The sequence below is a fragment of the Lissotriton helveticus genome, chromosome 12 (genome assembly GCF_964261635.1).
Source record: "Lissotriton helveticus chromosome 12, aLisHel1.1, whole genome shotgun sequence".
In the NCBI taxonomy this organism is placed as follows: domain Eukaryota; kingdom Metazoa; phylum Chordata; class Amphibia; order Caudata; family Salamandridae; genus Lissotriton; species Lissotriton helveticus.
In genome coordinates this window covers 110,917,632-111,061,810 of record NC_136073.1, presented here as the reverse complement: position 1 = coordinate 111,061,810, position 144,179 = coordinate 110,917,632, and the positions used below count along the sequence as shown (strand labels likewise).

General features: G+C 45.5%; 1 protein-coding gene across 2 annotated transcripts; it reads right to left on the bottom strand.

The window, feature by feature from the left end:
* Positions 1-42,164: 42,164 nt before the first annotated feature.
* Positions 42,165-114,355, bottom strand: LOC144799846 (transmembrane protein 272-like). Of its 2 annotated transcripts, none has more exons than XM_078671426.1 (5): positions 114,143-114,355; positions 84,979-85,241; positions 75,031-75,081; positions 44,956-45,153; positions 42,165-43,539 (listed from the first exon to the last, which is right to left on the bottom strand). In XM_078671426.1, exons 2-5 carry the CDS (start codon positions 85,055-85,057, stop codon positions 43,319-43,321), a joined length of 549 nt encoding a protein of 182 aa, XP_078527552.1. In that variant the 5' UTR covers positions 85,058-85,241; positions 114,143-114,355; the 3' UTR covers positions 42,165-43,318. The 2 variants fall into 2 exon arrangements, with proteins under 2 accessions (XP_078527552.1, XP_078527553.1); XM_078671427.1 differs by lacking the exon at positions 114,143-114,355 and adding an exon at positions 113,583-114,043.
* Positions 114,356-144,179: the final 29,824 nt, after the last annotated feature.

Below are 144,179 nucleotides of genomic sequence, written 5' to 3'. Positions count from 1 at the left end.
GATCAGTAGCAGCCCCCCCAGCGCCTTGAGACCCTCGCGGGTATGTAGTGCGCTTTACAAATGATTGATTGATTGATTGATTGATTGATTGTCTCATGAGAAAAAGGTTTACAACCACACTTGACATTCCCAATGGCTTTTATAGTCATAATCTGTCCTCGATTAGTAGTCAATGAGCAGCCTTTACATCGGGCGGCAAACAAAAAATGGTCAAAAGATTAGCCATGGGATAAAAAAACAGCCCTTGCGTCTTTGCCGCTCATGTAGTCTCTCTGTTAGAGAGACTAGACCCTGATGCGTACTCGTACATTGATGATATAAATCTCACTGAAGACGAATTATGACCGCATTTGTGCCGTGCGAACCACATCATTGTCACGTTTGCGGACTTTGCTTACAAATTTAACTTTGCAAAATCACACATTGCAGAGTTTACTGTGTTGTTTTTGGGATATGAGCTCAACAATGAAGGTCGAGGTTTGGCACCTTACTTCCTGGAGAAATGTGCATGTTTGCGCGCTCCATCGACTCTGAAAACATTACAATCTTTGCTGGGTTTTGTGAATTTCGGGCATACTTACATTCTCGATTATGCCCAGCTTATCCAGCTGCTAAATGCCTTGATACAACCTACTTTTAGCATATCGTGCCGGCTACCTGAGCATACAGCTATAAGGCAATTGTTACAGGCTGATCTTCTTGAATCTAAGTTCTTACTGACACATGATAACCACATAAACCTGGTAATAAGAATTGTGCCAGGCGCAGTGGGTTTCACACACTTGACATTTAATGAAGGAGACACAGTCCCTATTGCTTACAAGTCACACTTGTACACTTCGGCTGGAATTCGATTTTCGACTGTTGAGAAAGTTTTGACAGCAGTGTAGATGGCGATTCTAAAGGAATGAGCACTGTCACAGGGGAAACTCATGTTGGTTGTTACACCGTATCCTGCCCTTGAGGCAGTGACGAAAGCTAGTGTACCAAATTCTAAAGCTTTACATCCACGTTGGATACAATGGGCCACTTCACTGACATCTCGGGATGTCACGTTTCTCTTTGATCCCTCATTGCAGACTCAGGAGTTCTTACAGTATGAATTTGTGCATCCTGCTCCTATATCCTTGTGCCCGCTTGAGGATTAACATTGTATCATTTACACTGATGGTTCGGTGCAACTGGATCTAAGCATGCTTATTCAGCAGTCTGCGCAATAGCAGTTGGTACCATTGTAAATGGAGAATATAAGTCTGATGTCGTGCACACGCAGACATTAGGGGACTGTACTGCCCAATTGGCAGAGCTACGTGCTTGCACTAGAGTTTGCTGATCACCGCGTGACTACTCTTATTGTAAGTGACTCTTACTATTGTGTTCAGTCTTTCAATAACAATTTATTCTTTTGGACTCAGAATGACTATTGTGATTCCAAAGGTAGTACAATCAAACACAAAATGCTTTGGGTTAGAGTTGCAGAACTTAAAGAGCGTCTGCCTCTTGTAAATGTAATTCATACTCCAGCGTTTCAGTAAACCCTGTTGGTAACAGTCTATCTGACGAGGCAGCAAAGACAGCAGTGGCGACATATTTAGTAGCAGCAGTTACAAGATCAAAAAGTAAGGTTGATGAAGACATCTTGGCAGCTATTGCTGCAACAGAGAAGGGCCATGATTAACCTAGAGGTTTGCATTCTAAATACTCTTATCATTTAAGTCCTGATAAAGTTCCCTATGTGAGAATTAACAATGTTGGTGACAGACTGATTCAGAACGCGGAATGCAGGCTTTCCTTGATAACAGTCACTCACAAGGGCATGGCCTCGGGTTATGCCTGCGTTTCAGGGACTGTCACTATCTTGCAGCAACATTACTGGTGGCGCGTATTCGATAAACAGACTTGTGATTATGTCCTTACTTGTGACTTTTGCCAGAAGGTTAAACCTTTGACTCCTGCGCGTCCACCACAAACACAGTTGTACATATCCAATAAACCACTTGGGTGTGTTTATTTAGATCACTGCCGTCCTTTCTCACCTGATACTGCGTATAAGTTCCTCTTAGTTGCGGTGGATTTGTGCACACGCTTTTTATGGGTCTGGCCACAACGCAACGCTGATGCTTGAACTGTCATCTGGGAATTGTGTGACTTTGTGGGCTGTGCTGGCTGGGATTCCGTACATTGTAACCATCTCCCAACGTGTAGTTTGCTGTACAAATGTGCTTTTCCCACCCCCGCTTGGTAGATTCGACATATCAATCTGGCCTTCCATACCGACCTTGAAAGCAGAGTTCAACAAGATGAGTAGAATAAGGGCTCTACTGTCCTAAAGAGAAGTCGACCTTACTTCTTCCCGTGAAACATTTGTCCTTCACGTGGCAAACACTCGCACCGAGGTGTGCGCTTTTAAATACTGATCTCCCACTTCATTGTGGCGCTCTGATTCACACTATATTCAATACCTCGTCAACAACAGGCTTGGCACATTTTTTCAAAGTTGTGAGCTCCAACCTTGTGACCTCATTCCAAACAATATTTGTTGTGATACTGGCATTTTTCATTCTATTTTTTCCAGCATCTTCGGCGAGTTACCGTTAATTCTTGCCTTGGCTGCCGGTGTGCTGCTGTTGATTTGCTTGCTCAGAAATGGCTGGAACAGCCTGCCCCGGCTGTTCCAGCTTCACAACCGGATGCTTGAATATTATGAAACACTACCTCTGGCCACCTTGAGTGTAGCTTATGGATTATCCTTCCGATCTTCGTACTTTACTTGCGTGTAACCCGTTTTCCATTGCCTGGATTGTTCTTTTGATGGGGTTTGGATTTGTTTCTCACCAATACGGCACCTCCTGCCCCAGATTATTATCGACTGATGAGTCCCTTAGTGGCCCATGAGTTGGACTGTTCTGGTATCGGTATTATGGCCTTTGCAGCTGCACAGGGAGTTCTAGGTAATTGGGATATATGTGCAGCGACCCAAGCCTTCCTGGCACAAAGTTACCTTGAAGAACACGCAAGTTGTCCTCTGATGGTGCTAGAGGCTCTGGCTATCGAAGACATGTATGTTCATTCGCTTTATTAAATTGGATGGCTGAATCGTTTGCTGATGATAACAATGACTTCCTTTTGGAGGCTGTGGCAAAAAACTGTGCCTATACGCTGATGGATTGAATTGGCACTTTTCCATCTACAAAGCGTAATGTACTAGAATACATTTTTTTGCGATTTCTTTTCCTCTCCATGATGGGCAGTATACCGCCCCTTCTTGTTTTTTGCATTTTACCCAACAATTTCGTACTTATCACTTACAGTGATCCAGTTTGGCAACTTACGAACTTGGTTCTGTCTCACTTGAACTTGAACTCTGCGTTCCTAAATTGCTTCCCTTTTTGTTCGTGGTTCGATCAGGGGAGGGTGTAATGAAGACAGGGTTCTGCTTGCACACATTGCTATGTTAGCATAAGCGTATTAGAAGTTTAAACACCATTTTGCCACCTTGCAGCTTTTGCATACAACACTAACTGTAACTGTTGTTGTAAGTTAAACTGCTTGATTTTCTTCGCATGAGAACGGTCTGTTTTTCACATCCCTAGACTCACCACGCGACCTTAGTCTGTACACTGTGTGCAGAAGGTTGATCTGCCCACGCTCTAGACAAAACACGCATACAGCTGCACATTGCTGAAATTCGAGTGCCTTTTATATTATAGTGCATGCATGATGTCGGCACTTGGAGAAAAAACGTTTCCAGTAACAGGGAGCTTTGCTGATCCTGAGATGTTATTCACACTGCTGATCTTGGAGGTATGGGGTTCCCCATTTAAGCCTAAGAGACCTTCTATTATTATAAAACCTAGTTTCTAGCAAGGGGAGGGTGGTACACAAGGCACTTTATGACCTGTTTCCACTATCATTATAATATGATTTCTCCCTTTGTGTTTTATGGGATTGTAACAATGCTGATTGTTTTATTTCTAATCATATGCCTGTTTATGTTGGCCAAAATCCTGCATCTCAGAGCACGTAGTTAAAAATGAACATTTTAAACTTTTCTGAGTCTCTGATTACTCACGTTGTGAACTGTTATGAAAATAAAAACAAAAGAGTGTTCTTGCTACCCACCATTCCTGAGAGTACACTAAGTTGCATGTTTTGGATTGTCTATTCATTGGTAGCTTCGCTATAGGACGGAGAGCTAATGAGACACTGATGCTAGTCGGATAGGGGTTCTGGGTACTGAGGTGAGTTTTGTGGTCCACCACAATTCACTGAGGTCCTGGTTTCCTGTGCATAGTTCTGTGCACAAGCAGAATCCTTGCAACACAGTGCCACGAAACGGCAAATATGGGGGTGCAAGAACTATATAACAACTCAAATTATTAGATTTGGCTCCATCTGTTCACCTTTTTAAAATCTGTGGCACAAATGTCTGCATCCCACTCCCTTCTTACTGAACTCACATATCAGTTTAACAGCGCTCTACCCTGGTACTGCAGAAACAGACGTTTCTTTATGTTTTTCAGGGGCAGCCATTTTTTCCTGCGTTCCCCAAGCAATACATTTTATTAAACATCTTTTACAATAACAATTTCAGTGCTATAAATTATATAGATGTTACTATTACCTAATTTTTTTTAAATGGAAGGCTGAATGTATCTACTTTGGCGGAATTCAAACGTGAACACCTCCACATCAATTTATTTGTCAGCGGAGATTGTTCAGCTCACTGAGCTATCAAGACTGTGACCTCAGGGGCTTCTGCCAGACACCGGAATGGTGAAAGTATGTTCTGCTCTCCGGCTCAAATAGTATTTTGCCTCTAGAGTGTTCCTACCCACTAAAATACACAGTTGTTCTGCTGGCTTCTACTTGTAATATGGCACAACCGCTGCTGCCTTACCCCACCATAAAACGTTAACTAGCCTATAGCGATCAACAAACGCTTGTCTAGGTGACAACATTTTTACCCATAATGCCACTTATCAATATAGTGCTATACAGAGGTTAATCTAGCTGCTTGGGTTTTCACAGCTGTAGAATGTAAACAGACCACTCAAGAAGGACATACGTTCTAAAACGTACATACTGTTCGGGTTAGTAAAACAATCTTATTAAACTGAGGCATTAAGGGGCAAGCAGGTTCAACTAGTAGTTTAACTAGAACAAAACGGAGCCCGGTTTTGCAGAACATCTGCTCTGCGATGCATTGGGAGCGCATTCCTCTAGCAGGGCCACCACACAAGAAGAACTTGTTTTGGGCAAAGTGAAAATTAGCCATGAGTATGATGGGAAAAGATGCATCAGCTGGCCATAATTTTATTTTCAGCTCTGAACAGTGAGGGGAGACCAAATTTCCAGCTGCGAACACAGTCACCTATCATTCGCATATACATGGAATGGGATACTTCCTTCGCGCTGGGGAGATATTACACTTGTGTACTGCTTCAGATTTAATCAATTCTCAACCCCAGGGAAAATGAACATTTGATCTGTATCTTTCAAACATGGGGAAAGAGAAAGTTACCAGATTTCACCCCTGGACAATGGACCAGACTGTCAGAGGAGATGCCTTCTGTTCTCGGTGACTGGGAAAAATAAACCCTGCAATACAGGACCAAGCTTCAAGGAAGCAAATGTATTTAGCGACCAAAAAAGAACTCAAGTCGCAAACCCATGGAAACCTTGGAAATGTATGAAAAATAACCTTCTTAGCAGGCAATTAGAACAAGGAAGCATTTCTCCTACTTTAACTGGAACGTTTATCGAGATCAACATTATCTTTTGCAAAAACAAATTGAATAAAAACAATGGTCAACTTTATCCATAAAGCGCTTGAAGCCTCCGGGGTCATGCTCCGCCTACTGTCTTCGGCCGCAAACAGCTCTTGAAGCAGTTACGTTGGAACTACTAGTCCCTCTTCAGTGTCTACGGCTGGCTGGTCCTTTGCTTCATGGTTCTCACGCTGCATTTCTATGGACGCCAGAGTTTGGCGGACCTGCTGACGTTGCAGCACGGAGTTAGTACCAAAACATTAAAATACCTGCTATATCAGTCCCATCAATGTGCATGTGGCATAATGGCTAGATCGGCCAACTTTGAAACTGGGGAACCCTGTTCAAGTCTCGGCAAGAGGCTCAACATCATGTGATTCTTACAAAACAAAAATGCCACGTATAGTTTTGATATGTCAGGGAGAGGCAAGCAGCGATTAGGGAAGGGCGTAGCTAGAGCTTGTGGCGCCTGGGGCTATCCCTCAGATTGCCGCTCCTGGGATGGGGGAGAGATGGGGGTGCTGGGGAAAAAGGACGGCGAGCACTTGAAAGAGGTCCGAGAGGCTTGTAGTATCGCCGCTAATCGTTACCTCGATCATGTAAGTTACATGCACATACAAAGCTAAACAGTTGAATACACCGGTGACTGGCAGTACAAAAGAGAACAAACAGACTGCATGATCTATCTGGGGACTCAGAAAAACCGCATGTGGCCAGTCAGCTCCACCTTGCCAACACAGAGCAGATACAAAGCCCACTCTGGTGGCCCAAAGGCTGGAAGTGCAGCCAATGGTGGGGAGCTGAGAGCCACCTGTCCTGTGGGCTGAGCCTGTAACCTACCCCCAAGTCTACCCAGGGCACAGGAACGGAGCCACTGCCGAGAGAGACACGGCCTGGGAGGCAGCGCCAGGGCAGGTCTGCCGAGCCTGTGAGTGACAGCCCTCCTCAGCGATGGAGCCAAGTCTTGCGGTTGCTTCCCTTACTCACGGGGTGCCCACTTCTGACGCCCCGCCCGAGGCCAGGTGTCTGGAAATTGTGGGTACAGAACTGTTGGAGTTCTCCTCCCATTCCACAACCTCCACCCAGGCCTTCAAAACCGACCTCAAAGTTCTCCTCCTCCAAAGAAACCTCCAAAATTAATTCATGCCCTCTCTATCATCTGAAGGAAGACCTCCCTTTGCTGAAAATTCTATTTTCCATGACAATGGAAGTGCCTTCCCAGTGTGTTCTTGTGGTTGGAGTGTTTGCCATTTATTGCAGTAGTATCCTTGTACCTGTGTTTGGTACTCTTTTGTAGCATGCACACGTAACACAGCATAATGCACAAGTACACTCAGTGCCTGAAAAGTATGAAAATAAATGTTTAATTTCATACCTACAACTAAATAGCCATAAAAAAATATTAACTGCGCAGGTTTATCCGTCAATTAGTAAATCTAAGAGAAAAAAAAATCTTACAATGCATATAGCACTTTGAAACATGGACGGAATTTTAAGATGCCACTGTTCCCTTTAAAGTAATGATTGAAAACATCTAGGCAAATGCGAACAGAGTCCTGTAATTGGGTTGGAATGCAATGAGTACATCTTGTGGACCATCCTACATGGCTTTTGCAGACTTTAATCTTGAACAATTCCCTCATAAATAACATAAATTGGTATTTATAAATGTTCCAAAATAGAGTTCACTTGGGTAACCATGGACATCAACATTAATATTGATCTATCTTATGCCTGTACCAAATGTTACATGAACTTACTTCACACTGACAATCTTGGAAATCGGATCTCTCCTATGGTATTTCTGCAAAGACCACATATATCCTTTCGCCTTTTTTATTTGATTTGCATTGTTTGATTTTGTTTTCTCTGTTTTCCAGTATTATTACAAGGTACATGCAGATGGACTGTGTCCATCTACTATTTTCCCAGGGTGGATGCTGAACAACCTGCCATGAAATTGGGCCCCACTGTAGGTTTCAGATGCAGGGAAACATACAGCTGCGCCTGCACATTGTCTGTAGGAAGGAGGCTTTCTTTTTTTAAATTCCAGCTGGTCCAAAACAATGGCTGAAGTTAAGGGGCCATCAGGCCTCCTTTTGTACGAGTATCTTGGCTGGGAGCTATCAGGAGCCTCACCCCTAAATGCTATTGGTGTGGAACAAAGTCACATAGCTTATCAATTCACAGGTACTTAAGAGAGGCATGCTTTTGACTTTGTTCAGTCCCTGTATATAAGACATATGCATGAACTGTAAGGATGCCAGATATGTTGGTCTGTCCAATTATTTACCCAAATAGCAATTTGAATACCACAATTTTGTTTTATTTCCTTTATAGAGCTACTTATCCCAATGCAGGGTGTCAGAGCGCTTTGCAATCACAAGAAAACATTTTACATTGAAAATAAATCATGGTCGAGCCAGATGGCCGCCTGATAGGGGAGGTCCTCGCGCTGGAGAAGGCCTAGTGGTAGCAGCAAAGCCTTTGGAGCCGTGGAGACTGGGGCCAGGTCATCTGTCTTCAACACATGACCGACGATCCCCATATTCAGCTGATCACAGCAGTGCAGATTGCCTTCCCACTTCACAGGAGCTTTTTGCTTTTCCCTGAAGGACCTATCACAGCATCAGGAAGGGCACAGCAGGGACAAGGTGGGTCATTGAGTTACAGTGTGGTCTGCACTATGCCAACAGTGATCATACCACTCGCCCCGGTGGAGGCAGCTCCATCGCCCTACATCGGGGCCAATGAGGGGCTGCGATCCAGGGGGCCACCAAGAGAGAACATCAGGCCTGATCACACTAGTGAGCTGTGGGGGCATCGAGGCTCCAGCAGCCCAGCGGATGGACCAGGAGCATCAAACCTCATAGCTACACCACGCCTTGCACCCTGCACACAGCCTCTGAGGCCATGACCTGGTTGAAACTCATCTAGCCGGCCCCACGAGATCCAGAGGATCAGTTTGGCCGAGACTTGGCATATGCTGGGGGTATAGAAACAGGGCGCTTACCCCACCAATCACTTCTTCCCTCCGCCCGCCTTTTACCTTGCTGGGGGCCTGCACAGGCTCCAGCTACTGCCCAGTCAGTGCCCTTACCCCTCAGAGATCCGACCACAGGGGAACCTATTACAAAGGGTCTAGAGTGGATGCTAATCTTCATGACCACGCTCCCTTATGAGGCAATTCCGCCTCCGCATTGGCAGCGAGGTACTGAACTAGGGTGTGTGGCACACTGAGGGTTTCTACACCCTCCATCACGTGGTTGACCAGGGAGCCCTCATACCCTTTGAATCACTTATTGGAGAGTTTGACCTCCTATACCACCAGTCCTGGCAGTACCTTCAGCTGTGACACTGCCTTGCCCGCCAGCTAGGCCCATGCCCCTGGACCCGCCAGTCCTCCTAAGTGGTTTCCTATGTCAGAACATGGGGACGTTTCCAGGGTTGATGTCGGCTTTTACAGCCTCCTGACACGCCATTTATTTTCCTTGCCCCTGCTGAATAGTCTCCACACCAAATGGCAAGCCCGACAACAGACAGAATACGAACCAAAGGACTGGGCGGACATTCTAGAGGCACTGGATCGTGGTGCCAGGGAGATGCGGTTGAAGTCTTGCCTCTTTAACCCCTTGCATGGCTGGAACTGAACCTCAATGAAACTGCGGGCGGTGGGCCTGCTGCCCCACTCCACCTGCTGGAGCTGTGACAGCGACTGATGTGACTTTGACAATATCCTCCATGAATGCCCCACAGTCCGGCCCATCTGGGAAGTGGTCGATGCCAAATTGAGTGAGACGTTGCCAGTTTTGGTGTCTTTGACCTGACCCCTGATCCTGCTGCATGACCTCTCAGATTCCCTGTCCATCTCCTGGCTTGAGGGCCTCCTTCTCCACATGCCACTTATGACGGCAAAGAATCGCAGTCTTTGTCCTTGGCACTCGCCCCCTCCCACGAGGAATGTCTCTCGGCCATGTATCAGACAGCCTCATATGAACAGGTCCTCTATAACCTACAGGACAAGGTGAAGACCTTCCACCTCACCTGGGCACTCTTCCTTCCCGATGAAGGACAGAGAGTCGCTGGCTCACCGAGGCTGGACTTGGCTCTATAGACTTGCTGACTTAGACAATAACTTACGCTTAATATTAGGGGATTCCCCAAAACTGGGGAAAGTGAGAATAGCAAGACTGCAATACGCTGACGACATTGTGTTGTTATCTCAAACGCCCCACGACCTCCAACGACTGATAACCCAACTAGCAGAATATACAGCTTCGACTCAATTAGACATACATTTAAAAAAAACTAAGGTTATGTGTTTGTCAAGCCCACATAAAAAGATACCAAAATTCACTTGGATGATCAACAGCAACTGCCTGGATCAGGAGAGAACATATAAATATCTGGGAGCAACATTAGATCTCCACCTTAACTACAAGCAGTACCTAGAACAGCGGAAAACAAAAGCAAAACAGCTACTATTTGCATTTAAAACTTTGCAAAAAAAACGTAGTGACTGTTCGACGACCCACTTATTAAAGGTCGTAGCAGCAACATTTTTGCCATCAATCACGTACGGTTTGGAACTCCTAAACACAAAAGACACAATAATCCTGAACATCACCCAAATCAGCCTCTTCAAAAATGTATTCACAATTCCTCAAGCCCGTATTAGACTAGAATTTGGGTTAAAAAAACAGATCCCGTCAAGACAAGAAGCGCTGGTAAAATACTATTGGAGAATGCGGGCAGCGGAGGAAGAGTCTCTTGCACACTACTGCTAGTTGGAGGTTGAAAGGCAATCCAGGTTAAGTTTATCCATCTCAAAAGCAATCGATTGAAGCTGTAAAGTTAGAGGAAGCTTGGCACATAACACCATCCTATCCGGAGCTCAAACGAATAGTCAATAAAACGATCAATCAAATATGTCAGGAAAAGGATAAAGCCTCATTTACTATGAACATTAATGCATGGATGGTGTTGCCAACATATAAAATGTTAAAGCCTCAACCATACCTGTCGGAACATTTTGCAAATTGCATAAAGCAGAAACTGATTTTACTGAGACTGGGAGTTTATTCATCTAAAGACCTAATCCCAAAATGGAAATGGGCCTGGCCCTCAATGGACTGCCGCCTTTCCGGAAAAGGAGATGAATCATTGCTCCACCTAATTTGCATTTGTCTGGTATTATTATCCATACGGAAAGAACTCTTGCGGCCAATATTGAAAAGAGAACAAATAAGAACTTGTAGATCTGTCATAATAAAATGTTTAGGAGGCTCGACAGTACAACTGGCATGTAAAGCAATAACGTTTTTGAGCTTAGCTGCAAACGAACTAGAAAAGAGAGACAGAGAACTTGAACCGGCAAGGCATGCAAGGTGATGAAGTGCAGTTAATCAGTCCGCAGCTTCATTGCTTACAGCACAATGTATTTTTCCTTGGAGAAACAACAGGGATTCATCAATGGCATCAGCACTTTATCTCAGATCACCCAGCTGAACTTAAAAGACCTTATATATGAAATATACACACAAAGACACACTGTCTAAAAAACACATATTTCCTTTTAAATGAACATCGTCACTTTATTTGTTAATTGCCCTAGGGCTACTCTGAGAGATCACTTAACTAACCCTGCATGACACAGCTCAAGCATAACCACCTAAGAACTATGTATTTTATAGCATGACTATCACAAGACTGAAGGAATCAACTGCACTCTGTTTTAAAAAGCTTTTATTATAAATTTTAACAAGAATTTATCCATTAATCTGTACCGTGCTCAAGAATTTTATGTGTATTAGCGGTTATGTTGCTCTTTTTATGATTTAAACTAAATCAAATAAAGTAATTTCTCTTCCTCTACAGACTTGCGCTGGCTCCTGAGGGCCGATACCCCCTGCTTCTGCTCACCTTCTCCCTTTTCTCTCTCCTTTTTACTCCCCGCCTCCTTTTCTCATCTCATTTCCCCTTCTCTGCCCCCTTCCTCCCCCTGAGTTACACCCCCTCCACCGGGCTCGTATGTTCTTGCACCCCTCCCCCTCTTCCCCCTTTCTCCTTTTTATCTTGTCCTACCCCGGCTAGCCCATCTGTTGCTGACCATCCCAAGTGGTGACGTCATTGCATAGATGTGTCCCTGTTGCGCCCCTGTGTACACTGGTCCCGGTGGGATGTTGCACACCTTGTGCTGCATGAGATACCAGCTTTGTACTTCTTGTTGAACAATGTTCCCTACACACTTTCCTTTATTTCGTTTTTGTACCAAAACCATAATCAAGAAAGATGAATCAAAAAATAAATAAATCAAGCGTGTAAATCAATGTACAATATCTGTTACATAAGACGGTGAAGGTTACAAGGTGTAGGAGTTCCATGTCCTTCATAGCTCACTGTGCTCTATTAGCTTGATTACAATTTATGAACTGCAAGTAACAAAGGATCTTTGTGTTAAAAGCAGTTACCCACTTACCTACATAAAATAAGCGTCATCTACATGTTACATGATGCGCGTGCAGACAGCACATTAACCTCTATTCTACTTTGATTCAAAACTGGAGCTAGACAAACCACAGATCTCTCCACCAAATGCATTAACCTCCAGAGTTACCTTACTACCATTATTATTTCCTGAGATTTACTGGGCACACAAAGATCTCTGCAGCAGGTACCTTAACCCCATAAGATATTTTAAAATGCATACTTCACAACCAGTTAAGCAGAACATATTTCCTCCCACATGCCTCCTTGCTGCCAAATTTTTTTGTGGCAAAGTAAAAAAAAATGTAATAAGTTGATGCCCTGATTTTGTGTCTGGGTTGTGTCATTTTTCCAGCACACCCGACGCAAAATCACACTTGCTAAATCTCGTAATGCACTCAAATTTGCTCATGATAGAACTGCTAAACATTTGTCTGAGGTGTTAAGATCTGATGTTGATAGAGCGCGCGAGGCCACCCGACCAATAGTTTTCGCCGTTTCCGGCTTCAGGGCCCATATACTTTCAAATCACCATATACATCGATCAGGTGACTTCACGAGCTCTACCAATTTGTGTGTGTGTGTTCCCTGCTAATATTTCTCAGTGCACCCGACTTACCATCCACCGATGCGGGTACCTAATGACCACAATGAATCAGGGAGCTAGCTGTAAAGGAAAGGCAGCAAAATACAAACCCAACCAATAACATTCAAATACTGTTTAAATGACCACGGACAACTGGAAGTTTTAAAATGTTTATCTAAAGTTCGTTTTCTTCATGCATCAAGTATACAAGAATGAGACAATCAATGACCAAGATAATGTAAATTATGTAGCTATATAAAAATAATGATAGGGTAATCATTGAAATACTGATATAAAATGCAAGAGAAAAATACTATGCAATTCAGTAATATCTAAACATGGGCAGACTAAGTATGGGTAACTATAGGAGGGCCTATAATGAGTAACACGCTTCACTTAAAGTAAAGGGGCCTTTGAACAGTCTAGGCAATGAAGTTCTAGACCATATCAGAAAATTACAAACTGCAATGCAAAATATAATTTCTAACCAGTGAGAAGACATAGGAACAAACTTATGAAAATATGTAATTGACTTTCAATAGTTGCGGAAAGGCATGGAAAATATAACATATGCAATGATGAACTTTATTAAAGCAAAAGTTAGAAATTCAGAAGGTGCAAGATATTAAGAGTTTCAGAGCAATATTTACCTAGAATGGTGTGGAAACCAAACCCTGGCCACGGGTCAGTTAAGGACAGGAAACCCTCAAGGAAGGATAACCCTCAAAGGACAGCAGGTGCAGAATGGACACCCAAGACAGAACAGGATACCCTCGGAATAGGAATCAGGACAGGACCCTCAGGATAGGACAGCAAACCCTCAGGACAGGACCTCTTCAGGACAGGACCGGAACCCACAGTTCGGAAGCAACGCCTGCGCTCTACCCGCTCTGCAGCTATCAATCAAGACCCCGATTGGGTCAGCGAACTCCCAGCTAAGTGCTTCGCTAGCACTTTAAGGTTCAGTAGAACCTTAGTCTATGGTCAAATTCGGACAGAGTGCTTCGCAGCGCTCTGTATCTTCAGTCACCTATTGAGTGCGTTGGGTCAGTGACAGGTCAGCTAAACCAGACAAGTCGGATGGCTCCCCAGGGGAACCCAGGGTAGATATACAGTTTGGGGACAGTGTACCACCCCCCAATGTTGCAAAGTGTCAGAATCCCTCAATTTGGATTGGTCCTAAGGTAGGATTTGGGTAACACACCAATCACAACATAGCGTTTCTAGCCTACATTTGCATAGTAGGGTACCGCCTAACTAGATTGGGGTTCCCATGAGAAATAGTGCAGAAATACAATGGCAATTTTAACAATGTTGCACTGTGAGAACATATGATTGGTTCAGCCGAGTTTTCAGGTCGTTTCTCAGGAGCATCTTGCTCATCACTGCCAACTGGCTGTGTTCCATCAGTCAAGGTCTGCTGTGCCTCGGCAAGTCGCGCAGGCGCAGAAGGGACCTCCAAGATGGTTCTCGGTACAGACAAACCCCATTCCCCGCGGTACATGAAAAGTAAGCGAAAACAAATTAATACATAATAATGTCATTATGAAAACACATCACATGGTTTGTACTTTTAACTCATCATCAAGAAATAAGCTAATGCGTTTTAACTGTTAGCTACATTGATACAGACACAAGAGCAGTGGCACGAGCAGTACCACATGATAAGCACAGCTATGAATTACGCATGCGCATAACTTTCCCTCCACTTCTGCAGACGCGTCAGGACACGTGAGTGTGGCTGACGCATGCGCAGTAACTAAATACAAGCGGCGGCCATTTTATAAACACGGATTAAAATAGTTAGGAATACACATAGGCAAGCGTCATAAACTTTACTCAAACTTAATATAAATGTTAGTAAGACGTACATTGATTACCTTGTTATACATAAACGAGGTTCTTGACTTCGGCAAGCCGCAAAATATGCGAAGCTTTGCTTCATCAATCCCCTCTTTGATGATATTTACTATCATCACAAAATATAATGGAACCAGATGCCAACTTTCTTTCACACTTTATAAAGTTCTATCTCTTCCAGCAATCGTTCTAACTTTTCTCTTTCAGTTCTAGTAGGGTGAGATGTCTTCACCTTTTTGTATATCTGGTCATTCACTTCCTCTAATTCGATCTCATCCACACTTCGTTTCACTCCTCTTGCATTTACCTCGTGCTTTTTGGTGCGCTTGCGGTATTTACAGCACATAAAAATGAAAAATATAATAAGACCTATAATACCAATTGGCATCAGTATTTTGAACAATAAGCTTTTACCTATGCTAGCAAGCCAATGACCTACATTTGAGAGACCATCTACCAGTCTCTTCCAGGCACTATCAACCTCGAGTGGTTTGAGTTCCTTTGACAAATTAGTAATGTTTTTCACATATCTTTTGATCTGTACACTTTTATCCGGAATATAAGTGCAACAATGTTGCGCCTTCAACATCCGGCAGACTCCGCCCTCTTTCGCTAATAAGGTGTCAAGAGCAAGTCGATTCTGCAAAACCATTGATCTGATCGCAACCATTTCAGTATTGACCAGCAGAAATCCATGAGCTGTTTCAGTAGACAGCACATCCACTATAGTAGACAATTTGCAAATTCTGTGAGTGTTCAGAACCACTCCCACTCCAGGTATCAGTGCACTGAAAATACTACCCATAATTTCACCTATACTTTCTCTTTTACTACGCACTAAGCCATTAGTATCTTCATTGCTTCCAGCTTTTCCATTCACATGGTATATTTTCGGGAAGACAATGCCAAAATAGCAGCTTCCATACCAGTGATCCAGCAATTTGAAATAAGCCTTGTCCCCACAAATATAATAAATTCCAGGAAACACAGGCTCTGACCCATTTTTGAAACCCCAACCTCCAATTACCTTGTAATTATGTTCGCATTCACTGGAACCAATGAAAACATTATTATAATAGCTAGTCTTCTCGCGGTGAAGACATAGCTTGCCTTTCTTTTCAAAATCCAGCAACAGAGCAGGTCCCGCTCCACCATTTGAGGTGCCTTCCATGTTCTCTGCCCACTTTGGCTTTTTCTGACTTTCGTCATTAGCCTTCTTTTGTATTTTAATTCTTCGTTTCTCTGCCATGTTCAGGAACATCTTTTCCTGTTCACGCAAAGAACAAGTCAAGTTATCTCTGTGTGCATCAGCTATGTCAATGTTACCTATAGTCAAGAAGTAGTCTCCCATATATCTTATGGTGTCGCTTTTGGTATGTACAGGATTCAAGTTCCCACGTATAGGAAGTTCAGAAAAGATCACGTCATTGTTAGAGTAATAGTACTGTAACGGTCCTCTTTTGTAAAATAAACTAGCTAAAATGCTACAGGAGATTCCATATGTCAATGGCAAGTGATGGTATGTCACGCCTTCAGCTACAGAAGTAGGTAGCTTCATGCAGACATAGCAATCTTCAATTTCCATAGTCTCTACATAGTGTATCAACAAGTTTGCGAAAACATTTAAGTGTGTCCTGTTCTTAATTCCATGATAATGTAGTCCTCCCTCATCTGATGCTTCTAAGTCTTGTTTTGTTTGTCTCAGTGCTCTCTCATGTCTCGCTACACTCTGTGTTGTCAGCTCCTCACTGTCCGTATTTACAACTTCAGTAGGGACAATGTTAGTATCTTTACTTACAGCAAAGGGAATGAAAATTGTTAGTCCTATCCAGATGACTATCAGTACTACTACACTACATATACACACCTTGCAACACGTCTTAAAACGGCTGCAACTAGGTCTACCATTCACTGTTGAATCAGACATTTTTTGCTCAGAAGGAGTTTCTCGACCCCTCTTTTTGGCTTTACACAACGAGCTTACTTTGTGCAAATTCACGGTGGTTCGTCTTCTTCTTCAGCTGAGTACTCAGGGACGGGCTCTCCGTCGCTCACGTCAGTTATGTCAAGATCTTCAAGTTCTTCCAAAACCAGTGTCCATTCAGGAGACTTGTACTTTTTGTTTTGTCTTTTTATTCGTTCACTCCTTCTTTTGGAAGAATTTTCTTCTTGCTCTGCTATCCGAGCACTTCTTCTTGCTTCTGCACGTTTTTCTTCCACTGTCTTCATCCTTAGCCTCAATCTTTTTACAAACCTAGGCTCAAGGTTGTTTCTTTTCTTTAGTCTCTTAGTCGGTACTTGGACTTCACTTTCTTCTCTTATTCTCTTGTTCTCTTTCGCTTGTAGCAATTCTTCTTCACTTTCTTCTTCTACTTCCCCTATCTGGCTAGTTCCAGGGCTAGCATCAAATTCTTCTGCCTGGTTGCTAATCTGGCCTTGTTCAGGAATATTTTGTTTTTGGCTTTCGATTGTCTCTGTTTCTGTTTCTTTTTCCTGAACTCGTTCTTCTAACCCTATCTGATCCTGTTCAAGCACTTCGATCTCTTGATTTTCTTCTGCTCGAACTATCACTCTATTTCTAATCTCTTCCTTATCCGCATCAGGTGTTAGCGGTGGTGTATCGAACACCTGTTCTGTCCCTGTCTGACCTTCTCCTTCCTCAGTTTTGATGTGAATCTCAAGCGGCTGAGGTTCTTCGCCTGTGCCTTGCTTTTCCTGACTAATCCACTCCCTACCTTCACAAAGTCGTTCTCTTGTTCTGATGGGATCTTCGGTCAGATCAATCATCGGTATCCATTCTTCTGGCCATATGCTTGGCAGCTCGTCTTCAGCTACTCCTGGCTCAGTTTCCTGGACCTCTTCAGCAGGCTGGATTCTTGGCAGTTCGTAGTCAACTACTCCTGGGCCAACGTCTGCTGTTCCTGCAACCTGACTGGTGCTGGGCTGCTCGTTGTCAGCTGCTTCTGGTCTGGCTCCTGCAGGGTCCTCTGCTGGTTGCCCTTCTTCTGCAAATTCTTTATCTGGTAATACCTTCTGGGTGTGTCCAGCGTGGATCCACTGGGGAACACCTGCGACTTTCACTGCAGTGGTTGTTACCAGGATTACTTGGCGTTTCTTTCCCCACCTTGGTGCCAGACAATTTGATCGAGTGTGCTTCTTTATTTTGACCCAGTCTCCTGGAACCAAGCTGTGGAGAGGAGTCGTTGGATTGAGGATGCCGTCGTCTCCAATCTGGCGAGAGATAGAACGCACTTGGTGACCCAATCTTCTGCAGTATTCAAGCACCAAATCATCAGTAATACTCAACAGTTTGCTTCCTGGCACCCATGCTTGTCTCATCACTCTTCCCATAATGATTTCATGGGGACTTAGGCCTGTCTTGCGGTCAGGAACACTTCTCAGTCCCATCAGGACCAGAGGCAGGGCCTTCACCCAGGTCATGCCAGTAGCATCTGTCAGCTTTGCTAGTCTGTTTTTGATAGTTCCATTTACTTGTTCCACTATTCCAGAAGCCTCTGGGTGGTATGCACAATGCAGTTTTTGCCTTATTCCAAAGGCCTTACATAGTTCAGCCAGTATCTCATTCTGGAAATGTCCACCCTTATCTGATTCAATAATGTATGGTATCCCGAATCTAGGTATCAGTTCTTTTAGTAAACACTTCGCTACTGTCAGTGCGTCACTTTGGGGAGTAGGGTAAGCCTCTACCCATTTTGAAAATACGCACACAATGACAAGGACATATCGCTTTCCTTCACAACGGGGCATGGTGATGAAATCAATCTGTATTCTTACAAAGGGACCCCCTGATCTCCCAATTTTGCTCAGTTCAACCATTGTCCTCTTGCCTGGGTTCATCTGTTGACATGACAGGCACCTCTGGCAGAGGGACTCTGCTACCTTCCTGAACTTCTTACTGTACCAAGTCTGTTGAAATACCAGAATCATGGCATCCCTACCAATGTGTGATCCTTCGTGTATTAATCTTGCCATTGTGCCAAGCAAGTGTCGGGGTAACACAGGCATACCAGTTGGGCCCAAAATCACACCATCCACACGTCTCGGTCTACACCCATCCTCTTTCCATTTCTCTCTTTCTTGCCAAGGAGCCGATTCCTGCCACTCTCTCACTTCATCCCATGTAGGCACTTCTTCAAACACCTGAAGTTGGCAGCTGGTTCCTGGCCCCCCTCGTTTTGGATTTACAATATACCGATCTTTGGCGCACCATTGGGCCACTCGATCAGCATAATCGTTTCCCAGTGATACTTTGTCCATGCTCTTCTTATGAGCACCGCATTTTACCACTGCCAGTTCCTTGGGTAACTGGATGGCCTCTAAAAGGTCATGAACAACCTTTGCATTCCGAATGGGAGTACCTGAGGAAGTCATGAATTCCCTCTGTAGCCACAATTGGCCAAAGTCATGCACAACTCCATAACAGTACTGACTGTCAGTATACACTGTTATGCGTAAGTTCTTCCCAATTTTGCAAGCTTTTATCATAGCAATCAATTCGGCTACTTGTGCAGACTTGATGTTATATAGATAACCTGCTTCTTCAATTTTGGTTAAGGAGACTACAGCATAGGCAGCACTCAGGCCTCCTAGTTCATGTCTTAGACAGGAACCATCCACAAATAATTCCATGTCATGCACATGCAATGGCGCTTCTTTTATGTCTGGGCGTGGTTTAGTACTGAACTCTGTCAGGTCAATGCAATCATGTTCATCATCATCCCCACCTTCCATTTCCAAGGGGTCGGGGAGCAAAGTGGCAGGGTTCAGAATACCGCACCTAACAATGCTTACATTTGCTGCACCCACAAGAATCCTCTCGTATTTAGTCAGCCGACTAGGGGTGAGATACTGCGTTTTAGTTCTGGTCAATAGAATTACCACTCCATGTGAAACATACACGGTCACAGGATGTCCCATGACAATGGACTCACTCTGTTCCAAACTTGCACAGGTAGCAGCTACTGCTTTCAGACAGCCTGGTAACCCAGCAGCTACTGGGTCCAAAGTGGCAGAGAAATAGGCCACAGGCCTTCTGGTCGTGCCATGTTCTTGAGTCAGGACTGACAATGTGCAATTATCGCGAGTGTCACAAAATAGGGCAAACTCTTTGGAATAATCTGGCATTCCCAGCGCAGGGGCTGTACACAGACAGTTTTTTAATCTTGTGAAAGCCATTAGGCTTTCATCGTCCCACTCTACAATATCTGGCATTCCTCTCGTGGTCATTTTTATCAAAGGCCTGGCTAAGGCTGCAAATCCCAGAATCCACTGCCTGCAGTACCCTAGTACACCCAGGAACATTCTGACATCTTTTTGAGTACGGGGTAACTGCATCTTTTGAATTATTCTCACTCTTTCTGATGTGACTTTTCTGACACCCTTTTCTATCTGGTGTCCTAGATATTTCACTGATTTCGCACAGAACTGTAGTTTGTCAGGGGCCACTTTATGCCCTTTCTCACACAGATGATTTAGGAGGGCAATGGTGTCAACTACACAGTCCCTATGACTTTTAGACGCCAGTAGAAGGTCGTCTATGTACTGCACTAAGACCGAATTCCCAGGTAAGATCAAAGTCTCTAGACATTTTTTCAAGATCTGATTAAAGATAGAAGGGCTCTCTGTATACCCCTGAGGGACCCGGTTCCAGCAATACACGTGACCTTCGAAGGCAAACGAGAAAAGAAATTTGCTGTCGGGGTGCAGGGGTATCGAAAAGAATGCATGACATAAATCAATCACAGTGAACCACTCAGCATCCCAAGGAATCTGGTACAATATCACTGCTGGGTTCGGGACAATAGGGCAGCAAGGAACTACAATTTTGTTTACCTTTCTTAGGTCTTGCACTACCCTATACTTGCCACTAGGCTTCTTGATGCCCATAATCGGTGAGTTGCATGGGCTGCTCATTACTTCCTGTATGATGTTTCCTTCTAATAATTTTTGAATTTCCAGAGTGACACCTGCTTTCACTTCAGCATTCATTCGGTAGGGCTTAGTGTTAGGATATACTGCATTGTCCTTGATGGCTATCTGTATGGGGTCCACATCTTTCATTAACCCCACATCTTTTCCAGTGAAATCCCACACCTCTGGCTTTACTGCTTCCTGGAGTTCTTGGGGCAAGTCCTGCAGGGTCAATCTTTTAATTTCTGAGTCAGGTCTGAGTAACAATAATTTATAAATGCCATCTTCATCCGGGGTCTGTATATCAACACCCTTTGGTGTGCAAAAGATGGTACAGTTCATTTTGCACAGCAAATCACGACCCAGTAGATTCACTGGACTGGTGTCACAGACAACAAACCTATGCATCTGTTTAAAATTTCCAATTGAAATCTCCATTGGTTCGGTAACAGGAGTACTAATCAATTGATTAGATACACCCACTACTTGGATATTTTCTCCCGAGAGGGGTAGGTTTGGAACGTCCACTGTTCTTACAGTAGAACGGGTAGCGTCAGTGTCCAACAGAAAGGTGACATCATTTCCGTCAACCTTTCCTTCAATGTATGGTCCAGACTGGTCTACCGGCAAGGAAGCGGCAAGTACGCACTCCTCGTCCTCCCCTCTCAGGCCCCGTCAGTCCTGATCATTACAAAGGAAGGTATCATTTAGCAGATACTGCGAAGTTGCTGTATTTCTGTTCTCCCCGCTTTCCCAAACTTCTATCTCCTCACCCTCTGCCTGTCTTCCCCTGTATACCTGCTTGGGTGCTCGAGACACCTGGACTGTTTTTACCTGGGGTTGAGTCTTTCTTGGTCTTTCTTTCTGCGTCTGTGGAGTTAAATCAGGAGTTTTTGCATTATCATCTAATAATTGGGGACACTCGTTTCGCCAGTGTCCAATTTCGCCGCACTGATGGCAGGGAAATTTCTTCATAGCCTCTTCCCTGCTAAATTTGGGCCGGGGCTTTCCTCCACCCCCTCCCCCAGGACTTTTGTTCTCAGCATTTTTAACCATGTTACTCAATTGTTTTTCCTGCTGTTCTGCGAGCTTCACCTGAGCCCACATCACTTTTTCCTTAAGGGCCTTTTTCTTTTCTGCCATCTCGTCCTCGCAGTACTTAGCGTACCGCAGGACCTCATCCATCTTCTTTGTATGCCAACAGATTTTATTATCTTTTATCCACTGACAAATTTCAGGTCTTAAACCATTTACAAACCTGTAAATAAAGTGTGTCATGTCCTTCAAATCGATGTTATCAATACCACTGTATGTTTTAAATACCTGCAGTAACCTCTCATAGAAGGAGTGCACTGTCTCGTCCCTTTCCTGTGTTGTTCTATCTATTTTTGTCCAATCAGTTTCCTTTGCGGGCACCTTTTCTTTCAAATGCTGAATCACCTGCTCATATTTTCGCATGACATCCTTTGATGGCTCCCCTGTTTCCTTATTTCTTGGGTACTCCTCACTGGGCCAGTCTATGGCTATTTTACACTGGGTCCATAAATCCACCGGAACCACAATGTCGAAAAACCCATCCAGGTCTTTCCACAGACATTTCTGTACCTTCACGAACCTCTCTACCTGCCTGTACCAGTCGACTGGTTTCTCTCGTAATTTTGGAAAATCGTTCGTAAAGGACACAATATCCTGTCTAGACCAGGGGACATGCACATATTTCCCTCCTGGAACTTCGCTCATGGGGCATAACTGCTCAGGTTTTTCTACCGCCCTCAAAGCAAATTCAGGAGTCACTTGTCGGGAGCGAGCCTCTTCCCTCTTTTTCGCCCACCTGCTTCTCCATCTTTCCACATCTCCCCATTTCTGCAGTACCCCCATTAATTCTTTAATCTGCAACTTTTTCCCCGCCACATTCAGGTGCTCTATATCTTTGTCTGAGAAGTCTGCTCTGTACGGTTTCTGTAAGGGCTTGGATTTTGAGATATCTACCCCCATACTAACTGCTGTTTCGGTCAATTTTTCGTGGAGCACTCTGGTGTTCCTTGTAAAGCTTTTACATATAAACGACAATTCTTCTTCAGAGTAGGTGTTCAATCGATCCAACCCCACATTTCCTGCCATTAATTCTTCTATTTCTACCCTCAGTTTGTAGAGGTCTAAAGGTTTCGTTTGCGGAGTTTGTTTCTCTAATTCACGACTCCAACTCTCAATTTCATCCGGAGTTACCAGAGAGACATTCCTAGTACCTGTTGCTGACTCTAATTTAATTTCTTTTGTATTAAAAGGGTTATGCCTCTGCTGCATTCCCTTTCCGGTCTGTTTGTTTGGCAAGTCCAAGAACGCAACTTCAGACTCGCACTCACTGGACTGATCATCTATGATTATCGGTTCCTGTCTCGGGGGTGCCATGACTGGGGTCATAACTGGAGTAATCGGATTTCCCTGACCATTTCCGTATAACGGGACCACCGGTCCAATAGTTACTGGAATAGTCAATGCCTCAGGACTGGTATTTAACTGGGAGATTTTCTGAATTATTTCTGTCCTTTGTCTAGCTAGAGCCTCTTGCTCTTTTTCCACTAGAATCCTTCTTAAAGTCGTGTCATGTAATATCTGTGGGGTCAATGGAGGAGTAAAACTCGGGGCAGTAGGATGCGTTTCACTTGGTCCCCCACCATAATTTGGTTTCGGGAATAAAGTCCCAGTATTAAAGGACCTGCGTTCTTCCTCATATGGAGGCTGAACAAAAGGCAGTCCTGAATTCAATGGTTTCTCTTCTTTTTCATACAGGGGCCTGGGAAGGAACATTTTCGTACGTGAGTATTTTTCTTCCTGACTTGCGGGCACTTTGGGATATATATCCCTTGTTTCCGTCGGTTCGGGTTTCTCAAAATAGGGTAACCCTTGACCACCCCCTCCCAGTCCTAGGGACCTGTCTTCTTCCTTGAGGAAGTGGCGTCGGGGAGCATCTCCTACACTGGAAGGTCGGGTTCCCTCATTATAAGGTGGCGGACTTCTGGTACAAATGTCATCTATCAATTCATCATCTGATTCCCCCGGGGCCCCCCAATGCTTACACTTTTCAGTACTTTTCTCACCCGCTGCAGGGTTATGACATGCCGGCATCATGGGAAACAGACCCTCAACAATCATGCTCTGCCTCCACTGTTTCATTCTTTTATCCCTGGACTCCTGTTTCCGTCTGGGGTACCACTTGGTCAAACCCTTGTCCATTCGGGGTCTTTCTCTTTCAAAAGCCTCAATCTCCCATTCCTCTAATGCCTCATACTGCGTTAGTCTTGGCCTGGGATGCAGTTCATTCATTCGGGTTCTTAAATTAAATAAGATCCTACCATTGAAAGTACCATCTAACGGAAAAGCCAATACTCCGTCATCTTTTGTGTACTTCACCCAATTCTCCAACCACACACAGGTATTGTACCCTCGGTCAAACATCATGAATGAGGCGGGAGTATTGGGTGGTGGGACAAGAACACCTTCTCTAGATTTAATCGGTTTGTCCGTTTTGAAATAATTTTTCACCTTACTTACAAGGGACAGTTTTCTCTTGGTTCCATACATAATATCGTATCTATTAGTCTTCCACTGATCCCTTTCAAACCCTAGGTGCCTTGGATCAGGTCGAGTTCCTGTAGCCTGCGAGTGCCACATACGACTTCTACGCTAAACTTTGTTTACAAACTACCTCCAATCAGAACGTGCTTCAGAAATTCGTGCAACCAATGGGTGCACAAGCTTAAACAGCCTCGACCAATGGGTACGCGGCTTTAAATACTTTCGGCCAATGGGTGCGCGACTCTAAATAAGCTCAGCCAATGGGTGCGCGGCCCCTTCGTGAGACAGTTCCCACGCTCCGGCGCTCACCCCTCCTTTACAATTCCAGCTCCGCTACCCGCCCGCTGCTTCTACCAATCCCAGCGCGGCACAGAGTGACGTCAGAGGCGCTTCGCGACTGACTCCCTCCCTTCACAAGGTAACGGAAACTTTCTTTCTTTTAAAGTGCTCAGTGCTTGGTTATTTTACAACAAATACACATTCGCCACAGTGCTCAAGTGTCTAGACAGAGAAAGAATTGTTTTACTGCAAGTAAACTACTTCCATTTACTTTTCGCTCGCTGCGGGCAGATCTCTTCCGCCTACCCTTCACTCTAGCATCGGTGAACCTGTTATTCCCCTAAACTCATCCACTTCTTTCCGGGATATATTCCGAGTTTAAGGTTTCTCAGCGGACCCCTCTGCTTTCACGCTAGCTCCGAGGAACCTGCTACTCTTCCGATGTGACCCTTACTAGGTTACGCCACTATGGGAATTTTGCCAATGAACCCCGTTACTGTCATTTATTCACACATGTATTCAGAAAACCCTAGTTAGTGCTTCCCGGTTATCCTAACCTGCACCTAACTTTCCTCGAGCCTGTGACCTCAGGACAATGGATTCTATTCACCACTTGCCCTTTCAATTCCCCGGGGAGTTCGGACAACAAGAAACTAAACAATTGACAAATGCATGGATTAGTACATATAACAATATAAGAACAAGAATAATAACAATACAGCAATTCATGAATTCCAAAACAGCGTATTCACAAGAGAATGATCAGGTCTCTTAGAACAGCCGCTCTTCTAGCAGCATCAATATACTAGCAGCTTCCGACTCAACTAGTCCAACTAATCCCTGCCTTATTCTCAACTAGTCCCAAACCATCCTCTGGCTACCAGTAAAACTGATAGAGCGCGCGAGGCCACCCGACCAATAGTTTTCGCCGTTTCCGGCTTCAGGGCCCATATACTTTCAAATCACCATATACATCGATCAGGTGACTTCACGAGCTCTACCAATTTGTGTGTGTGTGTTCCCTGCTAATATTTCTCAGTGCACCCGACTTACCATCCACCGATGCGGGTACCTAATGACCACAATGAATCAGGGAGCTAGCTGTAAAGGAAAGGCAGCAAAATACAAACCCAACCAATAACATTCAAATACTGTTTAAATGACCACGGACAACTGGAAGTTTTAAAATGTTTATCTAAAGTTCGTTTTCTTCATGCATCAAGTATACAAGAATGAGACAATCAATGACCAAGATAATGTAAATTATGTAGCTATATAAAAATAATGATAGGGTAATCATTGAAATACTGATATAAAATGCAAGAGAAAAATACTATGCAATTCAGTAATATCTAAACATGGGCAGACTAAGTATGGGTAACTATAGGAGGGCCTATAATGAGTAACACGCTTCACTTAAAGTAAAGGGGCCTTTGAACAGTCTAGGCAATGAAGTTCTAGACCATATCAGAAAATTACAAACTGCAATGCAAAATATAATTTCTAACCAGTGAGAAGACATAGGAACAAACTTATGAAAATATGTAATTGACTTTCAATAGTTGCGGAAAGGCATGGAAAATATAACATATGCAATGATGAACTTTATTAAAGCAAAAGTTAGAAATTCAGAAGGTGCAAGATATTAAGAGTTTCAGAGCAATATTTACCTAGAATGGTGTGGAAACCAAACCCTGGCCACGGGTCAGTTAAGGACAGGAAACCCTCAAGGAAGGATAACCCTCAAAGGACAGCAGGTGCAGAATGGACACCCAAGACAGAACAGGATACCCTCGGAATAGGAATCAGGACAGGACCCTCAGGATAGGACAGCAAACCCTCAGGACAGGACCTCTTCAGGACAGGACCGGAACCCACAGTTCGGAAGCAACGCCTGCGCTCCACCCGCTCTGCAGCTATCGATCAAGACCCCGATTGGGTCAGCGAACTCCCAGCTTAGTGCTTCGCTAGCACTTTAAGGTTCAGTAGAACCTTAGTCTATGGTCAAATTCGGACAGAGTGCTTCGCAGCGCTCTGTATCTTCAGTCACCTATTGAGTGCGTTGGGTCAGTGACAGGTCAGCTAAACCAGACAAGTCGGACGGCTCCCCAGGGGAACCCAGGGTAGATATACAGTTTGGGGACAGTGTACCACCCCCCAATGTTGCAAAGTGTCAGAATCCCTCAATTTGGATTGGTCCTAAGGTAGGATTTGGGTAACACACCAATCACAACATAGCGTTTCTAGCCTACATTTGCATAGTAGGGTACCGCCTAACTAGATTGGGGTTCCCATGAGAAATAGTGCAGAAATACAATGGCAATTTTAACAATGTTGCACTGTGAGAACATATGATTGGTTCAGCCGAGTTTTCAGGTCGTTTCTCAGGAGCATCTTGCTCATCACTGCCAACTGGCTGTGTTCCATCAGTCAAGGTCTGCTGTGCCTCGGCAAGTCGCGCAGGCGCAGAAGGGACCTCCAAGATGGTTCTCGGTACAGACAAACCCCATTCCCCGCGGTACATGAAAAGTAAGCGAAAACAAATTAATACATAATAATGTCATTATGAAAACACATCACATGGTTTGTACTTTTAACTCATCATCAAGAAATAAGCTAATGCGTTTTAACTGTTAGCTACATTGATACAGACACAAGAGCAGTGGCACGAGCAGTACCACATGATAAGCACAGCTATGAATTACGCATGCGCATAACTTTCCCTCCACTTCTGCAGACGCGTCAGGACACGTGAGTGTGGCTGACGCATGCGCAGTAACTAAATACAAGCGGCGGCCATTTTATAAACACGGATTAAAATAGTTAGGAATACACATAGGCAAGCGTCATAAACTTTACTCAAACTTAATATAAATGTTAGTAAGACGTACATTGATTACCTTGTTATACATAAACAAGGTTCTTGACTTCGGCAAGCCGCAAAATATGCGAAGCTTTGCTTCATCAATGTCACTTCTTGTGATGTAACTTCCTGTAAGCTCATGGGTTGTGATGCACTTCCTGTGATGCCACGTGCAAAGTCACATGCATTGATGTCATACACCATGCTGTCACATGCATATTGCCAAACTTGGGTAGTCCACCCCCCGTTAGACCTGAACCTTTCAGGTAGCGTTTCCCCAATCTTTTTTTTGCTTTCTTCTTCAAGGTTTTATTGATTCTCTTGTTAGGGTCTTAGGGTCTGGGGCACTTTTCCACTGTAAATGCAGTGCAAAAGTGCATGCTCCTTTCCCTACAAACATCAGGAAGTGGTGCTTACCTGGAGTTGCAAACATGTGTCCAGCCTGCCATTGCAGGCTGGTGTGCACTTTGCACCAGTGGTGCTCCTAAATACATGATCGCCACGTCATTGCAGGCTGGTGTGCGCTGTGCACCAATGGTGGTCTTAAAGACATGTCCAGCCTGCCGGTGCAGGCTGATGCACGCAATTGTGTGTTTACTCAGACTGGTCGGTTTAAGTCACTAGCGATCTTGAAAGGACCTTTCACTTCCACTCGATTTTCCCGAGGATATGTCTTAAAGGGTGACTCGAGTGGTAAGTGAAAGGCAGGGCAGATACATATGTGTGTCCCCTCCCCAGCCAAGGTAGTGAGGAATAACCATGCATGTTTTCACTGCCCATGAGGTTTGCTCTTGCCACTAATAGAAAATGAGCATTTCTGTGCTCTAAAACTCTTTGTGTGCCTTGTTGCTTGGGTCCAGTCCACACTGGAAGTTGGGGGAGCACATCTGGGCTATAAAACACTGGGCGTGCAATTGGAACGACAGACCTCTGCCATTTCCAGGCCGGCTGGAAAGATTGGAGGAAGAGGTTTTTAGACTTGGACGCTGGAGCCAGATCATGGCCCTACTAATGATAAAGATCTGCATTCCACGGCCTCATGGCAGACAGGGCTGAACTTTAGGGGAGACAACTGTGGTTCAAAGAAAAACCCTTTGAACCATCCCCAACTTCAAAGGCATACTCCAGTATAACTACTGGTGCCATACTTCAGCACGGGTGAGATATACTTGTGGGGACATGGGACAGAAGAACCTGGAACTATGTGGTGCACATTGCCAGACAACTCTGTTGTGCATGAGGATTACTGCCATTGAAAGGGGCTGTGTACCCTTTCTAAATAGTGGCTGGCCTGGGCCAACTACCTGCTGCTGTGTGGCACCCTGAAGTGCGCTCTCCAAGGGCTTGTTGAGCTTGCCCCCTGTTCTTTTGGAGGTCTTAGGGACATCAAACATCTGCTAAGAGTCGCCCATACCATCTACCTGTGACATCTGATGTGCGATGCCCTCATCATCTGCTGGATTCCCACTGGCAGCGCAACATGGGCGTGGAATTAAGAATTGTTCTTGGAGACCTGATTACCTTGTGCAGAGCCCCAAAGTCTGGCCCGAATCTAGGGTGTGTGGTCTCCGCATTGTGGGACCTTGGGACGCTTAAGCATCTCGTTGGTGGTGAACGGATTCACTGATACTGGGCCCAACTCGGCCTGCTTCGTCTATCATGCTGCATCTCTCTCTGCGTGCAGTGTCCGATTCACAGGTTTCAACCCTCGGAGGTGGGGTCGTAACTGTAGTAGTGCCTCACTTTACCTTGTGAAGCATTGCTGAATTTGCTCCTGTGTGTGTGACCGGAACAGTCTGGTGTGTACCAGACGTTGTGCCTCCTTTCCACGGAGGTATGAATTTCGCAACTCTTCATTGTGTGTGACCAGAACTGTCTTGTGCGACCAATATCGATGTGCACCGGACATTGTGCCTCATTTCCAGGGAAGTGCTATGCAAACAAATGATGGATGGAATGCTGAAAAATCATACATTCACCCCCCCTTCAAGAGATCTGGGTTAAATCCATCGTTCTTTTGCTCACCATGCCACTCCAGTTTAGACCCAGCCATATGCAAATCAGACTTGACCCTGTGCCTCGTGGGAACTGTCCGGACCGAACTGCCAAGGCAGGTCGTCCCTGGACAGGAAACAAGCATCCTGGAACTGGTTTCTGGGTATTACCCTTCATCAGCCACGCTAGCTTGAATCCTGTGGCACAGTGAGCAAGGGATCCACGTCTGGGCTTGCCCATCCCACTTAGAGTGAAAAGTGCTATGCAAACAAATGATGGACGGAATGCTGAAAAATCATACATTCACCCCCAGTCAAGAGATCTGGGTTAAATCCATCGTTTTTTTTCTCACCATCTCACCCCAGTTTAACCCAAATCTCTTGACTGGGGGTGAATGTATTATATTATTCAGCATTCCATACATCATTTGTTTGCAGAGCTCATTTCCAGGGAGGCACAGAATTTGCTACTGTTCGCTGTGTGTGTGACCGGAGTTATCTGGTGCGGCCAAAATCGACACACACTGGGCATTGTGCCTCATCTCCAAGGAGGTACTGATTTTGCAACTCTTCGTTGTGTGTGTCTGAAACGGTCTGGTGTGACCTGTATCATTGCGAACTGAATATTGTGCCCGGATTGCTTGGGTGCAACTCTGATCAACTGACGGGGTGCCTCCTCCATCCAAAAGATACCCTCTGCTTCATTCTCCATTTGTCTACTGTTCCCTTAATTGGCCCACAGTGCGACAGACCATCTGACTTCTCCTCCTCACCCAGCCTTCATTAGCGACATCGTGTTGCCTGGCAGTATTGCCCGGCTTGGAACTGGGTGGTGAGAGTGAATGACTGGGCTGGAGAAATGCTACCGACAACGATCGGAAGTAGGTCAAGTAACTGTATGATCCACCCCCCTGTGCATCGCAGGACTGGACTGCTGCTGGAAGGCCCTTGGAGACCTTTTGATGTGACCGTCTATTGCCCTTGGCCTGTGTCTGCTCTGCATCCTGTGGGTGAACTTCTCAAGTGGCTGACAAACCCTTTCAGCCGACTGCCTCCTAATTGACCTTGCTACCTACCTGTGCCTGCTTTCCTGGGAAACGTGAGGCCTAATGCCTGGGGGGAAGACCGGGTATCTCCAAACCGTGGATGTGAGATAGTTGGGGTGAGTTGGAGGGCGGAGGGAGGCTTGGGGCCATGGGGTCTGCAATGTGTAACCAATTGACCTGCTGGGTAGCATTTGCACCACATTAGGGTGCTGAATGCATATGTGTGCGAGCACTTTTGTACAGACTTGTCTGACATCTGTTGCACCACGTAGTGGTGCGAAGTGAATGTGTGTGGGAGTGACAGTGGGGAACTGCCCGTGATTCACAACACTGAATGGTGGTTTGCCTGATACGTTGATTTCTCGCTAGAATAGCATTACGATTGACATTGGTTTTACCCACGTGGCCTCGGCCCGGAGTGCTGCTAAAAAGTATTATGATTTGTTGTATGCATATATTTCTGATATCGTTGTGACCGAGGAGCACCCTATAACTGTGTGGTATTGAATTATAAGAATTGATATTGTGGGCCTTGGGTGGACAACGTATCGCACTGCATAAGGGTACTGGGGGGGGAGGTGTAGATTAGGATCTTTCCCAAGTGAGCATATTACTGAATGGCGTTTGAACACTGCTGGGACTAGTACTGCTAGTAATAATTCCCAATCTGATTTATGCCTAGACACACATTATGTTCATGTTGTGTTCATTATTATGTGTGTTGAATACAAACGTTATTTACATACATCACGTGTGAAGTCCCTTTTGCGACGCTCTCGGTAATTATCGTGAGTGCTGTGCCAATGCTTTACACATTGCCTGTGTGGTAAGCCTGACTGCTCAGTGCCAAGCTACCCAAGGATGGCCACAGGTTAAACATTGTGTGTATTCACCCGCCCCTGATGGGAGTGGTAGGTTCTGCCTGGCTGAGGTACTGCTTCAGTCAACCAGAAAGTGCCAGTTCCAAAATCCTCACACCTCTATTATCATCTTCCTAACCTCTGCAGAGTGCTTACTGTTTAACAGAGGTATATGGTGGTGTAAGATGGTTTGAGAAGTAAGATGCAAACAAGGTGAAAAAGTTGTCTAAAACAATTACTTGTAGATAAATGTGAGCTAGAGGTGAGCAAGTCAACAAAGTAGGAGGGAGAGCCGAGCCAGAGCTCGGATCTTAGAGCCTGTGCACAAGCCTCGCCCTGAAAATATGTGTCATGTAATTCATACAGCAAACACATAAAATATACTCTCTTCAAAGTTCAAAAAAGTGCATTTTCTTTAACATCATTATTAGAGCACATTTAGCACTGCACTGAAAACTACTTACTAAAAGTGATAATTTTGTGCTTTTGTATGCGATAATGAAAAACAAGTTTTTGTGAACTAAAATATGTATATAAGATCACACAATTTAAGCAGGATAGGCAAGATTTATCCAGTTTTTCTGGTTTCACTCTGTACAAATAAGTAAGGCTGGGCAGTGTTCGTGGTGTTCTGCTTCGCAGGACTCCACAAAGTGCAAAAAACCTCAGCCACGCGACGCGGAGCTAGGGAAGCGGCGGAGTGTGTTAAAAAAATTCCACTTGCGGTAATTTTCAGCACCGGATGTTTGTCCCTGCTGTGAAATTATCACGAACAGCATCTTGCACAGCGTGCAAGTAGATTTTCTACTCGAGTGGCAGCTTTCCAAATGCGAATAGTCGCGAGCATATGAAACTACTCGCATTGAGAAATCTGAATGCCCACGTTGAGAAATCTCGCCGGGAGGTTGATTTCCTTTGCTCGCGCTCACCAACTTGACGTTGACGAGCGCGAATGAGGAAAACTCTCTCCGGGAGGTGTTTTTTCATCGCTCGCCAACTTGCTGTTGACAAGAGCGAGCAAGGAAAACAACTCCGCTCTGCTATGCAAGTTTTTCGGAACACCGTGTAACATGGAGTGCAGAAAACTCCACAAAATCCGCAAGTGGAACGAAGTTCACCGCTGAGGCTTACAAATAAGCCAGTAAATGGGTATCTATTTCACTTTCCTTAAATTTAAGACTTTGTTTTTACCTCTTAGTGCATCATTCTGCAGTTTTAAAATTAAAGCACAAACTTGACCCACAAGTATTGGAGCGCTTTACATGAGCACCAGTTACATTACACAAGGTCCTATGCATTGTATATAGCCACGGGTAGATTAAGTGATTTGTCCAGAATCACAAGATGTTCAGCTGACAATGAGACTCAAATCTGGTTCCCAAGCTCCTTAGTCAGCAGCGCTTGCTATAACACCGCATCCCGGGTAGAGGAAGTGAGGCACAAGCCACATGAAAGCTCGGCTCGTCATGGGCTCGAGGTTCCAACTGGGCCTGGAACTGAGCCAGAGCCAAGCTTCAGGGTCAACCCTGGCTCGAGCTTTCAGTGGCTCGCCTACCTCTAGTGTTAGCCTAGTTTATTAAGATGTTTCTGTGTGTGGTTGTTACTTCCTCTTGTAGTGCTCTTGGGGTACTACTGAGATCCAGGAGTAATTCCAGGAATACCACAAGAGTAAACCACAGCAACAGCTTGGTGAACCAGGCACCTTATTTACAGTATACACATGCACTGTGCTGGGTGGGGCGCGTAGAGAGTGCGGTGTACTGGCCTTCCATTGTTCTCGGTTAAAATAGCATAGGCGCTGGAAGTAGGGGTGTTAGGGGTGCTGCAGCACCCCCAGAACAACCATGCTGCAATTCGGAAACTGAATGAACAATAAAGATGCCTTTCAATTTTAGGTTTATCTTGTCACATTTGTTGTCCATTCAAAGACAAAAGTCACATGTCAGGCTGTGTCTTCTGACAAATTGTTTATAAGCAGATAGAAAGCACAGCTGTAATGCTGTCCCTGAATGACCAGGGAGGAACAGCTCATCCCTTGCAAACCAGCTGTGGGGCTGGGCAGACTACAACAGTAACAACTACCGTCAGCAGGTTTGATGTGCTGTACACAACAGATGACCCAGACAGTGTACAGATTGTGCTCAGTGCTGTGCCCCAGAAAAGAATGGTCAATGCCCCGAAACTGGCACTAGGTGTAGTGGAAAAGAAATTTTCTAGTGAGTGTCTACTACTCCCAAAACTCTTCGGGGTATGCAGAAGGTCAAGAAACACTGTTGATTTTGATAACACATTTCTGACTTGCCACAATGTGGTTTTTGATTTTTTGCTCGAGTTTCACTGCAAGCTTCTGTTGTTTCCCCTCCTCGGGCTCCAGATTTTCCAGTTCAGCAGGTTGGATTAGATCCTTCACTACTTCCTACCATCAGGGAAATTTAAAGGTTTGTTCCTAAGAATGTAGTCTAAGCATATTTGTGCATTTTGGGTCCAATATTACCTTTATGGCCCTCATTACATACTGGGTTGAGCGGTGTGCACCAGGGTGGTGGGGAGTATTCCTCAGCCTAGTTATGTTTTACCAGGTGCAGGACCAAAATCCTTTCCATGGATATTATCCACCAACTGAAAGCTGATAAAAGGAATGCGTGTGATGAAGGACACAGTATTTCCGGGTATTCGTGTTCTTCTCCATTCCAGGGCCGAAAAGTTGGGATGTCCAGTCACTTTGGGCGTGACGTGTAGTGGGGAGGGCAGTGAGAACTGAATGGTCAACTCCTCCTCTATATGTTACCCTCTAATAACCGGGGGAAGGGCATATTTACAAGAGCTTATTGCCACTAGCATGTAACTATTTGCGACGTTCCTGTGGCGATAGGGGCCATGCCTTATTTACAAGGCAACGTTAAGACACTTTTAACGTGGCTTAATGACGCCTTGTGAATAAGGCCCCCTTTCACGCAGCACTTATTATTATTATTATTAATATTATTATTATTATTATATACTTATATAGCGCACAGCTACCTCCAACGGAAGTGTCCCGGCGCAATTTCCTCGAAAAAAACGGTATACTCACAATGATACAACCTAAACATGGTTGAACAATTAATTCAGTCGAAACAGCCAGGTTTTTAAAGCCTTTCTAAAGACAGATTCCTTTTCAATCTTTCTGAGTTCCTCCGGCATGGAATTCCATACCATGGGGGCATGGTATGGAAACAGGCGTGCAATGGGTGTTGTGGTGGGCATTCCGCTGCAACACCCATTGCTTTTTGACGCTGCCCCCATTTACAAGGGTAGTGTAAATATGGGGCAGCTGAAAAAATAAGACCAGAGAAAACCTGGTCTTAACCCGGCGAGACGAGGAGACATTATTAATTTCTCCTTGTTTTTGCTGTTTCTACGGGTGCTGCATTCCTCAGCACACATAGAAACAGCAAATCGTCACTAGTGATTATTCATGTGCAGGGACCACTGCCTGCTCTTAAAAAAAAATTTCACCCACATTTGCAAAGGAGAAAGGGTCCCTTGAGGAGCCCTTCCCGTTTGTGAATGAGTTATTGCCTCCTCTACAGACTCGGTAAATTATGAATGTTTTGCGACCACATTCATGTCGCAAAACATTCATACATACTAGTGCTATTCGGAATTAGGAAGAGACAGAAGGGACACCCTAAACACGCCCCTTCCTAATACCCAATCGCAAAAGCAAAATGTGATTCGGTAACAAGTTGCATTTTGCCTTTTGTTCATGGCAAAATGCATTTTTACCGCTTTTGTTACTAGTAAAATGCTTTGAACATCTGGCCCTTGGTTCTCTAGTCTCCATGCAACATTATCAGTGCTAAACACGAGTAGCCACCATGGACATTGCCCAGTGTTCGGTGACGCTGTAGGACCTCAGCGCCGCTGCGCAAGATGACCTCGTCAGCATCGGAGCCGCTAAAACATACAGCGGAGAAACAAATGTCATATACTTTTACACAGGAGAGTGTTGTGTGAGTAACCTCAGGTGAGGTGGTAGCACTTAGATCAAATCTAAGGGACTCACTAAGGGGAATATTATCAAGAACGGCGTTAAAATTATCGCTGCTTTAGTGGCAGGAAACTGCTGCTAACACGGCGATAATGGGCTTGATAATATGCCGTTGAGAAATCCCATAGAAGCCCAGGTTCACACCAGAACCTGGGCTTCTATGGGAATTCACAAGGGCGTATTATCAAGCCCATTATCGCCACTTTAGCGGCAGTTTCCTGCCGCTAAAGCAGCGATAATTTTAATGCCCTTCTTGATAATATGATCCTTAGAGTCTTGCAATTTCCTCCACAATCATATCCCTTGGCTGGTGGAAATTCAGACAGAGCGTTCAGAAGTGGTTTTAATTTCTCTCCAAACTCTAAAAAAAGGTCCCGAGTTAATGCTCTGGTGTGGTTCAAGGGTCTCCAGCATTGCAGGTTTGCAACTTGTAGACGCAGGAAGAAGTAACGCCATTTCCCAGTAAAATGTGACGCTTATCACAGGCGCGTTTGATGTTTCTTTCAGTCAGGGCCATCTTTACATTTCTTTTACTGTTCTGACTTTTGTTTTGTGTTTCTTAATAGAGGGGTGATGGGTGTTCTATACGTGTTTAGTTCCTGTGGACTCGATTGCATCTTCGATTGTGGAATCTGGCCACGATTGAACCTGGGGTGTGGGTGCGCCGGGGCGCGTCACTGTACTCCACGCCCCGGAGCCCTCAGGAATCTAGTCACTTCACAAAAGAATTCTTGTGTGGTGTTCACACAAAAATATAGCTGTCGGTCATCGGCGTGGGCGAAGAGTGAAGCTTGACTCAACAAAGTAATCCTGGGTGGGGGCACAGCCGGCCATTCCTCCGGAGGGTGCGGGACCCGGGAGATGCCACGAGTGAACCTGGCGGCTTCAGAAACAAAGGAATCAGTGGCCAAGCACAGGACTTTATACACTCACATGCCTTGTTATAGTGTCAATCTTGTTGTATTGTCTGATACCCATGTAAAGCGCTCTGATACCTCCAGGTCTAGCCAGCGCCATACAAAACCTTTTAAAATAAATAAATAAATGGGAACCTTTGACGAAATAAGCTATGATGCATATATTTATATGTTATGGTATGTTGCAAAGCCCTGCGTTAGAGCTGGTTTTCTCAAGCTGCCCAGAGCTGCTCAGCCTGTAACTCTGCTCACACAAGCCCCCCCAGTCAGGATCAGCACCCCTCATTGTTGAGAACGTAATCCACTCTAGAACTGCAGATCTGGGCCTGTCACTCCTCAAGAGCCTTGGCTGGGGCTGTCCTAGCGGCAGAGGCCACACACTGAGATGCTTCTCTCCCTAACGTGTGGTTAGGAACAGTAAATGTGACTGTATACGGAAGATTAAAAGGGAAAGGTCTCTCTTCAAAGAGTGGCCACTGTGCTGGCGAATGCACATTTCTTTACATTTAAAACTGTATCCTCCCTCCTTATTGAATGTTTTAGGATTATCCACTATAATATTTTGCGTTTATTCTCACATTTAGATTTCCATTTTCACTCCTATTTCTATTAATGTTTTACCTAATTTGTGTTAAACGGAATTTGTTTGTTCATTTATCAACGTATCAAATATAATGATATATATGCTTTAATGAAAAAAATTATTTACCTTTTATACAGCTACTAAGTGCTGTTTTGATTATTGTTCTACAACACTTTTGTATTGTATTTATAAAATGCTAATAAAAAATGTAAACACAAAAAAAAACTATGGGCCATATGTATCATCAAAATATTTTGCATTTCCTAAATAGCGAATTTTAAGGAATCGCTATTTAGGAAATGCAAAACGGTATGTATGTACAAAATCGCTTTTCAATAGCGATTCCTTAGCATTCCTAATTTGCGATTAGCAAATTGCTAATCGCAAATGACCCATTCATTTCCATGGGCCAGGAGGCCCATAGGAATGAAAGTGCAATTTGCGATTAGCAATTTGCTAATCGCAAATTAGGAATTTTTTCAAGGGTGCAGGGGTGTCTCAAGAACACCCTGCTGCACCCCTGAAAAAGACATTTGGGGGCATATGGCGCACATACATGCCCTAAGGGCATGTATGGGCGTCATATGGCACCTTTGTTTTTTTTGTAAAAAAGCTTTTTGAAAAGAATTCGCAACTTACCACCAACTAGAAGTTGGTGGTAATTTGCGAATCCTTAATGGCCATTTTTGAATATTTTTTGTTAGATACATTGCATTTAAGGAATCGCAAAATTTGCGATTCCTTAAGGCAATCGCAAAATAAGGAATAGCAAATTTTGCAATTCCTTATTTTGCATCAAACATGTTTGGTACATACCATTTATCTAATTAGCATTCGCAAAGGCCGAAATTCGCAGAATTTCGGCCTTTGCGAATGCTAATTAGCTTGATACATATGGCCCTATATCCTGACCCTACCGTGCGAGTCAATCACAGGATTAGTTTGTCGGTCGATTAGTGGTTTTGAAACTAAAATGGCTCCCAGGGTTTTAAATTTGCCTAATGTCATTTGAATGAGTTCTAATTCCCTGTAGATTGTTCAAAGAAACCAACAAAAACACAGTTTTGGATTTGTTTACGTGTAACAGTTTGAGAGTCATCCAGGGCTAATAGTTAAGAACAGAGACTGCAGGTGAGCAAAGCAATTTTTCCAGAGAGTCAGTGAGCTTGAAAATATTTTGTGTGACTTTTGCAAAATTTTGAAATGATACCCTTGCGAATCTGCAGAAGTTGGTACAGTGACTGGGCGCATATATATGAGTGCTAAAGACAAGCAGAAACCCTTCTGTAAGCCAGAGTTCACTTGTGGTTATTCTGGCAAGGCGGTGCCCACTAACACCCTTGACTTCCAGTAGCATAAGAATGATTAGGACCAATCTCTGGGCGAGTTCGACACCCCCATAATCCCCTTGGCAAGCACACCTTCAGGAAGAGCCTCAAGACCTGGCTCTTCGGCTGACCCGGAGAAGACTCCCCCCCCCCCCCCCCCCCGAGCCTTGAGACCCTTACGGGTGAGGAGCGCGCTTCAAACCTCCTGATTGATTGAGGGGGCTGTCAAGTGTACTCAGAGCGACTGAGAGATCATGCATTGCCAAAGGCGATGTTGAATTTCCACCCAGAATGTGGCAGAGGGTTGAGTGGACTTCAAGTCGGGCGGTTTCAGCCCCTCTGTCCAGTCTGAAATCCGATGGCCCGTCAGTGGGCGTGTGCCTTCAGAGGCTATCATGATGAGAGGCGTGGTCAAGAGAGGGAGCTAGTTATTGTCATTTAAAATGTGCAAACGGGCAAGTAACTCTTTCAAACATTTGTAGATCGACAGGGGTGCTCATGGATCTCCAGATTACTGCTATAACTTCATCTTATTGATAACTGCTTGGTCTACCTAGGGATGTTTAGTCAACGTCCCTCTTCAACAGGGGGTACTGAATTTGGCTTTTTAAAGCATCCGTAATTGAATCAGAGCTCTCCCAAATGACAAGAAACAAGTCAATATTTCTAGGTTTTGTTTTTTAAATCTTAAAATACACCTTTTTAATAAACTCACACACCCTGAAATAAATTTCTACTCTTTTCATTGGTTTGCAAATTTGATATCAATTTTTCCTACATACCTTGCGTGTACCGATGTGTTTTTAAACCAATCTTATCGAATTATCTTTAGCAATGCAAAGAAAGTCATATTTTATTTTTTAGCTAGTAATAGTTTTGTTATCTTCGCTGTTTAATAAAAAAGAAGAAAAAGATGGGTAACTTAATGAGATGTAAGTGCACACCTCTTCAGTTCCAAATAGTGAATGTACAGTACTATCAGAAGTAAAGAAATATGTCCATGAATTGGGGGTCAAGCAGTGAGGGTAATGAGTTGCCCAAAGGGTATCCAGTAAGAAGCACACCAGTGTTCCCCATCACGTAAAAATATACAATTGCCTGCACGCCAATAAGAATGCTCTCATTTATTTATACGAATCATCCAGGAAGCATCCATTGTCCAAATCTTCATTAGCTACAAAGTATTCACATGAGATGTGATCACTTTTCCTCTAGCTGACACATTTCGGCCAATAGGAGTTCTTCCCAAGACTTCATCAGGGCTTAGAAATTTGGAATAGCATTAGATACCATGGTAATCTTGAGGTCCTCACGCGTCAAACTCGCGGAGTCATGATCCATATTGGATAAAGCTGGGTTACCTCCTGTGCGTGTACAATTACATCAACAAAAATAAAAAATATTTAATAGTAGCCCATTCTGTTTCAACCAAAAGAATAGCCAAAAGTGTGTAACCCGCTTCTGATGAAAACTCACTGTTTTGGACAGATGGCCAGGGTCCTTCAAATGATTTCAAACTGTTCAACCTTTCTGTAGTAGAATTGCCAGCATCTTAAATCTTCAATTGTGTTTAAAAAAAAACTCTTTGCTTGCAAGGCAGCAAATTCCATCTATATTTCAGGCATACTTTATGTTCTTCTCTGGCATTTGTTTGCCAACAACTTTTTATAAGGTCAAGTTATAAACTCAGAAAAGGTGTTTATTATGAGAAAATAAACTGGAGAATTAGAAGAGTTTTTACTTGTGTCTTTACCCTGATTGAGCCACTTTGTCACATTAGCGGGATCTTCATATGGGCAGGGGATGAAGACATTCACTTGCTACAAATCAGTAACAAGTTTATTAGGAACATTGTCCATGAAACACAAAGAAAATAAAACCTTAAAAAAAAGACTTAAAGCCCACCTAACTCACCCATGACCTGCCCACCCTGCTATAACCCATTCTTGGTCTCTGTTTAATTATGCGCATAAAATGAGCAGGTCCTACTGCTACATCTAAATAACACATTTCGGCCAACAAATCTATTGCATCCACTCTTTGCATTGTTCTATATTTAAAAGAAACAAAGGTCTTCAAAATGTAATGCTAGCAGAAATAAAAAATGCACAATCCACTAGTAAATGTAACAAAGTTGTTATGGAATGACCCAACAGTTCCACATGGCTCATCCTGGTGCCAGCAGGATGTGTTAATATCTTACTTGTTTTTCACTCTTGGCGGCCACAGCTCATTCTGCAGTGTAGCTCAGTGAAGGGGGTACAGGAATTGGAGGACTCCGGCTGTGCTACAGGTTCACTTGCTGACTGAGTAAGAATCTGGCATCAACTGCACTCCATAGATCCTCCAATTGTCCAGGGCTCCCCCTACGGTGTCACTCCGATGGATTTCAGTGTTTGCCGGATGCCACACTGGAGTGTGTCCTCTTGAGCTTGATGGCGGTCTGCAAGAATTGAGGACTTTTGTCAGATACTTCTCACCCACTGGTCTCATCCTTGCATCATCAGGATATGTCAACATCTAACTAGGTTTCCAGTCGTGGTGGCTGCAGGTCGTCGCTGATGCTGTAGTCCGGGCACGCTTTATTCAACCTGCCACCAGGCACCTCAGCGAGCTGCCCATGATGACGATGAGGATCACCCAGTAGCCACTCACACTCCCCCTTTTCTGTTCATCACTGACCTAACACCTCTGACCATTGGGTTATAAGCGACCAGTACTTTGTGCATTTCTGTGGTGAGAACCTCGCCCAACATTAGCATTGCCTGCTTCCCCCTTGACATTACGCCTCTCACTCTGTCGCACCTTGGGTCCTTGGGTCAGAGACCACTAGAGCTGATAGAACCTTTCTGGAGTGCAGGTGAACCCCAATCCTCCTGGAATCCTGCCCAGTCTTGGAGGAAGGTGTTTGCATCTCTAGGTAGACCACTGTTCGGCCTTAAGAGCTCTGCTCTGGGTGAGCGACACAGAAAATAAATGTCTTGAGTGAACAAACGAAGGCCATTCCAGGTGCATTAAGACAACTTTACAACTATCACAGCACAACCTTACATAACAATGTATAGCCTTTTACATATATCTATAAGGCAGTAATATAACATATTTAAACAAGTGTGTCCCTGTAGCTTATTCTGTACAGAAAATTAGAAATGAAATCTTATACAACTCATAACATTGCAGCAACTCACTGAAAATACTATGTCACAGTAACCTGCACTGTACAGATTGTGAATTATATCCGGTGCAACACTAATTACACATGACAACACATCTCAAAGGTTGACAAGTAAAAGACGGTTCAATTATTGAATACTTAGAGAATCAGCAACTCAGCCTTTAAGGGAAGGCGAGAAACAAGTAGCACATTGTAAAGTTTGAAAATTAAGGCGACATCCACCCACCGCATTGGCAGACAGAAAATTTACTAGCAAAACTATTAATCATCCTGTTTTTCTTAGACAACTTGAATTTTTCGTGTCAATATTCAGACAAAACAAACCCACTCTTAGTTATTCTGTTGCCTCTTAGTATAAATATAGGTTTTCAGAAGGCACCGGAAGTAAGACAGGTTTGTCTGGGTTTTTGGGCTAGCTGCGTTTACAGATGGAGGACTTTGCAGTAGGCGGCTTCAAGGTCCAGTTGAGATCTCTCATCGCTCTAACTCAGAATGTACTATCCCTTTCGAAAGTTCATCAGGGGAAAAGGCACAAAGGTTCCAAAGGAGGAGTGGGATTAGCACCAATCATGCATGCAAGGGGGTATGCAGGTTCTAATGGTTCCATGAGGCGTGCAGGAATCAAGAGGGTGCATAAAAGAATAGGTGTGCAGGTGGGACAATAAACACAAAGTAAGGAATGAATGAGGATAGGTAAACACTCGGGCCAGATTTAGATCTCGGCGGATGGGTTACTCCGTCACAACGGTGATGAATATCCCATCCCGGGGAACATAAATTCAACAGGATATAATGGGATTTATAGTTCGGCAAATGGGATATCCGTCACCATTGTGATGGAGTAACCTGTCTGCCGATATCTACATCAAGCCCTCAGTCAGGTGTACAGCTGCATAAACATTCGAATTAGCATTCAGTGAGGAGGGGGGGGGGTCCTTAGGCGGTGCAACACCAAAGAGGCAAAGAAGGCTCTGGAATAAATATTAAATATCCAGTTGGAGCAGAAGGCCTCAAAAAATTCAAAAAAAGACAACAGGAGCTGCGGTGTACAAACAGAGAGGTGTATAGGAGTTGGACGAACATCCTATCGAGTGTTCAGAAAGGGGAATAAATAGCTAGTCGTGGACGGAGAAGACATTTCCAAGGGAAGCCTACTGGATAAATCACACGAGGTTGACGCCTTCTAAATGAATCTGAAGATGACCCATTCTAAAGGCATAGGTCTTCCTCATTGACAGCTCCGACTGAAAGGAGGGGTTACACAGATTATCTAAAGGGGTCTTATTAAATTGACGGAGGAATAGCGAATCCTCCAGGCCCATTACCAATCTGGTCCCGAAGCCTGAAGTCCTGCATTAATGGGTCGCCATTTGCTTCATAGTCCTATTTGGTCCAGAATTTTCAATAGAGCAAATGTCAATTCCCATAGTAGGGAAGGAGGGGTATGAGGACCTTGCAAAGTGTGCGAATGGTTGCAGCGCTGCACACAAGGCTTGGTGGGTATGGTGAACTTCCTATTACCACCACAACAGACTGAAGACCTTTTTTGGAGGCCTGCGAGTCTCACAGTTCATCAAAAATAGCCACTTTCTTGTCTATATCGGATCCAGTTGGTTTTGTGTTCAAGTACATCAGTTTACTTGTGTTTACTGGTTTTAAATGGGACTAGTATAGTGACACTACCGTCGGTGGGAGGTGGCGGCGGCATTGTCCTCCATACTGGAACTACCGGTGTCTACTGGTTTTAAATGCTACTAGTTGTAGTGGAATATAATCTTACTTGTACTGGATCATTCCAGCTGTATTGGATTCTTGCCCCTGTGTGCCGGTGGTGGCTGCTTGCAAGTGATTTTCTTCTACCGAGTAGAAGGATGGGGAAAAGCAATCTCCATGGGAACTGAAAGTGCCCCTGACGGGACCAAGGAGATCATTCGATGAATGTGTTGATGGACTGCGGGGATGGCCCAGTAAACACTGTAAATGTGAAGCTACCTTGGACCAGAAGGAAGCGGACACTCGCCAACCCCAACCTAGGTGAAGACTGAGTCGGGACGCGGTCCCCTGGGGATGTTTGACCATAATGCAAATAAGCAGATGAGGATACAGCAGCTGATGATGATCATCAATCCAAGGAGAATGTAGGACGCCATGGTCACCCAGAAGGCATAGAGATACAGCACCTTGTGGCAGTAGTTCGCAGCAGCGTGGTTGGTGTAGTTTGGGGAGTAAATGGAATATATCCAGACGTTTCCTGTGGGAGGCAGAAGAGAGAGATGTTATTGCACCTGCTCGATAAAGAACATCTGACTTCACCAAAATGGAGGTGATATGTAAAAGCAATCCATAAACGGGAGGGCAGAAGGGGGAATGTTTAAAGGAAGGATGAAGAGACCGAAGGGGCGGAGAGAGGTAGTGAGCCTTTGAGAGGGTAAGAAGGGAGAATGGAACTGATGAGGGGCTGAAAGGGGAGGGATGGATGTGAGAGAAAAAAGGATAGTACAGGACAATGTGATAATTGGGGAGAGGACGAGAGTAGGAAAAGTAATGGGGGGGGAGACAAAGGAGCGCAGAGAAGGCAAGGGACCATTTTGAGAGTGGGGTTCTTCTAAACTCATAAAATCACATAATATAAACTCTTAAACATAACCCTCAGTTACAGAAGAGCCGCAGTGACAGTTTCACATCTAGGTTCTATAGGATGGGGCCAGAAGAATGGAAGGAGCAGCATGAGGGAGGGAGGGTGAAAGGAGAAAGCCTATGTCACCAGGGTGGGACAATCCTGAGCCTGCCACTCTGCCTATGTTAACATCTAGCATTGTGAGGGCTACCATTCCACTCCTCAAGTCTGTAGAGTGTGCTTTCACCGCTAGATGTGACCACATAAATAAGATGATCTTGGCTTCATGATTAATTTGACCTTCTTTTTATGCTACTGTCTATTCGCTGCCAGCAGGACCTCATGTGAGATGACCTGGGTGGTCACGCACCTGAGTTCAGAATGCTACAAGTGGTTTCCAGGTTTCTCACTACCGGACTCACTTTACCAACCTCGTCAATTGTCTTATGAAGCATTTTGAGTGATGCAAGTTGGAGGAGTGGAAAGGGTGTGGAATCAAATCCATCAAGTGATCAAAGGTTTGAGGGCTATGACTGATGACGTCCTCTCTGCCTTGAAGTGGTCCCGGTGCAGTTATAAGTCATTCACATCTGACCCGTCAGGCTGCCATAAGCGATGCCTAGAGATCATTACCTAATACTACTGTGTTGTCCCATATTTGGTCACAAGTGACTGCCGTGTGGTTCTAGCTTCTCCCCAGTATATTGTCTTATGATCACCACTGGAGATGCAAGCCTACATGTAATGCTTCTCTACAATCTGATCCTCTTACTAGGCCATTCTTGGTTCTTAGTTAGTTGGACCCAATTGTTGCCTCAGTGTTGCTCAGTCTCTTCTTTTACAGCTCTAAATTTGCCAATTCTTAATTGTCTTCTGCCCTTCTTACCTCCCTAGTTGCCGCGCATGTTCCAAATGTGGCCCTGTTACTGTTCTCATCCAGCCTGCCGAGACAGCTCTATTCCATGCACTTCTGTCAATGCACAGATGTGGAAGAGGGGATCAGCCTGCAAAAGACAGAAGCCAGAGTCCCATCAACACAGAGTTACTCACCTGCGATAAAGAAGGCTATCTTGAAGAGAACGAGAAGTCCTTGGCTGGCCACCATCAGGACGGACGCCTCGGGGGGATCACTATTATATCCACAGGGCAGGGAAGCCAGGAACAGGAGCAGGACGCTTGAAGCACCAGAAATGATCAGGTAGTAGGGAATGAGGTATTGTGCGGGGCAGTCTCTGAAGTATACTGACCCTGTGGGAAAAAGCAGAGTAAGCCTTCAAGATATTAATAACACATCTTCCATTCGACAATCCCACCAGTCACCTGTATTGATCGATAGGTGAAGTACGCTGCCCTAACAATAAACTCTGTAAAGGTGGACAATTGTACATTTCACAGTTTGTAGGCACTAGTCTGTAAGTCCCACCAAGAATACAATAATGATGTTAAGTGAAGGAAGCTGTTTGTTCACTCTGTCCAGTTCTGGGTATCCATTGGTCCTTCTCCAGTTTGTGATTGGACAAGGTCTGTCACTCCTCACTTTGTGCTCAAGATGCATACTTGGCCATCCAGAGGCAGTCAGGGCACACATACAGAGCTTCAGAGTTGGTACTTTACAAGGCTGCAACTGTTATTTTTTTTTTATAAGTTTATTCTTTCATTTATAGGTTAACACAAAACCAAATAAAACGTCCAAAAAAATAGATGAATCAAGACACACGTAAGATCATGAATTAATTACAAAAATAAAGCGCACTGTAACACACATTAAGCGACTCCGGGACAAAGAAAAATGTGGGTGCCTCGTTATAAGAGCTTTTCTAATTTTTCAAAAATAAATTTTCCAAGAACTGTCTCCTTAAAGAATGGAAATGTTTTACCATAACTCAAGGGAGCCCAGCCTCTTTCGCCTTCCCTGGGGTGCATTTCCTGGAAACCCCTATGCTTGGCACTTGCCATTCATAGCCTGTATCAAACTTTAATGTCTGAGCAGCTGTGGCTAGGAGGTGATGTCATCCACTTAGATACTTTGGTAACTGGGTAAGAGTCACCACTGGAAAACTGTAGCCAACACTAACATCCCTACCTGGGCTCTGCGGCGAAGCTTGCCATGAGTTCAGTTCACGTGCTGCATGGTGTGGAGTACATGCATTATAGTTTTATTGTACCTGCCTTCTTACCCTGAAGCCCCTTGGGAGTGCTTTTGGAACCCATCTTCCTACACTCACTCAAACTTAACGCAGGACACACTGGAAAAGGGACAGTGTCATCACTCCTGGACAGAGGTGGGTATTTGAGTGCAGGATGAAATAAAGTCCATGGTTCAGAATATAGATGAAGCCCTTCCAGAGATTGTGTACTTGTGTGTCAAAATGTTATCTAGTGATTTGGTGCCAGAATCCCTTCTGGGGCCACATGGCAATCATGGGTTACTGGGCCTCAGCCATAGGGGTTGGGGCATTTTACAGCTGATGTCCTGGGGCCTGAGCTTCTCTGGCACTACAAGTTGGGTGCCAGGTCCACCCTTTTGACACTGGACTCTCAGGGAAGCGAGGCAGAGCAGTCAAAGGCGAGGAGGCGTATGCAATACAGACTCAGACCTCAAACAAACAACAGACACACCAAGTACTGTCCAGCTCAGTGCTTTTCTTTATAGAAAAAAAGTACTTTTTTTTTCATACCACAACATAATACTACACAAAATAATAGACACAGGGTTTTTCTATGGATGCTATGGAATTATAATGACACAGAATATGACTAAGGGAGATTTTGGCAAATGTGTGAGCTCACTGTGGCTCGTGTTAGCCTCCTTTCTGGTTCTGTAACCTGAGCATGGGTTCAGTAGTGTCTGCTACTAAAAAGGTCTCTCAGGGCCACAGTGAAAAAAGGACAAAATTCCAATTGAATTTAGCAGTAGGAGCAACGTCAACATTCAAGCTCACTTGGTTTACGTGAAGTATGGGGCACTCAGGAACATTGCCTGTGAGGCCCTCAGATAACAGTAGTGTAAGAAGTCCTGCTTAAGGTTTACAGCAGTGGCGCGGATGGTCCTGTCTCTTTACCTGGTGTCGGAGTCTCTGGCACATCCCAAGCACAGTCCCGGGTGGTGACACTGCCCAAAAACAAGGACAACCCCAGAGTTGGCTGTCAAATGTTGCCTGGATGGCAGTGTCAGCCCAAGGTAGCCCACTCCTCTAAGTTGCCCCGTGCTCCGGGCAACGCACTGGGCTTCTCCTCCTTGAGCAGTTGTCTCCCTGCAAGGTCTACAGCACTTTCCCCCCTCTCAGCAGACCAGGCAAGCCTCCACAGCTCTTCCAACAAGATGGCATGAACATCAGGTGATGCCATAGCTTCAAGGACACCAGCCCTGGTTCTCAGTAAATCAAGTATTCTGCGGTGCACGCCCTACGCTTGCTTGAAGGTACTGGAACCAAGTGGCATGGCCCCCCTCTGATAGGCATTTTCCAGACAGGGATGCTAGTTCCGCTGTCAGAGTTCTGGAGCAGGTTTGAAGTAGTTCCCTTTCAAAAGTGGCTTCTCCTTCTGCATTATACAACCAATGGGGCTGAGTCCTTATTAGCTGGGGAAGGCTGGGCCAAGAATTAAGTTACACTGCAAAAGGAAAGCCCACCATCCAATTTATATCAAATATGAAACAATAAATGTGTATTAATTGATGAATTATGAAAAGTATATATTTTACGAAACATTAAATATTCTGGTACGATCGAGGTTTGAAAGCTCAGTTCTCCAAGCGCATTGTTTGGAAAACATTTGTTGAGCGCCAGGTATGAAAACTTCAGTGGATCACACTGTCTCTTGAAGGTTGGCGAAAGAAACGACCACACATGTAAAAGAGTGTTTGACCCAGAGTAATCTTCTTTATGTTCCTGTACCCTGAGGAAATACATTCCTTTCATTCTTGCCATTGCACAACTGGTTCATCTGGGGATGGAAGGAAAACCCGGGGGTGGAAGGAAAACCTGGAGGTGAAAGGAAAACCCGAAGGTGGAAGGAAATCCCGGAGGTGAAAAGAAAACCCGGAGGTGGAAGGAAAACCTGGAGGTGAAAGGAAAACCTGGAGGTGGAAGGAAAACCAGGAGAGGGAAGGAAAACCTGGAGAGGGAAGGAAAACCTGGAGGTGAAAGGAAAACCTGGAGGTGAAAGTAAAAACCGGGTGGAAGTAAAAACCCGCGTTGGAAGAAAACCAGGAGGTGAAAGGAAAACCTGGAGGTGGAAGTAAAACCAGGACATAGAAGGAAAACCTAGAGGTGAATGGAAAACCCGGAGGTGAAAGAAACCTGGAGGTGGAAGTAAAACCAGGAGACGGAAAGAAAACCTGGAGGTGGAAGTAACACCAGGCGATGGAAGGAAAACCTGGAGGTGGAAGTGAAACCAGGAGATGGAAGGAAAACCTGGAGGTGGAATAAAAACCTGTATTGGAACTGAAGAGTACATCTGCAGAGAAAGTATGATGATGAATGGATTTGCACTTTGTCTAGTCTTCAGCAACAGTGGTTGGATTAGTTAAAAGTTTGTCTCATCATAACCCCACAGTTCAGACAATATTTTCCATTTTGAAAAGAAGAAACATGGACAAAAAGAATGTCGCATTGCAGTAAATGTTATTTACCCAGATATGCAGAAAACTTTTAAAATGGTGCTCAGATACGACACCGCCGAGCATAAGTACCATAGGCTTTCTCTACATTTCTTCTTTTCAGTGTGAAATAATAATAGTAGTAGTAAAAGGTTCCTTCTTAATTGTTCTTTAAGCCATCTTCTCTCAGTAACAATTAGTTCTGTAGGCGTTTCCAGGACTCTGAGATAAGAAACAAGTTGTCCTAAATGTTGGGTCATGTTGATGTAAACTTGCTACTCATTCCATTGTGACACAACTGTATGAAGCTGGTGTTCTATCCGCGCCTATGATGCATGTGAAGCCAGTAACCCAAAGAACCAGCCCAGCAACAGAGCTGAGAGACTGTTACGAAGCTGTGTTAGAGATGATTGTTCGCAACACAACAGGAGGCTAGCGGTTGTGGTGGGAACGAGAAGTGGAAAATGTTGTTGGAAATCAAAACTCACTTTTCTCATGAAGTACAACAAGTGAAGTATGCGGATTGTAGAATAATCGTCTTCTGGAAGTGGGTATAGTCTCGATGGTTGTTCGCATACGCATTGAAAACGAGTACTCCTTTACGCCAATCCCTGGAGGACACTATTTGTCACCATCCTATTTGGTGGATCTCTTGTGCCCTAGTTTCTTCAGTTTGCAGAAGTATTTTCCCTGTTTGGAAAGCATCCTGATACTCTTTCCTGAGCATGCAGCTGCTAGAGATTGTGGTGTAAATTCCCTGGGCTGCAGACAGGTCAAGGAGGATTTGTGTAGCAGAGAGACTCTAGTCTACAGTTCAATGCAGGTACTTCCCTAATACTCACCACCATTACTCAAATAGCTTTAGAGAGTCAATGTTCATACAGTGGATTCATGGACAAGAGACATTTCCTTCTCCCAGCTGTCTAATGCATGAGCCACTGACATGGGTATAGATTGATAGGCAACACTGCTATTTCTGACATTAGCATGTGTGTGCAAGTAATATTGTTCTTTGAGTGCGATCCCTTTAGGCACACCTGCACGACACAGTATCTATAGAGGGTATTGTGGAATAGTGGGGGTGCAATACAGCATTCAAACGAAAGTGTTGCAAGTACTAGGGTGGACAACTACTGCGGTGGATAGATATGCCGGGTGCTGGTGGGCTACAAGTCCTCTTAGTTTGGATCCATAACTAAAGTTCTGATCTTCTCTTCCACTGCCTATGTTTATGCAGAATGGCACCTGCTTCTTTTCTCAACAAGAATCAGTAAAGTTGCACATCACGGATGCCCCCTTCACCATCAAGCATCAGCTCCCTTGACCGCGTGGAGATGCTGGCTAGAAGCCTACTGAGGGTAGTAAGTGTGGGGGCAGCAGAATCTGAGGCCGGTGGAAGGAAGATCTACGGCACTTGAATACAGATACACGTTGCAATTGCACTATTCCATAACCAAACACCTGAAATTGTAAAGTGTGTGCGGATTAGCTAGTGCTTTTGTGATGAGCTGATGCATTTCAGAAAGACTGCATCCCAAAAGAGATTTGTGCTGGTATCTTAGGCCACAAGAAATTGTACGCTGCAACTGTACACGTGGGGCCAGATTCACAAAGGTAAATTTATTCTTTTGTGTACGTTTACAATGGTCTGCTATTCACAAAGTTGTTTCACTAGTGATATCTTTACAACTGTGGAGTCTTCACACATCAGTGGCGACCTGCGGCAAATAAAATTGGTGAGGCAAATATTTGACCAATTGACAGGCACTGATAAAAACCAGTGGTGCCCTTAGGCTTAACGCCAAAGCTCACAATCAAGGTCCGTTTTAAACAGTGTTTATAACTGGCTTTGATTCAGAGCTCTCGAGTTGAGGCTGAAGGCACTGCGAGTTTCCCACATTGCCTGTCAGGCGGTTATATCAACTTTAAATAAAAAATAAAATGTACTGCCTCGGTTCTCCTTTTTGTCTCAGCAGTCCTTGGCTCAGGCACAGGCTTCCATAGCCTCACCCAACTCCCCACTACCAATCCAAACGCTGCTCTCGTGCTACTCAGGGAGCATGAGAGAAGCACCAGGATTGGCGGGAGCATGCTGGTTTGACGCTCCTTCAGGCAGTGGGGGGCCTGTGCTTGCACTCCATTCAGCTGTCTAGGACAGCTCGAGTTGGAGTGTTTAAAGTGCGCATGTCAGGCTTGCCATTACAAGACAGCCACCACTGTGACATGCGCACATTAAGCTGAAGTGCACACTGTTCCTCTCTGCTGCTGACCCCACCCTCAGACTCAACTGCCACCATGAAAAATAAAATGGTAGCAAATTTGTTTTATTATCATTTACTTTTAATTTTTGCTGCACTGGCAGCGGAGGAGCGATGCTCCTCCACCCTAATTGAGGAACCAATGCTGCCTCACGTAAAAACATAGGTCAGACCCTAAAAGTTGCTCAGTACATATCTGTTAAAGGGAGAACAAAGTTGTGGTAAGAGAGTTACAGAAAAGTGTGCCTGTGAAAGTGTATTTGGGTCATGATTGTTTATGATGGAGGACCAGCAAGCAGGTTTCAGGGAGTTCTGGTGTACCATGACTCCCCTGGAAAAAAGAAGTATGTTTAAAGGCTTTAAAGGGTGAATGTTTAACAGTTAAATGGTTCTTATTGTCAGGGGCCTAAGAAGTATGTGGCAACGGAGAAACAAAAATAAAGGCCTGCCACTATGCAGTACCATTTATAAAGCTTTTTTAAAGTAAGTTTTGTTCTCTTTGAGCAAGAAACAATTTTTTGTTTTGAAATCTGCAAAACATTCAGTAGACTGTGCATTATGTGTCAGTCTGGTAAGTCCATAATTACCCGGAAGATACTATTTTATAGACTGGGCGTAGAAGGCTATCATGTAATTCAACACTTGCCTCCGTCAGAGTTGGGAGAAGTGGAGTACTTTGGATCACTTTCAGGAAGCAATTAAGAAATTAGAAGAAAAACAAGGTTGTGGCGAAAGAAGCAAAGTTTATACCAATAACACTTAAAAGTATACTACTGCTTGTAAGAAATTGGGTTATTGGTTGAGGGGAGTGGAAGCCCCACTCAGGCAACAACCATAATTTTTTTCAGTGTGAACCACAAAAGTAACTGACTTAACCTATGGTTAACCCTCGGGTAGCTTGGAACAAAAGCAGTCAGACAATGTAGGCAATGTGTAAAGTATTTAAGCAGCACACAAACAGTACTAAAGGGAACAGTACAAAAGGAAAATCCCAAATCAGTTTGAAAAAAGAGTGCCTTTCATTTTAACAAATAAAATGACACCATAATGAAAATAAATTAAATCAGTAGAATCAGAGATATTACATTTTAAAGTTTTTCGTGAAATTAGCTTCCAAAAGCACGAAGCACCACTCTTGGTCCTCTGGTGGCTCCACACCAAGAGAAAGTCACAAGTTCTTGCTGGCCACGATGAAATGTGGATCGGTCAGATACCGGGACCATGTTAGTCCCGCTGAAGAGTTACTTCTCAAGACTGGAATGAAGAGTTTTGTTTGTGTTGGAGGAGGCTTTCGGCAAGAAGAGCAGGTCAAACGTTGCGAATGGTCATTGCTGTAGTTTGAAGACCCAGTTACACAAAGCAGAGGTATCGCTTTGCTGGTTGTCACGGGTGATGACTGTTGGCGCAAAAAGCAGGTCTCACAGGAGCTTGATGATGCGGGTTGACGCAGGTGGCAGAGTTTTGGCATGAATAAGCCGGTTCAGGAGGAGCCAAAACTATAGGATTTCCACCCTTTCTTCTTGGAAGAGATTCCACTGATGCCAGGTAAGGGTCCAGGACATGGAGGGGGAGGGGCAGGTCACCTCTTAGGGATCAGGACTCGCTCCAGCAGAGGCCAACAACAGGTCTCAAGCAGGTCCAAAACAGCTGGTCAGTTGCAGGGAGACCTCTGAAGCTTGTGTGGCCCCATGCAGCCTACATAGAGAGAATGGCCTCCGTACAGGCACCCGGCTGGGCGCCGTCTGCACGAATCACAACGCTGCCAGCAGTGGAGGCGGCACAGGACCCGGTGAGGTAAGTTTCTTTTTACATTTTCCCTCATTCTCCCGCGCGAACCCCCTTTTGAACCCCTCCCGCGAGTCATGCGCACCGTGACTGCAAGCAACCACTGTTAAATGTTGAGTTAGTGAAGGACAAGTGTCTGATATGCATGCACTATTGTGTGCGACGTACACAGGATTGTGGTAAGTGCCGAAAGGGTGATAGAGTAGTTTATGTGTGTTAGTAGAAAGGTGTCTTGTATGTTTAGAACTTAAACTTCTTTAGCTAACGATGGGGCCTCTCTTGATCAAAGTAATGACTGTACAAGGGTCTTCCACTTTTGATGTGTTATTAGGGGGGGTACTTAAGAGGAAGCCACTTTCATTTCTTGACCTTTAGATGGAAGAGGAGTGTTTGTGGATAGAGATCACCATACATCAGTTAGAGGGCAGCTACAGGAAGTTGTCCTGTTTGTCCTCCCTTTTGTCCCCCATCTTATTTAAGGCCTCATCTTCTAAAGATACATTTGGTGAAACTGGTTGCAATTTGCGCACCGACTTTTAGCATATTCAATGATATTTTGAAAATCAACCTATGTACTAACATATCAGGTAGTAAATCTCTTTTAAAAAAAAAAAAAAAAAAAAATCAGAGCAGAGTGAGTTCCCAGGTAAAGTGAATGCCTGAGGCTTATTAAAGCAACACTATTCCTCATTCTGCCCAGTCAGGCGCCAGCATTAGGCAGCAGGGCTATCCTTCAGGCTATTTAGATCTTACATGTTTAGGCTTTAAACATCAGCGCTATCCCTCAAGTTCTGTAGCTCCGATAAACTCAGACCTAACACAGCAGAGCTATACTTTAAAGTTACACTTAGTCCTCAGGCAGGAGAGCATCCTTCAGGTAACACAGACTTTAAAGGCGCAGGCATTGCAGTGTAAAGCTATCCATGACCCCACACACTCCCAATACAAATGCCTATAGCTCTCAGTTGACTCCTACTTGGAGAACCCAACCAGCATGTACAACCCATTTTGAGTCAAAGATTGACTGAAAACAGTTATTTTGCTGCAGAAGTTCTAACCCTGGGCGTAGTACTTCGCTACGCCCACGGAGTGGGCGTAGTGTTGCCTACTTCGCCATTTGCAAAGTAGGCGTAGCAGGCAACACTACGCCCACTCCGTGGGCGTAGCGAAGTTGCCCGCCACCCGGCTCCCTCCCGCCCTCCCTAAATACTTAAATAACGTTTTTAAAAAGAATAAAAACCACTTACCTTGTCGGCTGCGTCCCCGGGGCTCCCTCTGGTAATCGCGCCGCCGTCTCGGAACTAATGCGCATGCGCCCACGCCCGCACATTTCTCACGAGAAATGCGCATGTGCGGGCCGCCGCGCATGCGCATTAGTATCCAAGATGGCGGCGCGATTACGAGAGGGAGCCCCGGAGACGCAGCCGACAAGGTAAGTGGTGTTCATTCTTTTTAAAAACGTTATTTAAGTATTTAGGGAGGGCGGGAGGGAGGCGGGTAGTATTTAGCGAGGGCGGGAGGGAGGCGGGTGGCGCGTAGTGGGGCTACGCGAAGTGCGTAGGTGGACGTAGTTTCTTGCCCACTTCGCGTAGCTTCCCGTAGCCCCACTACGCCTACTACGCCCAGGGTTATGCAGAACCCTAACCCTAGCCAAATTGCCCCTTCTGGTTGACTGCATTTGAATGGAATTTTTAAATGGACTAACATTATAATACGAGATGACCACACAGGGATGTAGCCACGGGGAGCCCAGACCAGCCTATACTTTTGTGTGGCCCCCAAAAACAATAGAAGCGTTGCTGTTTTTTGTTGCATTATTATTTTAAATATCCATTAATTAACACTAAGAGGCAAATCAATTGTCTTGTGTACCCTATATGTAATGTGGCCTGCAGCCTTCTAGCCTAATAAATCAAAACACAAGAGGAATCTGCTTTCGTACAGCGCATAACCAAAGCACATATTTGAATGTGTTATCATGTGCAGTAACAAAGAAAACAACAGCATAGTGAAATAAAAAAATGGCCTAGGATCACACAATTTGATTACGTCGTGAGGCCGGAATAGATCCCATGTTTCACAATTTAGCTACTAGCTGAGAATCTCTTTATTTCTCCTGTTTTACACGAAATTTTAATGTGTATTTATATAGTGCGGAACTCCCCCAGGAAGGAATCCTGGGGCGGAAGCAGGAGCTGTATGGACCGAGCCACGGCCAGGGCTAGCTGAAGAGCCAGATCTTCAGTTTTGTGCAGAACTCAAGAACTACAGAGGAGGCTCTGATGTGTAGGGGCCGGTAGTTCCGGGGTTTAGGATCGAGGGATCAGAAGGCGTGAGCTCTGGATCTGGTTCTGGCTGAGCGGAGGGGTCAGCCAGATTTGTGCAAGTTTATGCGGTTGTTGAGGTACATGAGACCAATGTTTTGTAAGGCTTTGTGTGTGCGGATGAGGAGTTTGAAAATGACCTGTTTGTGGATTGGGAGCCAGTAGTGTTCTTTGGAGGTATGGGGGGTGGTGTGAGTGTGGGGTGGTGCGAGTACGGGGTGGGAGATTGAGAGTGAGCATGATTGCTGAGGTTTGTTTGATGTTGAGTCTTCTGGTTAGCTGAGCATTGACTCCAGCATAAGCTACATTGCTGTATTCCAGCTTGCTGGTGATGAGGGTGATGGTGATGGTTCTGAGAGTTCTTGAGCATCTTGATTGTGTGGAGCAGGAGACGGAGTCTAGGTTCACTTGGCTAGTCATGTTGAGTTGGCAAGCCACCAGGTAGAGTCCCAGAGCGAGCTGTCTTTGCTGAAGAGTAGGACTTCCATCTTGTACATGTTGAGCTTCAGGCACTTTGTTTTCATCCATCTGGTTACTTCGGTCAAGCAGGCAGAGAAACTGTTCCAGGAAGATTGGCAACTTGTCATAGTGGGAGAGGATGAGCTGAGTGTTGTCAGCATAGGATATCTTGATTCCATGGGTGCGGATGATACTGGTGAGTGAGGTGATGTAGTGGTTGGACATAGTGTGGCTGAGTGGGTACCCTTCAGGACCTTCCCAGATGAAGTTAACGGCATACAAGGTGAAGGGGTCCCGGCTGGCCGATTTGTTTATCATCTTTTCCATTACTTTTGCTGGGTGGTGTAGCAGGAAGATAGCTCAGTGGATGGCTGGTGTCTTCTGGTCTGCTGAGGGTTTCTTGAGGAATGGGAGTACTGTGGCATGTTTCCAGGTGTCTCAGGGTAGATGGCTGTGATTATTGAGTCATTCAGGATCAGGGATGGGAAGAATCTCCGGAGTGTATGAACTGCATGGTTGTTGCAGTTTCTCGAATATTGATGGTGTGCCAGGTGGTCAGGGTGGTCCTCTGGGTGTTGGTATGAATGGAAAAGAGGGCTGCAATGGTGGAAGGGTCCAGTTGGGGTCTCAAAGTTTTCATAGATGCTTGTGATCTTGTTGCTGACAAATAGACCCAACTGGGTACAGAAGTCTTGAGAGGTGTTACGCTGGTGGAGCTTGCTTCCGGAGAGGTGAGGTATTTCACCATTGCAAAGATTTTCTAGGCACTGTTGATGTTTCTTTCGATGCGGTCTGTGAGCATGCAGCATTTGTTGTCTCTGATTTGCTGATGGTAGCAGATTTGTAGTTTTTCTTGCAAGTGTCCTTCTGACTTTGTCTCTATCTTTCTCATCACTATAACCAAAAGTGGTAGGTAGTGTCACCAAATCCAGACCGACAGTGGTATATTCTGCTGTTTTTTAAACTGGCACCATCTTCGCAGTGCCCTGAAACTCTTATGTAGTATGTAGAGCTGAGCTACACAAGTGTAACAACATACATTTTGGGATATTTATTGGATCACACCTATGCATTAGATGAGGGAGAAGTTGCTTCAGTGTTGGAAGTTTGCCTGTCAGTTGAAGACCACATTTTTATATCTGCTAATTATAGGGTGACCAGGTTTCCAAAACTAAAAACAAGGACAGACAGTAAGTGTTAGCACAAGAATGTAAAACTGAGTCACTGACACAGTGATACAGTATAACATCGCTCCTGAGACATCGATATGTAAACTTGCGTTTTTTAGTAAAGAAACTGTAAAAATTAAAGGGAAATGTGCTTTGGTTAAAAATTGCCAATTTCAAAACAGAAATACGGGGTACTAAGTGAACCTGGGGTATATGGAGCTGCTGGCCTCCAGACTTTATGCAACATGTGTTTTGGTAATCTCGCTAATAGGGCATACAATAATCCATCCTGGAGAAAATTAAGGCCTGGATAAGATACTTCCATGCTGTTGTCAGAATGAAGGGAAGGAAAACTTTTTAAGACTCTTCAAAGGCAGAAATTAGTGGAACATAGCTTGTTAATGTGATGGGAAAAAGTAATTTCTAAATTGACAATCACACCTAAATTACATGGCGGGGGTGGGGGGGGGGGGCTGAACAGCCTGCATTTCTGATGGCCATCAGTTTTGAGATAAAACTGCATTTAGTATCAAAGATTACTACTTCAGCCATTTAATATAATGAGTTTGTGTACATCCATTTCGCAATGCCAAGGAGACAGTTCTTTAAATTAAGTGCAATTTCATCAGGGTTTTCTTGTAGCCTAAGGACTTAATGTGTATCATAAACATAAGTATGGATGGAAATTCAGAATGTTTGTATGAGATCAGCCAGGTGAGTCATATAGAAGTTAAAGAGTGCAGAGTTTAGCAAGGATCCCTGTGGGGCACTAACAGGATAGGCGTATGTGAGGATCTATAGTAGCACAGCATCACCGAATAGGCCAGGATATAAACCAGTATTAAGTATTAATGGGGTTACCCAAAAAGCTACCCGACCTGGGTCACAGTTACAGTACAATAAGTAAATGGTTGCTATGCAACAATTATAAAAGAAGAGGAATTTCAGCATTCTCGAGGCCTTATTTACATGAAATGCAAAAATTCAATTTATTGTCAAAGTAATTGCCATCTAATGCAATTATTATTCAAAGCATTGATCACCTAAGGCAACACAGTTGCTCGTGAATCTGAAGGTGTGATCGTATTTACAGTGCTCTTGGTGTGGGAAGAGGGAGGTAAGTGGGTTGAGGTTCAAGTGAGTAAGTGAAGGTGATGGACAGGCAAGAGGTAGTGTGACATATATACATCAATTATACATGGTATAACCTTTCCGGCATGAATCAGGTCAATTGTTCCCATAGGATATAAACCAGGCCAGCATTGTACCCAAGAATCTGACTCCCTCTAGTCTTTGGAGTAAAATGGAGTGGGAGATAGTATCAAGGCTGCAGAACCTTCTAGTAAAAGTCACCACTCCATTTCCATCCAAGGTGTGTCTGATGTGGTCTGCGGCTTTGGCAGTAACTGTCCTTTGCGAAAACCTGATCGAGGATTCTAGATGGCTAATGAGCTATTTAATGTCCCTTGTGGGGTTTTTACATTTTAAAATCAATTTTTTTTAGAAGAACTCAGCCTTCCTTTGATATCGTGATTTTATTGTAATCGGAATCTAAGTGGGTAGAGTATATTTCTTTCAAATGTGGTTCATAGCCTTTCCGCCACAATCTTTTGAGTTTTTTGCAGTCTTTTTTGTGTTTTTGGTTCTTCAGTGCACTACCGGGGTGAGGGTTTAGCCCGTCTAGGTTTGAAAGCTTTTATTGGTATCCCTTGGTCCAGCGAGGATGAGCTCTAGTTCTCTATGGCATCAGAGTTGTGTGTGGGGTTGGCCTCAGTGAGGATAGGACAGGAAGGATGTTGCACTTTGTTGCAACCTTCAGAGGTCAGTTTTTCATGCTGTTAACAGGAATGTCAAAGAGGTCAAGGGCTGGGTAGGGCCATGCAACTTAAAATAAATCAGACTATGATCAATCCCAGTCAACTTGGGATACTTCAAAATTGATGCCAAAAAAGGGAATATAAAATGGCATCAAATGTATGGACAGCTTTGTGGATGGGCTCTTTATTGTTTTCTAGATGTAAAGAGGAGAAATAATTGCTACAATTAACAATGTCCTTATCTGATTTGTTATCAAGCTGAATATTAAAATCACCCAGAAAAATGTTATTGGTATAAAGAATAAAAAATGACGTAGGCAATGCACTGCTTATTGGCTTTTAGTGAAGTTATATTCGTTTTTATAGTTTACAGTTATTTAGAGGTGCTCCAACTGGTGGCGTAACCGTCCGTTTGCGCCAACTATATAACTCTCAATGATGTGTGCACACGGCCTGTGTGCACATCCCAGTATTTGGGCACTCCCTCTGGTTCAACAAGTGTGAGTTGACAAAGTTTCTTTATTTTAACATGGTTACATTCAGCCTTTTATGAACGTGGATTAGTTTCATCAACTTCAATAGGCTTAATCATGATTTAGATCAAACAGCATGGTTGCTCCGATGCATTTCGGGCCAACTGCCCTTTCTCAAGGAGCTCTGAAATACAAGAACGACTTACATTTGCATCGAAAAATGCTTTAAGTTTTGACGATTAGATATAAAACAAGGGTCAATATGACAAGTTCCCAGTGATCATAGTGCATACTCAATAAACTTACAGAAGCTGATGGTGCAAGTGTGATAACGAGAATAATACCGAGAGAACTAAAAAACAGGAATGATGGTACAGAGATGTAACGAGGACGCACCCAAAATAGACAGGATTAATAACACAGGCTAACAAAGGGTAAAAGATGAAGGACGCATCCCAGGTGAACAAAACGAGTAATGACATATCATGAGGCAAAGGGTGTAAAGAGAGAGATAATCAAAAAGAGGTGAAGGAAAACGCTCACGTGTTTTCACTGCTATCATTTAAAGCTGAAAGAAGCAAGAATGAGCGAACGTTAGTACCAATTAATGGTGAGTTCACGTGATAATAGATTGAGATTAAACCAAATGGCAGTAGCTTACGCTTACCGATGCGAAGTTCTAAGGTGGGACTAACGCGGTCTCGGTGTGTGTTGAAGGTTAGGTGAGGCTGGTGGGTTTGAATGTCACGGGATAAATGCTGGAATAAACATAGATGAAGGACGCTCGTGCGAAGTGGATGTGTTAGAGTGTCACGGGATGGCGCTGAAATATTATGTTTATGTCTATTTCAGCGCCATCCCGTGACACTCTAACACATCCACTTCGCACGAGCGTCCTTCATCTATGTTTATTCCAGCATTTATCCCGTGACATTCAAACCCACCAGCCTCACCTAACCTTCAACACACACGGAGACCGCGTTAGTCCCACCTTAGAACTTCGCATCGGTAAGCGTAAACTACTGCCATTTGGTTTAATCTCAATCTATTATCACGTGAACTCACCATTAATTGGTACTAACGTTCGCTCATTCTTGCTTCTTTCAGCTTTAAATGATAGCAGTGAAAACACGTGAGCGTTTTCCTTCACCTCTTTTTGATTATCTCTCTCTTTACACCCTTTGCCTCATGATATGTCATTACTCGTTTTGTTCACCTGGGATGCGTCCTTCATCTTTTACCCTTTGTTAGCCTGTGTTATTAATCCTGTCTATTTTGGGTGCGTCCTCGTTACATCTCTGTACCATCATTCCTGTTTTTTAGTTCTCTCGGTATTATTCTCGTTCTCACACTTGCACCATCAGCTTCTGTAAGTTTATTGAGTATGCACTATGATCACTGGGAACTTGTCATATTGACCCTTGTTTTATATCTAATCGTCAAAACTTAAAGCATTTTTCGATGCAAATGTAAGTCGTTCTTGTATTTCAGAGCTCCTTGAGAAAGGGCAGTTGGCCCGAAATGCATCGGAGCAACCATGCTGTTTGATCTAAATCATGATTAAGCCTATTGAAGTTGATGAAACTAATCCACGTTCATAAAAGGCTGAATGTAACCATGTTAAAATAAAGAAACTTTGTCAACTCACACTTGTTGAACCAGAGGGAGTGCCCAAATACTGGGATGTGCACACAGGCCGTGTGCACACATCATTGAGAGTTATATAGTTGGCGCAAACGGACGGTTACGCCACCAGTTGGAGCACCTCTAAATAACTGTAAACTATAAAAACGAATATAACTTCACTAAAAGCCAATAAGCAGTGCATTGCCTATGTCATTTTTTATCCACGTTTCTCCGCCCTCAAGGCAATAGCACGCAATTCAAAATGCAATTTGAAACTATTTCGAAATCAACTGAAGCCAGAGCAGACCTCCTGGCATATGGAGATGATGAAAAAGAACGCATTTATGCTTTAATTCAAGACGACGTATCACAAGAATCCAGTAGCCGCACAAGAGAACAATGTGTCAAACATCTTCTATACCTATCAAAACGCCGTATTAACCAGCAACTACACGCTAAAACTTTAGTGAAATACCATCAAGCCCTTCGCATTCCCCGTGGACTCAGAATTGCACTCAAACCGTCTCTTTGTAAGAACTCCAAAAACTTTCAAGCCAAATGGAATGCCATCTTAAATAAATGTAGTCTAGATTTAATGTTACTTATCATTGAGGAGTTATCTATTATCTTAATTGAGCTTACCAACGAGATCAAAGAGGTTGAAAAGGAACTTGAAGCATTTAAATCATCTGAGGAACTATCACAGATGTTAGAGGATGTTAAAACCCAATTGGAAAAGCATACTAAGGATATTAATGATAGGAAAATCAGAAAATTTAGACGTGACACATTGGATTACCAATTGGATGAGGTGTACACTTGGGCTGATATTTACGCCCAACGTCGACGCAACAAACCAGCTAGCCAATATACAGACACCTCCTCCTCTGGGAGTGATGCATCCAACCGACCACCGAGAAAGACAACTTTTGAAACAAACAGAAATCAAGAACAGACTAGAACACAACCTAATGAGAGTGCAACCACATCTGGTCCTTTTTTAGAGAAAGGCCCACAAGAAGCCGACGACTCAGGCGGAGCAAGAGAAAAAGAATCAGAAGCACCAAATACAAGAGGCTGGAAGAAGGACAAGAAGAAAACAAATCGTTAGTTATCAATATCTCCGACACTGTATTATCTGAATACGAGATTAACCTTCTACAAAAGGGAACTTCGTTCATTCCAACCACTTTCACCAACCAACTCGAATTGGAGACTAGCACATTCAAGTTGACAAGAAAATTGAGGTTACGTCATTTCTTCGAAAATGTGCTTCCACCACCCACAGACACAAAGTCAGATCAACTTTGTGGGCTACGTCCACCAAGCTCATATTTACCACCTGTTAGTCACAAAAGCATTGATACCTTCGAGACACTGGTTAAACAGGACTTGGGAAAAATTAACTTCAAGAAAAAAACAAGCATAATGAACCTTACACAAAAAGACAACAATACACTCAGAAAGATTGCCGACAACAAGTCAATCAAATGCATCAAAGCTGATAAAGGCGGGGCCCTCGTCGTTATGAACGCTAATATGTACGAAGCAAAGATGAATGAACATATCTGGGAATCTGAAACCTACACATTACTTGATTCCAATCCAACGAACCAATACAAAGATACACTAACATCGATAATTAACAAAGCACACGACATGGGAACTATTGATGACCGCACCAAGAAATTCCTATTGGTTGAATTTCCAAGAAGCCCTACCATAACCTTACTCCCGAAGATACACAAAAACCTAATGGATCCCCCAATGCGGCCGATCGTATCTACCAAGGGTTCACTTCATGAACCCGTAGGTAAATTCCTTGATCGTTACCTTCAACCGTTTGTGAAACAACTCAACAGTTATGTAAAGGATACGACCGAATTTTTGTGTAAACTATCTGAAGTGAAAATCAGTGAGAATGATAACCTAATATTCTGTACTGCTGATGTGAACAGCTTATACACATCAATCCCACATGGTGGAGGAATTGAAGCTATTGAAAGAATCTTGCTACACAGTGACATCCCTGAACCTATGCAAATCCTATTGATGGAGCTTATGATCTTTACTCTTTATCATAGTTATTTTAACCACAATGACAAATGGTTCCAACAGTTATCTGGTATGTCCATGGGCAATTGCGCCGCTCCGGCGTACGCTAATATCTACATGGCGGACTTCGAGCAAATTCACATTTACGGTAACCCTGAATGGACCAACAACCTGTTGATGTACGCCAGGTACATTGACGACCTGTTCTTCCTTTGGAAAGGACCCAAAAACCTGCTGGAAAAAGAATTGAACATCTTGAACACAAAGGATCACCGAATCCAAATCACTTGGAACTTGAATGAATCTCAAATCAACTTCCTTGATGTATCCATCACTAGGTCAAACACCGACCTTGAAACGAACCTCTACAGGAAACCCACCGACCGCAACAACACGTTGCATTTTGCAAGTTTCCATCAACATTCACTTAAACGCCATCTTCCTTTCAGACAGATGTTGCGCGTCAAACGCATAGTATCCAACCCAGAAGTATGCACACAAAGACTAAATGAAATGAACGTGAGATTCACTGAGAGAGGATACCCACCTGAAATAACAAATGAAGCCATGAATAAAGTATCTTTAATTGAACGTGAGAAGGCTTTAAGCAAGACGATAAAAAATGAGGAAACCAGAATGGTTGTTGTCTCCAAGTATTCCACAATGAGTGGGAGATACAAAAAAATTATACTCGGACACTGGAGAATCCTAGTATCCGAACCGGACTTTAAAGATATGTTCAAGAATCCTCCAATATTTGCCTATACGAGAGCAAACAACTTCAAAGAGATTTTGTCCAGAGAAACACCAATCCACACCACATACAAAGGTACGAGACCAAGCTTCAATTGTAATAATTGCAACAACATCATCACAGGCAACAAGTTAAACCACCCAATGAGAGGCAATGAAATTAAAGTGAAAGTCAATGCAACCTGCGACTCATCTAACCTGATATACCTACTCAAGTGTCCTTGTGGAAAAACCTATGTAGGAAAAACAGAGAGAAAAATAAAAGTTCGATTAAACGAACACAAATCTAACATCAGAACAAAACAGACAAAATCCAGCGTGGCCACACACTTCATGGAACATAATCATACTGTGGCACAGTTAAAGTTTATGGTCCTTGAGATCATCGAGAAGAAAGAAGGAAGGGACAATAACAAGTTCCTTCTACAAAGAGAAACCGCTTGGATCTACCGTTTGCAATCTTGCAAACCATTTGGTCTCAATGACCGTATCGAACTGAGTTGCTTTTTATAAGTACCCTTTTTGGTACATCAGGACACACATCATCTCTTGTGCGCTTTCACCACAACTGTTGTTGTTTATTTTATTTCATCTAAATGTGATTTATGTTCCCCATTGATCCACTTATATTTATGTGCACAACATTACCATTATTTTGTTTACTGCTTCTTTAGGCATTCATTTTACATTTTCTTCGTGTTTCCTGTCATTTCATTTCATTTCAGTTTCACCCCTCGATTTTTTTCTTTTTACCCGTTCTCACCATGTACACTCCATCATGGCTGACTAATTCCACCTTAACCTAGTCCCTTGTTGATTCCGTTTCCCACACGCTGCATGAACGTCCTTCGTTTATGTCTATTTCAGCGCCATCCCGTGACACTCTAACACATCCACTTCGCACGAGCGTCCTTCATCTATGTTTATTCCAGCATTTATCCCGTGACATTCAAACCCACCAGCCTCACCTAACCTTCAACACACACGGAGACCGCGTTAGTCCCACCTTAGAACTTCGCATCGGTAAGCGTAAGCTACTGCCATTTGGTTTAATCTCAATCTATTATCACGTGAACTCACCATTAATTGGTACTAACGTTCGCTCATTCTTGCTTCTTTCAGCTTTAAATGATAGCAGTGAAAACACGTGAGCGTTTTCCTTCACCTCTTTTTGATTATCTCTCTCTTTACACCCTTTGCCTCATGATATGTCATTACTCGTTTTGTTCACCTGGGATGCGTCCTTCATCTTTTACCCTTTGTTAGCCTGTGTTATTAATCCTGTCTATTTTGGGTGCGTCCTCGTTACATCTCTGTACCATCATTCCTGTTTTTTAGTTCTCTCTGTATTATTCTCGTTATCACACTTGCACCATCAGCTTCTGTAAGTTTATTGAGTATGCACTATGATCACTGGGAACTTGTCATATTGACCCTTGTTTTATATCTAATCGTCAAAACTTAAAGCATTTTTCGATGCAAATGTAAGTCGTTCTTGTATTTCAGAGCTCCTTGAGAAAGGCAGTTGGCCCGAAATGCATCGGAGCAACCATGCTGTTTGATCTAAATCATGATTAAGCCTATTGAAGTTGATGAAACTAATCCACGTTCATAAAAGGCTGAATGTAACCATGTTAAAATAAAGAAACTTTGAAACAGTACGGAGTCAACTCACACTTGTTGAACCAGAGGGAGTGCCCAAATACTGGGATGTGCACACAGGCCGTGTGCACACATCATTGAGAGATTGGTATAAAGAAGACAGGTTGCAACAGATTCAAAAATGCACTGATAAAAAATATCAGTAGGTCCTGGGGGTTCCTAGATGAGAATGCATTTAAAGGAGATTTTGGCTGATATTTTAAAAATTAGGGCTAGCGCGTCTACTCCCTTAATTGGAGGAAAGAGGCAATCGGATACCTCAAGATACTCTTGATAGAAGCACAACAGTTCACCACCCCTTTTTGATGTTCTATCAAAATGTTAAATAAGATAGCCAGACTTAGAAGGTAGGAATATATCTGGTGCAAAGTCATTTTTTAGCCATGTCTCTGTAATGAAAATGCAGTCTAAATTGGACTGTTAAATTCAAGACCGTACATTGAGAAGAGCATATTTAAAAGATGGTGAAGGAGCCTTGTGGCACTGACATTGGAATGGTGCCCCTTGGAGATTGACACGGGCATTGAACTGAGCATAGTGGCTCCGGAGTGCTTACATGGGGACAAAAATTGGCAAACAGCCACATGGACATGAAGAAATTGTTTCTGTTACATTGACATTGATGTTTGGACAACGATGCGGGGACCTGATATATGGACCTTGTGATTGACACTAGCATTGGGAAACACACATCGAGTCTGACTTTGGTACATAGGGATACAGACACACAGTGTCACTGAAAAGTGCACTGAAAGGTACACAAGGTAACTGGCACAAGAGGCCACAGAGACATCAATCCAAGGACACAAAGATTCCTTTAAGGAGCTGCCTCGGGTAGAGGGTCAAAATACACCTGCTCCCCCCAGAGTTAATTCTACTTTAGGTGCGCCTCTCTCACAGTTCCCGCCTATCCTATTAGATAAATCCCTTGAGATAATGAAGGCTCTGAAATCCAGTTCCCCGTGGAGCCCTGTCCAGCGAGAGTGCTGGCGTCAATTGCTGAAGTGATTAACCCAGCAGTCAACCGGGTTCTGAACTCCTTGTCAGAGCGATTAATGCCTGAGAGCTGGAAACATGCAGGAATTCTCCCACTGTTAAAAAAAACCTTTCGCAGACCCACTGATAGTGATCAACTACAGGCCAATTTCACTGTTGTCTTTCTTTTCCAAGATCTTGGAGAAATATGTAATCATAGTTACTAAGGAATATGGGGAGGCCAATAACATATTACATCCAAGTCCGTCATGGTTTAAAGCAAACTTCAGTACAGAGACGGCCTTATTAGAAGTCTCTGAAACTATTAAAACTACCTTGGATAGTGGTGGCAATGCGGTACTGGTGCTATTAGACCTGTCTGAGGCCTTTGATACCGTGCCCCATGACCGACTCCTGGAAAGACTTCAAGATTGCAGGATTGGTGGCACGGTTCTCAAATGGTACACTTCCTTTTTAAGTGGCCGCCATCAAACAATATGGTCCCCTCCTTTCTGGGCCCCCCATCACCCCCATGAAAGTTGGAGTTTCCCAGGGCTCTATTTTAAGTCCGGCCTTGTTTAATGTGTATGAGCCCCCCTTGCACTCTTAGCAGAGGAACATTCAAAAATGTTATCTTACGTCAACGACACGCAACTTCTGTTCACCTGCAAGAAGGGCACCATGTTCAGAGGCAGTGAGATAAACACCTGCATAATGGAGGTGTTTTCCTGATTCAGAGGGAACCAATTAAAGTGTAATCCCAAAAGGTCGGAGATTATTTTTTTTGGTTCCAATACGAGTGAGGCGTGGCACCAGTGGTGGCCATTGGGCATGTCCCCACCAATGTCCTCAGTTACTATCGTAAAAAACCTTGGGGTGAAGCTGGATATAGACATGTCCATGAAGACCTAAATTCAAATTGTGGCCGGCAACTGCTTTAGGCTTCTAAAAATGCTTAAGAACTTCCTCCCCCTGCTCTCAGTCCCCCTCAGAAAGACGGTAGTCTAGGCCCTGATTGTATCAAGCCTGGACTATGCTAATGTCTTATATTTAGGCTTACTGGAATATCTATTAAGTCGCTTGCAGATCCAGAACTCGGTGGCCAGAGCTATTCTTATGGTAGGACCCAGGGCTCATATGACCCCCCACTTAAAATCTCTTCATTGGCCTCCTGTGCGTAGGAGGTTCCACTTTAAGACTCTTACTTTGGCCTTTAAGGCCGTACATAACTCAGGGGCTCAATATATTAGGAAAAGGATCCTGTACTATGCCCCTCGACGGACCCATAGGTCCTCTACGCAGTACCTGGTGACCATCCCTAGGTTTTCCCATTCCTGCATGGGCAGCCGCTCTTTTCAAGTGGTGGCATCCCGATTGTGGAATGGCCTGCCACCTTCTCTTAGACAGACATCTGACCTATGTGCGTTCAGGAAAAAATTAAAAACCTGGCTATTTCAACAGTAGCACTAGTCAGTTGCTTGGAGCATACTCTGCCTGTTTTAGTGGTCTTTAGCGCCGGGACACTCCGTAGAGTAGCTGTGCACTTTACAAATACCCAAATAAGTGACATTACATTACAAAGACTAGGCCTGTGAGATTGACTAGGAGACTATGCACATTTCGTTCAGTGGCATAAGAACAAACACATCTATTGTCCCAACATTGTTCTTAAACCGCTCTTAGCACCAAGGGAGCATAAGGCTGGCAACTGCTGTTCTTCAGCAATACTTCTTAAGTGTGAGATAATGCCTCTTTGCATGATCACCCCCAATGTTTTGGACTGATGCTGCTGGTTTTCCGACTCTGTAGGTATATGGAGTCATGCCAAACAGGTTTCAATGCCTGTGCTCTGACCCATAAACATGTATGTCTGTTTGGTTTACTCACAACAGGCATTGGTTAACTTACTTAGACCTGTCGGCAGCTTTCGACACCATCGCACACAGTATTCTGCTAAACAGGCTGCTAGAGATTGGTGTCGGAGGCTTAGCCCTTAAATGGTTTCAGAGTTATCTCTCCGATAGAACTCAATCCGTCCAATTAGGGTGCTATGTGTCATCTCCAGCTGCAGTGGACAAGGGGGTACCTCAGGACTCTATATTGAGTCCCACATTATTTAATCTATAGGTTGCCCCACTGGCCTCAATCATCAGGAACTGTGGGTTTGAAACTATATCTTACGCTGATGACACGCAGCTGATTGTACACATAGAGAGAGATCCGGCCGAAACAAAAGCAACGTTTTTGAGGAGTATGATTAACATAGCAGATTGGATGAAGAGAAACTTTATACAAATAAATTCTGCTAAACCGAGATACTCTTGTTTGGCAAGGCTGTGGACTTGTGGTCCCCAGACTGGTGGCCATCAGAACTAGGAGAGGCCCCCTCCCCGAGAAGCTGGGCGAAGCACCTGGGGATAAAGATAGATAATCAGCTCTCAATGGAGGAATAGGTAAAGACCCTTGCAGCCTCCTGCTTTGGGAATATGCGGATGTTGAGAAAAATGTTCCCATGGATTCCGCTTAGCGCTAGAAAGACTCTTATCCAGGCGCTGTTAATCAGTCGCCTTGATTATAGAAATTCTTTATTGGTAGGAATCAGAGAGGACCTTTTATCCAAACTACAGGTAGTGCAAAATACAGCTGCCCGCCTTGCCCTTGATAAGCCAGCCCAAACCCCCTCTTTGCCTCTTTTACGCCAATTACATTGGCTTCCAGTCAAGAAACGGGCCACCTTCAAGATGTTGTGTATGGTCTTTAGGGCCCTGCATGGTCTGGGTCCGGCTTATCTGACCAACAAACTAAAATGGTATCAACCTACAGGGCAGCTCAGATCTAGTAATCGGAAGCTGCTGTGCTACCTCAGATTCAGGAAGACAAAAATGTGGGGTCGTTCCTTTTCCCATCTGGCCCCCAAACTTTGGAATGGCCTCCCTGAACAAATCCGGGAATGTCTGAACCTGTCCCAATTTAAAAACTGCTCAAAACATGGCTCTTTTAAGCCGCTCCTCACAGACTGCCTGTCGTTTTCTTGAGCGCCGAGAGATCCCCTTGGGGATGATTCCTGCGCAATAAAAATGGCCTAAAATAAATAAATAAGTCCCTAGAATAGGGTATCAGAGGTAACCATGGCTTGTATGTTAAAGTGTCCCTTGTGGACTGTAGCACTTAATGTGCCACTGTGAGTGTGACAAAGCAAAGCATGACTCTCAAGCCTGCCATTGCTGACTGGCAGAGTAGTTTTCGAACTACTAACTCGTCTTTGCTATTTAAAATAATGACAAAGCTCAGACCTTTCTTTCTAATATTTACAAGTCACCCCTAAAAGGTCTATCGAGCCCTAAGGCAGGGTGTTTTATATTAAAAAGTGGAATATGTGGTTTATGTGTTCTTACAGTAAAAACACCAAATTTATATTTTTATTGTTGAAAGGCTAGTAACCCCATTGGCAAGTACGATTACATGCTGACCATTCAGCTGTGCTAAATTCTGAATGGGACTATTAAAGTTGGTACCTCAAGATATCAAAATAATTGCTTCATTAAACCTGACCTGATGCTCAAGATATATTTAATGTACTCATACATAAATGGCAACTTTAGAAAGTTGCCTCTCTGGTGCCCCAGGCTTTCCAATGACCACATACGGATGCTGGCCACAAGACACCCTTCTACCTTCCTGGAGGATGTTTGAATGACTATCAGGAAGAACACAAGGGGCCTGCTGTTGGGAGAGGTGTTGCCTCTCCCTGGCAGGATGACCAAACAGGGTGTGAGCCCAAAAGGCGAGCGTCAAAGGGGAAGCTGCTTTTGAAGGGCAAATGGTGGACATACTACAGGGGCTGCTCTTTTGTTCAGGTAGACGGGTGGCATCGGGAACAACCTGTCCTACAAACTGGTGGAAACTAGTTTTTGCACAGGGTGGGTGTCTGAGCACCAGACACCAACAGAGGAGTCCTGCCATTTTGGGAGTGTGCAGAATGTTGCATTCTGTGTTAGCTAGATGCCACACTTTGCAGGAATTCATTCACATGCTAGGCAGGCATATTACTAGCGTAGCACACTTACCGGGTAAATTGCAGTACTAAACATCAACTACGTGGAAAAATACAGTGGGCACAATTCACCTACATAATTAAATTTTGCATAAAGCCATCATCAGACCAGAGGGGACCTGGTAGCCTATATTATAGTAGTCACTGCATCCCCAGTAGGGAAAGTTCTGCCCCCCCTTGGTACCAAGACCTGGGTGGATCGAAGAAGAACTCCCCTGCAAAGAGAGGGTGCACCAAGCCTGGACCACACCTGCTGCTCCTTGGGCTAGCAAAGAGGTATGTGCCTGTGGTGTCCTGCTCAAAAAAAAAGTTGGCCCAGGCCTCAGACAGAAGGAGTGACTCCAAGAGTCTATTGGCTGGCTTCCTATTACAGCTGCAGGGCCACAAAATGTGAAGAAGCCTGTGTTAGTGAGTTGGCAGCAAAGATTGCCTGACTGACATAGTGCAGCCTGACTGACCGAGTCCCAACCCTCAAATGTTGCAGCACAGTCTGCTGTACCCGTGTGTCTTGAAGTACAGTTTGGTCCTGTAAATTGGCAGTTATCACCTGTTTTAGGGAACAACTGGATTAGCTGTAACTGAAGAACAGAGGCAACTGTTTTTTGGCTGGACTTCAACTGGACTTCTAGGGACACCCACCCATATGGGTCAATGGCTCCCCACAGTGACTGCAGACTGAGGAGTAGCCCCAGGAAGAGCATGTCAGCAGATCTGCACCCTCAGCATCCTTTATCTCTTGCGTTAGGACCACTCCATTGAAGTCTTCGGCATCATGAGAACCTGAAACTAGGCTGGAGACTACTAGGTAACTGGCTAGTCAAGCCTCATTGGCCCCGTGACTTTCTCCCTTCCGGAGTTGATTTCCCAAAGTGGGTTGGAGTAGTAGTCTACAAAGTTACAAAAGTAACAGCTAACTATGGTATCTGCCGATGCTTATTTACTATTTAAATGAAAGTAGAGATGTAGTATTTGCTTATTAATTTATATCTTTGGAACCCTCTGACAGATTGTTCTTGTTCTGGTTTATAAACATTTGTAAAAATAAGACCTATTTTTATAAATTGGTGTCGGATTTCTAACTGTTTTAGTACTTCTAAATGCTTTACACTAGTGGCTTGGACAAAGCCTGACAACTTGAAGTCACAGCTGCCCAGGATTTAGCAAAGGTTTGGCAAACAAACCTGACTGAACCGAAAGTAGGGTTGGGGAGTTTACTACAGGGTGAGGTCGCACAACAACACCATATAATAAACCACTTAACTCACACTTAGTTTTATTGTTGTTTTTTTTAATTTTTATTTTTTTTGCAGAGTTTTATATAGCGCGAACTAGACCCGAACCGAATCAGGTATCAGAGCGCTTTACATAGCACCAGTTACGTTACATGAGGACAGACACGCATTCATTTTAGGCACGGGGAGATTAAGTGATTTGCCCAGAATCACAGGAGGTTTTTGGCGTTGTTACCGAGACTCGAACCCAGATCCCCAGGTCCGAGGTCGAGCGCTCTAGCAGTTAGGCCAACCCCTCTCCCCTGTTGAGACAATAAAGCAGTATATCATCCTACAAATGAAACAATTCCCCAACCCTGCCAAAATGACCCATTAACTAGAACTCTGCTTCAGCCAATGCACATTCCCAGAATGCACCTTTACAGTTTACAGCACTTTCCTCCATGCTACACCCTTTTGTCACAGTTTCCTTACATTTTTCTTTAACCTTCGGCATATTTTCCTGTCTTTTGGTCTGTCTGAGTCAAAGTCTGATTCTGAACAATAGGTCAGGGGCCCCAAAGAATAGTTTGGGTGCCCATCACTTCCAAACATCCATACAAATAAAGCAATGTCCCAATGATCTGGGATGATGGCTGGGCATCTCCTTGGCTGGTTCTAGCTCCTTTTGACGAGTGGAATTGGGCATATTGCCGCACTCACTTGCTGAGCTGTGCCCATGTTCCCCAAACTGCCTGTGCTTACCTAATCTTTCTGGTCTGTTTCATTAAGGGCTCTCCTGCAGGAGCTGGGGGCAGTTAGCGCAGTGCTGACTGACAGTGGGATCACAACTTTGTGTGCATTGTTTTGTGTACTCACATGTTTGACAATGTGTTTAGGACTGCCTTTAAAACCCATCTAGTTATTATATTATCAACAATTGTTATTAAATTGTGCTGCAAATGCAGCATTTGCCAAACATTTCCCCAAAGATGATGGAGAATGCACAACCTCTTACTTATCACATAGAGCTGTCAAGGTGGAATACCTTAAAACATACCACCAAATGTATTGCGTTCTTTAACATCTCAGTAAATCGTGTTTTTTAAAGCTATTGTAGGGAGAGTTACAACCCTGTCCACCCAAGACCACATGTATGCTATAGTTATCGTTTGGGGCCTGGCCCCCCAAACCTTCTACCCCTGGCTACGGGCCTGTGGAGGGAACTAGCCCCCCAAAACCTCTACCCCTGGCTAGGAGCCTGTGGCCACAACTCAAGCTCTGAAAGGTTGAGGGCCATTGAAACCACACCGCAAAGCCAAACAAGCCGCTTTCAACTATCATCACAAAGACAGACATGATGGCTTTGTGAATGCTTGTCATGTGAAGCTCGGGGGGGGGGGGGGGGGGGGGTAACTAAGCGAACAGGAGCAGGAATAACCAGTTACTTTGTTACTCTACACACCGCAGTCAAGTCTTTGCATCAGCAGCGGTGCGGGTGATAGCCTGGGTCCTGTGATCACGTCCTGTCAGTAGAGAAGTCACGTTATTTGCTTTGTGGTGATCTTAGTGCGAGCCAAGCCTCAAAAGATCCTCACACAAAGAAATAAAGTAAACACACTGAAGTTCAGCTCAGGCAAGGAGAAAGGAAGATGGGCACGCAAGGGGCGAAATGTCCAGGAGGGGGAGGGGACCTGTGAGGTGAGCGTCATTTGAGATATGGCAGAGCAGAGGGCAGGAGCTTCCAACTTGAAGATACAGGAGCCGATTCACAGAACTAATCTGAGACAAAATACTAAACTTACTACTTTTGTTATTCACAGAAAGCATTTATAAGTAGTAAAGTTAGGATTCCTAACTTTCCTACTACTGCTAAAATGAGACAAATTCCTAACTTTCCAACTTTCAGTATTCACAAAAGGGATTTCATAGTAGAAGTATAGTTAGGATTCCTAACTTTACTACTACTAAATGCCTATTGTGAATACCGAAAGTTGTAAAGTTAGGATTTTGTCTCAGTTTAGTAGTAGTAAAGTTAGGAATGCTAGCTTTACTACTACTAAATGCCTTCTGTGAATAACAAAAGTAGAAAGTTTAGGATTTCGGGCTCACAGTTAATATGTTTGTGGTAGAATAAGTGGAATGCACAAGATTTCACATGAGAGAGGGCCTGGACTCTATTGGTACCTACTTTGGTTAAGGTAGGGCAAGCATTTCCCTGCCCCCACTTTTGAGCAATCTCCCCAGCTAACCATCCTCCTGTCCTTTTCACCCAAAATAAAGCGTCAGCAATTACGGCGTTCATGTGTAAAAACTGGTTTATGTGTAAATACAAGAGTTTAAAAATACCTAAGGAAGACACAAATGTTAGAAACACTTTGAAAAAGTCAACGTTTACAATGTTTGTCTGTTATTTAGGAAAACTTGCTCTATTATTTAGGAAAACTTGCTTTTTTGCTGTTCGCTGACATATGCATAAACTTTTTCCTGCAAATTCTTTTACAGACTGGTTTCTAACTTTCTAGTTGACATCATGTGTGTGCTGGGACTTTTAGCCCAGTGCTTGCGTGACAATAGGCCACTTGGCAGAAGTGATAGCATTGCCTGCTCTAGTGAATTAAATATGAATTTATACAAACTCTAAAACACAACTCAAAATGTTTGCATGCTGAAATAGGTTTAAAAAAAACCACACACACAGCCCCGGTGTTTGTCAGAGCAGACATCTTGAATAATGTTCTAAGTTTGCTCCTGAACTTCTCACGTCCAGTCGCATTAATCATAAGATCTCTTTAGGTTTGGGTAAAAAATAAAATTGAAGTCACTCCTGACACCACATGTCTAGTATAAAGCAAGGACACTTGGCCAGGCCTTGACCTAAACTTCACACAATCTACTTCCTGAAACTTGCATTTCCACTGTGCTTAGCTCTTGCAGAATATAGTTTTACATGGAACAAACACGTGGGCATTTACTTTTGCATCACCAAATTATGCTGTGTGGTTGCAGGTGTCTGTGGTGTCACACTTGGCAAGTTTGTGTAGACCACCTAGCCAAAGCAGCACTAGTTTACAAATGTTATGATTTACATCTGATGTCGAGAAGGAAGGACAGTCCATGTGAACTGGAGGAAATAGAAACTAAATAAATGTTTGTGAAAATTGACAGCAAGAAGTAGGTTAGAGAGAAAGTCCTGGGAACTCACTGGGCAGTGGCAGCCATGATCACAAAATGAACGTGTGTTATCTGCAGGGCTCCAATTATACATTTAGATACACCAACATGCAATAAGAAGGCATTCAGTTTAGACAAGAGAATGTTAATACATGGTCAATAATTATAGACTATGCATGTGTCCCTCTTCTCTTTCTGTGGTGCTCCCCCTGGTGGTATAGCTGAAACTAACCATATCCCATTGTACCAAAACCCACCATCTGACCTCTAGCAAGCATTATAGAGGTCAGAGTGTGGGTTTTGGTCATTTGGGATGAGCCTGGCCTGTCAATCAACACAGGGCGAAGCCGCTAATCCATATATTGTCTATTTGAAGAGCGGTGGACTGGAGTGAATGTTGCGTCTCCAGCATGGGCGAGGACCTTCTTGGTAGGAAGCCTCTTTGTGAATGGGTTAGCATGTGGGCGATTGTTGGGAATTGCTTTAAAAAAAAAAAAAGAGATTGAGCACATGGTCTATCAGGTAGACATTACCAGCCAAATATTGTCTCCCACACGGTCAGGCAAAAGAAGAACTCAGGCCTACATGTCCATCAGAGAATAGCACCCCTATGGTGCTCCCTGTAGGTGGTTACCAACAGACAGTGGGTCCAGCATCAGGAGTGGCAGGAAGGTGGAGTCACATCTCTTCCTGCAGGTGGGATCATGTATCTAACGCAGAACTTACTCACCCATGGTGATGCTTGCGACGGCGACCATCACGGTGAGGACTTTTCCAAACACTGCAAAGGAGAGCAGAAGATGAGGTTAAGCACAGGCATTGAAGCAGGATTAAAAGATAAATTCAATTCTTGGAAAGCATGGTGCATGTCTAAAGCCGGCTTGGTGCTCAACACTGCACCCTACTCTTGGAAATCTCACAGCATCCTCTAGGATTGGTGCAACATGACCCAGCAGGCACTGTGCCAGTCACCTGGCGCCGGTGAACTCCTACTCACAGTGCTTAATTTGCAAAATAATAAGTGCCAGGGCCCTGCCCAGGAGGACACTGCAGCTTGCACCACCCATCGCCCCTGTCATCGCTGCTAAAACAACTACTAACCTTCTCTCTCGCCTGCAAGTGCGACCGTTCAGATTATCCCAGGTCCCCAAAGCTAAAGAAATGGTGGGGGAGGCAGGTATTTGTCATTTTTAATGTATATTGCATTCATAAACAACCGTTGTTCTGCTCATCTCTAAATTATAGGGGCAGCGCCACCATGTGGCAGACTGTCCTAAGTGCTGTGTTGACAATTAAGTGCCGGTGTCCAGCATGGGAAACCAAATAAGTGCCATGCTGAGCACCTGAAACTACTGGCTCAAATTAAGCACTGGTTGCTCATCATTGACTTTTAGTGAATTACTAGGGCAAAGATGGTAAATGTGAACGTGCCAGGAAGCCATGGGTTGGCCAATCTGAGAATGTCTTGGTGGCTAAGAAACAAGAAGTGCCAAACCTGAGCACACCTTGTGGATTACAAAGTATTGGCTGTCAACCTTTAACTTGTTTTAGGATAACAAAGTGATGGGAGACATCTGATAGGTCTAACTGGCCAGAACTGAGCACACTTTGAGCATTACTAAGTAATGGGTAACACATTTCAGCTGCCTTCAATATTACTATGCGATCAGTGGCAATTCAGAGCATGTCAAGCGGATGGGTCACAAACCTAAGCACGGCTTGTGAGTAACTAAGCAAAGGGTGACAACCCAGAGTGGGTCTGAGAGTTACTAAGTAATCCGTGGCAAATCTGAGCATGCCCACAGTTTAACTGTGATGAGTGGTAAGCCATAACATGTCCTAGTAATCACTAAATTATGGAAGACATATCTGAACAGTCAAGGATAGATGCTAGATTGGTCCTGAGGAGATTCAGACTTAATGTTCGCTTCAGATGTAGCACTTTTGTGGAAGAAGCCTAATTTGGGGTGGAGAAAGACAAAGTGGTAATGCCCATTCAATGCTTGGAGAAACACATTTTAAAGTAGTGTTTCCCAAACTAGGGGGTCACAAGCGTAATTTTGGCGGGTGCTGAAAGTCCAAGCAAAAAATTAAGATGTCTTTAAATTCTGTATTTATCTCGTCATATGTGCTCTGCTTCAATAATGGAGGTCAAACACCAGGATATTTCTTCTGACAAATTGCTGCTTATTTTTTTTTTTTTTACATGGGGATTGATGTTTATAAACTCCTCTAATTTTGCAGTCAGAGAAAAAAAAGTAAATTGTATTATGTGACACTCTTGCTGGGGAACACAGAATGTGAAAGGAAAGACTGTAGGATGTCATTTTTGTAACACATAACAAAATGTAAATACCTCTAAATTAACTGTGCACATTAAGCAGTTCAGAAAGCATAAATGAAGCAAATTTTTTGTGAATTCTGAAGTGTCATTCCTTTGCAATATAGGTGTATCAGTAAAACAGTATGTCTGTGAAAATTTAGTGGCCATTTCAATGGAAAATGTGTTGTGTGTAAATGACAGTGCGCTACCAAATGGTGCTGTATTAAAGAAAAGCCAGTCGCCCACCTCATTTCTATTAAACCTAGGTGGGTCACAAAAGTTTGTAATGCTAAAAAGTTGGTTGTGGTTCTGAAAAGTTTTGGAAAGTGATCTAAAGGGTGATTAAAGATTACAGTCACCTTGCCCCACGAACCTTGCTGTCTTCGGAATGCTCACCTGGGGACGACAGCAACAACTCTGCATGCAAAGACCATTTGTAACCTCTTTTACAGCATATATGAAGCACTGCAATTCATCCCTCTGTGACTCATGGGTCACATTTAAAGTTTGCACCGAACAATTTATAACTTGTCAAGGGCTTATCTTTTACAATAACTTACTAAGTGTTCTGATTCTGTTTGGTCAGATGCCAGTACAAGTCCAAAATACGATGATCTATTTAAATGAAATCCTATGAAAAGTAAGCTGGCACCTTTCGATAAATCTGGCAATCCTAGTTCCACTCTGCACATTCATTATTTCATCGAGGTTTGTGTTCTACACTAAACTCACATTTACAATTTGGTGAAAAATATTAATTACTGCCAGAACCGCCGCATTCCGAACATAGAAGATTTACCTGCCGTGAATACGGACATTACTTCAGTGTCTAGGCGGGGATTACTACAATCAACGCCTTCAGGTCTCCTCACTGAAATTGAAAAATGCGGGAACGAGGGGCATGAGATGTATGAATTTTCGTAAGCAAGACAACTCCCTATTAACATTGGGATTGCGAACATCAGCGAGTCTGCGTGCGAGGAAATGTATAATTGCAACAGTTACCATGTACAGTGCTAGAGGCACTCTTGTGATCTGACACCCTGGGATGACCTTTGACTACCATTACTTTTATTGACTTTGATGTGTTATTTTACCCTAGCCGGAATGTATGACGTCCTGCACATGCCTTGTTTCTCTTAAAGGTTTCTTTCTTGTAATCTTGTGGTCTTTCAGTGGGAGCTGTCATGGAGTAGAACAGCCTTGCCAAGAACAGAACCTGTGGGATTTGCATTTGCAAGCATGAGAGAGGGAGAGAGAGAGAGGTGTGGAATGTACTTTTTGGTCTTAAAGTGCAGGGTTATGAGCAGCGGTGCACAAATGTGCACTGTGTTGTACATTGAGAGATGGAGTATGTGATGCTATAGGCAGTGGTGCACAAATGTGCTCTGTGTTGTACATTGGTAGTATTATTAAGTTCTTACTATTGGCTTTGACAGGGCCTCATGTCATCCTGAATTCTGACTCTGTCTGGCTTGAGTTTTATCTGCGCGCACAGCCACGCTTGCAAGTTGTTTGGGTTAATCATGTTCAAGGATTGCTTTGTGAGAGATTGTTTAATGTACCCTGGAAGGCTTTTGTGAACTTCATCAAAATAAAGGCTGGAACATGCGAGAATAAAGAGGGGGCATGGGAACTCCTTCCTGCCATGGAATGTTTGCTTGGAAGCTGGCCAGTTCCAGTAAGATTCCTTTGGTGCAGGAAGGAAGACTCTCAAATCTTCTAGTGTGTGTTTCGAGACTATAAAGCTGAGGTTTGTTGATAGCTGAGTTGGGAGCTCACTTACAGAGTAGAAGTACTGCTGTAAGACAAACAGATCTTGAGTCCCGGTTGAGAGTCCAAGCCAGCTGTGAAAGGACCCCCTCTGCGAAAATTGGCAAGGATGTCGAGTGAACGATCAGGTGAGGTGACTTGTTTCTGACTAGTGCCATTGTGATACGTGGTTCTAGTGGCTCTGGTCATTTGAGGTGTTTGAGTTTTGATTATTGCCATTCTGATGTGTGGCCAGTGGCTTTGATCATTTGAGGTGTTTTCTTTGTGATTCAGTGTAGTGTATATAACTTGCAGGACATCCCATATTATATTTTCTTGAGAGTTAGCTCATATTATTTGCTGCTTGTTTATTTATTAGTATTATTCATGCATTTAACTGTTGCATTTACCAAGTGTGTTGTTATTGCATGAATATATACATATATACATATATATATATATATATATATATATATATATATATATATATATATATATATATATATATATATATATATATATATATATATATATTGTTTGAGCAAAAATTGAAATTGTGGACACTCAGTCCAGAAATAACATGAAATGCGCGCTACTTGAATAAAAGCTGGCAAGGACGCACCTGTCTTCAAACTGCGCATTCACTTATACTTGTTAAAATACAAGCAATCATATATCCGTTTGTTTTGAGGACTGCAACAGTCCGTTGAAACAAATAGCCAGATTATGTGTAATATACACATTAACTACTGAGCCCACAATGCATCCTAATACGTTACGTGGTGTCATCAGTTAAATAGCAAACAGTAATGAAGGACAATGGTTTGTACCGTGATCAGGGACACTTGCTGTCCGAAACGCGTAGGTGGGGAACCTACAGAAAATAAAATAAGGATTTAGAAACGAAGTGGTGTGCGGCGTCTTCCTTTGGAAGGTTTTTTGCTGTGAACATATATATATATATATATATATATATATATATATATATATATATTGTAATGTGTATACTTGTAAAGCGCACTGTTGCCAGCCGGCGTCCTGGCGCTGTATACCGCTGGGGAACCCGTCCTGGCTATATATATATATATATGTATTTGAATGTTGTGCATTTGGCATCTGGGAAAGCTTTTCTGTTAGAGAGCATTTCATAACTAAACCCCAAGTTTTATTCTAAAAAAGAGAGTCTTTGCATTTTGTAAAATAAAACCCTTTTCTAAAGGTAATGTTGTGTTTATGTCTCCTGCTTCGCTGTGTATTTGAGACACTGTGCAGGAAATTCTGTATTATCTGAAAGGCGAAGCAAGACACCATGAAATGATGGCTACTCAAGCGATATCATCTGCACTGAGAACGCCGAAAAGGAACAGCAATGGGTGGAAATGCACACTCTGTAATGGCTGCCATGCATGATAACAAATCAGAGGCAACTGGATGTGGCGTGAAACTAACAAATGGGGGATGGACTTGAACCCTTTTTAAAGACTCTAATATGAGATTCAGAGCATATTACCAACAGTGAAAAAGGCAATGATGCTGAAACGTGTCTGTTGGGGAATAAAAAGGATTTCTACTGACCCGTGAGTGCTCCGCTTCCTTTGAGGGGAAGTTTGGTGATTAACATATATATATATATATATATATATCAGACAGGAGCATTGATATACAGTATAGCAAACACCATCCTCGATAATGGATGCCATGAAAACATTCCACCTGAAAAATATCGTGCTGAGGATAACCTCCACTCCTAAAACCTGCCAGTTGCAACTCATTCAGTCACTCATTTTGCAATTACACGTTATGCTTAAGGCACTTATTTTGGTTAAATCTCAGAAAAGCTTAGATTATGAATAATGCAAGCGGCATTCATAAAGCAAGAGCTGAAAGAAAGTCCCAGTTGCCACAAACAAGTTTTATCTTGTCCAATAAAAGAGAACCGGGGTAAAACTATGGAAGGCACGAGCCCCTGTGGGGACTTTTTGACTCCACCCACCCATGAATCACTGCTGTCACAGACACACTGGTGGGTCAGCTGGTGATGCGGCTGAGTGTGTCAATACACCTGCCGCAATGTTTTATGCAACCACCTATGGCCCAACTTAGTGGGCAGATGGGCAATGCCTCTTAACCTTTTGCCCAAAAAGAAGAGGGTCTGTCAGGCTGAACAAAGGTCAGCCTGACAGGCACTCTTTTTTTTCCTTCTTTTTTAGATCAGGCAGTCAGGAGCTAGACATGCGCAGATTCTTGCCTGCTTAAACTGAACTTTGCTGAAGAAGTCACAGCTGAAGAAGTCACAGCTCATGTGGGCGTGGCCTCTTAATCCTGGCAAAGCATCTCAAGGCTCTCCCCTCGTGGAGGGAGGGGAGAGAACGGGAGGAAGAGGGAGAGAGGGAGAGAGAGAGAGAGAGGGGAGAGAGAGAGAGGGGGGGGGAGAGAGAGAGGGGGAGAGAGAGAGAGGGGAGAGAGAGAGAGAGAGAGAGGGGGGTGGGAGGGAGAGAGAGAGAGAGAGAAAGAAAGAGAGAGAGAGCGAGAGAGAGAGAGACTGACTAGTGGACAGTTCTGCTCACTAGGCCTGTTGGAGAAGCACCTGTTCTTTCAGTCTCGCCATATGACAGTTTTGAATGGTTCTATTTGGTGGCAGGGGTGTCTTTGGAAGAGACGCAACAGGGAATTTCTTTCATAATTGTATATATTTTGTCAAGCTGTTGTGGTTGTACGTGGCTATTCCAGTAACCAAAAACAGATCCTCCATTTTGGGCCAGTATCGAGCCCTCCTACAGGAAAGGGTAACGTGGTTATTCTTCTAAAATATAAGGATCTGGTATTTAAGGGGAAGGATATGGAAGCTAAAGGCTTGTTTGGCGGTGTTTCAATTAAGTTTAACGTGGAAAAGATGAAAGATTTGCGTTGTATGTAATGTAAATTGATACTTGTATAGCGCACTACTCACCCGCAAGGGTCTCAAGGCGCTTGTACGAATACCGCTGTGGAACCCATCCTGGCTTTCCCTGTGAGGTGTCCACTCCTGGGCACCCCCAAGGTGGAGGCCAGGCATCCTTAGCGTTGTGGGGGCCATTGTGGAGATTAAGCAAGCTATTGCCCAGAGTTGCAGAGTGGGACTCCATGATTGGATTAGGCACCGAGGCGAGAATTATCAGGTCCGTGGAATTTTGAGCCCAAGACCCGTCGAGGCGGGGAATTGAACCCTGGTCCCGGGCTAGACCTCTGCATTAGGGTCTGCCACTCTAACCATTGAGCCACACTTATCTGGCAGTGTCTGTGTCTGTGTGTGTTTCTGGAGTCCTTGGTATTGTTGTTTCTTTATGCTCCGTGAGGGTTGGGGCAGAACAAGTTACCTAAAATCATATGTTATATCTTTGCTTTTGTCTTTGTCATGAGGTGTGTTATAGTTTGTTCTCTTTTGTACATATGTGAATCTTACTCTAACACAATAGTTTTGTTCCATTAGGTGCCTGTGCCAAGCACCGGCCAACTCCAGCTCAAATTGAGCCCTGTGGTGTTGGTTGCCAGAAATCATCTACATATTAATAATTACCATAATAATGGCTTCATCTAACAGGGGTCATTTTTAAAGCACTGTAAAACCGCAGGTACAATACCCGGCACTCTCTGTAAATAACAACAAACTATTCCTCACATCACGCCACCCACATACTTCCGGTTTAGGATACAATAGTATGAACCTTCTCACTCCTCTGCTAGTGTTTACTTCCAATTTATTTATTTATTTATTTATGTATGTGATTTTATATAGCGCAAACTTTACCCGAAGGTGTCAGAGCGCTTTACATAAGAACCAGTTGAAAAACATAAGGACTTAGGATTACATGCGTTACGTAAAGGATACAAACAGAAAAAATTGCAAATGTACAAGATGTAAAGTCACACAAGGAGGAGATACAAATGGATATACTCTAAGAGTCACATAGGAATGGTAGATAGTACAAAGGTCTACTGCATATACTAGTGATTAGAGTTATCTCTATATACATAGGGAAGGGATATGACTGGATATACTCTAAGAGTCACATAGGAATGGTAGATATACAAAGGTTTACTGCATATACTAGTGATTAGAGTTATCTCTATATACAGAAAAGCACAGTTCCATGACGTGGGGTCGGAGGGGGGATGCAGTCACAGCACCAAGGGGGGGGGAACAGAGAAAGGCAGGAAAGTGAGACAAACGAGAGAGGGGAGCAGATAGTAATGAGTGAGACAGTGAGGAGTGTGTCAGAGGCAACAGGAGAGACAATGGAAAGGTCGCTAGGACAGAGGGGGGAGGTCAGAGATCACTAAAATGGCGGAGGAGAAAGGTAGAAGAAGAAGCGAGTCATAAAAGAAAATGGCGAGGAGCACAAAGGTCCAAGTCCGAAAGTCCAGGAAGAGGGCTGCCATAGCCAGCAAGTCCGGGGGTGGGGGAGAAAGACAGTCCACAGTAAAGTCACATCCTCATCATCCATGAGGAGCTGGGGCAGAGGAGATCAATCCGGAGACCAGGGGTCAGGGAAGAAATACCTGAGCTCCGATGTCTGGGAGAGCTGGGGGGGTCATGCCTCGGGCCTCCGATCCTGAGCTCCGATGTCTGGGAGGGCTGGGGGTCCTGGGCTAGGGCAAGTGGTACCCATGACCATACAGAAGAGCAAAGGAGACAGGCGCTTCACTGCATCAGTCCATGGCCTCAGGAGCAGCCTTTCATTGGACACCCTCAAAATAAAAAACTGAAAACTCAATTACTGAGAGAGAGTTCTTGTTCGGCCATGACACCCGCTCCACTCCTCCCTCTGGAATGAATGACCCCCAAAGTATAATTCAGTGGGGTGCATTAGTCATATCTAAATTAGGTGAACATATTTAAAGTATGCAAAAGATCAGCTAGCAAAACTGAGCTGCTTCAGTATGGAAGTGTTTTTTTTGATTATGGTCATTGATTTATTTAAAACTAGGAATTGTATAAGTATCAAATCAACCTACGCTTCAGACAGAGGTTTTTTTGTCCAGGTTTTGCAGTTTTCCTATACTACATTTTGTACAGTACCCAGCAGTCTCCGTTTCAACTCTTGGTTTTAAAAAATAGTGTTCTGGTTAGCTTTCTAATGATTTAAATAAATTAATTTATAGCATTTAAAAAGCATTTCAATGCAGGTTGTCAATCCTTAGTTAATCCGCAAAATTAACAAGATCAAAGCAAACTGAAAAATACATTTAGTTGGAAATGCTCACAGAATAAAACCGGTTTAGAATGCAATAAAATTGGCTTTATTCCAACGGGTGGGCCTGTTTATTTGAAACACAGTGCGCTTCATGCATATTGAGGTTGATCACAGACCGTGCGCGGGGTGGTTGCTTACCATACGGTTAATGGTGGAGTTGCGTGATTTTTTACTCTTGCTTGCCCAGTATCAAACATTTTTGCTTCACTTGGTGATACTGCCACGGTGTGGCCTAGTTTTCCTTCATTAAACCTTTTTATAGCAATACCAAAGGGTATGCCCAGACGTGGATCCCTTGCTCACTTAACCACTGGATTCAAGATAGCCTGGCTGATGAGGGTTATGAACCCGAAACTGGTCCCAGGATGCTTGTTTCCGGTCCAAGGAAGACATGGCTTGGCAGTTTGTGCTGGACTGTTTCCATGAGGCACAGGGTCAGACTGATTTGCATATGGCCATGTCTGAACTGGGGTGGTGGAGTGAGCTAAAGAATGGTGATGGATTAAACCAAGATCAGTTGACTGGGGGTGAGTGCTTGATTTGCTCTAACGCTCCGTGCATCAACCCCTTTGGTATCAGCTTTTTATAGCTGCATTTTTAAAATTGTATTTAATTTACAGTGACATTCATAAGGAAAAGCAGTTACATTTATAAAAAAAAATAATAATAATAAAAAGAAAAATCGCACAAAGGAAGAATATGCCAGCATTAAAAAGCGTAGCCGTAGGGAGCTCTACGTCAGTGAGTTCTGACCTGTTCCCTGGTTCACTACTTCCCTCTTCCAGCTCTTACAGGCCCTATTTTCAGTTTCTTCGGTTTGAAACAGGAACTCATGCAATCTGCTGAGCGCGGTCTTTCGTTTCTTGCAATCCGTAACTCAGTGGCTCTAATTTGTACAACTGTTTTTTTAATCTTCAGAGGATATATTCATTTATCAATACAACATTCATGAATGTCAGACATTAAAATTTGAATAAATGAAAAACGAATATCTGGTTGTTCTCCAAGGAAGACGAATAGTTCAGAATCTGGGTTTATGCCTTTGCCACCGATGCTTTTAACTTCTTGAGTCAATTTTTTTTCATTTTCTTGTGTCTCCCTCATATATATCTTCTTATTACCACTGACAGGTTTCATGATTCTTATTCCAGTTGTTCCCTGGTGTTTCCAAGGATACCTCTACTGTACCCTCTCTTTAGATCTGGTACACAACAGATGTTCTCATCTCTGCTACAGTCCCTTCTTGCTCTCCATAGGTCATTATGTGGAATGATGCTCCTCCTTGATCTAAGGTAACATGTAGTGCAGTTCCCACCTGTCACCTCTTGCCTTTGAATAGCCCTTGTGGCCCCTCCCTTCCCCACAGTACCTGAGAGCGCGGGGGGTAGGGTGGGCTCGCGGATGGCGTTCAGGAGCGGGGTGTAGGGGCTCGCCGAGGATTCAGACATGGTCCAGGCTGGGTCCGCTCTGATGCAGAGAAGTCAAGGTGCAGAGGGAGTTCAGGCCAGCGGGTTACATCGCATGGTCCATCGCCACCAGGGCATGGCCGGACCCACAGATTTGAGTCAATTCCCACTCATCCCCTTTGTGGGTCACGTAGGCTCTGAGTTTCCTTAGTTTAGGAAAGCTTTACTGGGAGAAGAAAGGAACATCATAAAGTGAAGTCAAAAACTAATAGTTTTACTGTCATAACATTAGATATGCATGATGAACATTATAATAAAATAACAGTAAAAAAAGATTATATTGAAGATAGCTTAATTCATTGATTAGCAAACATAAGCTCATTTTTAAGGAGTTTATGAATTTTCTAAGAGACAGAAGAGAGGGAAGGGGAAAGGCAGGGGAGAAAAGGGGGATGGTAGTACTTGAACCTCATTAGATAATGATCAGCAAAACGAACAACATTGCTAAAATAACAATATTCAACTGAGCATAAAACAAAGGTAGATATCAGAAAAATTGACATAAGAAAGAGTACTAAACTGAGAATTCAATAACAATCAGAGAGGTTTGAAATTCTGACATGGTGAGGGTTGTGTGGAAAAAAAGCTGGCACTAATATTATTTTAAAAAGTGGTGAGGGGTAATCAAAGTAAATCACTTGCATGGGATAAAAGGATGTGTTCAGCATAACATCTATGCAATTTATGTGGGTGACATACTGTATACCACCAAGCTTTGTAAGATATTTTGTATGTACATTTCGAGTTGATGGTAATCTGTTGAAAAGCAATGGCAAGTAAAAGGTCTAGCAATATATTATTGGAAAATTCCGCTTGCCAATTACCATGAAGGGAGACAAAAAAAAAGAGGCAAAATTGAAGGGAATGGAAGTGTGAAAAATGTTATTCATTTGCATCCAACGATATGCCAAAAAAGTAAGACCTTGAGACACTGGTCATGTCTGCTTCAATGGAGTGTTCATTACTAGCCTCGAACAATTCAATGAAGTCTCACTCACCCATACATTATTAGCCTCGTACACTTCAAGAGTCTCACTCACCCATACATTACTAGCCTCGAACAATTCAATGAAGTCTCACTCACCCATACATTATTAGCCTCGTACACTTCAATAGAGTCTCACTCACCCATACATTACTAGCCTCGAACAATTCAATGAAGTCTCACTCACCCATACATTATTAGCCTCGTACATTTCAATAGAGTCTCACTCGCCCATACATTACTAGACTTGTACGCTTCAATGAAGTGTTACCCATACATTACTAGCCTTGTACACTTCAATAGAGTCTCACTCACCCATACATTACTAGCTTAGTACACTTCAATAGTCTCACTCACCCATACATTACTAGCCTCGTACACTTCAATAGAGTCTCACTCACCCATACATTACTAGCCTCGTACACTTCAATAGAGTCTCACTCACCCATACATTACTAGCCTCGAACAATTCAATGAAGTCTCACTCACCCATACATTATTAGCCTCATACACTTCAATAGTCTCATTCACCCATACATTACTTGCATTGTACGCTTCAATGAAGTGTCACCCATACATTACGAGCCTCGTACGCTTCAATGGGGTCTCACTCACCCATACATTACTAGCCTTGTATGCTTCAATGGAGTCTCACCCATACATTACTAGCCTCATACGCTTCAATGGAGTCTCACTCACCCATACATTACTAGCCTTGTATGCTTCAATGGAGTCTCACCCATACATTATTAGCCTCATTCGCTTCAATGGAGTCTTGCTTACTCATATATTACTAGCCTTGTACGCTTCAATGAAGTGTCACGTATACATTACTAGCCTCATACGCTTCAATGGAGTCTCACTCACCCATACATTACTAGCCTTGTATGCGTCAATGGAGTCTCACTCATACATTACTAGCCTCATTCGCTTCAATGGAGTCTTGATTACTCATATATTACTAGCCGTGTACGCTTCAATGAAGTGTCACCCATACATTACTAGCTTGTATGCTTCAATGGAGTCTCACCCATACATTATGAGCCCCGTACGCTTCAATGGAGTCTAACCCATACATTAGTAGCCTTGTATGCTTCAATGGAGTCTCACCCATACATTATGAGCCTCGTACGCTTCAATGGAGTCTAACCCATACATTACTAGCCTTGTATGCTTCAATGAAGTGTGCCCCATACATTACTAGCCTTGTATGCTTCAATGGAGTCTCACCAATACATTATGAGCCTCGTACGCTTCAATGGAGTCTAACCCATACATTACTAGCCTTGTATGCTTCAATGAAGTGTCCCCCTTACATTACTAGCCTTGTATGCTTCAATGGAGTCTCACCCATACATTATGAGCCTCGTACGCTTCAATGGAGTCTAACCCATACATTACTAGCCTTGTATGCTTCAAAGAAGTGTCCCCCATACATTACTAGCCTTGTATGCTTCAGTGGAGTCTCACCCATACATCATGAGCCTCGTACGCTTCTGATGGAGTCTAACCCATACATTACTAGCCTTGTATGCTTCCATGATGTGTCCCCCATACATTACTAGCCTTGTATGCTTCAATGGAGTCTCACCCATACATTATGAGCCTCGTACGCTTCAATGGAGTCTAACCCATACATTACTAGCCTTGTATGCTTCAAAGAAGTGTCCCCCATACATTACTAGCCTTGTATGCTTCAGTGGAGTCTCACCCATACATCATGAGCCTCGTACGCTTCTGATGGAGTCTAACCCATACATTACTAGCCTTGTATGCTTCCATGATGTGTCCCCCATACATTACTAGCCTTGTATGCTTCAATGGAGTCTCACCCATACATTATGAGCCTCATACGCTCCAATGGAGTCTTGCTTACTCATATATTACTAGCCTTGGACGTTTCAATGAAGTGTTACCCATACATTCCTAGCCTTGTACCCTTCAATGGCGTCTCTCTTTCACTCAAAGTATTGGGCCCATAAGAGTCTCATTCACTCATACACTACTGGCTTCACGTGCATCAGTGGAGCCTCACTCATTCGAGCATTATGAACCTCAAACGTCAATCGAGTCTCACTGATCTGTATGCTACAGACTCTATGGGTTCTGCAGGGGTGTAGCTATCACTTAGCAGGTGTGTAGTAGCCCTGCAGCTCAGAAACCCGAGGTGCCCACTGAACCCTAATTATTGCTCTGTTTTACTACCTAACAGCAGAGGTGCCCCATTTTCCTTGCTTAAACTGGGGCCTATAGCACCCTTGCCTTGTCACTGAGGCTCTAATGGGGCTTTCACTCACCTGTACATTCCTTGTCTCCTACAGTTCAGTGCAGTCTCACTCATCTGTACATGACAAGTTTTATACAACCCAGTGGTGTCCCAATCATTACCACATATGCTCCGATTGAGTCTCACTCATTAGTACGTCACAGGTTTCATACACTTCGCCGGAGTCTTGCTCATCTGTGCAATACCAGTCACATCCATGTCACTGTAACCTCTTTCATCGGCATAGCGGCAAGGAGAATCCCCCTTCTTGAGCAGGACCTGAGAAGCTTTTGTGAATCCTCTGGTTCCAGTCTCTGCTAACATACAACATACGGTGTGGTGCAGTTTCCAGCCTCAGACTCTGCTGACATGCAACATAAGATGCTGATCAGTCTCCAGCCCGAGACTCTGCTAACATACAACATACGGTGTGGTGCAGTCTCCAGCCTCAGACTCTGCTGACATGCAACATAAGATGCTGATCAGTCTCCAGCCCGAGACTCTGCTAACATACAACATACGGTGTGGTGCAGTCTCCAGCCTCAGACTCTGCTGACATGCAACATGAGATGCTGATCAGTCTCCAGCCCGAGACTCTGCTAACATACAACATACGGTGTGGTGCAGTCTCCAGCCTCAGACTCTGCTGACATGCAACATAAGATGCTGATCAGTCTCCAGCCCGAGACTCTGCTAACATACCGCATAAGGTGCTGATCAGCCTGCAGCCTTTGGTGGAAGCCTCCCTTGCTTCATCCACACATCAAGCCTTTCTCCTGCCCCCTAGGGAAACCCAATCTACATTTGGAGACCAAATATTTACCACCTTTCAGGCGTGATCCTGCTCCCTATCCTGCCTTGTTCCAGTGGGACAACTCAGTACTCCTCTGCACAGCAGTTATGCCCCCCCCCCCCCAGGCCCCCTTGGCCTATATCTGCACTTCTGCCTCATTTGCACTGCACTGCTGAGGACACACAGTTCATGCTCAATTACCCATTCCTTTAAAACAGAAGCACAATAGGCTGAGTAAATATTTTCCCTTTATTGAAGTTAGTGCAAGGATGTAAGCTTACATCAGCTCCTGAGGCCTCTGTGGCAAGTTAGGGTGGACTGGAGGGGAGAGGAGATGGACATAATTTTCAAAGTCAGAAAGAGAACAGATGGAGATTGTGAGGAAGAAGCTAGGTAAGGATGTTCAAGAAGGGAGGAAGGCTCTCACCTTTCAGGAGATGCTGAGGATTTATTAATTTCACCGTAGTGCAACAAGAATTATCAGGTGAATCAATCATATGTCATGGCCCCTAAGGATGTTGATGGATGAATACACTGACTGTGTACAAGGCGGTGTCCAATAAGAGCTCTTTGCTCCAGAAATAATGATTGGTCCATTGAGGAGGGAAATACATCTCAACACCCCTTTTATCATCATCTGTCATCCACGGCTCCTGATCAACAGTGGAGGCTGAGATATTAGGACTAACTTATGATAAGATTCAGCCTAGGGGGTGCTAAGAGTTTGGGATGGGACTCCACTCATCCCTTATCTGGGTCTCCTCTTGCCTAGCAACATGAGCAGCAGGTGAGCCTGGAGAGGGCTGGCAGTGGCCACCCTGGCGACAGGCAGTTTTTGCCTAGCAAACAGGCAGACCAAATAACTGCCCACTTCATATAAGTTGTAGCCCCAGTTTGGCAGAAGATTTTGCAACTTTGACAAAACTGGAATCAATCTAGAGGGTGCTGAGCTTGAACCGTTATCAAATAACAAATTAATCAATGGTTTATGAACGGTGAACAGAGGAAGTTTGTTTTCAAAATGGATGTTTTGATTTTTTCAGCGCCCTATGCACATGTAAGAGCTTCTTTTGCAATGGTACTATACTTTTGCTCAGTTTCTGCGAGTGCTGCAGATGCACAAGCTATGCTGTTCTCATGTATATTCTCTCACTGGAATAAAACAGCAGCTATCAAATCTTACTGGCATCACGCGTTATAGCGCACTGGAAGTTGTTGAACTTGTCCTCCATTAGCCATACTGAAAGTGCTGCTGATATTACTAGAATACCCATGCACCAGTGGGTTTTGATTGGTTTAATAACACCTGATGTCAAACTGTCCTACACACATTTCTGTTGACAGGAGGAACAACCAATGAAATAACTGGAAGCACAGTGCTGAACCCAGCTGTACCACCCACCGAGTGGTGTTAGAACAGAGTCTTACCACTGGTCCACCAAAAGGCAAAAACCCCAAGGTGACACTGCAGAAGGGGTAAACTTCCTAAACGAGACAACCTAGATATCAACCTGCACAACCTTCATCGGCCTCCAAGCACATTAAAGAAAGCCTGGGGAAAGGAAGTGCAATTATAGGGATACACAGGACCACCCAAGAGACACTAGTCCCTGCTTGTACCCATGAATAGAGTCTTGCGGGGCCCATCACACTGCCCAAGGAAGCCCCCTAGAGATTTGGAGGCACCATGCTCAATGCAGCTCAAAAGGGTTTGCCAATGTCCTCCGGGAGAGAGCTCAATACACTCTGTACTGTCTACCTCACTGCGGAGTTGACGTGTTCTGTCCAGTGCAGCTGAATGGGAAGTTGAATACACTGTCAGAGGTAGCGCAGTACTGAGGTGGACACACACAGTCCAAAATAGTTCAATGGGGAGTCGAATGCGCTCTGTCCAATGAAGCTTAACGAACAGTAGGGCACACACTACCAAGTGTTAAGTACAAAGTGTAATCAAATTAGCAGTGAGCTACAATTCTAGAGTTTGAAAACTCTCCATCGAACTCCACTTTACAGAATGAGTCCAACTCAACCATGAGTTACGTTGAATTGTGACCAAAATAGCCCCGTAGAGAATTGGACACGCCCTGTTCAACGTCCCATGAGGTCGCGTAGCACACAGTCTATGAAGAGTGGCTCAGCGTTGGTTTGGATACACTTTGTACAATGTAGCTTAGAAGGGAGTAAAAGACACTCTACCAGGGTAGCTCAGGAATAAGTTGGAAACACACTGTCCAAAAACAGTTCACTGGGGAATTGGATACGCTGTGTCCAGTGCAAGTCAATACAGAGTTAGACATTCTGTGGCCAATGTAGCTCAGTGTAGCCAGACGCGGCACGTCCCCTGCCAAAGTGGCGGGCAGGCTGGAGGAAGGAACTGGGGGGAGGATTTGGGAGGACAAAATAAAAAATACCTTACCTGAACAACGCTGCCTTCGCCGTCTGCTCCAACCCGCTCTTCCTGCTTCTGGGACAGCCTCCCAGACTGCACTGCGGCCAATCATGCTGCAGCAGCAAAGCAGCATCAGGATTGGCCTGAGCGCTATGACTGCGCGCTCCCAGGCAGACTGGGAGCCTGTACCTACCTTTTCCAGCCCGAGCAACGCAGCTGGGGCTGTGGAAAGCTTTACTGCGCATGAGATGTTTGGCCAGCCTGAAACGGCCGGCCAAACACTTCATGTTCATTGAAGGGACAAGGGAGTGCCCTAGCACTCCCCCACCACAGTGTCATCCCCCTGGACCCACCCCCAAGACTCGTCAGAGTCCTGGGGTCAGCTCCAGGGGGACTCAAATAACACGGGTTAGAAACCAGTTTTATTATCATTTTATTTGCAGCTGGTGACGGGGGGGGGTGGGGGGGCAGCGTTCCTCCGCCCTAATGGAGGGGCTGCCGCTGAGTGTAGCGTTGGATGCTTTCAAAATTTTATTTCGACCGTAAGCCATAAAAGAGCAATAAAACATAGTATAAAACATTAAAATCAAACACGTATACACCAAAAAAAGCGATAAAATCTGATTAGATCAAACAGGCATCATTGCGCTTTGTACAATGTAAATCAATATTGAGTTGCCCAAAGTGGAGAGAGTGGGGAGGAAACACTCTGTCCAGTGCTGTGTTTTTAATGAGGTGTGTACTCCCTGCTCAATCAAACTCACTGTTGAATTGGGCGCGCTATAGCCGACATAGCTCAGTGGTGAGTTGGACACACTCTGTCCAATGCAACTCGATTAAGTTTAGGATACAATTTCCCAATGTAGCTCAATGCTTAGTTCAATACAGTTGGTCCAATTTTGCTCAATATTACGTTGGACTAACTCTATTCCAATCATCGGTCAGGGCGAAACCCTTTGCTTCTCTGCGAATTATCTTCCTCTCCACAAATATTTGATATGTACCAGCCCCTTGCAGTATGACTGCACAGGTCACAGCTCCGTACCAGTGCTTAATTTGTAAAATAGTAAGTGCCAGGGCTCTCGTCAGGAGGCCACTGCATCTTGCGCCACGCACTGCACCTGGCAGTGCCACCAGTGACAGTACAAATACAATAGGTAAACATGACACTCCTACAAGTGTGACACTTCAGACTATTCCAGGGCACCAAACAGTGCTTAATTTGAGCCGGTGCTTTCCGGTGCTCAGCACTGGCACCTAATCTTCAGCACCGGTGCTTATAGCACCAGTTAAGGACACACGTATTTAGAAGGCACATGATTTTCTGCAGACTCACAGGATGTTGAGCCACGTTGAGACTCGAACCAGGTTCTCCAGCTCCGGAATCAGCAGCTCGAGCCATTAGGCCAAGTCCTCTCCAGGTTAATAAGTGCCGGGGCCCTAGTCGGGAGGCAGTTTTCACCAGCACATTTCTCCTGTTAGCGCTGCCTCGTGAGGAGAGCCCCAGCACTTTTTTTTTACAAATTAACCACTGGTCCCAAAGCTATAAGAATGCTTGGACGGCAGGGAACAGTCATTTTTTATGTATATTGGATTAATAATTGACTGTTGTTGTGGTCATCTCAGACGGCGCCACCTTGTGGGAGACTGCCACAAGCACTGGTGTTGACAATTAAGTGCCAGTGCCGAGCAGTGGAAACAACTGGCTCAAATTAAGCACAGCCGGAGCTCCCCCTCTGACCCGCGAGGTTGACCTTCGACCCTAGTGTTAGTCTTTTGAATTCTCATGTATCGATCAATACATATTACATTTGATCCCTCTCCTCAGTGTCCTCTGAAATTGCTTTTTGTTTGATATTTGATACTCCGTCTCCTGTAGCTCAATGAAGAGTTGAATACACTCTCCAATGAGTTGGACCAGTCTAGCATATAGCTCTCTGTTGTGTTGGGAACACACTGTTCAACGTAGCTTATTGCTGAGTTGGACACATTCGGTCTACTGTGGTTCACTGGGGAGTTGGAGACACTCTGCTCTGTGTGTCTCAACCGAGAGTTGTATACACTGTGTTCAGTGGAGCTTATTGTTGATGGTGACACACACTATCCAATGCCTTTCAATCTGGAGTTGGACATAGTCTCCAAAATAATTCAGTGGGGGGTTAGTTACTCTCTGTCCCGTGCAGCTGAATGTGGAGTTGGATGGACACTATTCAGTGCAGCTCAGTATCGAGTTGGATACTTGCCGTGCAAAATAGGTTAATTGGAAGTGGTACACACTCTGTCCAGTGTATGAGTGGGACATGTTCTGTCCAGTGTAGCTCCCTGAGGAGTGTGATATGCTCTGTCCAGTGTAGCTCCCTGAGGAGTGGGATATGCTCTGTTCAGTGTAGGAGTGGGATACGCTCTGTCCAGTGTAGCTCCCTGAGGAGTGGGATATGCTCTGTGCAGTGTAGGAGTGGGATACGCTCTGTCCAGTGTACCTCCCTGAGGAGTTGGATGCGCTCTGTCCAGTGTAGCTTCCTGAGGAGTGGGATACCCTTGGTCCAGTGTAGCTCCCTGAGGAGTGGGATACGCTCTGTCCAGTGTAGCTCCCTGAGGAGTGGGATACGCTCTGTCCAGTGTAGCTCCCTGAGGAGTGGGATATGCTCTGTTCAGTGTAGGAGTGGGATACGCTCTGTCCAGTGTAGCTCCCTGAGGAGTGGGATATGCTCTGTGCAGTGTAGGAGTGGGATACGCTCTGTCCAGTGTAGCTCCCTGAGGAGTGGGATATGCTCTGTCCAGTGTAGCTCCCTGAGGAGTGGGATACGCTCTGTCTAGTGTAGGGTTGGGATATTCTCTGTCCAGTGTAGCTCCCTGAGGAGTGGGATATGCTCTGTCCAGTGTTACTCCCTGAGGAGTGGGATACGCTCTGTCCAGTGTAGCTCCCTGAGGAGTGGGATATGCTCTGTCCAGTGTAGCTCCCTGAGGAGTTGGATGCGCTCTGTCCAGTGTAGCTTCCTGAGGAGTGGGATACACTCTGTCCAGTGTAGCTCCCTGAGGAGTGGGATACGCTCTGTCCAGTGTAGCTCCCTGAGGAGTGGGATACGCTCTGTGCAGTGTAGCTCCCTGAGGAGTGGGATATGCTCTGTCAAGCGTAGCTTTGTGAGGAGTGGGATACGCTCTGTCCAGTGTTGCTCCCTGAGAAGTGGGATACGCTCTGTCCAGTGTAGCTCCCTGAGGAGTGGGATACGCTCTGTCCAGTGTAGCTCCCTGAGGAGTGGGATGCACTCTGTCCAGTGTAGCTCCCTGAGGAGTGGGATACGCTCTGTCCAGTGTAGTTCCCTGAGGAGTGGGTTATGCTCTGTCAAGCGTAGCTTTGTGAGGAGTGGGATATGCTCTGTCCAATGTAGCTCCATGAGGAGTGGGATAAGCTCTGTCCAGTGTAGCTCCCTGAGGAGTGGGATACGCTCTGTCCAGTGTAGCTCCCTGAGGAGTGGGATAAGCTCTGTCCAGTGTAGCTCCCTGAGGAGTGGGATACGCTCTGTCCAGTGTAGCTCCCTGAGGAGTGGGATATGCTCTGTCCAGTGTTGCTCCCCGAGGAGTGGGATACGCTCTGTCCAGTGTAGCTCCCTGAGGAGTGGGATACGCTTTGTCCAGTGTAGCTCCCTAAGGAGTGGGATATGCTCTGTCCAGTGTAGCTCCCTGAGGAGTGGGATACGCTCTGTCCAGTGTAGCTCCCTGAGGAGTGGGATACGCTCTGTCCAGTGTAGCTCCCTGAGGAGTGGGATACGCACTGTCCAGTGTTGCTCCCTGAGGAGTGGGATACGCTCTGTCCAGTGTAGCTCCCTGAGGAGTGGGATACGCTCTGTCCAGTGTTGCTCCCTGAGGAGTGGGATACGCTCTGTCCAGTGTTGCTCCCCGAGGAGTGGGATACGCTCTGTCCAGTGTAGCTCCCTGAGGAGTGGGATACGCTCTGTCCAGTGTAGCTCCCTGAGGAGTGGGATACGCACTGTCCAGTGTTGCTCCCTGAGGAGTGGGATACGCTCTGTCCAGTGTAGCTCCCTGAGGAGTGGGATACGCACTGTCCAGTGTTGCTCCCTGAGGAGTGGGATACGCTCTGTCCAGTGTTGCTCCCCGAGGAGTGGGATACGCTCTGTCCAGTGTAGCTCCCTGAGGAGTGGGATACGCTCTGTCCAGTGTAGCTCCCTGAGGAGTGGGATACGCACTGTCCAGTGTTGCTCCCTGAGGAGTGGGATACGCTCTGTCCAGTGTTGCTCCCTGAGGAGTGGGATACGCTCTGTCCAGTGTTGCTCCCCGAGGAGTGGGATACGCTCTGTCCAGTGTAGCTCCCTGAGGAGTGGGATACGCTCTGTCCAGTGTAGCTCCCTGAGGAGTGGGATACGCTCTGTCCAGTGTAGCTCCCTGAGGAGTGGGATATGCTCTGTCAAGCGTAGCTTTGTGAGGAGTGGGATACGCTCTGTCCAGTGTAGCTCCCTGAGGAGTGGGATGCACTCTGTCCAGTGTAGCTCCCTGAGGAGTGGGATACGCTCTGTCCAGTGTAGCTCCCTGAGGAGTGGGATACGCTCTGTCCAGTGTAGCTCCCTGAGGAGTGGGATGCACTCTGTCCAGTGTAGCTCCCTGAGGAGTGGGATACGCTCTGTCCAGTGTAGCTCCCTGAGGAGTGGGATACGCTCTGTCCAGTGTAGCTCCCTGAGGAGTGGGATACGCTCTGTCAAGCGTAGCTTTGTGAGGAGTGGGATACGCTCTGTCCAGTGTAGCTCCCTGAGGAGTGGGATGCACTCTGTCCAGTGTAGCTCCCTGAGGAGTGGGATACGCTCTGTCCAGTGTAGCTCCCTGAGGAGTGGGATGCACTCTGTCCAGTGTAGCTCCCTGAGGAGTGGGATACGCTCTGTCCAGTGTAGCTCCCTGAGGAGTGGGATGCACTCTGTCCAGTGTAGCTCCCTGAGGAGTGGGATACGCTCTGTCCAGTGTAGCTCCCTGAGGAGTGGGATACGCTCTGTCCAGTGTAGCTCCCTGAGGAGTGGGATACGCTCTGTCAAGCGTAGCTTTGTGAGGAGTGGGATACGCTCTGTCCAATGTAGCTCCATGAGGAGTGGGATAAGCTCTGTCCAGTGTAGCTCCCTGAGGAGTGGGATACGCTCTGTCCAGTGTACTCCCTGAGGAGTGGGATATGCTCTGTCCAGTGTAGCTCCCTGAGGAGTGGGATACGATCTGTCTAGTGTAGGGTTGGGATATTCTCTGTCCAGTGTAGCTCCCTGAGGAGTGGGATATGCTCTGTCCAGTGTTACTCCCTGAGGAGTGGGATACGCTCTGTCCAGTGTAGCTTCCTGAGGAGTGGGATACGCTTTGTCCAGTGTAGCTCCCTGAGGAGTGGGATATGCTCTGTCCAGTGTAGGAGTGGGATACGCCTTGTCCAGTGTAGCTCCCTGAGGAGTTGGATGCGCTCTGTCCAGTGTAGCTTCCTGAGGAGTGGGATACACTCTGTCCAGTGTAGCTCCCTGAGGAGTGGGATACGCTCTGTCCAGTGTAACTCCCTGAGGAGTGGGATACGCTCTGTCCAGTGTAGCTCCCTGAGGAGTGGGATATGCTCTGTCAAGCGTAGCTTTGTGAGGAGTGGGATACGCTCTGTCCAGTGTAGCTCCCTGAGGAGTGGGATGCACTCTGTCCAGTGTAGCTCCCTGAGGAGTGGGATACGCTCTGTCCAGTGTAGTTCCCTGAGGAGTGGGTTATGCTCTGTCAAGCGTAGCTTTGTGAGGAGTGGGATATGCTCTGTCCAATGTAGCTCCATGAGGAGTGGGATAAGCTCTGTCCAGTGTAGCTCCCTGAGGAGTGGGATACGCTCTGTCCAGTGTAGCTCCCTGAGGAGTGGGATAAGCTCTGTCCAGTGTAGCTCCCTGAGGAGTGGGATACGCTCTGTCCAGTGTAGCTCCCTGAGGAGTGGGATATGCTCTGTCCAGTGTTGCTCCCTGAGGAGTGGGATACGCTCTGTCCATTGTAGCTCCCTGAGGAGTTGGATACGCTTTGTCCAGTGTAGCTCCCTAAGGAGTGGGATATGCTCTGTCCAGTGTAGCTCCCTGAGGAGTGGGATACGCTCTGTCCAGTGTAGCTCCCTGAGGAGTGGGATACGCTCTGTCCAGTGTAGCTCCCTGAGGAGTGGGATACGCACTGTCCAGTGTTGCTCCCTGAGGAGTGGGATACGCTCTGTCCAGTGTAGCTCCCTGAGGAGTGGGATACGCTCTGTCCAGTGTTGCTCCCTGAGGAGTGGGATACGCTCTGTCCAGTGTTGCTCCCCGAGGAGTGGGATACGCTCTGTCCAGTGTAGCTCCCTGAGGAGTGGGATACGCTCTGTCCAGTGTAGCTCCCTGAGGAGTGGGATACGCACTGTCCAGTGTTGCTCCCTGAGGAGTGGGATACGCTCTGTCCAGTGTAGCTCCCTGAGGAGTGGGATACGCTCTGTCCAGTGTAGTTCCCTGAGGAGTGGGTTATGCTCTGTCAAGCGTAGCTTTGTGAGGAGTGGGATATGCTCTGTCCAATGTAGCTCCATGAGGAGTGGGATAAGCTCTGTCCAGTGTAGCTCCCTGAGGAGTGGGATACGCTCTGTCCAGTGTAGCTCCCTGAGGAGTGGGATAAGCTCTGTCCAGTGTAGCTCCCTGAGGAGTGGGATACGCTCTGTCCAGTGTAGCTCCCTGAGGAGTGGGATATGCTCTGTCCAGTGTTGCTCCCCGAGGAGTGGGATACGCTCTGTCCAGTGTAGCTCCCTGAGGAGTGGGATACGCTTTGTCCAGTGTAGCTCCCTAAGGAGTGGGATATGCTCTGTCCAGTGTAGCTCCCTGAGGAGTGGGATACGCTCTGTCCAGTGTAGCTCCCTGAGGAGTGGGATACGCTCTGTCCAGTGTAGCTCCCTGAGGAGTGGGATACGCACTGTCCAGTGTTGCTCCCTGAGGAGTGGGATACGCTCTGTCCAGTGTAGCTCCCTGAGGAGTGGGATACGCTCTGTCAAGCGTAGCTTTGTGAGGAGTGGGATACGCTCTGTCCAGTGTTGCTCCCTGAGAAGTGGGATACGCTCTGTCCAGTGTAGCTCCCTGAGGAGTGGGATACGCTCTGTCCAGTGTAGCTCCCTGAGGAGTGGGATGCACTCTGTCCAGTGTAGCTCCCTGAGGAGTGGGATACGCTCTGTCCAGTGTAGTTCCCTGAGGAGTGGGTTATGCTCTGTCAAGCGTAGCTTTGTGAGGAGTGGGATATGCTCTGTCCAATGTAGCTCCATGAGGAGTGGGATAAGCTCTGTCCAGTGTAGCTCCCTGAGGAGTGGGATACGCTCTGTCCAGTGTAGCTCCCTGAGGAGTGGGATAAGCTCTGTCCAGTGTAGCTCCCTGAGGAGTGGGATACGCTCTGTCCAGTGTAGCTCCCTGAGGAGTGGGATATGCTCTGTCCAGTGTTGCTCCCCGAGGAGTGGGATACGCTCTGTCCAGTGTAGCTCCCTGAGGAGTGGGATACGCTTTGTCCAGTGTAGCTCCCTAAGGAGTGGGATATGCTCTGTCCAGTGTAGCTCCCTGAGGAGTGGGATACGCTCTGTCCAGTGTAGCTCCCTGAGGAGTGGGATACGCTCTGTCCAGTGTAGCTCCCTGAGGAGTGGGATACGCACTGTCCAGTGTTGCTCCCTGAGGAGTGGGATACGCTCTGTCCAGTGTAGCTCCCTGAGGAGTGGGATACGCTCGGTCCAGTGTTGCTCCCTGAGGAGTGGGATACGCTCTGTCCAGTGTTGCTCCCCGAGGAGTGGGATACGCTCTGTCCAGTGTAGCTCCCTGAGGAGTGGGATACGCTCTGTCCAGTGTAGCTCCCTGAGGAGTGGGATACGCACTGTCCAGTGTTGCTCCCTGAGGAGTGGGATACGCTCTGTCCAGTGTAGCTCCCTGAGGAGTGGGATACGCACTGTCCAGTGTTGCTCCCTGAGGAGTGGGATACGCTCTGTCCAGTGTTGCTCCCCGAGGAGTGGGATACGCTCTGTCCAGTGTAGCTCCCTGAGGAGTGGGATACGCTCTGTCCAGTGTAGCTCCCTGAGGAGTGGGATACGCACTGTCCAGTGTTGCTCCCTGAGGAGTGGGATACGCTCTGTCCAGTGTTGCTCCCTGAGGAGTGGGATACGCTCTGTCCAGTGTTGCTCCCCGAGGAGTGGGATACGCTCTGTCCAGTGTAGCTCCCTGAGGAGTGGGATACGCTCTGTCCAGTGTAGCTCCCTGAGGAGTGGGATACGCTCTGTCCAGTGTAGCTCCCTGAGGAGTGGGATATGCTCTGTCAAGCGTAGCTTTGTGAGGAGTGGGATACGCTCTGTCCAGTGTAGCTCCCTGAGGAGTGGGATGCACTCTGTCCAGTGTAGCTCCCTGAGGAGTGGGATACGCTCTGTCCAGTGTAGCTCCCTGAGGAGTGGGATATGCTCTGTCAAGCGTAGCTTTGTGAGGAGTGGGATACGCTCTGTCCAATGTAGCTCCATGAGGAGTGGGATAAGCTCTGTCCAGTGTAGCTCCCTGAGGAGTGGGATACGCTCTGTCCAGTGTACTCCCTGAGGAGTGGGATATGCTCTGTCCAGTGTAGCTCCCTGAGGAGTGGGATACGATCTGTCTAGTGTAGGGTTGGGATATTCTCTGTCCAGTGTAGCTCCCTGAGGAGTGGGATATGCTCTGTCCAGTGTTACTCCCTGAGGAGTGGGATACGCTCTGTCCAGTGTAGCTTCCTGAGGAGTGGGATACGCTTTGTCCAGTGTAGCTCCCTGAGGAGTGGGATATGCTCTGTCCAGTGTAGGAGTGGGATACGCCTTGTCCAGTGTAGCTCCCTGAGGAGTGGGATACACTCTGTCCAGTGTAGCTCCCTGAGGAGTGGGATACGCTCTGTCCAGTGTAACTCCCTGAGGAGTGGGATACGCTCTGTCCAGTGTAGCTCCCTGAGGAGTGGGATATGCTCTGTCAAGCGTAGCTTTGTGAGGAGTGGGATACGCTCTGTCCAGTGTAGCTCCCTGAGGAGTGGGATGCACTCTGTCCAGTGTAGCTCCCTGAGGAGTGGGATACGCTCTGTCCAGTGTAGTTCCCTGAGGAGTGGGTTATGCTCTGTCAAGCGTAGCTTTGTGAGGAGTGGGATATGCTCTGTCCAATGTAGCTCCATGAGGAGTGGGATAAGCCCTGTCCAGTGTAGCTCCCTGAGGAGTGGGATACGCTCTGTCCAGTGTAGCTCCCTGAGGAGTGGGATAAGCTCTGTCCAGTGTAGCTCCCTGAGGAGTGGGATACGCTCTGTCCAGTGTAGCTCCCTGAGGAGTGGGATATGCTCTGTCCAGTGTTGCTCCCTGAGGAGTGGGATACGCTCTGTCCAGTGTAGCTCCCTGAGGAGTGGGATACGCTTTGTCCAGTGTAGCTCCCTAAGGAGTGGGATATGCTCTGTCCAGTGTAGCTCCCTGAGGAGTGGGATACGCTCTGTCCAGTGTAGCTCCCTGAGGAGTGGGATACGCTCTGTCCAGTGTAGCTCCCTGAGGAGTGGGATACGCACTGTCCAGTGTTGCTCCCTGAGGAGTGGGATACGCTCTGTCCAGTGTAGCTCCCTGAGGAGTGGGATACGCTCTGTCCAGTGTTGCTCCCTGAGGAGTGGGATACGCTCTGTCCAGTGTTGCTCCCCGAGGAGTGGGATACGCTCTGTCCAGTGTAGCTCCCTGAGGAGTGGGATACGCTCTGTCCAGTGTAGCTCCCTGAGGAGTGGGATACGCACTGTCCAGTGTTGCTCCCTGAGGAGTGGGATACGCTCTGTCCAGTGTAGCTCCCTGAGGAGTGGGATACGCACTGTCCAGTGTTGCTCCCTGAGGAGTGGGATACGCTCTGTCCAGTGTTGCTCCCCGAGGAGTGGGATACGCTCTGTCCAGTGTAGCTCCCTGAGGAGTGGGATACGCTCTGTCCAGTGTAGCTCCCTGAGGAGTGGGATACACACTGTCCAGTGTTGCTCCCTGAGGAGTGGGATACGCTCTGTCCAGTGTTGCTCCCTGAGGAGTGGGATACGCTCTGTCCAGTGTTGCTCCCCGAGGAGTGGGATACGCTCTGTCCAGTGTAGCTCCCTGAGGAGTGGGATACGCTCTGTCCAGTGTAGCTCCCCGAGGAGTGGGATACGCTCTGTCCAGTGTAGCTCCCTGAGGAGTGGGATATGCTCTGTCAAGCGTAGCTTTGTGAGGAGTGGGATACGCTCTGTCCAGTGTAGCTCCCTGAGGAGTGGGATGCACTCTGTCCAGTGTAGCTCCCTGAGGAGTGGGATACGCTCTGTCCAGTGTAGCTCCCTGAGGAGTGGGATATGCTCTGTCAAGCGTAGCTTTGTGAGGAGTGGGATACGCTCTGTCCAATGTAGCTCCATGAGGAGTGGGATAAGCTCTGTCCAGTGTAGCTCCCTGAGGAGTGGGATACGCTCTGTCCAGTGTACTCCCTGAGGAGTGGGATACGCTCTGTCCAGTGTAGCTCCCTGAGGAGTGGGATACGCTCTGTCCAGTGTAGCTCCCTGAGGAGTGGGATACGATCTGTCTAGTGTAGGGTTGGGATATTCTCTGTCCAGTGTAGCTCCCTGAGGAGTGGGATATGCTCTGTCCAGTGTTGCTCCCTGAGGAGTGGGATACGCTCTGTCCAGTGTAGCTCCCTGAGGAGTGGGATACGCTCTGTCCAGTGTAGCTCCCTGAGGAGTGTGATATGCTCTGTCCAGTGTCGCTCCCTGAGGAGTGGGATACGCTCTGTCCAGTGTAGCTCCCTGAGGAGTGGGATACGCTCTGTCCAGTGTAGCTCCCTGAGGAGTGGGATACGCTCTGTCCAGTGTAGCTCCCTGAGGAATGGGATACGCTCTGTCCAGTGTAGCTCCCTGAGGAGTGGGATACGCTCTGTCCAGTGTAGCTCCCTGCAGGGGCGGCTCTAGGCTCATGGCGGCCCTGGGCAGGGAGCGTAGGTAGGGGGCCCCGGAAGAGGGGGTCCGGGCAGGGTGGAGTGCGAAGGCCAGTGAAGAGGGGGGATCAAGGTGTTTGGAAGTGGAACAGAGCTGGAGGCCGCCAAATCCATGCCAGGGGACGCCACTCAAATATGTATCCATCCTCAGAGGATTATTATATTAAGGATATATATTGGCGTGGTGGCCCCTTGGGTTTGGTGCCCCTGTGCAGGTGCACAGCTTGCACATGCCTAAGGCCGCCCCTGCTCCCTGAGGAGTGGGATACGCTCTGTCCAGTGTTGCTAAATGCAGAGTTGAACACAGTCTGCCCAGTGCTGCTCTACTGAGGCTGCACTGCACCTTGGCCTCTCGGTTCCTCTGCTCTGAGCTGCCTTTGTTTGGGAGTCATGTCTGTTGTGATCATCTGCAGATAGGAAGCTGAAGAAACCGAGCATGTGAGCCACTCGGCCTGTACCAATAGCGAAGGATGCCTTCAGCACCACAACAGTGTGACCGGAAGTGATGGAAAGGTCGTGGGGTCACCCCTCCAGTCAGCTGCTCTGCACTTTCGACTATTTTAAGCCGGAGGTCATTGGTTCCTCTTTTGAGCCTTTGTTTTCATCTGCGTCATGACAGCATCTGCACTAAAAACATATGCGGCTGCCCGAGGCCACGCAGTGGCCATCAGGAGGGCGGCCCCCTAGACACAGAAGGCTTCCCCCCCGCCCCTCTCTAGCCCCTCTCCTCCCCCGGGCAGGCGGAGTCCCGAGGGGAGCTAGGAGGAGCTTAGTGGTCACGTCCGGTGCGGCAGGCAGGGCGAGGGGTACTTAAGCCCCCCTCGCCATCGTCTCTGCCTCTTTGCCGCTAGAATTGCGAGGTGAACAGAGTGCAATTGTGAGCCTAGAGTCCTATAGACTAAGGAGAAAGATAGCAATGTCATCCTAACGATATTGACCAGCACCAGTCTGACATCTGCCATTATTGTATGTGCTGCAGAAATAAGATAATTTTCTTTCTGATAGTCCTGGTAATTTTATTCGTTTTCTAACCATAACTTATAACAGCTGTCCCCCCTTTTAGTATGGACGCTCGCAATGCACTAATAATCCATTAGAGTTTATGGACGAGTCTGGTCAAAAGGCTGTGCCAATTGCGGACGCTAGGATTGATGGCTGCGAGTAAGCAAGTAAAGCTACAATAGTAAAAAATTATGCTACATACCTTAGTAGGGACACTGCTAACTGAGAAAAGTTAATTGCAAGACAAATGGACAAAGGTTGCAGGTAGGAAGGAGGCTAGGTAGTGGGGGGCCCGGCCGGCGACGGTTGCCGCCGGCCGGGCTGTGGCGGAGGTACAGGGCGATCCGGTAGCAGAGAGGTGCAGCACTGGACCTCAGCGGGCACATAGGGGTGCCAGAGCCTAAGACCTGGGGCCTCATGGGAGGTTCCGGGAACAGGTGTCGGCGCCCCATTAGTCCTTCAGGCAGTTGTGGGCCTGTGCAACCGGGGGTTTGCCTAGCTACGCCCCGCAAGGGGCGTGAGTATAATGTTTACCATAAGGGGCAGCACATGGTGGTTCACCACGGTGCTGCCTGGCTCATCAGTTCATCATAGCCCTATTAAGGATAGCGATGACCAAAAACTTTTTTATATTCAAAAATCCGTTTTTCCTCCAGACGAAGGGTGTAGCCATGGGGGCTCCGTTTGCTCCAGATGTAGCCATCCTATATATGTCAACATTTGAGGATGGGGTAGTCTTGAACACCTTCAATCCATCCGGGGACCGTCTCGGTCTCTGGATGAGATACATCGACGACATCCTACTCATCTGGGACGGTGATCTGACAAAACTCAGATCTTTCCATTCTTGATTGAACCAACAATGCCCACATTTGCAATTCACAATCCATTCAGACGATAAGAAAATTAATTTCTTGGATATTACCATCTATGAGGATAACGGAATTCTACAAACCACACTGTACCGAAAGCCGGCAGAGAGGAACTCATTCCTGCAATATAACAGCCATCACCCGCGAACACTCAGGGATAACCTGCCATTTGGGCAGTTCCTAAGGATCTGGAGGAACTGCTCCATTAAAGAACATTACATGGCCGAGTCGGAGGATCTCTCTAATCGTCTACAAGAACGTGGCTACCCCAGAAGACTCATTAAGAAAGCCAGAAAACGTGCGTGGTTCTATCCTCGTGAGCATCTACTCACCCCTAGGGACAAAATAGGTGAGGAGGAAAGGAGATTGGTCTGTGTTACCACATTCTCGACCAAAAGCAACACAATCAAACGAATTGTAAACCGCCATTGGAAACTGATTGCAGACGATGTGGGACAGGAGGAGACTCCACTACATGCTTTCAGAAAAGCCAAAAGTGTCAGGGACCACGTTGTAAGGTCCTTCCTACAGCCGACAGAGGTACCAACAGTCACGACCTTGTGGAATCTTCCACCTGTAGTTGGCCACTTCAGGTGTGGACAATGCAAGGCTTGCAATAATACGGTACAGACTAAGGAATTTGAGCACAACCAACGCAAAGTGCAACTCAAATCACATACCAATTGCAACACGTCCAACATAATTTATGCCATAGTTTGTCCATGCAATCAAATCTATATCGGCCAGACTCAACAGAAGGCCAAAGCGAAGATTCTTCAGCATATGAGTCAGATTCGTTGTGAAGTGCAAGGCGCACCTCTAGTTGAACATTTTAAATCTGCCTCGCACCCTTCTGACAGTTTAAAATGGGTGATTTTGGAAAAGGCAACACTCGGACCACGGGGTGGGAATATCACTAATGTCCTAAATACACGAGAGTTGAAATGGATGGTGTATTTCGACTCTATTCAGAATGGCCTCAACGAAAATGATAGCTCTTTTTCACAATTGGCAACACTCAATCAATGAACAATACATATGGCCAAGTTTCATTGATCAATTACTGGTCATGACGGTATCCAATGGGGCTACCCTGGGTCATCAATGTTTAACATAATGGTAATTGTGGTTCCACTCTAGGTGGTTTCACCTACTTGCGATTAGTACGCTGTTCATGACGTTTCTTCTTTTTAGATGCATGTATGAATCTGGATATAATGTATATAACGTCATAGCGTTCTCTTGTTATACATAAATCTGCTATTCCTGACGTCCTAGCCATACCACACTGATTATGGCAATTGTGAATATATGGTAACAATGTCTTTAAACTTGAATCAATAATGTCTCCAAATGTAGTGGTCTTCACCATCATGGGATAGGTACGCCACACCATGCAACTTATGTATATCCATTATATGTCCTGATTTGTAATACCATTTACAGTACATCCCATTATGACATCCCGCTGGCCTCCAAGATACACCACTGTAATTTTAGCCAACCAGATGGCCACCGCATCGATGGTATTTTCAATTTTGTCCCCACAATATAATCGTTTTCTCACCTCGATTAATGTCTTAACATTTATTGTACCACATGATTGGCACTAGTGTAATATAGCGCAGAGTTCGGGCAGACTATATGCAAGCTAGCAGCTAGTCTTTCCTTTATGTCTACGTGGACCGTCTGAGGTCACGTGACCAAGTTGCCTTGACTACCGTTGCAACAAGGAAGTGCCGATCGCCATTCCTCAACGCGAGGTAGCGTTTGGACTGATTCATTCGGTTCTCGGTAAGCACATCCTCAATCTAATACGACCCATTTGTATGTCCTCATAGCCTCTTTTCATTATAGTTTATTATATCGGCTTCAACATTCCCGTCTCCATTTTCAGACGGTGAATTTCTTAGACGATTTGTCCACACACAGCGGGACGTTTACAAGTGGCCGGACCCCTAATTGAATCGCTTCCCCTGCTTCATCTCATTGTAAGTTTTTACCATACTATGCGCTATACTGCCTTTCATGTTCCCCTTTCAACATAGTGGCCTTACTTACGATGGGCATTTCTTCAATGTCTCCCCTAGATCTGCATGACGCCAAACCCGAACATTACACGCAAGTGTAATTTTGATTCATTCAATTTTATTGTTGGGTTAATGACCGACATACTCTCCACCACAGGATCTGGAATTATTCTTCCATCTTGAGAGCGTCCTCAACTCCATCTTAGAGACGAGCACCCCCCCCCCGGTATGTCTTGTCTACCAATTCCCAGTGTGCCGCATGTTTTTTAACAGAATTGATTTCCATCTCATGCATTATAAACTTTTCAGTATAATGCATCATCATTATTGTGTATCAAATAGGTTGCCTGCCCCCATCCCCGTCCTGATGAAGACCCCGATTCAAGGTCTAAAGTAATACCTGCAACTAACAGAGGGTCGAAACATCGACAATTTACAACAGTTCTTTCAGCTTCACCCCTTGATGTGTACATTCAATGTAATATGTGGAGCATGATGAATACGAAATGATGTATTGAACCTATAGTCTTTTCTTTGTGTCCACCATTGGACTTTAATATACAGCACAGTGAGGCCGATTGGCTGTTTTATATTGTCACTATCCTTTACCCACACTTCCTTGCACTATATCACCTCCCTTCCCCTTCCTCTGGGGCACTGCGAAGTATTTGTGATTTTGTATGCAAATCGATAACTATTCTAACACACCTACATTGTGAATAAACAACAATGTAGGGCAATTGACTTCTCTTTTATGATTATTTAACTTTTTGAAATTGTTTTCTCCTACTGGGACCCCCCTTTCTCAGTACTGGCTCATCAGGCGGGCAGGTGGCGAGAATGCGGCCTGCCCTTGTATTGCCCGTAAGATAACCCACTATGATTACATAACGTTGTATATAATAAAATAAACCTGCAACAGTTTCTTCTTAATCTAACACTGGTGTCTAGTGTATTATTTGCGGGATGCATGCTCAGTGTGGGGTGGGGGGTCCTGTTGCCATGATGTGTCTATGCGGCTGCCCAAGGCCACGCAGTGGCCATCAGGAGGGTGGCCCCCTAGACACAGAGGGCTTCCCCCCCGCCCCTCTCTAGCCCCTCTCCTCCCCCGGGCAGGCGGAGTCCCGAGGGGAGCTACGAGGAGCTGAGTGGTCACATCTGGTGCGGCAAGCAGGGCGAGGGGTACTTAAGCCCCCCTCGCCATCTTCTCTGCCTCTTTGCCACACCGGACGCGTTGTGGTGACCTCGTGGCGGGGACACACATTTTCCCTCCCGACCTCTCACCCTGTGTGCCAGCTTGTGGCGGACAGTTTGAACGTTTTAATGTTCTAATTTTCGTTGCAGGCAGAGTTACAGGGCGATCCGGAAGCAGAGAGGTGCAGCACTGGACCTCAGCGGGCACATAGGGGTGCCAGAACCTAAGACCTGGGGCCTCATGGGAGGTTTTGGGAACACGTGTCGGCGCCCCATTAGTCTTTCGGGCGGTTGTGGGCCTGTGCAATCGGGGGTTTGCCTAGCTACGCCCCCCCCGCAAGGGGCGTGAGTAAAATGTTTACCATAAGGGGCAGCACATGGTGGTTCGCCACGGTGCTGCCTGGCTCATCAGGCGGGCTGGTGGTGAGAATGCGGCCTGCCCTTTGATTGCCCGTAAGATGACCCACTATGATTACATAACGTTGTATATAATAAAATAAACCTGCAGCAGTTTCTTCCCAATCTAACACTGGTGTCTAGTGTGTTATTTGCGGGATGCATGCTAAGTGTGGGGTGGGGGGTCCTGTTGCCATGATGTGTCTATGAGCGGACCCAGGATCGAAGCTCTCCTCGTGAAACACGGATGCTGGGCAAGACCTGTGATCATCGGCAGAGACGCGCATCGGACACAAGCTGGGTGGGTTCACCTCCTGCTGCAGAGTCCAGATCCAGATTCAAATCCCACCGGCGTTCATCCTCCCGCCCAGACAATGGCCAGCCTGTGGTTTAAGCGCTTAGAAACGGAGCCGTTTTTGTTGGGAGCTAGACAAATGACTATTCCCTAAAAAGGCTTATTATAATCATGTTCCTTATTATTTCCAGTTTTTCTAAGTCACATCCCCAGAAGAAGAGACAAATCATAGGCCGTGGGTGCACTTTCATTTCCCCTACGCCACCCCTCTACATCCTCACCATGTCATGTTTCACCCCTCTAAGACCTGCATCCAAACTGTAGTCCTCAGCAGGGTGCAGTGTTGCAGCAGGCGCGTCATCACTCTCGAGCCTTCTGCTTCCTGTCCCTGGTTAAACTTTTCAACTGTTTACCCCTCCATTTAGCGCTGCACCACTTCCTGCTTCAGTTGCTTCCTCTAGCAAAACATAAGGCTACCAGGTGACCCAAGGTCGTCAACGATGTAATGCTCCGCCCCTGGTTAAACAACCAAACGCATTCTGGGAGTTGTAGTCCTGGTGCACTTCAGTTGATCCATTTGAACTAACACAGCTGAAAATAATACTTTATAAAAACAAAAGGCCGGAGGGTAAAGTCTGTGGTCACACAGAGGCCACTAGTACTCGTATAGAGATACATATAAGAGCCTGTGAAACCATGTGTTAAAGTATGCTGCAGTGGATGGCACGGCTCCCCTCTGGCCCTTCTAAAACCCTCGCCCTCACCAAACCCTCGATGACCCCTCTGATCAGGAGCGCAACTTGACTAAGAGTTGGGGGGGGGGGGGGTGGCAGCACAGCCATTTTCAGAACCTGAGTCACAATGACTAGTTGAGGCGCTCTTCACTGTTGTGGTACACTACATCATCTGGACAGCACTATCACACACAGAATGCTGACGCTGCATTCAGTGGTACATGGTAACCCCGAATTCCAGCTTCCATCGTGCATTCGTGTTTTGATATACTTGGCATGTACCAGAGCCTGAAAGCAACTCATAACTGTAAAGATATTGGTGCAAACAACACACGATGGAGCACAGAAACTGAATATAAAGTATGACTATCCACGGTGCATCTATTGCACAAAAATGAGAGTTATCCAGTGGTCCCAGCTGCTACAGCTGTCAGGACATGTGCCAACCATGGCAGCGTCTTTGGCACGGCTGCCTTTGAGGTTCATCAAAGCTGTTGCTGGATCAGAAACTATGAAGGGGAATTAATTCTGTATTATTTGAAATGATTTATCTTGATCTTGTTTTGAATTGTAAAGCACTTAATTGTATTATACACATGTAAATAATTATTCAGTCAGTTATCAATTGCTTCATATTTGTGAGAAAGGCTGAGAATCATAATAAAATAAAAGAAAAATATTTTCACATAAAATTCAATCAGGCATTGACTTAATTCTTTAGCGTTCACTAGTGTGTTGTAAATACATGCACATAACCCGGTGCAATTTTTCTTCTTTCTAAAATAGTTTAGTTTCCTTGCTAGGGTTTATCCTTTGAGGCAGGGGCCCCTGTTTTTTCACCAATAAAAAAAAAAATGCTGGATCAGAAACTAAACATAGCTCTAGAAGTCCTGCACTGAGCAATCAAGAGGAGGGACAAGAGGCTTGGGGTGGGTGAAAGGATCACCCATGCATTGCCAGTCATGATCAAGGGGTATGTGATACCGGTCCATTTTGGTACTTTAGTTGTTTGAAGCCCATGACTCCACAAAACCAACACCCAGGCATGCATCACTTATGTGAACATTAGTAGCAGGAGAGCAATAAATACTAATGATTTATCAATATAGTAAGAGGGCAAGATAAAGAAATGCTAAAGCTGTGACTCATGGAATGTCTGCAATTTGTTTTTATAGGTGGGGTGGTATATATATTAAATTAAAATCCTGGATTTGGAGCAAAAGGATTATGAAATATGACTTCTTGCATTAATGACATGTGAAAGCATAACAATGTACTTCTAGAAGCAAGGGTAGCCTCTCCTTACAGCAGTGAGTGGTGCGGTAAAATCAGAACAACTGAGAAAGAGGTTTAGGATAAACAGGAGTAGTTTGAACGGATTCTCATGCAAACCCAACCTGCTTCCTCCTACCTCTTAAACATATATCAAAGACCTAAAATCTCCAAAACGAATGGTCCCTATCCTGTTAGGTCAGATCTCATTTCAACTCTTCAACAGTGGGCGCACAATAAAATGTAACTGTTAGTAGGGGGTCTCATGAGAGGTGGGTCTATAAATATGGTAGAGCAGCTGGACCGCCTCCTGCCTCAGCGGGATTATCTCTCACCTACCTTAGTATCGCTGCAAGATTTACAAAGCTCTGTCAGCATCTGATCCTTCTTACCATCACTCCAACAGCATCCTTCACTGATCCCTCCTGCCACTCATTGTTTCTAATGTTCTGTACTGCATATCTGTTGGTCAGATGATTATGGCTGGTTACCCAAAAAGCACTGCTGCCTCTGGTGAGAGACCAATGTCTTAGAGAATACACACTTTATATACAAGGCTAATTTTCTCTGTCTTGTGTTCTTTCTTTCTCTCTCCTTATTTTCTCTCCGATCACTCCCTCTGCTTCAAGGCTATGCAGAAAAGCAAAATGTCATCTTAAGGCAGCCAGAGACGAAAACTAAAGTCCCTTCCAACATTCCAAGTTATTTTTTTTAATTTTGAAGCACCTTTTTTCCTTGGTATCTTTTTGTGGTCTTACACCATCTCTAGATTTTTGCAGCTCTCCTTGCATCGCTCTTTCTGGGTTTTTTTTTCACTCTCTCGTTCTCTTTCCCACCCCAGCGTCCTTTTCTGATCTCTTTCTCTGTTTGTCATCCTGCAACCACTTAAGGCCAGATGTATCAAAGGGTTTTACCCATTCTGTGCCTATGGGAAAATGTGTTTGTACATATGGCCCTTAGCTCTTCCTCTCCCTTTACCAGTCCCCCCTTAGCCATGGGCTAACTCAGTCTTCCTTCAATAGATCCACCAAAGAGTCTTTCCTCCTCCACCTCTACGTAGCCACTCATATCCCATCACTTTCTGCATCCTTACCGACGTCATCACTTTTCCTTCCTCCATCACAGTTCCTTCTACTCATCTCCCCTCTTAATTCCCTCCACCTCTCTTCTACACCCCCAAATAATGTTGCTCTCTTCGTCAATTTCTACCTCAGACCTCCACCACATGGGCCTGCCGGGCCTGCTGCAAACCAGCCTGGGAGAAGGCTCCTCTCATGTGACCTGCACGTGCTGTGCTATTTGCATCCAACAAACATCCCGCAGAGGCAGAATTCTGGACAATCCAGCTGGAGTGGATAAATGTTGCCAGGTGGTCACCATGCCCCCAGCCAGCAACTTGATCTAAAATAAAAGGTATTAGTATAACCACGATAGTATTACCCCATTCCTCCCTCTAAACATGAAATGCAACTTCAAAGGTTGCAACAGCTTTGCACCTTCCAAAAATAAACTATACATGTACAGCACAGCAAGCACCATTCATGCATGTTTTTCTTTCACACAAAAGACGCAGCAACACACACTTCTCTCACAGACAGAACAGGTACAGCCTGGGCAGCAGAAGAGGAGCCTAGGAGCCCCTGACATCAACAGTGAATGGAGGTTGGTGAGAGGGGCAGGGGTTTAAAGCACTCTCAGCCCAATGGTCGTTTCGCGCCTGCCTCCGATCAGAAACTCAGGGCGACCTGCCACCAAGCCACCTTGTACCAGCTTCAGATCAGGTTCTTTGCTCGCCTGCCACCCCTCTTCTGCAATACGTGGTCTTTGCATGCACCCCTAATACAGCCCTGATTTAACCCCGCCTACTGGAGAAGAAAAACACAAGTTTAAGTTTAAAATACTTTTTTTAGACAGTCAAGTCCATCAAAGTGAGGGCAACTAAAAACTATTGTGAGAATAAGAACAAAGCCTTAAGAAAACAAGTAAACAGGCAACGTCGTAAATGAAGCAATCAATTCAGAAATGGTTAAAACATCTGTGGTGCATGGAGTAGTGTTGCAAACGGGTGGTTTGCAAGACATCTAAACATTTAGCGGTAAAATTACGAGGGCATGCTAGGAACAGACAGGCTAAGGCATGCACGCTGCACAGAATGAAACATCGAAATACTGCCCCCGAAGACCTGGCGCGGGTTCTTGTGTCGCCTCAGCTTCACGCTTGGCACTGCCAGCGCCTCTGAGCTGCTGAGGTCTGTGGGTGGCCTGAGCTTAAGGCCAGAGCCGACTTTGAGGATGGGGAGCCAGGTTCTAGTCTCAGCGTCAGCTCAACAATCCTGTGATCCTGGGCAAATCTCTTAATCACCCCACGCCTCCCAAAAATGAATTTGTAATGTAACTGGTGCTCGTGTAAAGCGCTCCAATACCTTCGGGTCCAGTTAGGGCTATTTAAAACTGCAACAACAAAAACATAAGTGCTCGGTGGTGAGGGACACTTTGTGATGGATAAAGAGCACCACGCGAAAGCGCAACCTGGCTGGTTATTGACTGAGTGCACCCCATCCGAAGCTGTGTGCTTGTTCCCACAGCAACAGCTCGACTTTGCCCTCGCACTGCTCGCCACCGGCCGCCTCTCCCCCGCCATCTGTTGTGTGGTGTCTGTCCTCAGCCCACTTTAGGCCTCCGTCAGCAGCCCACATGTGCGCCGTATCTCCCCGAGATGATGCGCTGCGCACAGCAGGAATATCGGAGTGGGCGCTACAGGGAACGCGCGTCGTTTCCTTAAGAGCAGGGGCGGCTCTGGGAGCTGCGGGGGTCTGCACTGCCCATGGTGCTGAAGCCAGGCGCGACCCTCGCCGGCCCTGCACGGGCCACGCAGGCAGCAGCACGCATGCGCACACTGTTGGCGTCAGCCAAGTTGACCACTTCCCTGGAGGATATTACGAGACTGTTTCCAGTCCAGGTTTTTAATGTGATAGTCTAATGCATTCTGGGTGTTGTTGTCTTGTTTACTTCCATTGAATGTAAATGTAGTAGTGCTTAGTGAACAAAGTAAGCAAGAGCAAATGAAACAACAACAAAACCCAGTGGTTTCTTTGTAGGGGAAATGTTCAGAGTCAGTGTCTATATTCAGCTCGAGTGAGGTTTCCGTTGTGTTTAGGCTGCATGGGACTTGTGCCTGGCTGGACAGAAGCGCCCTGTATGAGGTGTGTGAGCCAAGGGTCGCGTCCCTGGTCAGCGTGCCCCATTCCGCCTCATTCACCACGAGACGTATTTATCGCACATGCAAACACTCACCCGCGGGAGCAGAGTTCCCCGTGTACCTTCGCCTCACCTGGTGTCAGAGTTTGCCCCTCACTGGCCGGCTCTTCTCCTGCGTGGCCCTTCAGGACGCCCCCACTCACACGTGCACTGTGCGCGACAGGGAGCTGGGATTTGAAAGAGGCAGAGACGCACAAGAGGCAGGACTGACCAGGCCACACCAAACAATCATCAAAGCAACCCCGCGTGTGGACACATGATAGGTTCCCGCAGGAGACACGTGTGCCGACAATGGGAACACACCTAGAATCCCGAAGGCGAAGATGCCCCTGGCGCGCAGGGCTGTCCAGTCTCCCAATTCCTTGCGTGGGCACTGCACCCTTCCTTGGAACTCTGGGACTTGTAGTCCTACTTTTAGAACGAGCTCAACAGAGCTACAAACCCGGACACGCAACTTTAAAATCTAGATTGGATACGCATGGATCTGGGAAGCGTGGAGATGTGTGTTTGATTGTCTCTGCCCCAGCCCTAGGCCTTTCCAAACAATGACGTGTTGGTAAGTTCGCCACGGTCCTTGACCGATGGGGGGGGGGGAGGGGGCGCGGGGGTGCTGGCGGGGACAGCGTCCAGTACCTGCTTGAACTGGTCCCGCCTGAAGTCTCCCTTGGCGCTTACAGGCTCCTTCAAAGCCCCTCCCTCGCCGCGTGCCTGGCTTGCAGCCCCCAGTGTGCCTTCATCGACCGGGGCCCCTGGGTGTGCACTCCTCGCTCGCACCGACTGGTGACGCCTGGTAAGTTTACTCTACAGTCAGGCGCTCAGAGTTTGGGCCAAAATCCGTTGACGGCCCCGGTTTGGAGGCGTCTGCGCTGCACTTCCTCTGCGGTTTTCACTCTGTCCGCCGACACTGTTGCGCTGCCCTGTTTCTGTTCACACGGAGGCTGTTCCGGGCTAGGGCGATGCCCCCCCCTCAGCGCAACCACGCGACCCGTCATACGAATGATAAATTCGAGCCTCCTTGCCAAGTTCCGAGGCCATGTACTGTTGTCAAGCTTCCACACATTGTTACTCCTGCATAAAACAAGGATGTATTGTCTTTGTGCACAGGTCGAATGGTACATTCTCAAAGTTGTTCACAGCAGTGACACGTTGCTGATGGTGTGACGGTCCGAGGGTACAAGGTTACTCCTGAGTGCAGCAATGAAAGAGTGTCGATTGTGTATATCGCGCCAATGCTGCGCAGGCATGTTTGCATTCAGCTGTGATATGTTGTAAGGTGTGTACGTGTCGAATTGGACTTTGTCAGACTTCTATAAAGCGCACGTACTTTGTATGTAATACACAGGCCCTGTGCTATATTGTTATAGCTGTATACAGCAATGACGTGGCCAATAGTACAGTGGCAACCTTTATATACAGCTCTGACGTACAATTTGTATAATGTCCCCTCGATTCATGCATAGTCACTTATACAGCACGTTAAAGTAAATTTACTGAGTGACATGGGTCTATGTCTCTTAGACAGGGCTATCATTTTGTGCACCAAAGACTAAACCGTGTGGATGGCCAACAACCCTAAACTCAGAGAAGCAAATGAACAGTGTATAGAGATGTAGGTTAGTCAATACAATAAGTATGGTCTCTTGAGATAGTATTACATCTGCTTCATCGCAATGGGTGAAATGAACAGTCTTTTCTTTTGCATTCAAATCCTAATTACTTTATTTATTTTGGTGATTCTTAGTTTGGTCAGTTCATTAGCCAAGTCATACAGGAAAGACAGGAAAAAGGGCCAGCCAACACGTTTCGTCCCCTATGGTGCGCAGGCCTGAGTCTCCTTCAAGGCATTTATTCCATTACCGTATTTCACAGTGGTTCTTAGATATCAATGTGTCTAAAACGCTGGTAAATCTAGTGGTCAGAAATGAAGATGGTGTCAGTGTGGCTGTTTCAACACATTTGTTGTTGCGACAAATTCTGAGCAAGTAGGATAAGATGAAGGAGCTCAATGCAGGCTTGTAGTGGTCATCTACTTTTTCAACATTTTGCAGAGATAAGAAAGGTTGGTAATGAGTCACTGGTTTGAAATGAAATGAAATGAAATGAAATGAAATTTGATTTATAAAGCGCATGGCTGCCCTAGAGCGTCCCAGCGCTAACTGACTAATAACAGAAGACTCTGGGGGTATCGGGTTTTATGGTGTTTTGGGGAAAAGAAAAGTTTTAAGAGATTTTCTAAAATGAAGATGAGAGGATTCCATCCGGATATCCCTGGGGAGAGCATTCCAGTTTTTTGCCGCGTTCATCGAGATGCGATTTCCAGTGGCGGCTTGTACAGAACAGGGGTGGCGCGGTGAAAGAAAAAAATTACACTTACCTCCTCTGCTTGGCCGCCGTCTCTCCTCCGTTGTCTCTCCTCCCAGGAGCAAGAAGCACACAGGCAACCCTAAGTCCATCACGATGCCAGCAGCGTCGTGATCAGTGGTGGCTGGTGATGTTTCAAACTGGTGAGACTCCAGATGAACCCATGCATTCGCCTAAGAAAGTGAACGCGGTGAGCAACCGCAATCTCCCCAATGGGGGAGGGGAGTTACAGCTGCACGGTCTAATTAAGTTAAAAGCATTCTTTCATTGATAGGATTTCTCCTCTTGTTTACACTGCTAAGTACACGGGATCCAATTGAGCATTGTAAACCAAACACTGCATGTAACATAATTATCTGAAAAGAGATTACTTCTTGCTTAAAATATGATTTTTCATATATTTAAGTCATCAGCCACCAAAGAACCCTGTGACAACAACCTGTACGTAGGGGGAAAGGCTAAAGATACATGTTTCTTTTTATGTTTCATAATCTTTTATTCGGTTTACCACTTGTTTGTAACCATAAAAAGTACAATTTAAGTAACTATAAAAAGTAAAAAGTTATTATATAGTCAAACAAAAAATTTAAAAATAATTTTACAGAAACAAAATAACATATTATCCATCAAGAGTGTGTCGTAACTTAATAACGGCTTTTAAAAATGTGGCTATACATTTTGCCGAGTGAACTGTGTCCAAGAGTTGCAAAGAACGAAATGCTTGCCGGCATGACCTAAGGCCGAGTGAACGTAGAAGCGGTAAGATCCAAATTTTTCGCGGTAATTTATAGTATGTACAAAAAAAGGTGATATGTATTGTTGATTGAGATGATATTTCATCACATGGACAGTTCGTGATGTCACTCAACCAGTTCTGTTTCCACGGAAAAGATACCAGGCGAAAGAAAGTCTGAAAGCGGAATCTTGTCAGGAGATATTTTTCAAAATTAGACAAGTAATACAGTAAATAAGGTTGGATATTTCTAACGGGTTGTATTGATTGAATTTGAATATTGAGAGGTTTTACAATCTCGACTGAACTGCGAAGTTCTCTCAGATGGGCCATGCTTATTTCCTTTAATTCTTTTCTCGAAATATCCTCCACACTTGGTGGATCATCAAAGTATGAGCTGCGGCCAATGTCTCTGAAAAAGTTCTCCACATATGCTAGCCAAGGTATCTTTCTCCAGTTTGTTAAAGCCATACAATCCATAATCAGTGAGCGGGTCAGATGACACTCTGGTTTAGACCATATGCGTTGCCATAGAAGAATAGGTTGGGAACGTATGTAGTCAATAATGTAGTCCATACCCAGCTCATTATGGGAGGCGTAGATGGGAGCGCTTTGTGGGAGGGCCAGCAAATATTTGACAAACCTGTTCTCTATTGTTTGGATTGGCTCAACTGGGCCGTATCCCCAGACACCTGCACCATATGTGGCCACGCTGTGGCATTTTGCGTAATACATTTTTAGGAGTTCTGGGGGTGCAGGTTTGCCAAGTTTTCTGGAAAAGGAGATCAAAGCCGTTGTTGCTCGGGAATCGTCCACCAAGATCCCTAGGTACGGATATGCAGAGGTTTTTTCCAGTCTTGACTTTTCAACATAAATTGCTTTAGGGTTCTTGACCTTTGGGCCAATATGCATGGTGAACGTTTTTTTTATGTTAATTCTTAGGCCTAGAGAGCCCATAAAGGAGCAGTACTTGTTAAGTTGTTTTTGTAGTTGTACAAGTGTTCTAGCAATGATGACTGAGTCATTTGCGTAAAGCAGCGTTGGTATTGGGCGGTGATTGATCTGGGGTAAGTCCTGGCTCCCTTCTAGCATAGCCAGCTCAAGACCGTTGGTGTAAAGATTGAACAGGAAGGGAGCCAGTACACAACCCTGCCTTGCCCCTTTTTGAATGGAAAAGGATGGGGATAACTCGCCGTTGACTCCAAATCTGACACACGCTGTTGCGTCCGAATAAAGTTCTCGCAGGAAAGTAATAAGTGATGGATCTACCTTGAGATCACTGAGGATAGTCCAGAGTTTGGAGTGCTGGACACAGTCAAAGGCTGCACTTAAATCAACACACACGAGAAAAATGTTACCTCCTTTTGCTGGAACGTACTTCCCGATCATAAGGGCAAGATTCAACGCCTGCTCCACGGTTCCAAGACCCTTCTGGAAGCCATATTGCAGGTCGGTCATGATGTTGTTTGTCTGGGCCCAAGTTTGTAGTCGGTCCAATACCACCCGTTCCGCAACTTTACCCATGGAGTCCAGAAGGGAAATAGGCCTATAGCAGGCAGGATCGTTTCGATTACCCTTTTTAAAGATCGGAAGCAAGATAGATGTTGACCATGATTCTATCAGCCCAGTTGAGGTTGCAGCAGAAAGGACCTGAGTAAGGAGAGGTGACCAGAGTTCAAAGTTGTATAGGAAGAAATCCAAGGGGACGCCATCTGGGCCAGGAGCCTTTCCAGATTTGGACGCCTTAAGGGCCTTTACGACCTCCGCATGGGTGAATGTTATATTAATCGGGTAGATGTTTTTCTCCGACATATTGTCACTTCTCGGGAGTTCTTCGATATCTGTTTGGAGAAATCCAAAGATTTTAGAAAAATAGGAAACCCATTCATCTGCCATAATAGCTACATCTAAGTTCTGGTCCTTCGATGTATCAGCCAGAAACGGGGATTTTATTACTTGCCAGAAAAGAAGGCTGTCCTTCTTCCGGCAACTGACATGTAGCTGCGCCCAGAGATTGTTCTTAATTTCTCTCTTACGTTCCGCTCTGGCTGCGTTATAAAGTTTTCTTAAATTAGAAATTTCCAGAGTGTCCCTCAGGGGTCTACGGAGAGCAGCCTTTAGATCCGAGAGAGCCTTGCGGCATTTTACGTTAAACCATCTCTCGGGATTAGATACATGTAGAGGCTGAAGCCTTTATAGACAGAGAGGCTATGCCTGCAGGAACTTGCTATGTTTTTGACTGGACAAGCAGCAAAAGTTAACAATGTCACAGATCACAATCACTCATTTTAATAAATGGACATGTGTACATTTTACTCAACTCTTGAAATTTAACACATTGCACGGTGTCACATTTGTGAGATTATTATAAAACTGTACACTGTCAAAGAAGGGTCTCCCAATAAGGAGGTACACTAACAGCTGCTCCCACCACAAGAGGCTGCCTGCATTCCTTTAACCATCACAAGGTCTGCAGCCAGCAGGTATGATTTAAGCTGGAGAGGGGCACGTTTTGGGGAAAAATGTTGCCACTTCATTTATCCTAGTGTTTATTTCGGGCATCATTCACACCTTTAAACTGTGAGTTGAATTGCTAAGCGTGTCCCTTAAATTGAGTATTTTATGGGTGTCAACACATCTCAAAGTGAGGAACTAGATAAAAACATGTCTTATAAGCAGCCCCCATATTAAATTAAATTCATACTAAACAGAACATCCTCAAGCAGATCTTTTTATCCATTTCCTCTCCTTGTTTCTGCAGTGACTTTCTGACAGGCACATAAAACAGGTCGAGCACACATAGCCCACAACACATAGCATTTAAACATGCTCGAGTGCCATCCATCATTCAGAGTACAAAGAAAGGCCGACCCTGGGCCTGCAGGTCAATCCTTGCCCGTGCTGTGTTGAAGTGTGATTTGTTGACCCACGTTTAAATTAAATGAATAAAGCTACCTGCTCTGCCTTGTACTCCTGCTCTCCAGTGCGCTACTCTCTTGCCTTGACTGAAACAGTGACTGAGTGTTCAATCGCTACTGTGGTGTATTTGAAGTACTTCATAGAATCATAACACCTGCATGCAGCATTTTATGAACACTCATGAAAACTGTTGTGCAGACTTCGATGCACCGTGTTTGAACCAAGTCTCTATCTGACGCTTGTGCAGCTCGTCATTGGAGATGGGTGGGGCCAGGGAGGCTTGCTAACCCCACCACAACCTGTGACGATGCTGTGGAAGTGTGAGGTGTCATAGCGCCAGCATTTGATTGACGCTTAGTCCTTGGTGCTACAGGACTTCATACTGAAGCGTCTAGGGCTAAGTTAACCCCTTCCCTGTGGGGGTAATTCCCCTACGGTGCGGGGAGAGGGGGTGAGAGCGGCGCTGCGGTGCTTGTGACGAGACCAGCTCGTCATGAGTCACGGTGGAGCTGTGCTCATGACGAGCTGGTCTCGTCACAACCCTGCCCACTGATTCATTCGCCTGCACAGGCGGGGAATTAATCGCGTGTGGGCGGAGCGCAGCCGCTATGACGAGATCAGCTCGTCATGAGCACAGCTCCACCGTGACTCATGATGAGCTTGTCCTCATCACGAGCACCAAAGAGGTTAACCCCTCCTGTGCTCATGACGAGCTCAGCTCGTCATGAGCCACGGCACCCTGGTGCTCATGACGAGCTCAGCTCGCACGCTGGGCTGATTCCCTGCTGTGCTGAGGGTTCCATGGGAACGGGGGTGGCCATGACGAGCTGAGCTCGGCATGAACACAGGAGCGCCGTGACTCATGACGAGCTGAGCTCATCATGAGCACCGGGGCACTGTGCGCGCCCCCCCGCCCCCCAGCACAGCGGGGGAAACAGCCCCGCAGTGAAAGGGTTAATATCCTTGTCAGTAGGGGGTGGTCTGTAGCATTGCACACAATGGCTATGCCAGGCTGATGACCTCACAGACCTCAGGGCTGTGAAATCATCAGCCCTGTAGACATTGATAAAGTGCATCGGCTGCATGTGCTAATTCGTGCATTGCAGCCTGTAGAAAGATATATTCCGTATTCAGCTAGCGCTTGTCTTCATTATTTTCAGCATAACCGTCTTTAAACTTAATAACAAATTAACTATTTTGAGGAGAAACTAAAGGGGCGGAGCTCCGACAGTCATAACAAGGAGCCGCTGCTGGTCGTGATTGGTCTGAAGACCGTGATTCGGCACTCAGACAGGGACTAGGAGCCATGTGCTCCACCCAGGCTAGGCAATACAGTCCGGTGGAGAACATGCTAAGTGCGCATGACGTGACTGTTTGGCCGGCTCAAGACAGCCAGCCCCACCATGATGAGCACTTAAGTGCATCAACCACTCCTTCCCCTGCTGTCTGTGATGGCAGCCAAACCCTGCTCCGCTCCGCACAAAAGCAGGCTTTAGCATGGAAAAATAACATGATAATAACAACGTGTCATTATCATTATATTTTTCCTTTTTTCCACTGATGAAAAGCGGTGGGCGACGCTCCTACACCTAAGCAGAGGAGTTGCCGCTACTGGTTTCCTCTGCCTTGTGCATATCCCATGTTTGCTTTAGGAGGGATTCACTGTTGCTAGTTTCAGCCGAGCAGCAGTGCTCTTAAAGAGAGATGTTATGTTATATGGATTTGTATAGTGTACTAATCAGCGGATAGGGTATCTATGCGTTGATCAGACTTGATCTTAGCCTCAAGCTTTGTGAAGAATTGCTTCATGCGGGCTGTCAATGCCTCTACCTCCTCCAATCACCTCATGGCCTCTTGAGATGGTGAGATAGTCACCCCCACTGTGGGTGGAAGTACAAAAGAGCTGTACCTCCTTCCCAACAGTAGTTGAAACCTCTCCTTGAAAGGTTGAGGACCTTCAGAAGGCTCAGAAACTGTTGAGTGACAAGGAGAAAAACCTAGAGCAGATCAGAAAGAAATTCTTAGCACAGGGCGGCCATGTTTAAAAGACATGAAGAGGGCTTGAGTTCCAAATCTTAACAACTAAAACGTATGTGGGAATCCAATCCACAAAATAGGAGCGGTACTGGTTCATGAAGGCAAACTGGACAGAGCCTCAGTTTGTGTGGTGCCCAGTGTACCAGGGCTGCAAGCTATGGTGATTGGGACAGAGTTCAAGGAACTGTGGGAGTCTTACAAGACAGCAGTCAATGTTCAGGGTGACACAGGGTACTGGGATAAGGAGTCTCTTAGGTGTCAATTCATGGGAGTCAGTCAGTCCATCAAGATTGTTTACTTCGGGAAAGAGCCCATAAAACATACAATACAACAATAAAAACATTCTTATAAACACTTGTATAAAAGCAGAACTCTTGTACAAAGTATAAAGACAAAGCACATAGCAACAATTTACATCATTGCAATTAATTCAAAATTGTAAATATAATGGAGCATCGAGGCGGCCAGAGGATATACTCGTGCAGTTGTCTTATAAATATTCTAAAAAAAGTTGTACATGTGAAACTTATAAGACAATGTGCATACAACAGTTTACATCATTGGATTCCATTCAAGGTAATGTATAGTATAGCAACAGTATAGGCAGATGATGTGTATGTGCACTTTGTCATGATTATACAGACCAACAGATTATGGCCCCCAGGAGCCATGTTGAGATACTACAGCAAAATTCCTATGGATTGCCTTATGCGCCTGGCAGCTAATAGGTAACAACCGAGACATAATGCCATCTGGAATCTGCAGTCAGATCTTAATATCCAGTAGGCTTCACTGTACTGTCTCGTACCCAAAGTGATGCAAATAGGCCTTATCCAGGACATCCTGCATGTGGCATATGTCAGGCAGAAAAAGAATAGGTGTTTTACATACTCAGTGCAATTATTGCAAAATGAGTAATTCTGTGATTTCACACCAGCAAGATCCCATGTATGCGTGAATTTATTCAATGTCAGGGTACCAAGTCTGAATTTAATTAACAGGGTGCGGCTCACAGTCGTACAAAAGCGTCCTTGTGTGGCTCAAATGCAAGTACAATTTTAAAGTCCATAAAACCATCCGTCAGCCCACCGAACTATTCATTGCGATAAGAATCTATCATAGGGCGCAACATTTCTCCTTAACAATTGACTTGGAACTAGAACTAATTTGTGATGGGTTAGACCAGTACATACCCAGGCCTAAAAGGTTCAAATGGGTTTTGATGTAACTAAACCTTGGAATGGTAATACTGTTCCCTAAGCTAGCTACCTTCCCAATGCTGACCTGTATATGGCCAGTTCCAGGGTTGACCACAATCTGACCCAAAACAGTAACTGTCTCAGCGTTGATAGATCCCTTTTTCCTTTAAGACCAGTGTCCAAGAACAAGGGAAATGTCGGGGTGGGTGATTCTCGGGAGGTTGAATAAATATTTCATAAGGCAATTTTCCTTAGCAATCAGCTCATTAAGATTCACCACTCCCACCCCATAGTTCTGCAACACACAAGGCAGCAGACTACACCTTGGCCCTATAGATTTCATCAACTGGAGATGCTAAGTTCAGAGAAGTGGACTTATAATGCTTGATGACTGAGGTTGCTGCATGACGCAATGAGGGTTCTGATTTGAAGGTTTAGACTTCCATTTGGAGGATTTGTTGAACCTCACCCCCCAAATAATCGAACTGGCGTACCTGCTACAGTTGTGTCCCGCACATGTAAAACCTACTGTTATATGGTTTGTGGGGATTTAGAGTCACAATCTTAGTTTTGGAAGTATTGACTTCCAGACCTCTGGTGTCACTATAATCAACAAAGCAATTCAGCAGGTTCTGCAGCCCCATGAGAGTGCAGGAAAATCGCACAGCATCATCAGCTATAATAATTCAGGTGCTGGCACCCCCCCAACCTATGGCAGACATGAACACAGTGTAATAAATGATCCACCAGGTCATTAATGTAGAGTGAGAACACGGTAGTGGCAAGCATGCAACCCTGACGCACTCCGCATGCAATGGGTCTACATTCTGTGAGCTCCCCTGTTCCCCCACTCACTTGGGCGAAGGTCCTTTCATGTGATCTAATAAGGATATCTAATAGACATGGTTTGACACCCATTCTGGACTGAGCTGGCCATAGTTGACCTCTCGGGACCAGGTCAAAAGCGGCCCTCAAGTCAACAAAAACAATGTAATTATGGTCTTTGGAGAAAAACCTAGAGCAGATCAGAAAGAAATGCTTAGCAGAGGGTGGCCAGCTTTAAAAGACATGAAGAGGGCACGAGTTCCAAATCCCAGAACCTAAAACTGATCTGGGAATCCAAGCCACAAAATAATAGCGGTACTGGCTTATGAAGGCAAACTGGACAGAGCCTCAACTTTTGTGGTGCCCAGTGTTCCAGGGATCCAAGCTTTCGTGATTGGGACAGAGTTCAAGGAACGGTGGAAGTCTTGCAACAGAGCAGTCAGTGTTCAGGGTGTCAAGGGGTACTATGATAATCCCCCTGGTTGTCATTACTTGGGAGTCATAAAACTTACGAGCCAGTATTTCAACAATTCCTTGTCATGGTTATGATTTCCCAACATTGGACATATGCACAGGGGCAGGATATCAGACTGAACTAGTTAACGTTAGGGGTATGTGAATACCTTCTCCTCCATTTCGCAATGTTCTTTCATTAATAGATATAGTTCACAGTTCCATTCAGTAAGTTCATATATTTTCGTTTATTTTTTTAGAGATCGGGTATTCATTGCAAAGTGAGGTAAAATAAAAGATCTTTAACAGCCGACACGTGTTTCGCCCTACAGTGTCAATTAGACCAGGACTTTCTCAAGGCTTTTATAGAAATAATATCAGGTTTGAACAAAAGGAGATAGTGGAGCCTTCCTAGTCACAGCACTTAACCTAAATAACTCATCATTGTCTAATTCCCCTTAATATTGATTGAGGGATTTGTGTGCACACTGATTGGCACCCACCATCACAATGCTAGTTCACAAGAGAACTTTTAAACAGTATACATAAACGCACAGGTGCACAACACAGATTTAAACAGTGAAAAATGGTTCTAAGTCCAATAAACACAGGAATAGTGTTCCTTAGTTTCAGATCTTTTTTATTCCAAAGCACGTGAAGAAAACCGATTTGTACAGCCAAGGCGTTTCGTCCGCTAGGGACTTCTACAGGGCAATGTATTCTAATTTGTGTAGTCGTACTGGTAGGTCCTACTACTTTCTGAGTATAGTCGTGTTTGGTAATTGCTGGAACCAGGTAACGGATATCTATTAGATGTATACAGTAGAAGGTCTTCACCACAGTAACATGAAGACCATAGGCAGAAATGAGGCTCGGTCTGGGATACTAATCTTCTTTGTGAGTCCGAAGTGAAAAATCTTCCAAACAAAGAAGAAACTAGTCAATTATAAGTGATTCTTTGATGAAGTGCATAAAATTTCAGGCCAAAGATAAGAATGAGCCCTCAAATATTCAAGAGTGCTTCTTGGCTCATAAAAAAAGACGGTACAATTCCCATCCGTATGGTGCTGTACGGGACCCGGTATTGCTGCCCATCGCTAGAGGAGGCTTTGCCAGGCTGTGACGATTCTATAACGAGCTGCCCCCTTTTCCATACGTTCAGTTATCCTTAGTAAGGTAGCGCCTAGATGCCCATGGGTAATTGTGCGCTTCAGAAATTTTATTTCAAGTCCTACCTAACAATGTAAAATCTAAACTGGCATATTTGGAAGTAATCTCTAAATGTGTTCTCCTCTCAGGAATGTCAGCATTGGTTAGCAACAGGAGGGTACGGTTTGTATTCATGGGTGGGTCGGTTGGGTTTAGAAATTGGCAAATGGGTGAGTGGACTTTACACACAAGAGACCCTTATTAAAATGGTTCAAAATATATGTTAACCCTGATCAAAAATGACACCAGTCGGCCCTTAACTATGAGTTTGCAAGTTCAACACAGTAATTTCCAAAGGTATTCTCATTCTACCTGTGCACGTATGAATCGGGTATGTAGTAGGCAGCTTATGTGACATGGCTTGTACATTAGGCCATTGTCACCGTCCTTTGTTAAGTGTTATATGAGACCTTTGCTATTCTTTACGAATGTTATTGTATGATTAATACCGCGCATATAAAAGACTCAAATAAAGTTTTTTAAATCACAGGTAAGAACGCTTCCTGGTTGTCGAGGGAATATTCCTTTATCTGCTTTGTAAAGTAGCGGGTCTCCAAAGGATCGATCACGAGCAGATCCCACAAGATACTTACCTGTCAACTGGTTTGACTATAAGCATCTGTAGTCCACAGTGCACCGCTCTCTGTGGGGCATGTGAAGCTGAAAGCGCTGGACCCTTTTACGATCACTGTTATGAAAACATATTTCTCTCTTTCCTTCATTACCTGCTTTATTCCTCTTCTCATTTTCTTCTGTTTATTCTTCTATCTTTCGTTAGTGATTTTTTTCTTCTTTTTCCATTGTCCATGTTTGCGTTTCTTTATTTCTTTCTTTCTTTCTTTCTTTCCTTCCCTTCTTTGCCTCATTTCTTTTGTCCTGTCTTTTTCAATTTCTTGTTGTCTTTCTTTCTTTCCTTTTTCTTCTTTCTTCTGCTCTCCATTTTCTCTTCATTCTCCTTCTTTGCACGCTTGTTTTTCTTCTTCTTGTTCATTCCTTCCTGCTTTCATGTTCACCTTACCCTCCTTTCCTGTTTTTTCAATTTGTTTTTTCTTTATTGTCCTACTTTTTTCCACCTTTCCTTCTAAACATGTAGACTGCTTGTTGTCCTTTTCTATTTCCTCTGCTCTTTTTTAGGTCTCGACCTGCGGAAGACTGTGCACATGCGCAGTCGAGCTGGCGAGATTTAAGATGTGGGGTATTTTCTACTAACGAGGTTAAGCCCCGCCCCTCTTCTTCATTGGCTTGCGTCACCGTTCATGCAAAACGGTCTCGTCAATTCTGTCAAGTTTCCTCTCATTTCTTCATTCCTATCCTTCCTTTCTTTCTTTCATTGTCTTCTTTCTCCCCTCCTTTTTCTTCCTCACAATCCTTTTTTCTCTCTCTACTTCCTTTTTATTTATTTATCTAATTCTTTTCTCTTCCATTTATCAATGCCTTATTTATTTCTCCCGTTCTTTCTTCTCTTGTTTAGCAAGTGTTTAGCTTATTAAATCATCCTCTCCATACATTAATTTGTGTGTCAATATCTCTCAGTACAGAGAACATTGTCGAACCTTGATGCAAAGTTTTGATATTCCATATAGAATCCAGATGTTTGACCATTATTAACCACTTTTTTTTATTTTTTTGAGTTTGATTGGTTTTAGGTGTCATTAAGCCAGATTATTTGGCATACTTCCATAAAGTGTGAATACCAACAGTATTCTTCACCGACGTGGAGCTGTTGATGCCTCACTATTTTTAGAAAGACATCATTCATACTCAGCTCTTTGCTTTGTGCTACCTGATTCGTCTCAGTGTTGAGCAGTGTTGCATTCTCTGACTTGTTCTCCTTACTATGCCCTCAGCAGAGGGCCCCTGCCCTATGCTCTAAATCCCGCTGTAATTACTGAGACATAATTTAGATACCCTGGTAATATTTCTGTTAGAACATGTTGACATTAGTGATGGGGAACCAGAAATCCACACTCGCAGGTTGAGACGAGAAGAACCAAGCATGCACCAGGTCAGCTCAGGAACAAAGTGGAGAGGTGTGGTGTAGCGGCCAGGGAGGCTGACTTCGGAGCATAGAGCTCACGGTTCTATCCCCAGCTCCGGCAGCAGCTCTTCTCAGCACCATGTGACTCTGGGCAATAGCTCACTTAATATCCACAATGGCCCCCAGCGCTTTGAGACCCATAAGGTTGAGTACTTTGCGCTTTCCAAGTAAGGGTGAGTAGTTTGTGCTTTCCAAACGTGGAATTACATTTATTTTGCATTTAAAGGGGATTTATTGAATGCGCCAGTGCTTGTTTATCTGGCAAGGGAAGATCACACACCAGGGCCACCAGGCTTCCCAGGGACTCTACGTGGATGACAATATATACCTTGCAGGAAGAGTAGCCCAATGGCCAAGCCTTACAGTAGTTCAGGCCATTCATACATGTGTTATAGCACAAGAGTAGAGATGCAACGTGGTGCAGAGGACAGTACCAGATTTTAAGTCGAGCCTGGGCAGCACATGCGCTGCTCTGCGAGGCATGCTGTATTGAGGCTAAGCATAGAGGCTCCGCCCATTATGCGCCCATCTTTTTAATTGGCTCCTATTACTGTCCTTGCAAAATCATTGTTTTTCATTTATAAATAGACTTAATTGTCCCTCATTGGTACCGCCTTGTCTGCATTTGTAACCTCCCATAATGACTGGACTTTTTACTTGTGTCGCTACACTGTCTGCCTTATAAGTCGGTGAGCACTATTTTCTTTAATGATATTCCCCTATTTCTCCTACAACATTGCAGCACGTTGCACGCTTTTCGTAATGTATTTATTTCAATTACAGTGCGGTGTGCTTTAACTGTAGCGGCAGGGCCTATTTAATTATTTAGTTTACTGCACGGTCTGTTTGCACTTTAGCGGCCACCCTTATTTATTTTACAGCGTGGGCCGCTTTCACATTAGAGGCCTCGCTTTTTTAATTATTTAATTAACAGCGCAGTACGCTTTCAGTTTAGTGGCCGCGTTACAGAACCTTCCTAAATTAATACTTTAGAGAAAACTTTGGGTGAAAGTGCCCCATATGCACTTTCACTTTAATGTTGGATGCGCTCCTTTCTTTAGACACTGCTCACTGTAACCTGAATACGGGAGCAGCGTCTAAAGAAAGAGGCGCAGCCACCATTCAAGAGGTCATGCATTTGCAAGAGTTTGAGCTATTGGCATTCATAATAACATTGCCTTTTACATATGTGTTGCTTTTAACTCATAAAAGGCATTGTCATTTGCAATGCAAATAGCTTAAACACTTGCAAATGGGAGACCTATTGCATTGCAAATGCTTGTTCTCTGTTTAAAAGGGAAACTAGCCTTAGGCACAGAAGTGCAAGGGCAAGGATGATGATGAGGACGATGATGAAGAAGCCCTGTGTCTGAGTCAGATCCTAATGGCTCCAGTGTGTAATTGAGTTAAGATAACACATGGCTGCTTCAGCACACAGCCTCTCTGGTTGGGAAGGGCTGTGTACACCTGGCCTGCTCATGGCAGTGCCGCACAAGGAGGGAGGGGGCATGACTTGCTCATCACAGGGCCTTGTAGGTCAGGGAGCAGGAGAGGGCAGTCTCGGTAGCAGGTGCTAGAATAGCTTGATGGGTTGGAGCAATACGGATGAGATATATGTGTATATATTTTTCGCACCATTAGTTCCATCATATTTCTGCTGCAGGGGGTTGACGTTTTTCATCATGTCAATATCCCTTCTGTGAATGTCTGATTGGCTACATAAACCCCCAATGTACCCCATGCATAGCTTTCGAATCACGTCCAACCTGTCTTAGAACCTGGGTTGGTTCAAACCCAAAGAAAAGTTTTATTATTTTCCCTTTGCAAGACAAACATTAAAATAATCGTTGCTAACTCCTCATTGGACCAGTCAATGTATAGTTTCAGAATCTGATAACAGAATTAACATCCCACCATCATATAACATTTAAAAAAAAAAAGTACCTGTATATAACTTAATGTGACTGCTTGGTCAAAGGACGGCTTGATTTGCTTTCGGACGTCATGTACATGTGTGCATTTGTACAGCGTGAACCCAGCCAGAGAGCAGCAGAGCTCTGGGCTCAGAATCCTGTACAAAGAGCAGGGAAATCAAGGTCTGGACTCCCATCACTTAGGGATGGAGCTGTTCTCTGAAGAGGTACATTCTTCATGAGTTGCAGTGGTGTTGGGGCAGTCATACCTTCCTTATGTCTAATGCTCGTATATAGACTTTCCACACAGGGCCGGCTCTAGGCTCATGGCGGCCCTGGGCAGGGAGCGTAGGTAGGGGGCCCAGGAAGAGGGGGTCCGGGCGGGGAGGAGTGTGGAGGCCAGTGAAGAAGGGGGGGGTCAGGGTGTTTGGAAGTGGAACAGAGCCGGAGGCCGCCAAATTCCTGCCAGGGGCCACCACGCAAATATGTATCCATCCTCAGAGGATTATTATATCAAGGATATATATTGGCGTGGTGGCCCCTGGGGTTTGGTGGCCCTGTGCAGGTGCACAGCTGGCACATGCTTAAGGCCGGCCCTGTTCCACATCTAAACATACGAGCCAACATTCTCCTTTCCAGCACAGATTGTTAGTTTTCTGGATAAAATCTTTAGTGTCTCTGATGTAGGAGTCTAAATTATGTACAAAAGGTGCAAGGAAGTAATCCACAAACCTAGAGGTGTTCTCAAAGACACTATTTTTTGAGGAAACAATGGGACGCCCTGGTTGATTAATGGCATCTTTGTGGACTTTGGGTAATCGGTATAGGGTGGGTCAGTGTCTCGTTTATAAAAAATGTAATTCGTCCCAGCTCAACAATTGTTGTTCATGCCAGGAGAGTAGTCTCTCTTTATAATTTGGAAATACATTTCGTAGGTATTCTTTGTCGGTTCGGGTGTAGCATGTGCTGTTTCTCACCTGTCTCAGTCCCTCTTGAATGTAGTTTTCCCTGTCCATAATAACTATGTTGCCCCCCTTGTCAGAGGGCTTAATGACTACTGTTTTGTCCTTCTGTAAATTAGTCAGGAGGTTCCATTGTGTCTTGTTGAGATTGTTCTGTTTGGGGTTTTCCCTACTCGGTTTTAAGATGTAATTTGCCACTATGTTAGAAAATACGCCAATATTATCCTTTGGTAATTGAGGGATAGATGTGGATGGTACCCTAAAGGTAGTGGACTCCGTTGCACCAATGTCTATCCCAAAATGTTGGTCCATATATTCAGCATGAGTCAGATCAAAGGGGTCCCTAATGATGCCAGTTATAGTGCTATCCTCTTCAGTTCTTTCTAGACTGTGTAGTGTCTGGAGTGTATCTAAGTCCACTATCGTCAGATTGTCAGGGAGAGATGTGGTTTGCTATATTCTTCCTACCCTACTGTTGTCTGCTCTCAATGCATAATTTGAGCTTCCTCACAAATTTATATAAGTCAATTCTTAGTTGGGCATAGTCAATTCCTGCTGTCGGGCAGAAGAGAGACCCAGCTTCAGAGTCTCAATTTCCGCTTGTGATAAATGTTTCTTTGAAAGGTTCATTACCGTGACTTCTTTGGATTGTGCTGCCATTATTTCATCTTCTTCATTTGGCCTCCTGTTCCCATGCCACTGTTGATTTGCTTTTCTTCATTTCCGTCTTCTCTTGCTTTGGCATTAGCTCCTCTGCCTCTTCCTTTTTTTTTTCCCTGAAAGGAATGTTCGTTTTCATTTTGTAGCATCCGCAGTTCCTCAGAAAAAGAAATCTTGGTTGTGTTGTTGATGCTCAGATCTTCTACTGAAGATTGCTCAAGATTTAATGGATCCTCCTTTACGAGGAGCCATTAAATCTTGAGCAATAGGGAGGAGCTTCCTGCGCGTCCAAGATGGCCGCGTGAGCTCGGGGCTCCCGAGACCCCCGCCACCACCTGGAACATCCTGACTGAAATCCTCTGCCGGTGATCCAGAATTGTGTGGCAGAACGGAAGCGGCATTGAGTGAGACGTTCCGCGACCGGCTCCAACGCTGGGCTGCAAAGTTGTGGGGTCGGCGAGTTCGAGGCCTGCGACCGGAAGGTGACCGGGGTCTTGGGTGAGATTCAACCCCAGCTGGAGTTGAACAACAACGAGTCCGTGCGCCGGAAGTGGCCGTTCCAGCCCCATTTTTGCTGCCGGTCGCGGTTGACTTGGCCGTAAGGCACCCCCCCACGCCCCCTCACCCGCGCACCAGTCGACTGTGGACAAGTGTGAAGACCTTGGACGTGAGGGGACCAGAGAAACTAAGATCGCAACAAGAAGAAATCGAGGAGGCGAACCGCTCTGGGAGCTGGCCGAGGTGCTGAGGGAGAGTTGGAGAGTTGGAGAACGGGCGGTCCCGCTCCAGGAGTTGCGATGGCTGTTAAGCCTGAAGCGGAGAAGCCCCAGACCAAGTCCAGCGGGGGGGCCCGTTATGTGCAGTCCAACAAGTTGGATCGTTATACGCTGCCCAAAGGCTCACCCACGGGGTCTGGTTGTACACAAGATGGTGGGGTGGATGCTTCTGGTTCTGCTCCCGAACTCAGGCTACATGATGTGATGACGGCCATTGATGGAGTTAAAATGTTTCTCGGCCAAAAGATGGAGTCGTTGGATCACAAGCTGGACAAGGTGGCCATAGAGGTCAATCTGATCTGGGCCGACCTCACTAAAACGAGCGAGAGAGTGAAGTCGCTTGATATTAAAACGGTGAGCCTGATGGATGATGTGGCGGAACTACAGCAGGAGGTGCGGAGCTTGAAGGCCGCCGGTGAGGTTGCGAGTCGCCAGCTGGATGAGTTTGAAGGGAGGGCCCAGAGGAACAATGTGCATATTACAGGGGTCCCGGAGAAAGCTGAGAGGCAGGCCCCCGACCTGTTTGTCGAAGATGTCATTCTTAACCATTTGAAACCTAAGGGTCTGAGTACATTCTTCACTGTCGAAAGAGCACACAGATTACCAGGCGGGCGGCCGCGCCCGGGCGCCCCTCCTCGACCGATGATCGCGAGGGTCCTCAACTTTAGGGACAGGGATGCTATCCTGCAGGCCTCCAGGTCGGGGGGACCTTTGAAGTATGAGAATTCGACCCTCAACTTCTACCCGGACTTTACCCAGAAAGTACAGAGACAGCGGCACGTTTTCTTGGTGTTAAGCAGAGACTTAGGGACAAAGGATACAAATATGCTATGATGTTCCCTGCCAAGCTCCGAGTTGGGGTTAAGGGAAAGGTCTGTTTTTCCGATAATCCTGAGGTGGCGTCGGACTGGGTTGATGGTCTTCCGGTACGGACAGAGCCGCAGGGGCGCAGTGGCGAAGATGAAGAAGGCCCACAGGAACAGTGATGTCGTCTGCGGCCATGGACTATGATGTGGGGCTGATTGTATGGGGGGGGGCGGTGATGGGACACTTTGTTGCGCACACGCTTTCCTGGGTTGAGATTTGTCACCGGTGTTTGTCCCGGGGGGCTGTGGAACGGGGGTGCTGTACTCCTCCTCAGATCTATATTTAGGTAGTTGATTAGTTAGAGTATGGGGCGACAGGCACACTGCGAGTTGGGGTTTGGCCAATGCCGAGTGCAGGGGTGCAGGGTGGGGGGTAGAGGGTGGGGAGTGTTGTTGTGTGAGTGTGGTTTATTTTATTTTTTGATCTCAGGTGATGACATTGTAGCGAGATTTGTTTTGCATGGGTTCGGAGACACGTAGTATTAGGGGGTCGTGGATGAAAGTATTGAGTTGGAACGTAAATGGCCTGGGGGACAAGATTAAGAGAGGGATGGTGAGTCAGCTTATTAGGCGACATTCTCCGGATGTGGTACTACTGCAAGAGACGCACTTAATTGGTAATAGATGTTTGGCACTCCACAAGGGTGGGTATAAGTTAGTGGCTCACGCTGGATTCACTACTGGTTCCAGGGTTGTTGGGATTTTGGTCAAGAACTCCTTCCCGTTGTCGGTACAGGACACTTGGATCGATCAGAGGGGTAGATATGCGGGTGTCTTGGGGCAGGTCGGGGGCCGGACGGTTACTCTATTGTCGGTATACGTGCCACCTGGCCTGCAGAATGAGACCTATCGTGATTTGGGCAACGTCTTCCTCTCTCTGCCTCTTGGAGATTTGGTGTTTGGCGGTGATTTTAATTCAGTGCTAGATGGCGAGATGGATCGTAGTCCGTCCCGTGCGCTTAGACAATTTGCAGAAATGGTTGCCGGACTTTCTGGCAGCGCTGGGTCTGATAGACAGCTGGCGCACACGCAACCCGACAGTCACGCATTACACTCATGTCTCGTCGGCTCATGGTAGCCTGTCTAGGCTGGATTATGTGCTCCTTCCGGCAGCAATGGCCCCTAAGATCCGAGAGGCGCGTTACCTCGGGAGGGGAATATCTGATCATTCCCCGTTGTGGGTGGACCTTAACCTAGAGTTGCCGGCGGTTGGCAGGGTCGCTCCCCTTAGTGCTTGGCAGTTGAAAGACCCCGCCATTAAGAGAGAAATACTTCAGATGTCAGATCGTTACTTTCGGGAGAATGCGAGCTCGGTGGATTCCGCTCAAACCCTTTGGGAGGCATATAAGACCGTGGCGAGGGGGGAAGTATTGTCCCTGGTGTCAGGGAAGAAAAAGAGCGCGCAAGCGGAAGTGGTTCAGAAGGATGCGGAAGTCGCGCGCTTGGAAGAGAAGGTAGCTACGACGCATGTACCGGCGGACCTCCATCAGTTGCGCCTCCGAGAGGAGGAGTATAGAGCGCTTGTCAGGGATAGAGCAGTGGCGAGTCATGCTGCGGTATAGGGCCGTATATATGAGCACGGGGATAAGGCCGGAAAGTTGATTGCTTGGCTTGAGCGCGGGGAGCGGGCCTCCGTGCTTGTAACAGAGTTGGAGGGATCGGAGTCGCGGATACTCACGGATCCGCAGGCGGTGGCAGATGAGTTTGCTGATTATTACCAGAAGGTCTATATGGCCGGGAGTGTCTTTATGGCGGCAGAAAACAGTGAGATGATTAGGGACAACGTTATGCCTTGTTTTTCGGAGGAGGGCAGAAGTTACCTTGATTCCGCATTGACAGACGATGAGGTAGCCCAAGCGATTAGGCAGATAAAATCGGGTAAAGCGACTGGTCCGAACGGGATCCCTATTGAACTGTACAAGCTGAATGCAAATAAAGTGGCTCCCTATATGCGCGCCATGTTTATGGAGAGTAAGGAGTGCGGTGAGCTTCCTTACGATCAACGTGTCGCTAATGTGGTGGTCCTTCATAAAGCGGGCAAACCCAAGACACAATGCTCCTCCTATAGGCCCATATCACTCCTTAATGTAGAGCCCAAGATATTGGTGAAACTCCTAGCGACTAGGCTGGTCAAGGCTGAGTACGTCTCTAATTCATTCGGACCAATCCGGCTTTATGCCGCGTCGGAACACGGCGTTGAATCTGCGCCGGTTGCAGGGGTTTCTCGAGGGGGCCTCGAAAATGCATGAACCGACGGTGTTGGTCTCCTTGGACGCTTCGATGGCATTCGATCGGGTGGAGTGGCGGTATTTATTTGCTGTGTTGGAGAAGTTGGGCTTTGGAAGCGAGTTTATTAGCTGGGTGGGCTTGTTATACACAAAGCCCCTAGCTAGAGTGATTGTTAATAATTGCAAGTCCCGTGACTTTCGGTTGGAGAGGGGAACCAGTCGGTGATGTTTGTGGAACGCTGGAGGTCCCTTCCTCTCTCTCTGCTCGGGAGGGCTGCTTTGTTCAAGATAATGGCGCTACTTCGGTTTTTGTATGCTTTGCAGAACTCGATGGACCCCGTGCCGGTCGCTTATTTTAGGGAGATTGAGGCCCTCCAGAGGCAGCTCCTCTGGGGCAGTAGCGCCCTTATAGCTTTTAGCAAGTTGACCCTCCCTTGGTATGATGGTGGGATCGGGCTTCCAGATTTGCGCAAGTACTACTGGGCCTCCCAGTTGGCTGCTGTGAACCATATAGTGTATGGGATTCCAGGGGACCCGGGTTACGCTATGGACCGAGGTCAGGCCCCCGGAGGGATGATTGATAGAGCCTTGTATTGTAGACCTGGTAGGTTTCCTCTGACTGGTCCGACTGCTCATGTAATACAGGTGTGGCACGCAGCCAATAAAAGTCTTGGATGGGAGGGTACACTTACACTGGCCACCCCTCTGTTCAATTCTGAGAAGTTGGGCGGTATGTGGAAGATCAAGGGTTTCGATAGGTGCGACCTCATTGGAATTACTAGGATAGGGGATGTGTGGGGGAAAGGCTCAGTTCACACGTTTGAGTCCTTGTGGAGTAATATAAATTACACCAGAATGAATATTTCCGTTATCTGCAGGTGAGGCATGCTCTTACTGCACATGTCCCTAAGGGCACGGATCTCCCGGAGGCGTCCTCTCTGGAGGACCGGGTACTGGATGGGCATATCCCAGAGAAAACAATATCGCTAATTTATCGAAAACTGGTTAATCACTCCGAGGACCCACTGCTGAAAGTTAGAGCTCAGTGGAGAGCTGATGGGCTACAGTTGGATGATGAGGACTGGACGGAAGCGGTGGCCTCCCCCAAGGTAGTTGCTATCCAGATGCGGCTCCGATTGGTGCAGCTGAAGATCCTGCATAGGTCTTATATCACGGGGCCGCGCCTGGTGCGAATGAGGCGGGCTGAGAGTGGAGCTTGTAGGCGGGAGTGCGGAGAAGAAGGTACCTTGATGCATACACTGTTGCATTGTGACATGATACAGATATACTGGGCCGGGAAACATAATAATACAGAAGTTTATATAGCGCGAACAGCTACCTCACAAGGAGGTGTCCCGGCGCAACATGCTGAGTTGGGAGAGGTGCTGGGAGTGGAGGTGAGGCCAGAGGCTCGGAGAGGTCTGTTGAATGTTTGGGAACCATCCGATTTAAGTGTGTATCAGAAGCAGTGGGTTACGTTGATGTATAGGGTGGCTAAGCGTAATATTGCTCAACTTTGGGGTGCCATCCAGCCGCCCCGGGTCACCAAGTGGGCGGAGGACCTTGATTGGTGTATGTTCAGGGAAAAGTCATTCTATGTGGCCCGGGGTTGCCCGCGGAAGTGGGGTATGGTTTGGGGGGCGTGGAATAGTCATCGGGGAGAAATTTGTGATCCGCCCATGTCAGGCCTGGATGAGGCAGTGCAAGAATCCGATGGACCCTAACACCCGGGACACATTAGGTGTCACTGGGTGGGCCCGATGATGAAGCATGCCACCAACCAGGTTGGTGGGTGAGAGCTTCATGAACTCACCAACAAGGTGCCCATGACAAATCTAATCAGAGTCCTAACAATATTGGTCATATTTAAGCTAGTCTCTTTTGACAACACATATAAACTACGGGGACTCGGACTAGCTTTCTAGTCCTCTCTCTCTCTCTTGATACGCGCAACACTCCAAACCAGCCATCTTGTGACTCGGTAGAACCGAGTCAAAAGAAAAGGGTGAAAAGAATGTTTAAAAACAAGAAAAGGGGGCAGTGTAGAAACATACTGACCCCCTAGGCCTGCTCAGGGGGTCCCACAAGGACCCCCAGGGTCCAAAAAAGCACTTTAAGAAAAATTATAATTTGGCGAAATTTGCACTGGGGTCGTAAATCCTGCCGAAGTTTAAAAAAAAATGAAGGGCGGTCTCCCGCGCTTCATTTATTTGAGGCCCCCGGGTGGGGCAGGTCCTGGGGGCATTGCAAAAATATATTAGCGGGGGCCTGTAGGGGACCCCGCAACCTCAGGGACTGCAACCTCCCCGGGGCTATGATTTGAATATGCCCCGGGGACCACCACCCCACGGGGCTTATTTAATTTCCCCAAGCCCGGTGACCGCCAACCCCAGGGGCTTTTGTCAAAAATTGGCGGGGGCACACCACCCCTGAGCTTCTAGTTTAAAAAAAATAAAAGGTGGGGGGAGGGGGCTCGAGTACCCCCAAAAGCCCCAGGGACTGCCACCTCCCTGGGGCACTAAAAATGTAAAATGGGGGGTCCGTTATGGACCCCTGAGCCCCGGGGACCACCAATATGTAAAAAAGGGAGGTTGGCCACGCAGCTCCCCTCCTGGAGCTTTTGATGGCCCTCGGGACCGACACCCCCCAGGGCCAGCTCCTGCAGAGTCCCGGGGTGCCCACCCCCGAAACACTGCTGTTTGCTATGGCAGGACAGGAGCCGTGCGCCTCCTGCCCTGTCATAGCAAACTTGCTTTGGATTTTGGAAGCAAGATCAGGGAAACCTGCTCTCTCTTCCAAAATCCAAAGCAGATTGCTTTTCCACACGGGGAGCTGCATGTCAGCAGCTCACCATGTGGAAAAGCAATGTCGGCTCCTGCAGGATGTGGGGAGCTGGCGGGACAGTGGGGGAATTGGGGCCCCCCTACGGTCCCCAACTGATAGGGCCGGCTCCGGGGAATGGGTTACCTGGGGCTAGAAGTGGCCCGGCCCCCCTCCCAAACAAATTAAAAAAATAATGGCCTGCCCCGGAGGATGGGGTCGCCGGGGACAATAGAAGCCTCAGGAGGAGGGCCACGCAGCCCCCTCCATAAAAAAAGAAATATATGGGGCCATGCCCTGGGGGATTGGGTCCCCTGGGCTAGTAGTGGCCCGGGAGGGGGGCTATGCGCCCCCCCCCCCCAATTTAAATAAAATAAATAAAAATAAAGGCCGGCCCCGGGGGACGGTGTCCTTGGAGCCAATAGAGGCCTCAAGAGGGGGGCCACACATCCCCCTCCTTAAACAATTGGTATAAATGTGTCCATGGGGGGAGGGGGTCCCCGGGGCTGGAATTGGCCACAGGAGGGGGACCCACGCAGCCCCCTTCCTATTAGATTTTTTATTAAAAAAGGGGTCAGGCCTTGTGGAATGTGGTCCCCAGGGCTCAAAAGGGAAAAGAAGGGGGGGCCACACAACCCCCTTCTAAAAAAAAAAAATGGAAAAAAAGACCGGCATTGTGCCCCAAACCCTCCCAGCAACACTCTGAAAATGCAACCTGTGGCGCGTTTTAAGTTGGGAAATTAATTCCCCTTCAATACTGGGGGTCCCTGGGGGCCAAAAGGCCCTTAAAGGTAACTTCAGTAAGCATGACAGGGCTACCTTGCAGAGAGGCGGTCTGAGGCCACGCCCCTTTGAACACCTCTCCGCAACGCACCTCTGTGGCGCTTACTGGCGGTACCTGGTGGGCTATTTGGAGCCCAGAGACACTCAGGATTGAAGGGTACTTAATCCCCTAACTTAAAATGTGCCACAGGCGCATTTGCACAGTGGTGAAGGGAGGGGGCGGGCCTGATGTGACATGTGTGTACTTATCCAATCACTCCACCAAAACCCAAGCATTTATAAATTCACCATGCACGCTCTTTGCAGAACTCTAATCTTCCAGTCAGTACCCATGTACTCATGGAATGGCTCAGGCACTAACACATGCACTGCTACAATCCCCTAAGCACTTCCCATGCAGACCTCTATCCACCTACACACTACTGATTCACTCCTCCAATTACCCAGTTAGTACCCATGCACTCCAGAAATATCTCTGTCACTACCCTTGCACTCCTCCAATCTCCCAGCCAGCACTATGCACTTATCCAATCACTCCGCCAAAAGCCAAGCAGTTATAAAATCACCATGCACTGTCCTTGCAGCATTCTAATCATCCAGTCACTACCCATGTACTCATGCAATGACCCAGTCACTAACACATGCACCGCTGCAATCCACTGAGGACTACCTCTGCAGTCCAGTAATCTCCCTGGCACTACCAATGCAGTCCTCCAATCACCCAGCCAGTCCTATGTCCTTATCCAATCACTGTGCCAAAACCCAAAGCACTTATAAATTCACCATGCACTCTCCTTGCAGTACTCTATTCATCCAGTCACAAGCCATGTAGTCATGCAATGATCCAGGCACTAACACATGCACTGGTACAATCCCTGTGTACTACCCATGCAGTCCTCTAACCACCTACACACTTCTCATTCCCTCCTTCAATTCCACTGGTAGTACCCATGCAGTCCAGCAACCACCCTATCACTCCCCGTGCAGTCCTCCAGTCACCAAGCCGCTACCATGTACTAATCCAAACACTCCACCAATACCCAAGCACTTATAAATTCACTCGGACACTCTCCTTGCAGTATTCTAATCTTTCAGGCAGTAGCTATGTACTCATGTAATGATCCAGGCACTAACTGATCACTGTTACAATCCCATATGCCCTACCCATACAAACCTGTACCCACTTACACACTTCTCATTTGCTCCTTCAATTCCCCAGGTAGTACCCATGCAGACCCGCAATCACACTGTCACTCCTTATGCACACCTCCAGTCACCCAGCCACTACCATGCACTAATCCAAACATTCCTCCAATACCCAAGCACTTATAACTTCACCACGCATTCTCCTTGCAGTACTCTAATTATCCACTCAGTACCCATGTACTCATGCAATGACCCAGTCACTAACACATGCACTGCTGCAATACCTTGAGGACTACCTATGCAGTCCAGTAATCTTATTGGTACTATCTATGCAGTCCTCCAATCACCCAGCCAGTCCTATGTGCTTATCCAATCACTGTGCCAAAACCCAAGCACTTATACAATTACCATGCACTCTCCTTGTTGCACTCTAATCATCCAGTCACTGCTCATGTACTTATGCAATGACCCAGGCATTAACTCATGGCAAATACAGAGGATGTCATGCTAATCACAGGGGTACCCCAATGCATTGTGTTGCCTAGCGTATGTAGGTGTTTTCATTGTATTCTAAGTGCCTTTTAGCATAGCACTGGCTCTAGGCCTGGTTAGTCAGAGTCAGTTACCACCAATACCCATCAGCAAAAAGTTGGGGGCACAGGAGGACTTTCTTCTCCTCTGTTGGTTCTTTCTGCACATCTCTTCTTCTTCCTGCACTTTTATTCGCCTTTCTGGAATTCTGTTGCCTCTTTCTGCATTGGTCTTCTTCTTTCTGCGCCTTTCTTCCTTTTTCTTCACATGTCCTACCTTTGTAGGCATAGTTAGAAATTAGTGTTTAAAAAACTTGAGAAATTCACTGAAAAAAACATAGGCTTCAGGGTCGTTATAGTTAGAAATTAACATTTAAAAAAACCTTAGAAATTCACTGAAAAAAACATAGGTTTCAGGGACGTTGTAGTTAGTTGGAGATTTCACTCGTACAAAACCATAGAAATTCAGCCGTTATAGTTAGTAGACCTAACTATAACTCACGCCCCGCAGTGCACTGCTGGTGATGTCACATATTACATCACTCATGACATGCTTAGTGACATCACTGATGACATATCAAATGACTTCACTGATGACATCACTGATGACATCATCCACATGATCATCTGATGCACCTCCTCATACCCTAATAAAACCTTTCATACACCCATTCAAAAATACAGACCACCAATATCGAAACCATAGACAGACCAATAGCAGTTAGTACATACCTGCTCAGTGATTCATTCGTCTACTCACACAACCACCCACTAACCCATACAGTCACTCATACACACAGTCATTCATCTATAAACCAGTGATATATCACCTCATACACCAATATAGACACTCACACACTGCCACTCCCATGGAGTTACTCATACACCTGGTCAGTTATGTAAAGAAACTATCACACACCCATTTCCTTGCTTATACAGTTATACACACACCACCACACTTATTTATACAGATACTAACATATACTTACTCTATTAAACAATCACTCATAGAAACACACACTCATCCATACAGGTATTCTTGCAATAACTCACTCTCATATATAGTCATTTATGTACTCCAACACTCACATATACTGCTTTAAAACATATGTATTTACTTACACATGCACCACTGAGACATCCATTCACTCACCAACACACCCATACACACACTCACCCACCCATACAGCTGTTTCCATATGCACTTTTGAACCAATACAGCCAGGGAACCACCCACTCACATATCTATACACAGTCAAACACCCCCACCCACCCACAAAGACACTCAGGCACCCATACAGATACTCAGACAACCAATAAATAACCCATATATACATTCATGTAGCTACTCACCGAGCCATGCAGCTACTCACACACCAACCTAACAGACTAATAAAGACATTCACACAGTTTAGTCACTAACCCATGCATTCAGTAAGACACATTTAATCACTCACTTATACAGTCAGTCACACACCTGCTAAATCCTCTTGTCTCCTTACTTTGACGGAAGTCACGGCACCACAGCAGTAATTTCAAGTAAGTTATTTTATTTTATAAGACACCATGTGCAAAGTGAAAAAAAGGATGGCCTACGCGTTTCGACTACAGTTAGTCTTCAACTAGACCATAGAGTCCTGGCTGTCTAGACAGTTTATAAAGTGCTCCGTACTTGTACCCTCTTTTGTTTCCATGATAACTTAAAACCACTAGACTACCAACCTCATTCACATTTTGGGCCACAAATGGTCGCCATTATTTACATCTCTTTATCTTTTCCACATTTTCCTTTTACATTTTTTATATACTGTAAAGTACTCTTTTTTGTGTAAAAATGCATTGATAAAGTGCTAAGTGCAGAAACGGTTCAAATAAGTAAAAAGAAAGGAGAATACTAAACTGTACATGATCAGAAATTTTGTTATGTAAAATGGCCTGCCCAATGTTCAATCATATGATATGAGATTTTGAGATTTCGACAGTCTCTAGAGTCCGATTTCATTTCTTACATTGTAGTAATTATGTTTCTTCACAGAGTTCCTCTCGGCAGATGTTACAGTAAAGTACTCTTTTTTTCCTTATCATGCCTATAAGACCATCTCATATCTCTATTCCATTTCTCTATATGGCAGAGCCAAGGCTATTTACAATATTTACATTTCTGTTTTTGTGTACAGTTTTTTGTTGTTGTTTTTTTTAAAATATGTTTATTAATCGTTCAATATATTGTTACATCACTTAGGCATTTCTGAATGAGGAAGCATAAATCAGTTTAGCATGTGCATTACAGATGTGATTATTAACAGCAAATATTCTGAAGATTTCAATCGCCACATAACTGAGCCGTTAGCATTAATGGGAGAAACCAACATTTATATCAATTAGCATTTCCTCGTAACATATCCCTGCACGTGGCGTCTTCTATCTCACCAGAGTACCCGGTTTATCATGGTGTTCGGGGCGCAATCTGTAGCTCGCTACCCACTGTGCACCCCTCGTTTCCACACTCAGTGTCACGGAGTAATGTTTTCCTAACGGGGCTGTTTTTGTGTACAGTTATGATTCCTCTTATTCCATGTTCCCATATATTGATTGCATCGTGTACTTCATTTTTCCAATTCAGAAAAAATATATGTATATATTTTTTGCTTCTTTTTCATGATTTTTTGAAGTTTGTTTATCATTTATGGTTGTATTCCATGTTGGTATCCTTTTCAATTTCAAACCAGTTAGAGGAAATAATTTGAAAAATGACATGGTTGCGGATTTGTTTTTACATTCGTCATGCACTTTGTAAGGCTGCTCCATGACCGAGATGGTTCTTTTATGTACAGAAAAGGACTATATACAATTATATACACTATATTACACAGAGTTAACTTTAAATGATGGCTTTTTTCAATTTGTCCAGTTTCACAGGTGTACATGTAGTTCAGCATCCAGATTATGTCCATGTGGGTACTCCGTGCCCATCCCAAGGATCATTCTACTTTCCATTTTCCGCAACTTCAAGGTACGATCACCTCCTCTTTCAGCTGGTTTTATAAGCTTAATCCCCGAGTATGTTAGTTGGGTGCAATCTCCTTGATGATGTTCATTGAAATGTTTTGCCATGGGATAGTTTGGATCGTTGTTATATATATATATCCAAACCAGAGTCGTTTTTTGTCTTTAACCCCTTCCATGCTGGTGACGGAACCACTCCGTCACCACCCTCGGTCGCACTGTGCTGGTGACGGAGCAGTTCCGTCACGGCCCGCTCAGCGCGTCTGCGCGGTGCTGATTTCGCGCCTGCGCAGCGCATTGTAGTGAGCGGGCGGGGCCGTGATGGAACCGCTCCGTCACAAGCACAGCGCACCCAAAGCTCGTGACAGAGCGGTTCCGTCACGAGCATGGGAGCGCCGCGTGGCTCCCCCTCCCCCCTGGTGCTGCAGCCGAATTGCCGCCGCAGCAAAGAGGTTAAAACAACAAACTGCAGCCCATAATCATTCTCCTTCGTTGAAATTTATTAATGGCACAAACAGCACCCAACGCATTTCGAGGCTCCATGGAGCCTTGCTCACATGACAACAATTTGATTGCGAATGCTCATTTTTAAAGTGCCAGTGCTTAATTGTGTCAACACCACGTGATGATTACACCGAGTAGATATGGAAGAAATACTGAAATTACATTTTGTATAAATGAGTCCATACTCCTACATATAAAAATAGCTGGTTTTTTAGGAGTCCAACTCTGTTAGTTTAAAATAATTTAGAATGACGGTAAAATACCTAAACATTTTGGTCTGGTAGTTGTAGCCAGTGGCTAAATTGTTATACAATTGGTTGATAAACGTTACCTATATCTATTCATATATACATCCTATGGTAAAAATGGTTATATACATATGTACAACTAACAGTATCCACATTATATTAAAATATATATGTGTTACTAATCGATATTAGAGGTGTATGGTGTACAAAATGTCATCAACTGTGCAAATACGCAATGTAAACAATGTGATGAATATTACTTCTAATGTCAAAGTAAAAATAAAGTGCAAATGCATATCAAATTGTGCAAAACTCGCACCGTCAGCAACATTCCGACTTGTGCAAATATCGCCCTTTGTAAACATAGACTCTTTTGTTTACTGTACATCATCACCAGATAACCATAGTATATACATTGATAATACGGGTATATCAACAGGTATAAAACTAGCAG

Excerpts from the sequence above, each read along its gene's own strand:
- LOC144799846 (XM_078671426.1), bottom strand. The coding sequence starts at position 85,057 with ATGTCTGAATCCTCGGCGAGCCCCTACACCCCGCTCCTGAACGCCATC. Across the intron at positions 45,154-75,030 it reads CGTCGCAAGCATCACCATGG|GGTCAGTATACTTCAGAGAC; the intron begins GTGAGTAAGTTC and ends TTTTTCCCACAG. Across the intron at positions 43,540-44,955 it reads GATAGCCTTCTTTATCGCAG|GAAACGTCTGGATATATTCC; the intron begins GTGAGTAACTCT and ends TGCCTCCCACAG.